At 42.0% G+C, this 120301-nt stretch overlaps 1 protein-coding gene across 3 annotated transcripts; it reads left to right on the forward strand.

The window, feature by feature from the left end:
* The first annotated feature begins 24243 nt into the window (after positions 1–24243).
* Positions 24244–87590, forward strand: ZC2HC1A (zinc finger C2HC-type containing 1A). Of its 3 annotated transcripts, none has more exons than XM_030553311.1 (10): positions 24245–24334; positions 52232–52308; positions 53564–53680; positions 55745–55886; positions 59322–59470; positions 61795–61891; positions 62844–62952; positions 77502–77621; positions 85324–85434; positions 86532–87590. In XM_030553311.1, the coding sequence occupies exons 1-10, from the start codon at positions 24319–24321 to the stop codon at positions 86707–86709; spliced, it is 1116 nt and encodes a 371-aa protein (XP_030409171.1). In that variant the 5' UTR covers positions 24245–24318; the 3' UTR covers positions 86710–87590. The 3 variants fall into 3 exon arrangements, with proteins under 3 accessions (XP_030409173.1, XP_030409171.1, XP_030409172.1); XM_030553312.1 differs by lacking the exon at positions 24245–24334 and adding an exon at positions 29542–29587; XM_030553313.1 differs by lacking the exon at positions 77502–77621 and having other exon boundaries at positions 24244–24334.
* Positions 87591–120301: the final 32711 nt, after the last annotated feature.

A 120301-nucleotide genomic window follows, 5' to 3' on the forward strand; every position in this document is an offset into this window, starting at 1 on the left:
TGGTAGACTACTTGAGACTGATGGAGAGTAGGAACATCAGTATTCCCCTCTTCTCCCAAAAGGGAAACCATCCATAGTGACCTGGCTGGAGGGCTGAGACACAAAGAGAATGCTGTGGTTCCTGGAGTGAGAGAGGGGCTGTAGAGGAGAACCTGCAGGGATGTAACTGCTGGAAGGAGCATTGGCCTGACCAAGCTAATTCCCAGAACTGCCAGGAAGAGGTGCCATACCTGCAGTGAGTAGAGCACCTGGTAACAAATTGATAATGGAGGAAGTACATTAGCATTCCCTTCCCTACTAGAAAAGGCACGTAATGCCACAATACCACAAAGTTTATCTTTAAAATGCAATTGGATAACTTAATTCAATAAAGTTTAATTCCATAAGGCTTATTCAGGTTATTGTCTGTCACATCTAGGGTATGTCTACACCACGGGATTATTCTGATTTTACAGAAACTGGTATTTTAAAACAGATTGTATAAAGTTGAGTGCACGCGGTCACACTAAGCACATTAATTCAGTGGTGTGTGTCCATGTACCGAGGCTAGCATCGATTTCTGGAGCATTGCACTGTGAGTAGCTGTCCCGTAGCTATCCCATAATTCCCGCAGTATCCCCCACCCATTGGAATTCTGGGTTTAGGTCCCAATGCATGATGGGGCAAAAACAGTGTCGCCGGTGATTCTGGGTAAATGTTGTCACTCAATCCTTCCTCTGTGAAAGCAACGGCAGACAATCATTTCACGCCCTTTTTCCCTGGATTGCCCTGGCAGACGCCATAGCATGGCAACCATGGAGCCTGTTTTGTCTTTTGTCACTGTCACCATATGTGTACTGGATGCTGCTGACAGACGCGGTACTGCAGTGCTACACAGCAGCATTCATTTGCCTTTGCAAGGTAGCAGAGACATTTACCATCCCTATTGCACTGTCTGCCATTGTAAATTGGCGATGAGATGATGGTTATCAGTCATTTTGCACCGTTTGCATTTGGAAATTAGCGATGACAGTTATCAATCCTTTTGTACCATCTGCTGCTGTCATGGGTGCTCCTGGCTGGCCTCATTGAGGTCGGCCGGAGGCGCATGGACAAAAATGGGAATGACTCCCTGGGTCATTCCCTTCTTTATGTTTTGTCTGAAAATAGAGTCAGTCCTGCCTAGAATATGAGGCAAGTGTACTAGAGAACCAGAGAGCACAGCTGCTCCGGGTCAGAGCCCCAGAGATCCCGCAGAAATGATGAGCTGCATGCCATTCTAGGGGGTGCCCCTGCAACAACCCCACCCGTTGCTTCCCTCCTCCCCCAACCCTCCTGGGCTACCGTGGCAGTGTCCCCCCATTTGTGTGATGAAGTAATAAAGAATGCAGGAATAAGAAACACTGACTTTTTAGTGAGATAAAATGAGGAGGAGGCAGCCTCCAGCTGCTACAATAGTCCAGGGAGTACAGAATCTTCTTTAGACATGAAAGGAGGGGGGGCTGATGGAGCTCAGCCTCCAGTTGCTATGATGAGGACGGTTACCAAGCCTTCTGTACTGTCTGCCAGGAATGACCGGGAGTCATTCCCATTTTTACCCAGGTGCCCCTGGCTGACCTCAGCGAGGCCAGCCAGGAGCACTCATGGGCTGATGATGACTATGGATACCAGTCATTTTGCACCGTCTGACACCAGGAAGGGGATGTTGGTGTTCAGCGCTAGAGCACCTCGTCTACCAGCAGCATGCAGTAGACATAGGGTGACATTGTAAAAAGGTGAGAAACGATTTTTTTCCCTTTTATTTCGGGGCGAGGGAAAGGTGTAAATTGACGACATACACCCTGAAACACCCGGGAAAATATTTTTGACCCTTCAGGCATTGGAAGCTCAGTCAAGAATGCAAATGCTTTTCGGAGACTGCGGGGACTGTGGGATAGCTGGAGTCGTCAGTACCCGTCCCTCCCTCCATGAGCGTCCATTTGATTCTTTGCCTTTCCATTACGCTTGTCAAGCAGCACTGTGCTGAGTCCCTGCTGTGGACTCTGTCTATCATAGCCTGGAGATTTTTTCAAATGCTTTGTCATTTCGTCTTCTGTAACGGAGCTCAGATAGAACAGATTTGTCTCCCCATACAGTGATCAGATCCAGTATCTCCCGTATGGTCCATGTTGCAGCTCTTTTTGGATTTGGGACTGCATCGCCACCTGTGCTGATCAGAGCTCCATGCTGGGCAAACAGGAAATGAAATTCAAAAGTTCACGGGGCTTTTCCTGTCTACTTGGCCAGTGCATCCAAGTTCAGATTGCTTTCCAGAGCGGTCACAATGGTGCACTGTGGGATACTGCCCGGAGGCCAATACAGTCGAATTGCGGCCACACTAACCCTAATCCCCTCGTCGAGGAGTACAGAAATCGGTTTAAAGAGCCCTTTATATCTATATAAAGGGCTTCGTTGTGTGGACGGATGCAAGGTTAATTCGGTTTAATGCTGCTAAATTTGGTTTAAACACATAGTGTAGACCAGGCCCTAGCATGTCCACTCCCACAATTTATCCTGAAAGCTGACCTTCCAGGATCCCTTTCCAAGTGGAAATGAGCCACCTATGTCCTGCTCTTGGAACTTAGGAAGAAGCAAGCAAGGCAAGAAAAGAAGCAAGTCCCAGATGAGTCCCCTACTAAACTGTAGTAATTACAAAAATATATATGTAGGCTTTTGCTAGCTCCTGTCACCTGAACATGCTTTCTAATTCGCCTTCCAATCTGGAGAACTCAGCTGGCTGCTAGCCTTCTCCTGTCAGTAGCAGTCCTTGCTGTGAGAGCAGAGGCAAACTTTAGCTGACCCATTTTCCCCCAGTGCATTTCCTGACTGGTTGAGGAGGAGAGGAACCTTGCACCATCCACTCTGCTGGGCTCCTGATCCCAGGCCTGTAAAGAAACTGTGCCTTTCTTTCTCCCAGCCACTACTTATTCCTGGGACTGCTTCCGCTCTGTATCTATTGGATGCTATTGAACTATTAAATGGCCATGGCAGGGTGGATTGACCACTAGGTGATACTACCCTTAAGTCCCCCCATCACACTCCAATTTAAGGCAAAAATTGCCAAGTCATTATTTTATTAATAATTAAATATGCTTATGCAGTGAACATATTCGTTTCTGAATTTCAGATTAAAGCATTACTTGCAGCTGCTTGCCCATATAACTGAGTTGGTATACATCCAGTATATGATAAAATATACAAAATATGGCTATTTAAGACAATGAAGGATAATGCATGATGGAATAGATGTTTGGGTACTTGCTTAAGCTCCTCTCACCCCAAACATGATGGTGCAAATCCACCCTGAGGAGTAGTAGTGACTGAAAGTTGTTACTGTACCATTATATGACTGTTTGGAAAATAAGCCTATGGGAAACGATGCGGGCTGGGGGGGTCTTAGTCCAGTTGAGCTAGATGACCTAATATATCATTCTTGTCTTTTAAATTCAATGATGGAAATGTTAATATACAATAATTAAACCTATTGCCAAAATACTGCAAAGAGCTTGTGACTGGTCACTTCAACCCTTGAACCACAGTAACGAGCACTGGGAAATGACCACATAGGTGAGTGGTAACCAGGAACAGAACCCTAGAGAGGGCTTTGTGAGAGCACTGGGCTGGAAACAGTGATCCATGAGGAATGAGTGACTTGGAAGTGTATGGTAAGAGAGTCAAGAATGACACACAAGTCTGTGATGTGGACATTGAAGTCTAATGGAAGTTGGAGCAGTTTCTAAACAAGATGCTTCTTCATCTCCCTAGATCTAAAATTTTGTATCTACTTACCACAAGTTGTACTATCCTACTTTTAAAATGGAACTAAAACAAGATAAACAATAATAATATCTCTGGCTTGGACTGAAGCACGAAAATAATGTAATAGAAAATTTTTATATACCTGTATAGCATATATAAAATTATTTCTGTTTCTCTATATAGGTATTGCACCCTGCAGTGCTACTCTGGTGCTACAGGACAGATGTCATTTCCTTCTCTATTCCTACTCCTGCCCCCAATTTTAAGTAGACCTTTCAAAGTATCAGTTCTCCAAATCATAACTATTTAAAGAGAAACAAGTAGAGAAAGCAATGGGGGGGAAAACAGCAACACGTGTCAGCAAAACACCATTTCTTTGTGCAATATTACTAAAGCATGACCTCTATATTACTCTATATTACTTTTCTGCATTTTTACTTAGTGCACTCGGTCCCATGTAAAAATTGTTTGAGGTCTTATTGCTCTAGCCAAATGAACATGAAGCTCTAGTTGAAAAGAGAAGTGAAAATACATGGGAGGGTAAGGGAAAGAAATAGGAGGCATGTAACAGGAGATATGCATACACACAGACAAATTAAAATGTGTGTTGAAGAGTTTATGCACTATTCATTTTATTGTGTTTGCCTGAAAGGTTATCATTTAATATCATATCCTTTGGAGAGAATAAAATAGAAGCCTGGCTTTTAACAGAGACATAAAATATAATATGGCCACATTATTATCCAAATAAAAAGCATAGTATTTATTCAATATAGTTATTATTAATTTTGCAAAGTGATTGTGGGAGGGAGTCTTACTAGTCAACATAGATCACTCATCTTAGATACGTTTTACGAAATAAAGGTACAGATACAATCAAAAACGGGTAACACACCAAAGATATGGAGGCAAAATCTACAAGGTAAGCCTGGGAAGGGACTTGATTATGAAAGAATGAAGTCAGCCCCCCATGCAGAAGGAGTGATAAATGTTGGGATCTTCTGATGACAAATATATTGGAGAGTTCTAAACAAGTTGTGGGTGAATCAAATGGGGAAACTTTTTATTCAGAAAGAAACTTGGTAGTGGAACAAAGAAGACCAGGAAGTGACAAAAGACCAGAGAAAAAACTCTGGCAAAGGAGTAGGAGCAAATGAGGCACAGAGGAATACAAGGATGTGAAGAAATTGGCCTGGAACGTAGCTGCAAAAGTGAAAGTGAAGCGCTCAAGGAGCTTAACGTAAGACTTGTAACAAAGGAGGGGGCAAAAGAAGAGTATAGACTAGTGAAAACACAAGACAGAAGTACTAAAGACATAAAGGAAGTGAGGTTCATCAAAGAGGAAACTTTTATGGTGTTGACTGATAATCACATAAAAGATCAATGAAAAAGATACTTTGAACAGCTTTTAAATGAAGAAAACTAAGAGAGCAATGCTACTTCAAAATGCTGAACTTCGGTGTATTGGAGTTTATAACACCAAATGAAGTGTCAAATGCTATAACAGAAATGAAAAATAAGGTCTTAGACCCAAATTAAATCCCTGTTTCTATCTGCTGACATCCCTGCCTAATTCAGTCATGGCAAAACTCCCAATGATTTCAGTGGGAGCTTTGCCTGAATAAAAACTGACACATATGCATATGGAGATCACCACGCCTGAGAAGGAATCCAGCTGGAAGGACTGCAGTAGCATCACTGGGGAGGAAGAAATGACTCCTCGCATAAATAGTGCTCCATCCCTGCTTCCAATGCACCTTCCATAGAGATTTAAAAAAATTGTACGCAGCCCTGGCACCAAGTGATGAGGATTCTTCCCGTAAAGATGGAGGAGGAGAAGCCATGTACCCCCAAAGCTGAGATGATAGTGGCCACTGCTCCAAGAAGAAATGAGGCATTCCTCTGCTGGCCCAATATGGCACCACAGGAGGTGTGCTCCATGCATGGGCCCATATCTGAAGCATTATGCAAGAATTGCCAAGGATCATCCAGCCCTCTGACTACTACCCCGTGCTGCTCATCCATGCGGGCACTAAAGATACTGCAAGGTATGACCCTGAGCAGATCAGAAGTGATTATAGGGCTCTGGAAGTGAGGATGAAGGAGTTAGGGGTACAGATGGTGGTCTCATTGAGCCTTCTGTTCAAGATGGGACCCAGACAGAGACAAACACATCCTGGAGGTGAATGTGTAGCTGCACAGATGTTGTCTCCAGGAGGGCTTTGGCTTTACATATAAAATGATGGGGGTCTAAATTAGCTGTTATCACTCAAGAAAGAGATCTTGGAGTCATTGTAGATAGTTCTCTGAAAACATCCACTCAATGTACAGTGGTAGTCAAAAAAGAGAACAATGTTGTGCATCATTAAAGGGATAGATAATAAAACAGAAAATATCATATTGCCTCTATATAAATCCATGGTATGCCCACATCTTGAATACTGTGTGCACATGTGGTTGCCCCATCTCAAAAAAGATATATTGGAATTGGAAAAAGTTCAGAAAAGATTAACAAAAATTATTAGGGGAACGGAACAGTTTCTGTATATGAGGAGAGATTAACAAGACTGGGACTTTTCATCTTGGAAAAGAGATGACTGAGGGAGGGATATGACTGAGGTCTATAAAATCATGACTGCTATTTACTCCTTCTCATACCACAAGAACTAGGGGTCACCAAATGAAATTAATAGGCAGCAGGTTTAAAACAAACAAAAGGAAACATTTCTTCACACAATGCACAGTCAACCTGTGGAACTCTTTGTCAGAGAATGTTGTGAAGGCCAAGACTATAAATGAGTTCAAAAAATAAATAGATAAATTCATGGAGGATAGGTCCAACAATGGCTATTAGCTAGGATGAGCAGAGATGTTGTCCCTAACCTCTGTTTGCCAGAAGTTGAGAATGAGCAACAGGGAATGGATCACTTGATGATTACCTTTTCCATTCACTCCCTTTGGGCCCCTTAGCATTGGTCACTGTCAGAAGACAGGATACTGGGCTAGATCAACCTTTGGTTGGACCCAGTATGGCCGTTCTTATGTTTCTCGACTATGGGATGCTGTTCTGAGAAGGATTGTTGAGCAGAGATGGAGTCACCTATCAAGGAAGGGAAAGAGTATTTTAGGATGCAGACTGGATAACCCAGTAAGGAGGGCTTTAAACTAGATTTGACAGGGCCATGAGGCAAAAGCCCACAGGTAAATATAGAACAGGAATTGACAACCTTTGGCACAAGGCTTGCCAGGCTAAGCACCCTGGCGGGCTGGGCCGGTTTGTTTACCTGCCGTGTCCGCAGGTTCAGCGGATCATGGCTCTCACTGGCCGTGGTTCGCTGTTCCAGGCCAATGGGGGCTGTGGGAAGCGGTGGCCAGCATATCCCTCGTCCCGCACCAGGGGAAGCATGGGCAATCACAGCAGGGACAAAGGATACACAAGGCATTATAGAAGGGCAATATAATGCACATATTAAATGTCTGTATACTAATGCAAGAAGTATGGGGAATAAACAGAAAGAATTAGAAATACCAGTGAATAATCAGGATTATAATATAATTGGCATTACAGAGAGTTGGTGGGATAATTCACATGACTGGAATATTGATATAAAAGGACAGTCAGGGAAAAAGGGAGGAGGTGTTGCCTTGTACATCACAGATGTATATACTTGCACTGAGGTTAAGATAGAAGTGGGAGGGAGACCTGTTGAAAGTCTCTGGGTAAGGATAAAAGGATAAGAACCTAGGGTGATGTCAGGAAGAAGTGGAAGAGGCTTTTTTAAAACAACTAAAAAACTCTTGCAAAGCTCAGGACTTGGTGATGATGGGGGGAACATCAACTACTCAGACATCTGTTGGGGAAATATACAGCAGGGCATAAGCTATCCAACAAGCTCTTGGAATGCATTGGAGACAATGGTTTTTACATAGGGTGGAGAAAATGGTTGGGGATAAGCTGTTCTAGATTTGATTCTGACAAATGGGAAGGAACTGGTTGAGAAGTTGAAATTGGAAGGCAGCTTGGGTGAAAATGATCATGAGATGGTAGAGATCCTGATTCTAATGAATGGTAGGAGGGAAAACAGCAGAATCTAGACAATGGACTTCAGAAAAACAGACGTTAGCAAACTCAGAGAACTGGCAGGTAAAATCCCATGGCAAACAAGTCTAATGGAAAATATTTCAGGAGAGTTGACAGTTTTTTAAAGACATTAAGTGCACAAGGGCAAACTATCCTAATGCATAGAAAAGATAGGAAGTGTGGTCAGAGACCACTCTGGTTTACCCAAGAGATCTTCAATGACTTGAACCTCGAAAAAGACCCTTCCAAAAAGTGGAAACTAGGTCAAATTATGAAGGATGATTATTAAAAAAGTTAATGTGAGCAAGTAGGGACAGAATTAGAAAGACCAAGGCATAAAATGAGATTAAGCAAGCTGAGAACATAAAGGGTAATAAGAAAATATGTTACAAACACATTAGAAGCAAGAGGAAGGCCAAGGACAGGGCAGGCCCATTACTCAATGAGGAGGGAAAGACAATGGCAGATAATGCACCAATGGCCAGTGTTAAACGACTGTTTTTGTTTTTCACCAAAAATGTTAGCAATGATTGTACAAGTAATCTACTGAACAACAGTTTAAATGGGATAAGATCTGAGGCTAAAATAAAGAAATTGAGAATTACTTAAACAATATAGATGTCTTCAAGTCAGTTGGGCCTGAGAATATACAAACTAAAATACTTATGGAACTGACTGAAGAGATCTCTTAACCATTAGCGATTATCTTTGAGGACTTATGGAGGACAGGAGAGCTACCCAAGGACTGGAAAAGGGCAAATATAGTACCTAGCTATAAAAAGGGGAATAAGAACACCCAGGAATTATAAACCAGTCAGTTTAACTTCAATGCCTGGAAAGATAATGAAGCAAATTATCCATTTGTAAGCACCTAGAATAAAATAAGGTGATAAGTAATAACCAACATGGATTTGTCATGAGCAAATCTTACCAAACCAAGCTATTATTTTTCTTTGACAGGATGACAAGCCTTGTGGATTGGGGAAAGCAGTAGATGTGATATATCTCAACTTTAGTAAGGGGTTTGGTATTGTCTCACAGGACCTTCTTATAAGCAAACTCATGTTTTGTTCCAATTACTAAATAAAACACTTTGTTTTGAGAAGGCTGTTGGTCACTATATCACTGGTCACAGGTTCCCAACAGAAGGAAATGCAGATGCCTGAAAGCCAGTCAGATCTGCAGGGTAATAAGTGTACACAGATAGTGTAGTGGGGTCCTGGTCTAAGAGTAGGAGAATCAAAAGATTCAACCCTGAGACAGATAAGGGCAAGAGACTGAGCATTTAAGATGGTTGCACTTAGAATACCAGAAAGGAAACTGAGGCACTGTTAACCCCATAACCATGGCAAAATGTAATCTCCAGGGAAGGAGCTATGGTGTCTGTGTTTAAAAAAAATAATCTAGGATCAGTCAAGAAAACTCTGCTCTTACTGGGATTCAATTTAATAAAATATTTGTTTCTTGATATAGCAAAACTCTCATTTTTGAAACCATCAGTAATTATAGACTTAATTTTAATGACCATTTGAAAGTTTCCATTTTTAAAAATAAAATGGACACAGGATGATATGCCTTTGTGTGCAGAGAACTTGGCCATAGGATCTTAACATAGTGTTTAAATGGTACTCAAATTAAACACAAGTCTTGAGTGGGACCTCTGCACATTGGTGGATTTCATCCATACTGTGTTCATTGCATTTTAGCAATATATAGAGGGAGCCAACTTTCACATCTTTACAGAAGAAAGTTATTCTTCTGAGTAAGCAAGAGGAGGACTCAAGCACACAGAATGCTTTGCAGACCTCACTCATGTGAAATAGCATACGAAGGTCAACTGTATTACTATTGCTTTGCTTCTCTCAGTAATGTCTCAGTCCTTTTAATTTGTGTCATAACTGAGAAAACAATGCTGTATCCTAAAACAACAAGGCATAAGCTTCAGAGTGGGAGTGTATCAGAAATAAAATATAAAGTGTGCATGGCTGAGAATCTAAAAGAAGATTATTGTAGCTCATTCTGTTCACTCTTTAGCTTACATGTATAAAGTCCTCCTTTACATATTATTTTTACACAACTATAATACAAATAGGATTACATACAAAAAGCTACGTTGAAAGTGTAGACAAGGCCTTAATGTCTGTACTCATCTTTCCAGCTTCTATCTATGAAGCATTGTTTAATTTCACACATGCAGACACAAACTTCTTGGTGTTTACAACACCATGGTTCACGTTAAAGAAGTTGAAGTATGGGCTGGATGAATGGACTATAAGGTGGATAGAAAGCTGGCTAGACCGTCAGGCTCAACGGGTAGTGATCATGTCTAGTTGGTAGCCGGTTTCAAGCAGAGTGCCCCAAGGGTTGGTCCTGGGGCCGGTTTTGTTCAATATCTTCATTAATGATCTGGAGGATGGCATGGACTACACTCTCAGCAAGTTTGCAGATGACACTAAACTGGGAGGAGCAGTAGATATACTGGAGGGTAGGGATAGGATACAGAGGGATACAGATAAATTAGAGGATTGGGCCAAAAGAAACCTGATGAGGTTCAACAAAGAGAAGAGCAGGGTCCTGCACTTAGGATGGAAGAATCCCATTCACCGTTACAGACTAGGGCTAGGAAGCAGTTCTGCAGAAAAGGATCTAGGGGTTACAGTGGACTTGAAGCTGGATATGAGTCAACAGTGTGCCCTTGTTACCAAGAAGGCTAACGCTATTTTAGGCTGTATGAGTAGGGGCATTGCCAGCAGATGGAAGGACGTGATCATTCCCTTCTATTTGACATTGGTGAGGCCTCATCTTGAGTACTGTGTCCAGTTTTGGGCCCCACACTACAAGAAGGGTGTGGAAAAATTGGAAAGAGTCCAGCGGAGGACAACAAAAATGATTAGGGGGCTGGAGCACATGACTTATGAGGAGAGGCTGAGGGAACTGGGCTTATTTAGTCTGCAGAAGAGAAGAATGGGAGGGATTTGATAGCTGTTTTCAACTACCTGAAAGGGGGTTCCAAAGAGAATGGATCTAGACTGTCCTCAGTGGTAGCAGATGACAGAGCAAGGAGTAATGGTCTCAAGTTGCAGTGGGGAGGTTTAAGTTGGATATTGGGGAAAACTTTTTCACTAGGAGGGTGGTGAAGCACTGGAATGGGTTACCCAGGCAGGTGGTGGAATCTCCTTTCTTAGAGATTTTAAGGCCCAGCTTGACAAAGCCCCAGCTGGGATGATTTAGTTGGGAATTGGTCCTGCTTTGAGCAGGGGGTTGGACTAGATGACCTCCTGAGGTCCCTTCCAACCCTAATATTCTATGATTCTATGCTTATGAAGCTGCTCACAGGCCAGGACATCTCATTGAGCATAAATATTGGAAGTCAAATCAGGAGGAAAATAGAATGGAGTATAAACTCTGGCAAGTCAAGTGTAAAAGTATCATTAAAGAGGCCAAAGAAGAATTTGAAGAGCAACTAGCCAAAGACTCAACAAGTAACAGCAAAAAAATTAAGCAATCAGAAGTCTGCAATTAGCTTTAAATGTAACTTTTTTTTTTAATTGTAAAATCCCCCTAGAATAGACATATCTGATGCTCTAGGCTGGTTTCATTGCAGTATGTATCAATTAGTATGCCACTTTGGGAAATCCCTCCCTATGCAATGTTCATTATTAACATAAAAGTTAGAAGATGCTGAATAGCTCATGATTTTTAATAAAGATTTTAGTCATTACAAAGAATTAGACAGTGAAAGAGAGCATTTGAAATTTTAATTTGCTGTTTATTCTTGCTGGATGTACAGTTTCTGAACAGTTATGCTCGAATGAATGGCACAGCTCTGCAAAGATCCAAAACAAGTTACTATCAAACACTAGGTACTAGGGCCAACCATTTCAAAAGTAACTAATGATGTTGGGTGCCTCAATTTTGAGGTTCCCAATTTGAGGCTCTGTAAAGAGACCTGATCTTTTGAGGATGTCCACTCAGCACTTCTGAAAATCAGGGCCCTTTCAAAACTCAGTTTGGACATTCAAAATCTCTAGTCAGTCTTTTTCACAAGGTGATACTGGCCCTTTAAGCAGGGCCAGTGTACCTGTGCCTCATCTGCTGCCTCCAAGTTGGGCTTTAAAAAGGGTACCTATGCCCTAGTGAAGTGAGAGGCCTGTTGAGAAAGACTTGTATAGTCAGGACTGTCTATGAGATTTGAGCTGCCAGGGAGCATCTGTGGTTCCTGGGGAAAGGTTGGAGAACAGCAAGATGTGTTTGCTGCCATCCCCAAACCAGAAAGCTACTGTCAGAGAGATGGAGAGGGTGGAAGGCCAGCAACAAAAGGAGTTGCCTGCTGGCTCTCAGCTAAGGATCTGAAACCAAGGGCAAAAGGCAGAGGAGCTGTATAAGTGCTTGTAATCGTGCTTCTGTGGGTCACAACTGAGAATACCAAAATCAGTACAAACTGCTGAGAAATAGGGCAGACACACCTAAGCTAGTGGTTATTCTCCCATCAGATATATCAAACCAGCAATGAAAGTAAACTTCTATTTCACCAAGCTGGCTAACAAGTCATAAAAACAGTTCCGTTAGGCATTTCAGTCCTTGTATCACCACCAAAATCACTAGACTTAAAGATGAGTGGTTCTTTAAAACCAGTTTCACCAAACAAAGGGTTCTTCTGATCCCAAAGGACTAGCCACACCCCCAGGTCAATATACAACTCAGATCTTACCCAAACATCACGCTGTTGCCAATCCTTTAGTATCTAAAATCTAAAGGTTTATTTATAAAAAGAAAGCATGAAATGTGAGAGTTAAAATTGGTCAAAGGAATCAAATACATACAACAATTGCAAAGTTCTTGGATCAGGCTTGTAGCAGTGATGGAATAAACTGCTGGCTTAAGTCAAGTCTCTGGTTGCTTCCAAATCATTGAAAGATCCTCAATCCCTTGGTTAGAATGCTCCCATTAGTATAAATCCATAGTCCAGAGGTTTGAGCAGGAAAGAGGCAAAATTGAGGTGTTTCCAGTGCCTTTTATAGCTTCTGCCACATGGAGGGAAACCCATTGTTTCAAACAAAGCCCTCAGCACAGCTAGTGGAAAATCACAGGTGACAAGATGGTGTTTGGAGTCACATGGGCAAGTTATATGTCTATGCATGATTCTGCTTAGTCACAGTAGAAGTCATTACCTATACCTCAAACAACACATTCATAGGAAAGTCCAGTCGTGGTAGGTGGATGTCCTCCATTGTGAGTTAAATGTCCTTTTGATGGGCCACTGTCATTTGAACAGATGTGCTGGCTAACTAGCTTGTGGGTGCTCTCCAGGAGCAAACATTTTGAAATACAGGTATAGAGCCAACAGTCATACTTCAAATACAAAAATGATACATACATACAAATAGCACAATTATATTCAGCAAATCATAACCTTTCCATAGACACCTTACTTGACAACCTTTGTACAAGATTTGTTGCAAGTATATAACACTCGTAGCAACGATGATCTACATATCAGATAACATCACAGCGCTTACCTGCTGACATCTCCAGGACAAGAAAGCTGGACCAAGAGGAACAGAGAGAGGACTGGGGGAGTGAGGGATGCTTCCAGCAGAGAGACTGGGGAGGAGGGTTTGCACTCCAACTGGAAGGGTTAGAGTGGCTGTCCAACGATAGAAGAGGACCGACAAGAATCTGGATGTGGCCTGAGGCACTGGAGGGTATGTAGGGCCTTGAGGGATAAGATGACAGGTGATCTTAATAAATGTTTGCAGTGGAGGTGATAAAGGGATTTTATGCTGGGACTTTTTTATGGACTACTTGCATGAGGTTTACTAATAATTCAGCCCCCAAAGAGGGATATTATTGAGAGAGGAGAATTTGCATGAAGTTATTGTTTTACCTGAGAGAGGAAACTCAGGCAGGAGGCCACTGACCCTGTTACAGTCTTGAAAAATTTGGACTATAGAAATAAAAATAAAAGACTCAGGTATAAATCATGACCAGGCCTAAGTATATTGGGGAAAGATTGTAAGGCTCTTCATAACTTAATGCACCACTACTTCCTACTTCTCTAACCTTGTATCTTCTTTCATAAGCCCCAACCCTCTATTCCTCCAGCCATGCCAATGTTCACATTCATTTGTCTGCTTTTCCCCACAAGCACCTATAAAGCATGGAATTCCCTCTATGAACTATTCAATAATACCATGATCCCATCCTGCATCAAGTCCTCTTCAAGAACCACTTCTATCATACTTGTGGGAAATGGCCAACTGATAATGATTGAGTAGATGGCAAATAGGAGTTTCTGATGTTATTTCTGTGCTTGTACAGTGTCTAGCAGAATGAGGCTCCAATCCTGACTGAGGAAATTAGGTGTTACCATAATATAAATTACCAGTATTGAAGCCTACACTCAAGTGCATTGCCAACGAACTACGTGAGCAAGTGAAAAATATGATTGTGAGTATAGAGATAGATCTCTTAACCTTGATATATTTGTTCTCAAGACACACTTATGTATACAATTAAAATATAATACTGCTATAATTTGTGTATTAATTTATACACTTTTTATTATATAGGCAGACCTGGAAGGCCTATTGAATGGGCTTTGCATATACATGAGGAACTTATAATGCGAAGGAGAATATTGCATACTTACAACAAGAGGGCATCATCCTGGCACTAAAGACCACTCTGAGTATTACCAGCTCTGCCACAGTCTCACTCTGTGATGTTGCGTGATTCACTTAACTTGTCTGTACCTGTCTTTTCCCAATTTCTGTAAAATGGGGAGTAGAGCACTTTGAGATCTACAGATAGTGTGTGCCAGCTGACTTTTAATTATTTCATCTTCTTTTGTATAATGAAACATGTTACTGAAAACAGTGTACCAATAAGACTGTGGATTTTAAGTGATGTACATGCAGTGCATTAATGGATTCTTTTAAAACAAGATACTATATTGTTACTAATGAAGCAAAGGTATCTTCTCAGTATAAAACAAGTACTGACATGGTTATTGTGATTTGAGCTATGCTGCTCAGTGCAGTCATTTTCTATTGTTTTATCAATACTTTCCAGGCAAAGGAGTGAGCATGATTATAAGAATTATTTTATGATGAGAAGCATATTTTTTGGGTGGAAATACTATCTTTTTCTTGTGCTTACTAATGTGTTAATGGTAAACATTCCTATCCTTTATAAAGAATGGCTACATATAGCAACTGAGGTTCTTTGAGAGGTTGTCTGTGCAGATCCCCCTCTAGTTGTACATGTGCCTCACACACGAGATTGGAATCTTTGAACAGCAGTGTCTATTGGGCCTGCCTGCACTGTGTATGTCATTGTGCCTCTCTACACAATAGCATAAAGGGCAGAGTAGCCACAACTGTCTTTCAGTTCACTTGCTAACTCAGAATCACAGATAACGATGACTGAAAAAGTGGGAATGAAAAGTAAGTCATGGGCTCCATGGAGATAACAAATATCTGAGACCCACAGTTACTGTAAGGTAAGTAATCTGAAGAAGTGGGTATTCACCCACGAAAGCTCATGCTCCAAAACGTCTGTTAGTCTATAAGGTGCCACAGGATTCTTTGCTGCTTTTGTAAGGTAAGTAACCACTCGTATTTCTAGCAGAGATAGGGGAAGTGTTATTAAAATTGCACAGGGCACTGGTGAGACCTCATCTGGAATCCTGGGTGCAATTCTTGTCTCCCATGTTCAACAAAGATGATTTCAAACTAAAATAGGTTCAGAGAAGGAAGGGCTGCTAGGATGATCACAGGAATGGAGAAATTACCTTACAAGACGAGATTTAAGGATTTTGGCATAGGTCCTGGAACTAGGAGTGCAGGGGGTGCTGCAGCACTCTCTGACTTGAAGTGGTTTCCATTATATACACGGTTTATAGTTTGATTCAATGGCTCACAGCACCCCCACTACAGAAATTGTTCTTGCACCTTGTTTAGCCGAACCAAACGAAGGCTGAGGGGAGATATGTTTGCTCTCTGTAAATACATCAGAGGGATAAGCATGAGGAAGAGAGAGGTGCTATTTAAGTCAAGGGCCAGTGGTAGTACAAAAACAAATGGATATAAACTGGCCATCCACAAGCTTAGCTTGAAGTTAGATGAAAGTTTCTAACCATCAGAGAATTGAAGTTCTGGAAGAACCTTCCAAGGGGAGTAGTGGGGGCAAAAAAACTAACTTATTTTAAGACTGAGCTTGATATGTAAGGCTGTCAAGCAATTAAAAAAATTAGTTGTGATTAATCAGTTTTGATTGCACTGGATAAAAAGCCAGTTATATGTAGCTGTTGCAAAGCTAAGTTCCAATACCATCAAAGTACTTCAAGTCTGCAGTAACACCAACATGCTAAATATGCTTTCGCCTCCAGTTCTTGCGCTACAGATAACCTACTGACAGCAAATGAATCCCACCAGCTGTTCGTTTACAGAGTTTCAGGATCGTTACAAGCCCATGGATCAAACAAAGTACAACAGCTTAACCAATGCTAATGCAAAGTGGATATCTATGGACAACAGATTGAATTCAAATTGAATCTTCCAATCAATCATAACCCTTGCCCTCCTCAGGCACCATTCCATTGTGAATACATGACCTATATCACAATGAGAAGAATACACAGCTGAAGCTTCTGAAAAATGCACTAACTGTTGCTTTGAGTGGTGTTTACTGGACAGGGAGCAATCACAGCTCTCTTGGAGTCACGGCACACCTGATGGATGCTGCATGGACACTGCAGTTGTTTGCTTCAACAGTCGCACATACTGAAGAGAGATATTATGCTGAAACACATGTAGAGCATTTCTTGGATGCTGTGAAAGAATGGAATATTTAAGAAAAGGTAACAACAACAATTAGTACTAATGGTGTGATCAAAACTGCGATTAATCACGATTAATTTGTTTTGACTTAATCACTGAGTTAATTGCAATTGACAGCCCTAGTGCACACAATGTTATTGCAGACACTAGAGGATCCCATGTCCAACTATGGTAGATCTCAGCTGAGTGACCAGGCTACAAAATGGCAGATGAAATTCAATGTTGATAAGTGCAAAGTAATGCACATTAGAAAACTTAATCCCAGCTATACATACAAAATGATTGGGTCCAAATTAGCCATTACCGCTTAAGAGATCTTGGAGTCATTGTGGATAGTTCTCTGAAAACATCTGCTCAATGTGCAGCAGCAATCAAAGAAGCGAACAGAATGTTAGGAAAGGGATAGAAAAAAAAGACAGAAAATGTAATACCACTATAAAATATCCATGGTATGCCCCCACCTGGAATACTGTGTGCAATTCCAGTCACCTCATCTCCAAAAAAGATATATTAGATTTGGAAAAAGTACAGAGAAGGGCAACAAAAATTATTAGGGATATGGAATAGCTTTCATGTGAGAAAAGATTAAAAAGACTGGGACTGTTCAGTTTAGAAAAGAGACAACTAAGGGGGGATATTATAGATATCTATAAAATCATGAATGGCAGAGCCATCCCTTGGGTAGGGCAAATTGGGGTGACTGCTCCAGGCCCTGCACTTTGGGGGGCTCCATAGGCCGGTGCGATTGGCCGGCGCGGGTCGGTCCTGGAAGACATAGGCGTGGGAACTAGGGGAGCAGGGGATACTGCAGCACCCCCGGACTCCCAGCTGCCAGCGCTGAACCTGGAGTCTCGGCTGCCGGCCTGCGTGCCCGTGGCTCTGCTGCCACCCCGCGTGCCAGGGTCCCAGCTGCCACCCTGCGCACCCAGGATCTCAGCTGCCACCCCGCCCCTGGGGTCTCATCTGCCGCCTTGCACTCCCAGGACACTACTGCTGCCCCGTGCCCAGGGTCTTTCCTGCTGCCCCACATCCTGGATCTCTGCTGCTGCCCCACACCTAGGATCCCTGCTGCCGCCCCACACCTGGGGTCCCGACTGCTGGCCCTACGCCCAAGGCTCTGAGGCCACCCCACACATAGGGATCTGTTGCCGCCCCGTGCCTGGTGCTTTGCCCCTGGCCTCAGCTCTGGGGGCGGGAGCAGGAGTAGGGGTAAGGGGGCTAGCTTTCAGTGCCCCTATTAAAAATGTTCTAGCACCACTGCCAAAAGACGAACCCATCACTTCCGCAGGGCCGCCATCTCGTTGGCAGTTAGCAGAGACAGCACCTGGCTCAGCCGCCCGCCTTTCAGTGCAGTGAGTCCCCCGCCCCAGCCGGAGCTCTGAGCTGCCATGGCGCTATGGCCAACAATAGCAGCAGCAGGCAGCCCAGCACCAAGCCAGATCCGTCCCGCCACGCCAGCCAACAATGCAGAGCAGGGGGCCCAAGCTGGCAGGGGCTGATTTGTCCCAGGCCCTGCGTTCCGCTAGGGACAACACTGATTAATGGTGTAGAAAAAGTGAATAAGGAAGTGTAATTTACCCCTTCACCTAATAAAAGATCTATGAAATTAATAGGCAGCAGGTTTAAAACAAACATAAGGAAGTACACAGTCAGCCTATGGAACTCACTGCTAGGGGATGTTGTGAAGGCCAAGACTATAACAGGGTTCAAAAGAGAACTAGATAAGTTAATGGAGAATAGATGCATCAACAGCATTTAGCAAAGACAGTTAGGAACACAACCCCATGCTCTGGGTGTTCCAAAATTTCTGAATGCTAAACACTGGGTGTGGATGACAGGGGGATGATTCATTCAGTACACTCTCTCTGTTATGTTCATCCTGTCTGAAGCATCTGACTCTGCCCACTGTCAGAAGACAGGATACTGGTCTAGAGGCACTATTGGTCTGACCCACTATGGCCATTCTTATGTTAGCAGTACTTATATGTCCTTCGTCTACAGGTGCACTGAAATTCATTACCAGTCATTAGGTACTTTTCTGATGTCTGTAAATTTAACAGAAACATTGCTAAAACGAATAAAGAAGGGAGAGGACTGAAAAATATCTCTGAAAAAGGGGGATTCTGTGGTACCGTGAATTTTCAGCAGCTTCAGGTGGGTGGTTAGCACTTCCCACATTCTCTCTAGATTTTTAGCATCTCCAAGAACATTAGTCATAATTAATAGATAACATGCTGCTGCAGAGAGATCAGTTGTAGGAGAGGAAGTAGGAGAGAGGAAAGTGATATAAGGAGATTTGGGATGGAGTGTATAAGACATATAGTGGGATTTGAGAGTAGAGGGAGATTTGATACAATGGGACAGAAGAACATAAGGATGGCACAGTGGGTCAGACCAGTGGTCCCTCTCAGGGCCGTCCTTAGCCATAGGCAGAATAGGCAGCCGCCTAGGGTACCAAAAGGTCTGGGGGCACCGCTCTGCAGGGAGCCCAGACAGAGGGGAAGCAGTGGAGAATGTAAGAGCAGGGCTGCTGGGTCCTAGAGAGAGCCGAATGCAGCACAGTCTGAGGGAGGAGATTGGCTGCTGGGAAGTCTCTGGGAAGGGGTAGGGGAAGGAACTCACCTGCAGGGGTGGCAGCTTATAGGGACTCAAGGTGCTCAAGCACCAGGAATATTCAAGGCTGGGGGCTGTGCTCCACCAATATTTGGAGCTGGGTTTCTCCTCTGCCCCCACCTCGGAACTTCCCTGGCTGAAAGAAAACAGCCAGTGCCTCTCTCCTTTGTTTGGGCTGCTTTTGCCTAAGGCTATAGAGATCATTGGGAGGCAGCCTCTTGGAGCACTGGGGGAGGGGAAGAGGAAGAGAGGAGGGGGAAGGAGGCACACACATGCTTGGGAGCTCTCTTCCCCACCCCTCCGGCACTTAGTGGCAGCAGCAGGGATGGGGAGGCCACACATGATGGCAACACCCTACCCTTGTACCCATCATAGGGGAGGCGAGTGGGCTTTCTGGACCTGAGAGAGTCACTAGGAGCATGTGCAGTGACTGTGGTGCAGAGTGAGTGTGCTGCGGGTGGGGGGCAGGAGAGAGAGGAGGGGTCCCTTCCCTGGAGCTTGCTTCTGCCAGTAAGGAGGGGGGAGAGTCCTCTTTGGCCCCAGCCCTGGGCAGCCTGTTTGCATCCCAAGTTCCTTATCCCGAGCCCTGCCCCACCCCAGAGCCTGCGTCCCCAGCACCCCAACCCTGAGCACTCTGCTGCAGTGTGAACCCCTCATCCCTAGCCCCATCCCAGAGCCCTCACTTGAGGGGAAAAACATGCAACTTAATTTTGGTGGTCAGTTTGGAGTATCATTGTGTTTAGCACAATACTTGATTATTTTACACCCTTTAAAGTATACAGGTGTTACAAAGTGGGAATGTTCTTAATGTTTTCTCTGAATACTGTGTGTGTGCCTCAGTTTCCCCTATGCATTTCTCAAGGATCTAGATGGTGGGATAAGGATGTGTGATTGTTGTAGAGCCCTAGAGTGCCAGTGTGATGCCGTTTGCACAGAGAATGGCTGAAACCCTGTCTCCGGGCAACTGATGGCCTGGGTCGCTCTCCTGCAAGGTGCCAACTGAAGGTGTTGGAGAACAAAGAGATCAGGTGGCCTCCTAATGCCTGGAAAAGAGACAAAGGCCAGAGGAGAGAGTGTCAGTGCCTGTTTGGACTTCCGGGAGGTGCATGGTGTGGAAGAGGATGCTGGGATGCTTTGGAACTACTCCATACAAAGCCAGTCAGGACTCTGGGGGAGCCTCCTCTCTCTGAGCATACTGTCTCTAGAGTAAGATGCTTACACCATCCTGGGTCTGACCTCAGAGCATTCAGCATGCCCTTCCACACTGTGCGCTTTCTGCAGCAAGTCTGTCCAGGCAGGTCCTGGGGCAACCAGAGGTCCCTGCATCCCAACTCTGCAGTCAGACGTGACTGTCAGCCAACCAGTAAAACAGAAGGTTTATTAGATGACAGGATCACAGTCTAAAACAAAGCTTGTAGGTACAGAAAACAGGACCCCTCAGTCAGGTCCATCTTGGAGGGTGGGGAGCCTAGACCCAAGTTCTGGGCCTCTCCCCATTTCCCCAGCCAGCTCCAAACTGACACTCCCTCCTCTAGCCTTTGTGTCTCTTCTGGATCTCTTCTGATCTCTTTGTCCCCAGCACCTTCAATTGGCACCTTGCAGGGGAAACTGAGGCACCCACACAGTATTCAGAGAAAACATTTAGAACATTCCCACTTTTTCACAAGTGCAACAAAATATAATACTGTATACTGAAGCAGGCAAGTGCTGCTTCTGAGTTTACACTTTTAATTGACCCTTGTAATCTTGTGGTGCCAACGCATTGTAGCTTCATTTTATATCGGCTTACAGGGCGACAGTGGGGGGGAGGGGGGCGGGCACCACCATTTTGGGCACCACCAAATATTATACAAACTTGCTGCCTATGCTCACCTGTGAGTGTGACTCTTTCCCCTGGCGTGAGGGCTGTCAGGGCTGTGTTGGGTGAGGTGCTGGGGGGGAGGTGAGACTGGCTGCCTACCTGCTGAGGAATGACAGTGAAAGTGACTCACTTCCTTGCAGGCAGCCAGGATTGGAATGGTCACACACGGCTGGGCTGGGGATAGCCAGATAGCATGTGTGAAAAATCAGGACAGGGGGTTGCGGTAGGGTGAGCAGATGTCCCACTTTTATAGAGACAGTCCCATATGTTGGGTCTTTTTCTTATATAGGCTCCTATTGCACCCCACATCCCATCCTGATTTTTCATACTTGCGGTCTGTCACCCTAGGTGGGGGTAATTGGTGCCTATATAAAACAAAGCCCCAAATATCGAGACTGGCCCTATAAAATCAGAACATCTGGATCTGGTCACCCTAGCTGGGGAGTGCATCTCTCCCCCGGACTGGCAGTGATCCATCTCATCCGGGGAGAGCTGCACAGGGCAGGATGAGCTGCTGTGGCTCCATGGGTGCCCCGTCCCTGAGATCAGATGCTGTGCTAACTTCACCATGGTCCGTTGAGCTGGCGGTGGTGCCCATTGGTGTGTGATCAGACCTGAGGATTTGCTGCTGCTGTTGCCGCTCTGCACCCCAAGATGTGGATTTTGGGGTCCTGCAGTTTTCCACCTCTCCTCTTCTACTGCAGCTGTTGAACCAGCAGGCTGGGGGGGTGAGCCAAGCATGAAAGCAGTACTGTGTTGCCATTTTGATTGTCATTGAGCAAATTTTTTTGCTAAAAATGCTTGCTAAGAATCCTGAATTCAATTTCAATATATATATATTTTTTTAAAAAATCAATATCTTAGCCAAAAACAGAAAATTAAGTTGTTGACAATTATTTGTGACAATTTTGGAATGGGGAAGGGAGTGGGCCAGTTTTCATCAGAGAAACAAAAAATGTTGACTGACTTTCCTATAGCCTGTTACTGCTAAATAGAGCCCTCTAACAACTGTAATATGCTCATCTCCTTACTAGTGTATAGAGCAGGGGTCGGCAACCTATGGCACATGTGCCAAAGGTGGCACATGAGCTGATTTTTGATGACACGCAGTGGTGGGCTGAATGGCTCAGCCCGCTGCTGCTCTGGGATTCCGGCTGCTGCCCCATTGCCACTCAGGGTCCCAGCTGCCAGCCACACTCAGCACCTGCTGCTGGCCTGGAGACCCCCAAGGAACCCCAGGCTGGCAGCAGGCTGAGCAGGCCGGCAGCTGAGACCCCAGCTGAGCCACTCAACCCGCTGTCGGCCTGGGGTTCTATTCACTCAGCTGGCAGCAGGCTGAGTGGGACTAAATTCAACGAAATAGGAAAACAAGAGCAACTAATGACAAAGTGCAAGAACCTAGAACAGAGGTCACCAACCTTTTTCGTCTGGCGTGCGCCAGATGAAGGACCGTGGTGGTGGACGAGCGTCCGCAGAAATGCTGCCTAAATTCGACGGCAAGCAGTGTCATCCAGAGGCATTGGCGCCAAAATGCCACCGAGTTTCGGCGACATTTCTGCAGATGCTCGTCCTCCGGCCAGTATGTGGGTGCACTGAGAAGCCCCTGTGGGCGCCATGGCACCCGCGGGCACCACATTGTGGATCCCTGACCTAGAGAGCCTCCTGAAGCATGGTGATCATTTTGATTTAAATGGACTTGAACTGTATGAAGAACTGAGTTGTTGCCACATGCAAAATCAGTGATGGACATTGTACAGTTTATTCATACCAGCAAACTTGCCACTCATATTCTACTGACAATTCCTGTAACAGTAGCATCAGGACAATAGAGTTTCTCAAAACTAAAGCTCATTAAAAACTATCTGCACTCTACAATGAGTCAGGAACGTTGACTGGTCTTGCTATTCTTACAATCGAACAAGACATCACTTTGTCTTTGTCATACGATGACACTATTACTGATTTTGCAGCCAAAAAAGCCAGAAAGACTGCTTTTAATTAAAAACTAATCCTTGTTTCAATACCTCTTCATATAAATTTCCAATAAAATGTTGACAAATTTAAAAAAATATATTATTTGCATCATTCTGTCAAATCAGAATTTTTTCTATAGTGCGCCTTTTTAGTGTTAGTTCATCAGTATTACAGTGTGCTTAATTAAGTTAAACTGGTTTTAGTAACATGCCTGTGGCAAGTTTTCCAATACTGTAAGCTTATGTTTGTGTTGCTAAGAGCAAGACAGGCACAGGGGCACCAGTTTAATAATCCCGCCTAGGGCACCATAAATCCTAAGGACGGCCCTGGTCCCTCTAGCACAATAGCCTGTCTTCAGACAGTGGCCAATGCTTCAGAGGGAGTGAACAGAACAGAGAAATTATCAAGTGATCCACCCCGTCATCCAGTCCCAACATCTGGCAGTCAGCAGGAACTTGGGGAGGTGTGGAAAAGAGCAGCAATGTACTGAGATTGGGGGGCCCAATAAAAGATGTACAGGGATTTGTTGGAGGATTCAGGAGGATGGAAGGTAAACTGGATTTGGGGACAGACTGGCTGCAAGAAAATTGAGGGGGGGGGGGAGGCTGTGTATTTTGGGAGATCTAGGAGATGCTGGGGTATTGGGGGGGATAAGAGATGTTGGAGAACTGGGGGCAACAGGGAGATTTAGAGAAATTGGGGGACATGGGGATTTGGGAAGGATTTGGAGATGAAGGGGACTAGAGACCAAGGGCATTTGGGCAGCGATTAGAAACGCAACAGAGTCCTGTGTCACCTTATAGACTAGCAAAGAGGTATTGGAGCACAAACTTTTGTGGGTGCTTATGCTCCAACACGTCTGTTCATCTATAAGGTGCCACAGGACTCTGCTGCTTTTTACAGATCCAGACTAACAGGCCTGTCCCGCTGATACCTGATTAGAGAAGCAGCAGATTCAGGTTTGGGGGTGGGCTGGCGGCGGGGGTATGTGAGGCGGGCTAGGGAGCGGGCGGGATCAGCAGGGAGCGCGCCAGGCCCGATGGACAGGGGCTCTGTCTCCCCCGCCCTCCGCCCGCTCCGGGAAGCCAATGGGAGCGGGGGATGTTAGCGGTCGGGGTGGGGCCGCGTTGCTACAGCAGCTGCAGCCGGAGCTGGAGCCGGAGCGCGCCATGGAGGAGCTGGAAGGTGAAGGGTGGGGCGCGGCGGGGATCAGAGACCGCAGCAGGCCCCTACCCCGGGCCGGGCCTTTCTGTGTGTCCGGGGGTCTAGGCAGGGCGGGGCGCGGGGCTGGGACGGAGGGACCGGGGTTCCTGGGGGAGGGGAACATGAGACCTCAGCTCCGCCTTGGGCACCGCATCCCCCGCCCCCTGTAGGGAGCTGCGGGGTCGGGATGAGGGGCCTGGCACCCCGGGCTGGCTGGGCTCCGTGTCAGCCCCCTCCTCGCTCCGGGGCAGCAGAGCCCGCGGGCCGAGCTGCTGCCAACGCGCGCCTGGGAGGTGCCGGGCAGCGAGGGGCGCGCTCTGCCCGCAGCGGGGTTGTCCGCGCCCAGGGACATAAACAGCAGAACAGTCTGGTGTGCTACCACTGAGAGAGACTGAACATGCGCCCGGGGGGCACCTTCCCCCCGTGAGTGGGGGTCGGCAACCAGGCTGCGAGTGCTCGTCTCGGTAGCCAGGTCACCCCTGGTGTCTCGCCTCCTCCCCCACACCCCCGTGACCCTGTGGAGCCAGTGCTGGCTTCACAACTGAGCGCTCATTGTTTGGCTCTTGTGTTTAACATACAAAAATCTCAAAAGCGAGCTCGTCCCTGATTATCTCTGTAGCCTTTCAAGTTCCCAGCATCAGGCTCCACCTTGCCTGATGTGCTGCAGCTGGCTGCTGGGGATGATTACAGCATTCTTTTGGGTGGTGCCGGTGTAACGTCAATGTCCACTGCAACACTTGTGTTAGACAGAGAGGAGCTGCGGTGTCTAAGCTTTGACAATATAGGAATTGGGAGGTCTGTGCCTTTAAGACCCAGCCTCAGGAACCCGCCCCCTGCTCCGGGGCTGACATGCAGCGTCCTGGAAGCAGAACGAAAACAGCCTCTGCACCCCCCACAACCCCCGACACCCCCAGATTTCCGAGCACAGCGGATGGCTCATCCCCCGGGGTCGCTGTTCCCCCCTCTTCCCCTCCTTAAACGGGGGGTTTGTCCCCGCACAGGGTCTGGCAGCGTCTCCCCCCCCCCCGGGCTTAACCCCGGCTACCACCCCCCACCCCCGATTTTCCCCCTTCAGCCCCTCTCCCGTCGCTACCTACAGCAGTTTGATCCCCCGGCCAGTAAATTTTTGCCCCCTGCTCAGACCCTGGCAGCCCCCCCGCGGCGATTTGCCCCCCTTGGTGCTTTTAAACCCCCCCAAAGAGGAGGCAGCAAATCGTAAGCAGAAGTGAGGGCAGAGAGAGGGCAGCGGCGACAGCAAAGGTTACTGCGCATGCTCAGTTCATCTGCGCATGCTCGGTGCAGCCAAAGTCGGGAATCTGGAGCGGTCACTGTTTCCGTCGTTACACCGGCATCCTTGTCTGTCTGCTTTTTTTAGCCAGAGGATTGGGCTTGATTGTATTACTATTTTTAAACACTCGCTTCGGGATTGCCACAGTGGCGAAGTATTTCTCAGATATTGTAAATGGTTGATTATGCACTGGTCTACACTACAAACGTATGTTGATATAACTATGTCCACTTTCCTGAGCGACATAGACTGAACTAACCCCCCAAGTGTAGACAGCGCTAGCGCTATAGTTACTGCCTCTTGGAAAAGCAAAGTACCTACACCAATATGTAGTGATCAATGGCTCCATGTCTAGTTTGCAGCTGGTATCAAGCGGAGTGCTCCAAGGGTTGGTCCTGGGGCTAGTTTTGTTCAACATCTTCTTTAATTATCTGGAAGATGGCATGGATTGTACCCTCAGCAAGTTTGCAGATGACACTAAACTGGGAGAAGTGGTAGATAAGCTGGAGGCTAGGAATAGGATACAGAGGGACCTAGACAAATTAGAGGATTGGGCCAAAAGAAATTTGATCAGGTTCAGCAAGGACAAGTGCAGAGTCCTGCACTTAGGATGGACAAATCCCATTCACTGTCACAAACTAGGGACCGAATAGCTAGGCAGCAGTTCTTCAGAAAAGGACCTGGGGATTACAGTGGATGAGAAGCTGGATGTGCATCAACAATGTGCCCTTGTTGCCAAAGTGAACAGCATTTTGGGCTGTATACGTAGGAGCGTTGCCAGCAGACTGAGTGACGTGATCATTCCCCTCTATTCGGCACTGATGAGGCCTCATCTGGAGCACTGTGTCCAGTTTTGAGCCCCACACTACAAGAAGGATATGGAAAAATTGGAAAGAGTCCAGCAGAAGGCAACAAAAATGATTAGGGGGCTGGAGCACATGATTTATGAGAAGAGGCTGAGGGAACTGGGCTTGTTTAGTCTGCAGAAGAGAAGAATGAGGGGGGATTTGATAGCTGCTTTCAACTACCTGAAAGGGGGTTCCAAAGAGGGTAGATCTAGACTGTTCTTAGTGGTACCAGATGACAGAACAAGGAGTAATGGTCTAAAGTTGCAGTGTGGGAGATTTAGGTTGGATATTAGGAAACACTATTTCACTCAGAGGGTGGTGAAGCACTGGAATGGGTTACCTAGGGAGGTGGTGGAATTGCCATCCTTAGAGGTTTTTAAGGTCAGGCTTGACAAAGCCCTGGCTGGGATGATTTAGTTGGGGATTGGTCCTGCTTTGAGCAGGGGACTGGACTAGGTGACTCCCTGAGGTCATTTCCAACCCTGATATTGTGTGATTCAATAGGAGAAGTTTGTAGATAGCATTTCCACTAAGCATTACAGCGCTGTGGCAGCATTGTAAATGTAGACAAGCCCAAGCCTTGTGGAATATTTGCACCTTTTTATCTCCTACGGTTAGATTAATGCAAATAATATTTTTGTGGGGTTGTAGCTTTTCACAGATAACAGGTAAAAAAAATAACTTCACTAATGCAAGAGTCTCTGACATCTGTAAACGTTTATAATTTTAATGTTGCTAAAAATAACGTGAACAGAATTGTTTTGTGTAAATATCTGTAAATGATCGTTTAAAAAAGCATTCATACTCTGTTTGTCATAACCAGTTGAGTATTTAAGATAAGAATGATATGGGCAATCTAGCCTCCTCTTCTTCTTGCTTCTACTTCAAAGAACGAAAGCAATTTAAATAATTCTTATTGTATAGCAATTTTTATCTTTATAGCTAGGCTAGGCAAGTCAGTCAATTGATTTCCTATTTACTTGATCGTGGTCAAATATTGTGAATTTTTCCAACAAGACATAGGCAGTGGCCTACCTTTTTGATTCCATCATGATGCCATTCTTTCATTTTTAGAACTTTATTTCATTGTGCTTCACATTTTTCTGTGTTAAAATAACTCAGGCCTGGTCTACACCTAAAACTTAGCTTTACTTAGCTTTGTCATGCAGGGGTGTGAAAAATTCACACCTCTGACAGACACAGTTAATCCAGCGTAAGGCCTGGTGAAGACACTGCTGTGTCGAAGGAATAATGGTTCTGCTGACCTTGCTTCTGAGGGTGAATTTACTGCAGTGATGGGAAAACCCCTTCTGTTGTTGTAGCTAGTCTCTACACTACAGCAGCATAGCTGCAGCACAGCAGTTGGCCACTGTAGTGCTTGCAGTGTAGACACATCCTCAGTTAAGTAACTTATTTTTTATAAGCAGGCAGAAGTATTTATCTAAAGCCTATTGGAGACCATATAGTCTTAGTCTTTTTGTTACTCTTCTAATAAATTAGTGCTTTAAAATATTTAACTATTTTTAACATTATTTGACTGGTTAGTTGATTTGATTATTTTTGGACCAAATGCCCCACCCTATATATATGCTTGGCAGAACTTGATGTTATTTAAAAATATTGATGGATATCTATTTGTTTTAAAGCATTTTTTCCTATTTTTGTCAATAAATTTTCACATTTGCAAGAAATTATAGGGCGGAGTGAGAATAATTGTTTAATAAGAGTACATGTTGAGATTCAAAAAGTTAGTTTTATAATTGTTAAAACACAAATTGTCAACATCAGATGTCAAAATATGCAGTGTAAACTCTAAGTTATCAAACAGCACTTTTCTTTCATTGCTTATCTGAAATTGCTATTATTACTGATGAAAATATATTTTATCAGTTTGTGTGTGTACAGAGGAATTGACGTTTACTGACATTTACCGATTAAAAATCTAATCCTTCCGAGGTTACCAGTGTAGCATTTACAAACATCATGAGTGAGATTCTGGTCTCCTTATACAAGCAGCCCTACTGACTTCTTTGGGATTACTTGCATAAATACAGAGAGCAGGATTTGTCATAGAATCATAGGACTGGAAAGGACCTCAAGGTGTTCTAGTCTAGTCCCCTGCACTCAAGGCAGGACTAAATATTATCTAGACAAGCCTTGTCAGGTGTTTGGAGATTTTAAAGAGCAGATTAGACAATGACAGAGATTCCACAGCTTCCCTAGGCAATTTATTCCAGTGCTTAACCACTGTGATAGGAAGTTTTTCCTGAAGTCCAACCTAAACTGCCCTTGCTTCAGTTTTTAAGCCCATTGCTTCTTGTCCCATCCTCAGTTGTTAAAGAGAACATTTTTTCTCCCTCCTCCTTGTAACAACTTTTTATGTACTTGAAAACTGTTGACGCCCTCCAAATCTTCTCTTCTCCAGACTGAAAAACTGGGTTTGTTTAATCTTCCCTCAGAAGTCATGTTTTATAGATCTTTAATCATTTTTGTTGCTCTTCTCTAGGCTGTTTGCAATTTGTCCAGATCTTTCCTGGCCAGATTCTGTCTTTACTTACACCTATGGCAAATTTGCACCTTCCTAATTTGTGAGCCAGTTGGAGGTTTCATACAGTGTTAATCATGGCAGAACATTGCCTACTGTCTCTCCATCCAAACTAGTTTGGGGTTAACCTGGAACAAAAATGTTTCGAATTTTTCAGTGACTTGGAAAAAAGATAATTTAGTCTGAACAAAATATTTCATTTTAGAGTTTTTAAATTTGTCTTAGATGCAATTGAACCAAATTTCCAAATGAAAAGTTTTAATAAAAACTTTGTTGTTTAATAACAATCAAAATATTTTATTTAGAAAATATCAGAACAAGAGTTCTGATTGATTGATTATTTATTTATTTATTTATTTGCAGATCCCCCTCTCCCCCCACTGAAAACATTTGGCAAATTCGGGAAATGTTTCAGTTGACTCAAAACTGCGTTTTTTCAGTGGAAGAAAGTGTTGGCTGACAAATTTCACCAGTTCTATCCTGACTAGTTGATTCACTAGTCTACCAAGACTATCCACATTCCATGTATTGGAAATCAATTTTGGGAGTTAAAGGTATAACATATCCCATATTTACAAATCAGGCCTTTTCCTCAACCCCGATACCTTGTGAGTTGTGACCTTGTAAACTTTCTTATCCCAAATAATTTTAAAGACAAATTTCCCCAGAACTGTGAAGAATAAATTCAATGACTTCTTGACTTGTCACTATAGTGCATTTCTCTTAAGTGAATCAGTCTAGTAAGAAGCAAATAGTTTTTGTTTTTTCTGTTTCAAAGCATGTACTAAAATGGCTTGTATTTGTGTTCCGGCAGTTGCAGGGTAAATAAACATAGGTAAGCAAAGCTTTTATTTACTGGAAGGACAGTGCCAACTTAAGCTGTACCTCTTTGGGGGTGTAATGATATTGGATCTCACAATTTAAGGATCAGGTCTAGTCAACATTTGTATGGAGAGTAGTCTCCAAGGAAAATTGTGGGACAGAAAGTACTAATATTTCCTTAGGTAGCATTTTCCCTTTTAAGACATTACAGAACTAGTGACGCAATATACTAGTGTTGGAGGTGCCATCTTGGATTAAATGTAAAATTCTGGTAAAAATTCTGGCATAGTTCCCCCATCCTTGTAACTTGCTGCTTCTAACAGTCATCTAAAGCTTAATATTGTAACCTGTAAGATGCACCTGTTTAAACTAGCTTTTAATCAATCAATGAGCAGGGATTTTCTGATAAGGAGTGCAGGGGGCTGATTGGGTAAGCTGGAGAGTATTTTAGAATATGTGACTATATTGATTGAATCTTGGAACAATGTTCATAACTTTCAAAGGGCTTATCATATTTCTTGAATTGTGATTACCCCCCTTAAGACATGTATCTAGTGAAACTGCAAAATAAATCTTCTCTATGTGACTTCTAGTTTCCTTGGAATTCACTTCTGGCTTTCTTTCGAAATGATATCTAGTTCCTTTTTTGCTTTACTACTTTCTGAGCTGGTTCTGAAGAACAGTCTTGGAACTTAGACTGGCTGTAGGAGGATCAGGGCTCAAATATATTAATTAAAGTGACAAAAGCTGACATAAGTTTTTAAAAGCTTATCTAAAACTTCCTAGCTTTTGTTAGTTATTGTGGAATCTGTTTGCTGATTAGCTGTCTTCTTGAGGACAAATTTGGTTTTGTTATCTTATTGTTAATTTTTTTTAAGGTTACTTTTTGAAGACAGTGTAAGACCTGACTTTTAGAGGTGCTAATTAAGGACCTTCAGCTCCCGTTAACTTCAGTTGGAGTTGTTTATGCTCAGCACTTCTTAAAAGTAGGTCCAAACTTCTTCACAGTCATAGATGGGAGTAGTGTTTGGCAGAACCCCTATATCAGCTAGGGAGCAGAAAGATTTTTATAATGGACTTCATAAAATGTTTTATGAATGCTGACATGCTTGCATTTAAAGAATTCTTGTGCCACCTTGAAGGGATACTATCAACTTTAAACTCATGTTTTAAACCTCATTAGATTTCAAGTATTTTCAATATGACACTGGCCCCTGAATCCTCTTCCAATTTTTATGGTTTTACAATCATGTTTTCGTTTTTAAATCTTTCTCCTTCTGTGGCTGTATGTACAAGAGAAACAACTTAACTGACAAAATGCTGTCAAATGCACAAAGTTTTTAAAACATAGACAATTTTTATTTAGTCTCTGGTTCATAGTAATTGTTTGCAGCAATAGTAGGTAAAATATTTTCAGATAGAAGTGTGTGTGTTGTTTTTTTAAAGCTGATTTTGTACCTTAAGTGAGAGAGAAAAGTCTCTGCACTTTTATAGCGCAGTGGTAGACAGTTATGGAGTTCAGTTTCAACAGGAGTTTTAAACCATTATTTTGTAAAAATCGCATTGAAGTAGCAAAAAGAGCACCATATGAATTTTTCATTGATTGATAAAATTGAATTGATAAAAAAACCCAAAGTCTAAAAATCACCAGTTTTTGCAATTTTTTGCGCTTGTCTCACTTTTCTTGCAAAAGGTTAACAAAGAAATAGAAAACACTTATCACTGATATTATTCTACTGTATAGTAAATAGTTTGTATAACACACTGGCAAAGTACATCAAGTTTTCCAATGGCTGGTGTAGAAAGGGACTAGCAGTTACTCGTGACGCTGAAGTGGTAAGGGCTTCTCAAACCCTGCTGCTGATCTCTGTAGGGGGTTGATAGAGTTAAAATAAATTCTGTACTGAAAAGCTATGATCTGTAAATTATGTGTGAGTCAACAAAATACACATTTTTGTTACACATCAGAAATTATACAAATGCACATATCGGGAATGTGTCATGTATTTTGCTTGTATGACGCCATGGTCAGTTTCTATATTAGGCATCCTCCTCTATGCCCAGTGCACAGAAGATGTGAGTCTGTGACAGCTCTCATTTTGAGGGCCTGGCTCATCAGTACAACCTCTTTAGATACATGCTTCTAACTCTGACCGTCATTGGTTCAGTCCCTGATGTTGGACAAGATGGTGGCTGTTGCACAGGTGTCCAACATGGGTATGTTTGTATGCTTCATACTGTCAAGGTTGGCGGGGCTTAGAGAAATGGGAAGCTCAATAAGCAGACCTGCTGGTGTAATGCAGGCACGTGCACACTCTTGCAGCCACTTGTCTGTGTTCAATTTCCAGAGGATCATGAGAAGCTACAGAATGTTTTGGGAAGTGAGCGATGACACAGACTCCTTTGCAAAGATTCCCTCCAACTCACAGGTTATATTATAGCTTTTAAACATGAAGAGTTTGTACTTGTTACCAAAAAAGCAGTAAATAGCTCAGTTTAATCAAACTTTACACTCTGAGACAAAACCTTAAGTGCTCAGCTGTGTTAAGGTGACATAATTCCTTCCTATCACAGGGTAACTGGCCTCTTTAAGGGGAGTCAGGGCCCAGTCTACCCGTGACTGCTGCCTTTTTATAGCAAACAACTCCATCTAGCAGTTAATTAACGAGTACCTGGACCTGATAAAATGCCATGAGAGCTCAGTTAGAAGGCTTACCCTTAGAGAGGGGGGCACCCTGAGACTCTAGCAGCGGAAGGATGAAAGAGGCCTGTTAACCCCTCCAAGCTGATAGGTGAAATGAATGAGTAAAGGAGGAGAAGCTGATTGAGGGACTGCAGCTGGCCTAAAGCATAAGCTAGCTTTGGGAGGAAGGTTGGGGACTCTTGAACTTGGGAGAGAATGCTTGTTGGCATGAGCCTCAGAGCCAAAAGGAGGGTTGGACTCAAGGTGCTAATGAAGAAAGGGTTTTCTTGTATTCTGTAAAAGGAGTCAATAAATGAGACCCCCACAAAGGAGGCATCTTGTTCTCAGTTCCCAGTGCTGCGTAAATCATTGCAAAATCAAAAGAGGGGAGCAGTCTTGCAATGCTCTGGTATGCCTCAAGGGAGTGTGCTCGTGGGTATCAGCCTGTCTTGCTTCCCCAGGGCATGGAATGTCTGACAATCAATGTGCTGATTTGTGAATATAATTATTTTAAAAGCATATGGGGTCAGTGTAAAGATTTTGCACTAGAATGTGAACTATATGAAGCTGACATATGTACTGCTTTTTGGTATCTGTTGGAGATGGAAAGGAAAACCTTATGGCGGTGGTTCCCAAACTTGTTCCACCGCTTGTGCAGGGAAAGCCCCTGGCGGATCGGGCCCGTTTGCTTACCTTCCGCGTCCGCAGGTTCAGCTGATCGCGGCTCCTAATGGCCACGGCTCGCTGCTCCAGGCTAATGGGAGCTGCTGAAAGCGGCGCAGGCTGAGGGACGTGCGGGCCGAGGGACGTACTGGCCGCCGCTTCCAGCAGCTCCCATTGGCCCGGAGCAGCGAACCACGGCCATTAGGAGCCGCGATTGGCCGAATCCGGGGATGCAGCAGGTAAACAAAGCGGCGGAACAAGTTTTGGAATCAGTGCCTTATGGTGTATTGTAGTGCATTATTATTTGCATTGGCAATATGAAGATGGAAAGGAATGCGTAAGTCTTTCCTCTTTTTAATTTCATTCTCTTCAATTTTGGGTGGATAAAGTATGTCCTACTACTAATATTTTGTTCGCTAACTGATTTTAAATTCAAAGAAACTGGCCCCTAACTAGAAGTACGTGAAAGGATGGGTATTGAGAAGAGAGAACTTATTTTGTTTGAAGCATGCTGGGTCTTTGAGCATTTATGCATCTAACTTCTGAGGCAATCTAGTGAATAGTTTATCTAAACTGAAATGATGGCCCTGATTAAATGAAATATACACTTAAAATTTCCAGCAGCAGCTTACTTGTAACTGACAAACACACTTTATCAAGGTATCCAGTGTTGTTAGTTACAGCATACAAAGGATTTTGTGTACACACCTTCTCCCTTTGACTTGATCATATTCTACAAATATGAGCATAGATAGCATATGTCTATGCAACATTCAAATGGGGAATTTGCAAAATTGGCAACCAAATTCACATTCCATTTTGGTCAATTCCATGGTTATAGGATTTTAAAATTTCATGACTTCAGCTACTTAAATGTGAAATTTCATTGTGTTGTAATTTTAGGGGTCCTGACCCAAAAAGGAGTTGTAGGGGAGGTTGCTACCCTTACTTCTGCACTGCTGTTGGCAGCAGCGCTGCCTTCAGAGATCTGCAGTTGGACAGCAGTGGCTGCTAACAGGGAGCCCAGCTCTAAAGGCAGAGTCGCCGCCAGCAACACCACAGAAATAAAGGTGGCATGGTCTGGTATTGCCACCTTTACTTCTGCACTGCTGCTGGTCGGGTGCTACATTCAGAGCTGGGCACTCAGCCAACAGCCATCACTCTCTGGCCACCCAGCTCTGAAGGCAGCACAAAAGTAAGGGTAGTAATACCGTGACTCTCCTAAAATAACCTTCTGACACCCCCCACCCCGCAACTTTTTTTTGGGTCAGATACCCCAGTTTGAGAACGCTGGTTTCCCATGTGAAATCTGTGTAGTATAGGGTAAAAGCACACAAAAGAACAGATTTTACAGGGGACGACGAGATTTCACAGTCCATAATGTGTTTTTCATGGCCATGAATTTGGTAGGGCCCTATTTATTAGCCACCTTTAGTATCATTTTCTCATTTTCCTGATTGTCCTATTGTGTTCTCTCACTTGATTCATCCCTCATTTTAGTTTTTTTAATCTTTTAAACATGTTTAAATATGCCTTCCCAGAAGTGTTTCCCAGTTGACAATGTGACCACATGTAAAATACGCTATTTTTATAAGACCATTGCTTATGCTATCTGTCATCCTCTGCTTCTGTTAAATAGTATAGTAAAAATATATATAAAAATGGCATCCCAGACAACACTGATCCGTGGAAATATAATGGAAACTGTGGTGCTCAGGGGACTGTAGTCTAATCAATATCACAAGATCTTTCCAAAGCAAAACAATCTGAAGTATATAAACACTGAGATTTTTTCCCCCTACAACTAAAGTGGATGGAATACCAATAATAGCAGGGGAAAATGCAAACTTTTTGAAAAAAGTATGCGAGGAAGCAGTGAAATTTGAAATTGTATGGGAACACTTTTGTCAGCCATTGCATAAATGTTTGTGAATTTTTAGAGATAATCTGATGCATCTACATAATATAAAAGGAAACATTTGTACTAGAGAGTTTCTGCAAGTTTGAATGGAGTTTTGGTTGCCACAAGTGACCAAGATTTTAAGTCAGCACAGCAGATAAATTTTGAAGGACAACCTATGGAATTTTATAGGAATGTCAAATTACGACTAATAAATATAGTACATGCATTTTTTTCAGTTTATACAGCAAATTTTGTCTAGGTTTGCTCACACAACTTTAAAAAGAGAAAAATAATACAATTTCAGTTAAAAATTAGGGCTATCAAGCGATTAAAATATAATCGCATGATTAATTGTGCTGTTAATAATAGAATACCATTTATTTAAATATTTTTTCTACATTTTCAAATATATTGATTTCAATTACAACGGAATACAAAATGTAAAATGCTCATTTATTTTTTATTACAAATATTTGCACTGTAAAAAAACAAAAGAAATAGAATTTTTCAATTCACCTAATACAAGTACTATAGTGCAATCTCTCTATCATGAAAGTCGAACTTACAAATGCAGAATTATGTAATTAAAATAACTGCATTCAAAAATATAACAATATAGAACTTTAGAGCCTACAAGTCCACTCAGTGCTACTTCAGCCAATCACTCCGAGAAACCAGTTTGCAAGAGATAATACTGCCCATTTCTTGTTTACAGTGGCACCTGAAAGTGACAACAGGCGTTCGCATGGCACGGTTGTAGCCGGCGTCGCAAGATATTTGTGCTAGATGTGCTAAAGATTCAGACCTCCCTTTATGCTTCGACCACCATTCCAGAGGACATATGTCTATGCTGATGACGCTCAATCTGCTCAATAACGATCCAAAGAAGAGCAGACCAATGCATTCTCATTTTCATCATCTGAGTCAGCACTAGAAGAAGGTTGATTTTTCTTTTTTTGTTGGTTTGGGTTCTGTAGTTTCTGCAGCAGAGTGTTGCTCTTTTAAGATATCTGAAAACATGCACCACCTCCTCTCTCTCAGATTTTGGAAGGCACTTCAGATTCTTAAACTATGGGTCCAGTCCTTTAGAAATGTCACATTTGGTACTTTCTTTGCCTTTTGTCAAATCTGCTGTAAAGTGTTCTTAAAACGAACAACATATGCTGGATCATCATCCGAGACTGCTATAACATGGAAATATATGACAGAATGCGGGTAAAACTGAGCAGGAGACATACTATCCTCACCCCAAGGAGTTCAGTCAGAAATTTAATTAATGCATTATTTTTTAAACGAGCATCATCAGCATAGAAGCATGTCCTCTGGAATGGTGGCCGAAGCATGAAGGGGCATACAAATGCTTAGCAATCTGGCAAGTAAATACCTTGCAACGCCCGATAGAAAAGCGCCATGCAAACGCCTGTTCCCATTTTTAGGTGACATTGTAAATAAGAAGCAGTCAGCAGTATCTCCCGTAAATGTAAATAAACTTGTTTGTCTTTGCAATTAGCTGAATAAGAATTAGGACTGAGTGGACTTGTAGACTCTGAAGTTTTACATTGTTTTGTTTTTGAGTGCAGTTACGTAACAAAAAAAATCTATATTTGTAAGTTTCACTTTCCCAACAGAGATTGCACTACAGTACTTGTATGAGATGAATTGAAAAACACTTTGTTTTGTTTATCATTTTTACAGTGCAAATATTGTAAAAAATATACACTTTGATTTCAATTTCAAGACAGAATACAAGATATATGAAAATGTAGAAAAACATCCAAAATATTTAATAAATTTCAATTGGTATTCTATTGTTTAACAGTGTGATTAAAACTGTGATTAATTGCTATTAATATTTTTAGTTAATCGCATGAGTTAACTGCGATTAATCGACAGCCCTAATAAAAATTTAGTGACACCGAAGACGCTCCCCACAAATGTCAGATCCAACCTCTGGAAGTGAAACACGTTCTAGAAGCAAGCATTTCTGGTTATTGCTGCAGTAACTGGAGGCAGCTGAAAATTTGGGGAGCATTCTCCAGACACAACTGACAGAAGACCTCCTGGAACATGAGATTAACAAATGGTGATATAGCTGCTCTAAAAGTATCTCTGATTTCTTTTACCCAAACAGCCAATGTCTTATCTAGATAGAGCTCAGCCGGTTTGTTCTTTTTCAGGACTCAATCTCTGCCAGATACTGGGAAAACCAGGTGACTGTACAATCTGGGTTTAGTGAAATGGAGATTTAGAGCTGTGTGGCATAAGCATAGTGGTGCCACTTCAACCCAAATCATCTTGCTATTTCTCTCCAGTGTCCTTCCATACTTCTTGAACAAAACGGTTCAGGATGAAACACAGTAATTCTCTACATGAGATTACTACAGGTAGATAATTTCTATTCTGTCCTCTTGGAAGGAAGTATATCAAGTCATTTAACTCTGATTCCATTTCCTGCCACACATTGCAGACATGTTAACAGTTCATGGTCCATAGTATCAAAGGAAGCTGATTGCAGGTTTTTTAAAAAAAGATCTAAGGTGCTGGATCTTTATTCAACTCCTGGAGATTAACCAAGGAGACTGTTATAGTCTCCATAGCATTCCTAGGCCTCAGACTAATGTGAAAGGAAATCTGAATACTCTGGTATTGCTAGAATTGCATTACTATACCCTCACTGATCCTTTTTTTTTTTTTTTTTTTTTCGAATAAAGAGACAGTTTGCATAAGGTGCTGGTTTCTCGAGCAGGATTGTTCATTTGAGAGTTTCTGCTACCCTCTCATCCTCATGCAGGGATTGGTAATATTCAGCAATAATGAACACAGTGTCTCCCTGCTTGATTTTCTCAATAAGGAAGAACATGAGTCTTCCATCTTTTTATTCTGTGTTTGTATTGTGCCTAGCACATGGGATCCTGGCCCATGACTAGGGCTCCTAGGTACTACAGTAATACAAATAATAAATTATAAATCTTAACTTATGGCAAAAGCTCAGATAAGGGTTCTGTATTTGTCCTCCTTCCCAGGTAGAAACTTGATATCTTTCTGAATTTCTGTGTAACCATTTTGCGTCAGGCTGTGCTGGGAAGAGAGACAATAAAGATGAGATATTTTCACAAGTAAAAGTGCAATATTAATGGAATAATATACTATAATCCATTTGAAGATAAACATATATTGTAAGATATTTTAACAGTTATACGGAAAAATATAAATAGACATTAACAAATCACTTTAAAAAAATCTGACACAAATATAAAATGTTAAGGGTAACAATTGAGAAAATGAAACGCAGCAAACTTGCAGAGAGCAGGACTAAGAAAAGGGAGAGCACAAAGGTATTGTTTGTGGATGCAGATTACTGAACTAGAAGTTCAACCAGAAAATACCTTCCAACTGAATTTAGTTTGTGATCATCAGTATTTCATTGATTCTTCTCATTTTTAATTCCAAACACCCCTATGAAAAGTACTTTCGGGGGGAATTCTTTGCCACTGAGCACATGCAGAATTCATGTCTCCTGCAGATATTTTTTCTCCGCAGAAAATACATTCTGCTGGAGAAGTACTGCAGTTATGCCTTTTGCCCACCAGGGGATGCTGTGGTACAGGAACAGAGGATAGCTGCTCACCAGCCATAACAGCCGGTAGGAAGAGATCAGAGGCTGTGTTCCTCACTGTGCACTGCCCACGGGGCCAGGTGAGGAGGCACATATAGTGCAGGGACGAACAGAGCACGGCATACAGGACTGCTAGGGTAGTCACAGACTGGGTTTCAGAAGGGCTAGTTGGAGGGACAGACCAGAGTGGGGGTGCAGAGCCACATGGGGAAGGGGTTGGGAGTGCAGGGCCACATGGGGACAGGGTTGGGAATGCAGGGCCACGTGAGGACAGGGACAGATATGCCTGACTGAATGGGAGAGGATAGGGTAGGGGTTCTCAAACTGGGGGTCGGGACCCCTCAGGAGGTCACGAGGTTATTACATAGGGGGTTGCAAGCCGTCAGCCTCCACCCCAAACCCTACTTTGCCTCCAGCATTTATAATGGTGTTAAATATACCAAAAAGTGTTTTTAATTTATAAGAGGAGTCGCACTCAGGAGTCGCTATGTGAAAGGGGTCACCAATACAGTAGTTTTGAGAACCATTGGGTTAAAGTTTAGTAGCTTCCTAACAATCCCTCCCCAACATCCTTCCAAAAAACCCTTTTCCATGCTTCTCCCACCAATACCCAACAGCCCTTCAGGTTCACTCCCAGGCTTCTTCTCAGCAATTACTTCCCTCTCCCTCAGCTCCTCCATTACCTCTGACTCCCCCAAGCCTTTGCAGTGCTTCTTAAGAGGTGCTGGGAATTCATTTCTGTATTATAGTTTAAATGAATTATTGCTCAAAGTTCTGTATTAGTATGCCTGTTAAGGAATCTGTTTGTGAAAAAAACCATTTCCTGAATCTCTTTCATGGTGTGTCTGTGTTGTTATAGACATACTTGTGACAGGTATTTTGAAATACACCGCTACCTCGGCATAACACCAATTGATATAATGCAAATTTGGATATAATGCAGTAAAGCAGTGCTCGGGGTGGCACACTCCGATGGATCAAAGCAAGTTCAATTTAACACGGTTTCACCTATAACGTGGTAAGATTTTTTGGCTCCAAAGGACAGCATTATATCGAGGTAGAGGTGTAAATTACCAAAATAATTGAAACTGGTGTGATTATTTAGTTGTTTTGACCTATAAAATTTATGTGCAAAGTTTTTATTTTTTGGCACAGAATTCTCTCAAAAGTAGAAAAGATACAGTATCACCAGATAGTGTTTTTTTGTTTGTTTTTGTTTTGGTTTTTTTTGGAAGATAGCACAATTAAAGTGGACTTTAATATAACACAGAGGCTAATTTCAGACTTTACTTGTTTGTTGTGCTCTGTGCTGTCTAGAAAACAGACCCAATGGTAAAGCATGTCAAGTGCCCTGATGGTGCCTCATGCTGCATCATTGAAATCAGTAGAAGATTTGCCTTGACTTCAATAGAAGCAGGCTGTTCGCGAGTGATCATGTATATCAGACACTCCTTTATATTAAGCGGTAGGAGTCTGTGCTAGGGATCTGAAGTAAGGGGAATTGATTTAAATGACCAATTTTAATCACTACTTAAATAATCATTTTAAATTTTGTTTTGCATTTGCACTTTTTAGTTATATTCCTAAAGAAGGGTTGAGTTTAATTGGTGAATAACCACTGAAATATATTGATTTGCAACTAAATACAGCCTTTACACTAAACTTGGTGCTACTACTTGCTATCCAGGAGGTTACACTATATCACTACACATTTATTTAAACAGTTACATTGCTTAACATACATTTATTCAGATTCTTAATTTTTACATGTTTGTATTTTGTTAGAAAATGGTGAATGATGCATTTCTCTATTAGGTTATTTTTTTACTTGTGATTTGTGTCATCGTCTATTTGGATGAAATTTGTGGTCTATTTGGATAAAATTCAGAATTCAATTAAAAATGTACAAAAACATAACCTTTTAAATCAGTTAAATAAAACTACTTTAAATGTGCTGGATGGGGAGGGGGGGAGTTTATCAAACCATATGTGTGCTAGGCAAGTCCTAAAATCAGACTTATCATAGGTGTTCACTAACTGTGTTTTTCTCATTTTCAAGTGCCTGATTTGAGACCTGGGGCCTAATCTGCAGAAGTTCTTAACACTCAAAGCAGCAGTGGAGGTCAATGGGAGCTATGCCTTGAACATAGAAAGTGCTACAGAATGCTAAGTACTCTGAAAAATCAGAGCGTAGGCATCTCAAATTGGGCACCCAAAACGTGGACATTTTCAAACTTTAATCTTAACTTCCTTGACCATAAAACTATGTTTATTACACTCAGTTGCATATACACAGATTCTACAATGCAGATTTTATAACATCTATGGTGCTTTAACTTTCTGTACTATTTTCTTTTATGCTATATTTTGAAAAGTGTTTATAAGCATTGGTTATTGTGATTTGTATAAAATATTTAAGACATCTTCAAGCTTCAAGTTGTAAATATATTGTAAATGGCAGATTGTAAATCTGAGGTCCGTTTTGGCCAAAAGGCAAACAAAACAACAGGGGCCTTATCGAAAACAGGACACAACTCTTATATATGACACCAGTTATCAAGATTAGCTTTCCCTTTTGGAAGAGACAGAAAAAGCTCAAGATACTTGTTTTAGAAAGAGTCCTTACTTGAACAGAATGTAAAAATGTTCTTTTTGTGAGCAAAGAGGACTGTGAGATCTGTTTATTTAGCCTGGAAGCTCTTTGGAGCAGGAACTGTCTACTTGCAGAGTTTTTCTATATACGTCTTAAGGTTAAACTGTGCATTGTCTCCCTGAAACTTTCCCTAGAGACTCTTCTTCCCAGCAGGTTTCCCCACTGCCTTGCCTCCCCTCCCCAGGGACTCTGACAGCTTCTCTCAGGGGACCTCCCTGCTTCTTGTAGGCCTCAGGGTTCACTCAGAGTGTCAAACTTCCTATTTCTGAACAAGCACATAGAGAAAAGCTACCCAGAGGCCAATTACAAGTCCATTTTATTGAAGATAATACCATAGATCTGGCACATTCTGGAATCCAGCCAGGGCATGGCATTGCTTTAGGGGCAATGACAGATGGGCTGTTGTTGGATAGAGGGCAGACACCCATTCATATCCTGGACCTCTCCGCAGCATTCAACATTCCATTAGTGCAGAATGCTGCAGTGCATTTCCCCAGCAAGCCCATCACAGGTGTCCTCTGTTTTCTGCACTCGCTTGCCCTATAACAGGAGTGGGCAAACTTTTTGGCCTGAGGGCCACATTGGAGAATAGAAATTGTATGATGGGCCTTGAATGCTTACAAAATTGTGGTTGGGGTACAGGAGGGGGTGAGGGCTCTTGTTGGGGGTGCGGACTCTGGGGTGGGGCTGGGGATGAGAGGTTTGGGGTGCAAGAAGGTGCTTTGGACTGGGACCAAGGGGTTTGGAGGGCAGGAGGAGGATCAGGACTGGGGCAGGGGTGTGGGAAGGGGTGCAGTTTCCGGCTGGGGGTGTGGGCTCTGTGGTGGGGCTGAGGATGAGAGGCTTGGGGGGCAGGAGAGTGCTCTGGAGTGGGACCGAGATGTTTGGAGAGCAGAAGGGAAATCAGGGCTGGGGCACAGACATGGGGAGAGGCTCAGGGATGCAGGCTCCAATCGGCGTTTACCTCAAGCGACTCCCAGAAGCAGTGGCATGTCCCTTCTATTACTCCTACATGGAGGCGTGGCCATGCGGCTCTGCCCGTTGCCCCATCCGCAGGCACTGCCCCTGCAACTCCCATTGGAGCCCAGAGGGGGCCAATGAAGGGCATAGGAGCTGGAGCAGTGAGGAAATGGCTTAAGTATTGTCAGGTAACTGATTTGATTCCCCAATTAATATAAATACTCTGTACTCAAATGGCTTCTCGCATTAGTAACCAGTTATAGCAAAATCATTGGGCTCCATATTGATATAGTAAACACCGTACCGTTTACATCGCAGTGATACTGGGAAGTTCTTGGGTTAGCTGCTTACATTTAGATGAAAATAACACTTGCAAATGTATATCTCAAAAGAGATTTATGCTATCTTTAAGCATCTAAGGAGTTACAAGATTTGGACCATTGAGAGAAAATGAGTTAGCAGAAGTAAATAACATCTTCTGTAAAACATTTTTCAACCATAAGTGTTTTTCTTAAAGTTTGATGGCCTTAGAGTGCGTATAGGAGAAATTATTTTCAATAAGAATTGTTTAGGGGTTTAATTGAGGTTTTCATCTATGAAGGTGGGGTGGGCAGAAAGCCCATTTTTATGGTTTAGTTTTGTAACTCTGACACAACGTATCATTAGTAATGATTAGTATAGTAGTGTCTAAGGGTCAACAGAGTATGGGGCCCCAGAGTACTAGGCACAGTACAAACCAGACTGGTAGACAGTCCCTGCCTACTAGTAGGGATCCCCTGCCTCATTCATTACGCACCTTTTGATTTCTCCAAGAGCTGCAGCAGGGTCCTTCAAACAGTCTCCTTTACTACAGAACCATGACTCATCTCTAGTGCAGAGCCATCCTTTGCACCCAATAAAAGAGGGGTCATAAGGAAAAACTAGTATGTATATTTAAAGTCTCCATCATAACGCATAATAAGGGGATGCAAATTAAGATTGCACAGACAACCTTAATACTAGCATTTCCTAACCTCTGAATGCTTGACTTTGCAATTTTAATTATGTCTTTTAACACAGTTATTTTTTGTATAATTTCTTAGATTTGTAAAAAGGCAAATAAAAAAACCCAAACAAATCCCATCAGGTGGCTTTGTGTTGACACTCACATAGTTCCTCAGTAGGGTGGGACCTTTAAATGTGTTGCACAGACATCTACCACTTGAGCTAATGGAATAAAAGATAACAATAAATAGTAGGTGGTCATCCTTTGTGAACTACCACCAGAGAACAATGAGACTTTTTGTCAGTGAGTAGTACACACACTTGCTGACATCAGAGGAATGATGAGATCTTGGGTTGCATTCCAGGCTCTGCAGGGGAGTATATTCTAGAGAGCACACTCTTCTGCCTGTTCTCTCGCCAAGATTGAGGCCTTCTGCTCTGTCTCTTCCATCTTGTCCCTGCCTTGCTCCTGGTCCCTAACCCATTCTCCACTCCTCACGCTTCTCATATCAGTGCCAATCTCCTTGTCTTTCCAGTCCTAGCTGCATGCTCTGGCTTTCTTTCCGAATATGGTCCCTACCATTCCCAATCTCTTTGCCCCCGCAGTCCCAGTGCCCTCTCACATTGACTGCTTGTCCACAGTCTGCTTGCCCACTGAGTCCCAATTCCTCACCTCTTAGCTCCTTGTCTGATCTGTCTCTCCCCTCTGACCTAGCCCCCAGCCCCATCTTCCTTCCCCGCCTCCCACAGGCTCCCTTTCACAGTTTTTCTCTCCAGTCCATTCCAGTCTCACTGTCCTACACAAAGGTGTAGGTCTTGAGATCTAGCGGTCAGAGAAGGAGTCTGTCCTAGTGGTTGGAGCACAATCAGAGGGCAGAACTGGAGGCGTGGTCAAGAGACAAGTCAGTGGTTGGAGCCAGGAGTTAGGAATCAGGAGTTCAGAGGTAGGCATGGACTAGGGCTGTGGTAGAGCAAGGGCTTGTAGCCCATAGAAATACTTTGCTAGCTATTATATCCTACTAAGCCAGCCAGCCGTATCAAATAATATGTTTCTCTTTCTGAATTAATCTATTTCATATACGATTCTTATATTTTTATCATTTTAATTCCTATGAAATTAGGATGTGTTGAGGCATATGGTATGTGTTTCCTAATAATTATACATAGAATAAGTTTTGTTGAAATGCAAGAAGCCTGCCAGCTTGTATCCGGTAAGATCCGCTAAATAGCTAAAAGTATAATCAGTTAAGAGTAAGTCAGCATAAAAGCTGGCAACCTTTGGCACAGATAGAAATAGTCCCTAAACTTTGGGGAACCAAAGGGAGGAACTACACACAACACTGAACAGATTTATCCGGCATTTGCAACCGGTTGGTAACCGCAGGGTATACCACAAACCTGGAAGTTGCCAAGAAAGTCTAGGTTGGCAGTTTTGGGATTAAAACAATCCTTATTAATATGTAGAAAGTAAGTGTCATAATCCACTAACCTATAGGATAAGGGTGCCTATACATTTTGGAAATAAGATTTGGGTATAGTAGGTTGGACCTGAATTACATAGCGTCAGGATCCTATAGAAGCTTTCTTTTTTGTTAGTCTATAGAATATAGGAGATCTTTTTTACTCACCTATCATTCTGTCTTCTATCACGCTATCAGCTCAGCTTGTGCAGTATAGTATAACTACTGAACATTACTAACTATTGGGGAAGCCAGAACCATCGGGTTATCGGTTATACCAGGAGTAAGGCTGGTCCTTCACCGCCTATTACCGGGCCCTCAAGGAAGGGTGTGAGTATGTTAGGTTAAGGTACTTACAATAGAAATGTTACCACCAGGAGTGTTGGAATTCTTTTACTGTTTTGCTGTCATAAGTTTCATAGCATTTATTATTATTTTGTTAATCTCAATAAAGTTTTTATCAATTTGGTATCGTCCTCAGTGTTCGCGTTCTTGCCAAGCACCTCAAGAGTCCTCTCCTGCTATAGAACTCTGAGTTCTTGGACCCTGTAGTCTGAATTGAACAAGAACATATAAATCTTCTGGTCAGATGCGATCAGTGGTGAGCCATAACATTTAACCCAAAAAATTCAGGTCAACAGACTGGACAGGAAGCAGGCCCTGCAGCTGTGGAATGTATTGAGCCACTGTGCTGCTGTTGTTACTGTGCTTAAATAGTGATCTGTTAGCTCTTCTGACCAATCTTGGAGCACAGTCACTTATTGGTCCCAGTGACCTCACTGGGTTTCTAGGCAACTAAGCAACTGAGTTCCTGACACTTACTAGCAATTTGTCCCAATATGTTCTTTTCCCTTTAAGTGTTGTTCCATGCCTGGGTGGAGCCAGGCATTGGAATTGAGGGGAGGGAGCCTGTATCTCTTGTGCTCTCAAAGGGTATGTCTACATCACAGTTTAAGACTGGGTGTGAGCCAATTGTACTAACCTAGGGCTCGAACCCAGCATCCCAGGATCCTGCAGGGTCTGAGACTCATGTTTAACTGGGACCTAGGGTTTCCTGTATACACTCAGCCATGGCTTGCCTCAGGTCCCAGGAGTTCTCCAAATGTGTCCACAGTTCCTGGCAGCAAAGTAGCAGAGCTGCAGGCAGCTAGTTGGAAGTGCCATTAGTGTTTGGTCGAGCCCATTCCCCCTTCCTGCTCCTTCTGCAGGAGCAGCTCCTGCTCCTCCTCGCTGCTGAGTGGCCAGGTGGGAGGCAGCTCCTGGCTGCTGGGGTGTTGGGGGTTATCCCTCCCCGGGTAGGGCTGAGCCAAGAACTCAGGTGCTCCTTATGGGTACCTGAGTCCCATCAGTAGCACTGCTGTAGTTAGGAAACGGAGTGCAGTAGAGTTTTCCCACAGTCCACCATGTTCCTAGGGCTAGAGTGTCAACATGGGGGTAGTGCTAGGCACTCTGGGATACAGTTACTTTGACTTGGGTCTGTGCACTGCAGTGTGAATGCCAGATCCCCAGGTTTGAGCATAGGTCAGAAAATTCTTATCCTAGGCTTAAAATGCAGTAAAGATGCTCAGGTCCAGATTTCCATGACATAAGTGAGCTGACTTGAGTCCCACTAACCCTAGGCTTACATTGGGTAGACATAGCTGAAGGGACTAGCAGCCAGGATGCATTGAGGAAGAAGCCGTCTGATTTGAATGCAGAGGGGACGAGCCAGACTGGGGAAGAAATTACCTGGTTTGCCGGGACAAAATTGGCTGGAGCGTGTTCCATCATTCTCTTGAGGTGGCATATGTGCAATTCTGTCAGCACACAGGAACTCTGAGGAAGTGGAGCATGTTCAATGATGGCAAAATTTTAGAGACTTTTCGATACTAAAATGCAAGTCTCTGCTGAATAGGTGCAAACAAACTTTTTTTAAAGGCTTATTACTTACAAAATTTGGGTGGATTTTTAGTGTCAACAAAAGACATTCCTGATACAAAAGGCTACCCTATGCCAAATTGCAAGTCTCTGCTTTAAATCATGGGGGCACTAGAACTTTTGGAAGTCAAGGACACCAGATTTTTTTTCAGTTGCAAAGCAATGTACTTCCCTCTAACCTTGTTTTCTGCTGTTTCTGAGCTGTTTTGGCTGAAACTTGAAAAAATCAGCCCTGAGGCAAACACCTGGCATGGAAAACTTCAGCCCTAAAGTTTTGTTTGTCAGGGCTACAACTAAAACAAAGTCTTGTACTGGAAAATGTTGGGCATCCTTAATGTGGTGCTACCAACCGTGTCTATAATACTTCTATGTCAAATTTTTTTATGTACTGTTAGTGTTAAATTTAATACCTTACATCACTATTGGTGAAAGAGATTAAAATATCTTTTATCAGGTTTTTGTTTATTTTGTGGATTTGATAGCATTTATTGCCAGCCAGTTTTCTCTATTTGTGTGAATCTTTCACATAGCAACAGAGATAAAAACATTTTAAAAAATAGGAACGTGATTATAGTACCACAAAAATTGGAAGGAGACTCCAGACGTGTTTGTTTTTAAGTGGCTAAATTACAAGTTGATGGTGTGTCTAACCTTTCACTGAGTGGAGAGTAGAGCTAGTAGCTTGTTTGAGATAAATCTTTCTTTTTTTTTAAAAAAAGACAGGCACTGAGAAGTGGGCTGTAAGACACTGAGATGAGTGGGGCGACGCAGCACAATTAGTTGTAAAGAGGCTGATCTATCTACTTCAGTTAGAACAGTGGTCCCCCAGAATGTGCGTGTCCCCCAATAGGGGGACATGGAGGATGCAATGGGGCCTGGACCAGCCCCCACGGGGGCAGGGGAGGTAGGACCACCCAGCCCCACTTTGCCCCCAGTTCTGCTCTGACCCTGCCACCAGTTACAGCCCTGGATCCTGATCCTGCTCTCAGCCTCGACTGCAGCCCGACCTCAGCTCCACTCCCGGCCCCAACCCCTGACAACAGCTCCGTTCTCAGCCCCGCTCCTAACCCCAGAGCCGACCGCAGCTGCAGACCAAGTCTCGGCTCCCTTACCCTTGTCCATCCCTCCCCCCCCAGGGATAAGGGGAACATGACCCTGAAAATGTTGAGGCCCACTTAGAACGTCTGGAACATTCCCTGTTAGTTTAAAAAATTGCATTTTTGTTTTCTGGGTGATTTTTGGCAGAAGAAATTGCTCTTGGGAAATATTTTTGTTAGTTGGGTGACTGCCAACAGCAGCAGTGAAATGTTAAGAATGCTGTAAGGAAATTCACAACTACTGATTCTGCAGCTCCAGTGAGGGCTAATTGGTGTTCATTATGTAGAACGATGTTATCATTTTGGCATGGGCTTGTAGCAATACTTCTAGATTCACTGAGTGTGTCCAACCTAGTCTGTTATTTTTAATGGTAATTTGAGCACCAATTTATGGTGAGTAGTTGGCTACTGAAAAGTATTTGTTCTGCTATTGGTAAATGTGAGGAAGAATGAGTGGCTCAGGGGACAGGTAAGAGAAGACACACTATGACTTATTTACTGATTCGTACTTGTTCCTACTGATTTATGTAGGAAAAAATGCTGGTTTTACTCCTTTTCCTGGGGGAAAGCCACCCTCACATTTGGCGCTCTTGATGGCAGTTTCAGCAAAGAGGCTAAGGCATACACTGGAATGTGGAGCCAACTACTTTCTCACAATTTGGTTTTGGTCAGGGTTGAAGCACCTTGGCAGGTGATATGAGGAAATCTGAACTGTGGCTAAACAGAGGACTTCAATATTTTGTGCTGTCAATTAGATTAATTCACTAAATTAAAAATCGAAGGGAAATGAGGCTTGTATTTTCCATATTATTGATTGTCAGATTCTGGGGAATGAAGAAAAACCTATATAAAAATGGCTTAGCTGCCTAGCTCAATGTGAAAAATGACAAAGGCTGATCAAATCATCTAGACTGCATATGAGTAAGTAATGCACATGTTTAAGTGTTTGCAGGGTCAGGCCCTTAGAAAACTGGCTAAAATGGTTCGATTCATTTGATGTGAAGGCAATTTTCATCTGGTTTGCAACAGTATTTTTTAATCAAAATCAAGCCTCCTAGTTACTGTTGCCATTTAAGTGTTATCTGATGGGAGTACCACGCTACTGCATGGCATTTGCGTGATTGTGCTGAAATGCAATTATATATTTTTTAAATGATGGAAAAGGAAGTTTGATTATGACATGTCATTAAATATATCTCAAGATTACTGTCGAAATTAGTTTTACAATAGGAAACATGGGCCACATTATGCTGTGATAAAGGATCTGCTCATGCATGGTGCTCAAAAATATTGTTTGTTTCCGAAATGTTGCAATAATTAATGAACTAAAAATGTGAAATATAGAATCATAGGCATGTAGGATTGAAAGGGGCTCAATAGGTCATCTAGTCCAGTCCCTTGCACTGAGGCAGGACTAAGTGTTATCGAGGCCTTCCTTGACAGGTATTTGTCTAATCTGTTCTTAAAAGCCTCCAATGATGCAGATTCCACAACCTCCCTAAGTAATTTGTTCCAATGTTTAACAACACTTACAATTAGGAAGTTTTTCCTAATGTATAACCTAAATCTCCCTTGCTGCAATTTAAGCCCATTACTTCTTTTCCTATCCTCAGTTATTAAGGAGAACAATTTATCACACTACTCATAATGACAATCTTTTAAATATTTGAAGACTGTTATCTTGTTCTCCCTTCTCCATGTCCCCTTTTAGTCTTCTTGTTCCCAGACTAAACAAAACCAGCTTTTTCAGTCTTTCTGCCTAGGCCATGTTTACTAGACCTTTAATCATTTTTGTTGCTTTCCTCTGGACTGTCCCCAGTTTGTCCACATCTTTCTCAAAATGGTGCCCAGTACTGATTTCCCATTTTGTATTTGTGTAATTGATTATTCCTTCCTAAATGTAGTAATTTTCAATTGTCCGTGTTGAATTTCACCCTATTTATTACAGATCATTTCTCCAGTTCGTCCATGTCATTTTAAATTCTAATTTTGTCTCCAATGCACTTGCAGCCCCTCACAGCTTGGTATCATCCACAAACTTTATGTGTTCTCTTTTTTTCCATTATCCAAATCATTTATGAAGTTGTTGACTAGAACCGGACCCAGGACAGATCCCTGTGGGACCTCACTTGATATGCCCTTCTAGCTTGATTGTGAACCATTAATAACTACTTTCAGAGTGTGGTTTTCCTACCAGTTGTGCACCCACAGTATAGTAGGTTCATAATCGCCAATGGCTCAGAGATCTCTTCAACCAGTTCTTTAAGTATTCTAAGGTGTATTTCATCAGGCCCTGCCAACCTGAGGATATATTCTTTAAGTTTCGTCTAATGGAGATTCAGTCCTGCCTGGAATATCATGCCAGCTGGAGGCTTCTGCCTCAGGCTGCTCTTCCAGTTGGCAGCACCACGCGGTCACGCCTACCTCTTGCTCCCATGGCTCATGAAGCCTGGACACTAGTAAGGAGCAGTTCAACTGTAGGCTGAGTGAGTGCATAATGGTGGTAGAATGTGCCTTTGGACGTTTAAAAGCTCGCTGGCACAGTTTACTGACTCAGACCTCAGCAAAACCAATATTCCCATCATTATTACTGCTTGCTGTGTGCTCCACAATATCTGTGCAAGTAAGGGGGAGGCATTTATGGTGGGGTGGGCGATTGAGGCAAATCGCCTGGCTGTTGATTATGCGCAGCCGGACACCAGGGCAGTTAGAAGATCATAGCAGGGTGTGCTGTGCATCATAGAAGCTTTGAAAACCAGTTTCATGACTGGCCAGGCTAGGGTGTGAAAGTTCTGTTTATTTCTCCTTGCTGAAAACCTTGGTTCACTCTACTTTCCTGTAAGCCAATCACCCTCTCCTCCCCCCTTTGATCTCTGCTTGGAGGCAGTAAAGTCATTGTTGTTTCAAATTCATGCATTCTTTATTACCTCATCACACAAATTGGGTGATAACTGCCAAGGTAGCCTGTGAGGGGTGAGGGACGGGGGAAGCACAGGCATGGGGTAGTTGTAGGGGCACCCCCTAGAATGGTATGCAGCTCATCATAGAAGCGGCATATCTGGGGCTCTAACCCGGAGTGGCCATTTGCCTCTCTGGTTCTTTGGTAGGCTTCACGCGACTCTGCTGCGGGTCCCTGTTATAACCTTTGTCCTTCATGCCGTTGGAGATTTTTTCAAATATTCCGGCATTTCATCTTTTGGAACGGAGTTTGGATAGCACGGATTCATCTTCCCATACAGCGATCAGATACAGTAGCTCCCGTTCGGGCCATACTGGAGCTCTTTTGCCATTCTGGGACTCCATGGTCACCTGTGCTGATGAGCTCTGCCTACTCACCTGTGCTGATCAGCTCGCTACACTGGCCAAACAGGAAATGAAATTCAAAAGTTTGCACGGCTTTTCCTGTCTATCTGGCCAGTGCATCTGAGTTGAGAGTGCTGTCCAGAGCAGTCACAGTGGAGCACTCTGGGATAGCTCCCGGAGTCCAATACCGTCGAATTACTTCCACACTACCCCAAATTCGACCTAGCAGGGTTGATTTCAGTACTAATCCCTTCGTCGGGGAGGAGTACAGAAATCGATTTTAAGAGCCCTTTAAGTCGACAAAAATAACTTTATCGCATGGAAGGGTGCAGGGTTAAATCGATCTAACGCTGCTAAATTCGACCCAAACTTGTAGTGTAGACCAGGGCTTTGGCAAATTTCCCATTGGCTTTCATAGTTTCTCCTACTGATACAATGGGCAAAGTGATACTCTAAATCCAGACACCAAATCTCCTTTTTATTAAAGAGCAAAGAAGTGAATTAGTATTCTGACTTAAAATTTCTGATATCTGATCGCTGTATGGGAAGATGAATCTGTGCTATCCAAACTCCGTTCCAAAAGATGAAATGCCGGAATATTTGAAAAAATCTCCAACGGCATGAAGGACAAAGGATATAACAGGGACCCACAGCAGAGTCGCGTGAAGCCTACCAAAGAACCAGAGAGGCAAATGGCCACTCCGGGTTAGAGCCCCAGATATGCCGCTTCTATGATGAGCTGCATACCATTCTAGGGGGTGCCCCTACAACTACCCCATGCCTGTGCTTCCCCCGTCCCTCACCCCTCACAGGCTACCTTGGCAGTTATCACCCAATTTGTGTGATGAGGTAATAAAGAATGCATGAATTTGAAACAACAATGACTTTACTGCCTCCAAGCAGAGATCAAAGGGGGGAGGAGAGGGTGATTGGCTTACAGGAAAGTAGAGTGAACCAAGGTTTCTTCCTTTGGTTTCAGCTATTGGATTGCCAAAAAGAAAAATAAATTCAAAATATTTGTCTTGTAATTATAGTATTGTCAATGATTTGGTGGAAAATAAGATTTTTACATAACTAACATTGACAAAAGGTTGAAAAATTCAGTTTTCTTATAATAAATATTTTTCTTTTTGTTAGAAAATGATATTATAGTGCCAGCTGGAGATCTATTACCATGCAAGATTTGTGGAAGGACATTTTTTCCAGCAGCACTGGTGAGTAAAGTGATTATATTTTCCATTTGCTTTTGGAATGGGTATATCAATCTGAGAACCCTGTGTGTTTTAATACTTCTGACATGGTCAATGCAGCAAAGCATTTCAGTTTAAATTTTCAAAAGTTACTAATGATATTGAGTTCCTGTTTTTTTAGGGTGCCCAACTTGAAACACCTTAAAGGAATCTGATTTTCAGAGTTTCAGTGCCCAGCACTTCGTGAAAATCAGGCCTCTTTAAAGGCACTTATAATTACTACTCACTTCTGAAAATGTTAGAGCAGTCTCAGACGATGACCCAGCACATGTTCGTTTTTAAAACACTTTCACAGCGAATTTGAAAAAAGGCAAAGAAGGTACCAAAATGTGAGATTTTTAAAGATAGGTACAGCACTGGACCTAAGGTTTAAGAATCTGAAGTGCCTTCCAAAATCTGAGAGCAACAAGGTGTGGAGCATGCTTTCAGAAGTCTTAAAAAAGCAACACTCTGCTGCAGAAACTACAGAACCCAAACCAACAAAAATGAAAACCAAACTTCTGTTGGTGATACCTGACTCAGATGATGAAAATGAGTATGCATCGGTCTGCTCTGCTTTGAATTGTTTTTGAGCACAGTGGTTCTTGAAGCATGAAGGGACATATGAATCTTTAGCGCCTCTGGCATGTAAATATCTTGCAACACCGGCTACAACAGTGCGGGGTGCCATTGTAAGCAAGAAGTAGGCAGCATTATCTTCTGCAAACTTGTTTGTCTGAGTGATTGGCTGAAGTAGGACTGAGTGGACTTGTGGACTCTAAAGTTTTACATTGTTTTATTTTGGAATGCAGTTTTTTTTTTTGCATAGTTCTACATTTGTAAGTTCAAAGTTCATGATAAAGAGATTGCACTACAGTACTTCTATTAGGTGAATTGAAAAATACTATTTCTTTTGTTTTTTACAGTGCAAATATTTGTAATAAAAATAATTTTACACTTTACTCTTTGTATTCTGTGTTTTAATTGAAATCAATATTTGAAAATGTAGAAAGCATCAAAATATTTAAATAGATGGTATTCTGTTATTTAACAGCATGATTAATCGTGATTAAATTTTTTTTAATCACACGATTTATCTCAATACATTTTTTAATCTCTTGATAGCCCTAGTTATTTTTTGTTTGGTGATTGAAATAGCTGATAAGGAATAACTTCATGTTGTTCTGTATCCAAATATAAATATTGCATACAATAGATTTCTTTCCTCTTCTTCTTACAGAAAAAGCATACACCCATTTGCCAAAAAACTGCTACTAAGAAAAGGAAGACATTTGATTCCAGCAGACAGAGAGCAGAAGGAACTGATATTTCCACAGTAAAACCACTAAAGCCACGGGTAGGTAAATAACCTCTTGAATATTATCATTTTTGACAAAATATCATACACAGGCATGTATTACACCTCTACCTCAATATAACGCTGTCCTCGGGAGCCAAAAAATCTTACCTTGTTATTGGTGAAACAGCATTATATCAAACTTGCTTTGATCCACCGGAGTGCACAGCTCCCCCCCCCCCCCAGCACTGGTTTACCACGTTCTATCCGAATTTGTGTTATATCAAATTGCGTTGTATCAGGATAGAGGTGTATGTGGTTAATTCATTGCTTATATGCAACGAATGCCAGTGCTGGTAATGGGTATATGGTAAAAATAGTTAAAACGTGCAGTTAGATCAAGAGAGCAGTTATAATTTTAAGGTCCACTATCTTGCAAAAATTGAAATTTAGATAGAAACAGACCTAGCTTTCCAGTGATATAAAGTAATAACCTGTGTCATTTAATAAGACATTGGCTACTAAAATCATATTGTGATCGAAATACAGGAAGAAAAAGGTGGTAATCAGAATGACATAATTCTGAAATCTGAAGGACCAGTGCAAATGTTTTGAAGATTAATATACTATTCAAAGTGTAACGGCCTGTCCCAGTTTCCCTCTGGATGGCTGTGATTGGACCCAGGCAGTGGGTCCTACATGCATCTAAACTAACTGGATCTGGGCAGATTCTGGTCACTGTTCTTGGTCTGGGTATGTAAGACACAATCTGAAGTTCAGACCCCTTGTCTGTGAACCCTACCTTAAAATGGGGGGACTTTGTAATCCAGCTGCCCCAGACTCTGGAACCAGTGCCTCAGAGTTCCACCTCACTGTGGATGTAAACCTTTCAGGGATAAGATTACAGGAAAGCCAGGAACACTGGCTTAGCCAAGTCACTTTTCTCTTAAAAAGCACTGGAAAATTACAAATCTTTAAAAAATAAAGTCTTGAGCTGCATCCCTGCTTTGATCTCCCTTCTACAAGTCCTGTCAGTGTTTGAGGTTAGGCCGCATCCCTCCTGCCTTCTCAGTGGACATCCCCTCTTAAATACAGTCTCGCTACTTTTGCCATGGTCTCTGCTGAGCAGCTGCAGATTTACTAGCTATGCTGATGCTCCTGTGTAGAAAATCTATTGTTCCATGGAGTTGGATCAGCAGTTGAGACACAATCAAAATTGCTGGCCCTAGATTGCTCTGTGATGGCTTCTCAGTGACAGTCCTTGAACAAGATGACAAGCACCTTTCCTGGGCAGGGTACATCATAATAGACTTGCCTTGGGGTAAGTTATACATGTGTTTAGCACATAACACATAATAGAACAGGGGTGGCCAAACTTCCTGGCCCTCTGAGCTGCATACAACAATCTTCAGAAATTCGAAAGCTGGAGCACACCTGCTGGGAGCCAGAGCTTGGGGTTTCAGCCCCAGCATGTGCACCCCACAGGACTGAAGCCCTGAAAGCCTTTTCCCCTCTGGACATAAGCTCCTACCCTACCACGCTAGTGCAAGGCAGAGATCCCGAGTTTCCTCCCACCGCAGCTGGTAAGTGGAGAATGCGGGGGCAGAGAGGGCTTGCAAGCCACACTTTAATGGTAAAAGAGCCACATGTGGCTCGCGAGCCACAGTTTGGCCACCCCTGTAATAGAAGTTACAGTATAAAATGGAGTTCATAGGTTGCTGCAGACATATCCCACTACATCACACTAAGCATTGGTTCTGGACTAGGGATCAGAGAGAAAAAGAGTATCAGAGATCAAGTTTTCAGGAAATACCAATCATGTTGCTGATAAAAGTATTTGCTCTTTATATTTCTGACACAAAAATTTTTGCCATCCTTGTGCTGAGATTGAACATCCAAGTTTCTCTCTGTTTCTTTTTCTTCTTCTTTTTTTGGTCTAAGATGTCAGCCACACTCTTCTTTGTGTAAGCCCTGAGAGCTAATTGTCTTCCTTAGCTTTAGAGTCAGTCAGGATTTTAAATATAATGGTGTTAAAAATTGCATAATAAAAGCAGAGATGTATTTATTGTAAAATGAAAGAACCCAAAACCCATAACTTTTTTTTTTTTCCTGTTGGCTTCTTAGCCAGAACCCCCCAAAAAACAGTCCAACTGGAGACGAAAACATGAGGAGTTTATAGCAACTATACGAGCAGCCAAAGGACTAGATCAAACTCTCAAAGAGGGTGGAAAACTTCCTCCCCCTCCTCCACCTTCATATGATCCAGGTATGTTAAATAGTGAAGTGTTGTAGATGTTTGTAAAGAATTTTGATATGTTGTATGTGTTGAATTGATAAGGAATGTATTAGAATAAAATGTTCATGAATGCATACAGAAAACTGTCATCTGATAACAGTTAAGCAGCTGATGAGTTGTGGTTACTTATTCTAACTGGCTAAGAATTGTTTGTCCTATTATTTTTGTTATCCCATTTTCTCTGATTTTTTTTTTTCACTTTTAACACATGTATGTCAAAATGTTAATGAACAATCTGGCGGTTGGCTAAGGAGCTGTGGGAAATATGTAACTTTTATGAGATTAGTCAGGTTTTTGTTTCCTTTCTTTGGAAAAGGAACTCTTGCTTTAAAAAGCAGGCCCCACTACAAAATATGAGAATCATGCTGAGGATCATACATACATCTCACATTGTTATACCTTTTTTTTTTTTTCCTGATAGCTGCCTATAGTTAAGTGAAGACATCACATTTATCTGATAGTATATGTGTATGTCCTAAGATTTGGACTGACATATTATACTCTTCTGGACTACTGTGCCAAATTTAAAGTCAAGAAAACTTTAATTAACGTTATGGATAATGTACATCTTGTTTGAAATTGAGGTCATGCAGAATATCACTGGTATCATCCTGTACTAATGTTTCCTCCTGTTGAATGCTCACTTTGACTGACTGTGTCCACAGATATGTTTTGTTCCGGTCCCTTCAGCAAGCCAGTGAACAATTGCCTGATGGTGCTGATAAAGCATCTTTATTTGAGCTATTTATTTGTAGCTACATCAAATCCGGGGTATGCTTTGCTGCATATGTTTGTCTGCTTGTTTTGATTAAGTTACATGTCGAAAACCTGCATTCAGCCACTGCGTAGTACAGGACAATGAGAACTGTATTCCTCCTAGCTAGGTGGCTTGGTTGTTAAAAGCTTCAAAAAACAAACCAACCAACTACAGTTTGGAAAGGATACACGCCCTGATGCTTAAGGACTTAAGCTAACCTCTTAGGGTCTGATTTAAAGCTCATTGAACTAAATGGAAAGACTTCTGTTGGGTTTCAGATCATGGCTCCTCTGAAGAGGTTGGAAAGAATTCTTCCCTGTGAGCAGTTTCTTCCATAATTACTCATTCAGGATTTCTGGCATTATCTGTACTGGCCAATGTTGGAAACAGGACACTGGGCTAAATGAAGTACCAGTATGGTAATGCTTATGGTACACCTGCTTGGGCACTTCCATCATTTATTGTTGATTTGATAGTATTTGTGTAATTTTAAAGGTAACAATGTATGCAGGACACTCTCCTTTCCTCTTCATTCAGCACCGACGTGAAGAGGCCTACTAGCCTGTTAATTTGTATGTTGCCATACTGGACTAATTCTCCTTTTTATTACCATTCCTCTGTGTAAAGTGAAAACATTGAAGCAATGTGAGCATTGACTGCTGTGGCCTGTTGAGTCTGGCATCCATATCTCAAAGGGTGGTTTCAGACATGCTGAGGGTTTTGCAGCTTTACCTCTAAAGACCCAAGTATATTTACTCCTTGAAATTTACCATCTCTAAGGAAACATATCTGAACATAGAAGCAGGATTGTCTTTCATTGTTATAAATTTTAGCATAGTTCTTCCTAGCTTTTGCAAAGTTAATACAAGTTGTTCCTCTTCTAAGAGAGACTGTAGTCATAAAAGCAGCAAAGAGTCCTGTGGCACCTTATAGACTAACAGATGTTTTGGAGCATGAGCTTTCATGGGTGAATACCCACTTCGTCAGATGCATGTAGTGGAAATTTCCAGGGGCAGGTATATATATGCAGGCAAGCTAGAGATAATGAGGTAGTTCAATCAGGAAGGATGAGGCCCTGTTGTAGCAGTTGAGGTGTGAAAACCAAGGGAGGAGAAACTGGTTCTGTAATTGGCAAGCCATTCACAGTCTTTGTTTAATCCTGAGCTGATGGTGTCAAATTTGCAGATGAACTGAAGCTCAGCAGTTTCTCTTTGAAGTCTGGTCCTGAAGTTTTTTTGCTGCAGGATGGCCACCTTAAGGTCTGCTATAGTGTGGCCAGGGAGGTTGAAGTGTTCTCCTACAGGTTTTTGTATACTGCCATTCCTAATATCTGATTTGTGTCCGTTTATCCTTTTCCGTAGCGACTGTCCAGTTTGGCCGATGTGCATAGCAGAGGGGCATTGCTGCCATATGATGGCGTATATTCCATTGGTGGACGTGCAGGTGAATGAACCGGTGATGGTGTGGCTGATCTGGTTAGGTCCTGTGATGTTGTCACTAGTGTAGATATGTGGGCAGAGTTGGTATCGAGGTTTGTTGCATGGATTGGTTCCTGAGCTAGAGTTCCTATGGTGCGGTGTGCAGTTACTGGTGAGAATATGTTTCAGGTTGGCAGGAAAGAAAGAAACCCAAGAAAGAAACCAACAGGACTCCACTGGCCATCACAAACAGTCCCCAGCTAAAACCTCTCCAACGCATCATCAGGGACTACAACCCATCCTGGACAATGATCCCACACTTTCACAGGCCTTGGGTGGCAGGCCAGTCCTCGCCCACAGGCAGCCTGCCAACCTGAAACATATTCTCACCAGTAACTGCACACCGCACCATTCATCTGCAAATTTGACACCATCAGCTCAGGATTAAACAAAGACTGTGAATGGCTTGCCAATTACAGAATCAGTTTCTCCTCCCTTGGTTTTCACACCTCAACTGCTAGAACAGGGCCTCATCCTTCCTGATTGAACTACCTCATTATCTCTAGCTTGCCTGCATATATGTACCTGCCCCTGGAAATTTCCACTACATGCATCTGACGAAGTGGGTATTCACCCACGGAAGCTCATGCTCCAAAACGTCTGTTAGTCTATAAGGTGCCACAGGACTTTTTGCTGCTTTTACAGATCCAGACTAACACGGCTACCCCTCTGATACTTGTAGTCCTAAAGTTCATCCTGAATTACAACACGCCCACAAATGAACCTGTTTAAGAATGCCTCTAACGTGGGCTTCATTTTCCCCTTGATTCAGTTTCCCCTCTTTCAGATGTGACCTTATTTTTTAGTATTGCCTTCATTATGCACGATGGATTGTTCACTTGCCTGAAAAGTATTAGTGAAAATTTGAAATTGCTGCTGTTATCTTTTGGAACTTAAGTAGTAAAGTTGTTGAAAATGTATTTCAGACCCCAACCATAACTAAGGGACTTCAAATGCAAAGGGCACTAGTGGCTTCAGGGCAGCTGTAGACATGATATATCTTGAATTTTAATTGGGCTTTTGACCCAATCTTGTAGACATTCAGATAAGCAAACTAGAGAAACACAGTCTAGAAGAAATTACTGTAAGGTGGGTGCACAATTGCCTGAAAGACCAGTCATTGTTCATGTCCCCTTTTTCAAGTAAAGGTGCTTTTTGTTTTGTTTTAAGATTACATTCAATGCCCATATTGCCAGAGAAGATTTAATGAAAATGCAGCTGACAGGCACATCAATTTCTGCAAGGAACAGGCAGCACGTATTAGTAATAAAGGAAAATTGGCTGCTGATGCAAAAGGGAAGCTGCCTGCTCGAACACAGGTGAATTATAATACTTTCTTTGACTGGTGATTTCTTTTATGTCTTTGTGATTGTTAAGCCAAGTCAGTTAATCATTTTAGGTATATCACAAAATGCCTTACAGAGTTAAATAATACAAGTCCAGAATAATATAACTGTGGGAGAGAGAAATCAAGAGGTATAGACAAGAGAAAAGTTTGGGTGAGAGTTAATCAAGTGTAGAGATGCAGAAAGACTTTCCCAGATGGTAGGAGTCAGAGAAAAGAAAACTCTCTCATAAATATAGGTGGAGTTTGAGAAATGGCAGAGAAGTAGTTCTCCAGACTTCTGCATATACAAGTTACTGAAAGTTCACGGCAGCATTAGGATGATGAGTAGGCAAGGTTTGAAACAAGTACATAGAACATCATAAAAACAAGAAATGCAATTTTAACTAGATTCTGAAACAACTGGGGAGCAAGTGGATGTGCTAGAGTATGACAGTTATTGCTCTGCTTCATGGAACATACGAGAAGTTGGACAGCAGTATTTTGTATATCCATCGTCTGAAGAGCTACTTGAGCAGACTATTGAGATGGGAGTTGCTCTTTGTTATTGGGAGGAGATGGAAGACCTAGATCAGCATGTTAATAGACACACAGTAAGGAAAACAACTTACACACAGTTGGTAGGCAGATTTCTGGATATCAGAGATGTAGGCGAAGAAGGAAAATGCTAATGGTCAAAATTGATGCTAAGTTTACAGTATAGGAAGCAAATGGAAGGTCAGAGTGTATGTATTATGTCTTGTTCCTTTCTATAGTACCTTCATCATGGGGGGTAGGTGCTTTAAGTTCAGAGGGTAAAATACGAAAAACAAAAACTAAAACAGTTAATAAAAAGCTAAATAAAATTAGTTAATCTTGCATTATGTCCTGAAGGTGACTAGGCTCCAACTCTGTGCAGAAACTGGTCCAGCGTCCAGCTGTGTGAATGGAGTTTGGAACAATGAAAAAAGGCTACTTTCCTGAGCACTCTCCTAAGAGGAAAATGTTAGTTGTGGGGTGATAATATTAGGGGTTATTAAAAGAGATGAGCAGTGGGAGATATTGGGGGGTGGGGAGAGATACAATGGGATACAATTTAAAAGTTTCTACCAGTTAGAATGTTTTTTAACCTTTTCTACAGTATTTTACATTATATGGATAGGAAATCTCTTTCAAACCAGTAGAAACAATTTCTTCAACCACTGTTGTCATGGTATAATTCCCCACTCTGAACCTTAGCATCCAAAAGATGGGGTACCAGCATGAATTCCTCTAAGCTTAATTACCAGCTTAGAACCTGTAGCGTTGCCACCAACCAGGAATTCCAGTGCCTGGTACACTCTGGTCCCCCCAAAACCTTGCCCCGGGAACCCCAAGACCCAGACCCTCTGGATCTTAAGGAAAGTAAACCCTTTCCCTCACCATTGCCTCTCCCAGGCTTCCCCTCCCTGGGTTATCCTGGAAGATTACTGTGATTCAAACTCCTTGAATCTTAAAACAGAGAGGAAAATTCACCTTCCCTCCTCCTTCTTTCTCCCCCTCCCAGACTCTCCCTGAGAGAGAAAGTAATCCTAACACAGAGAGAAAATTAACCTTTCTCCCGACCAATTCCCTGGTTGATCCAGACCCAGTCCCCTGGGGTCTCACCAGAATAAAAAAACAATCAGGTTCTTAAACAAGAAAAGCTTTTAATTAAAGAAATTATCTTTGTAAATTTAAGATGGAATATGTTACAGAGTCTTTCAGCTATAGACACTGGGAATACCCTCCCAGCCTAAGTATACAAGTACAAAGTAAAATCCTTTCAGCCAAATACACATTTGAACTCCTCCCAGCCAAATACACATTTGCAAATAAAGAAAACAAACATAAACCTAACTCGCCTTATCACCTAGTACTTAGTATTTTGAATCTATAAGAACCTGTATCAGGGAGATTGGAGAGAAACCTGGTTGTACATCTGGTCACTCTCAGAACCCAGAGAGAACAACAACCAAACACTAACAGCACACACAAAAACTTCCCTCCCTCAAGATTTGAAAGTATCCTGTCCCCTGATTGGTCCTCTGGTCTGGCTGTCACCTGGCTCACTGATCTTGTTAACCCTTTACAGGCAAAAGAGATATGAAGTACTTCTGTTCTATTAACTCTTACTTATCTGTTTATGACAACTGTACCAGAAGCAATGCTGACTGATGATGATTACAGGAGCTGGGGTGGGAAGACAGGCTAACAATCCTTCACGTTACATTTAATTACTTGTTTAAACAGCTAAATAATTAATTATGTTATAGTTGAGTTATATGTCCATTGTTACAGTACAAGCCTGCTACAGTTAAAAAGGCACCATCTGCAGGATCAACACCATCCTCATCACGCTTACCACAGCCAAGTATGGTTAGCAAAACTGTTGTAGGTATGATCTGGTATTTTGAATTATGCATCTACTTTCTAAATAACTGATTTCCAACTATGAAATCAAGATCATATAATTTTAGTAGCTGTAGAGTTGTACAAGTGGTGCACACAGAGAAATACAGGACATAAAAGCTTATGGGGAACTCATAGAACTCAAACAGTAGCACACGAGTGAGTTAAATGGTGACTGGCTTTTACTTGCATACTATTTCCAGTTGCTTTTCCTAGTTTTTTGTAATCTCAGGCCTTTGGCTACATTTTTGATTGGCGCACATTACAGTGTTCATTTATAAAGTTATTTACTCAACAAAAAATTAGTTAAAGATTTACTAAATGTCCTAAAATAGGGATTTCAGTCTCAGTTCATCAAGATGCTTTAGTACATGCATATCTTTAATCATAGTTCTAGTGAGGTCCCTGGGACTGGCACATGTGATTAAGTATTTTGTTTAACTGGGACCTCTGTGTACTGATCAGTGCATCATTGTTTTCAATTTCAGCCTTTTGAAGTCAGATTTTTCTTTTGGTTGCTAAATTCTCTAATAAATTTGTACACTGCATATACTAGTAAGCAATTTAAAAATACATGTATAGTAAAGCAAATTCTGTAAACATTAGACCCTGCTCTGATTGCAAATAGGGACCTATCATTTATCTCTCTAAAATTATTGCAGTTATGCAGGCCCTCTGCATTATAGAATATTCTTTAAAATGCAGAACGCACCAACCCATGCCCCATATTTTAGAATACAGTAGACCTTATTGTCTCACTAGGCATCTGTGAATTTTCTAGGTAATTATTAATACTCTTGCTAATGCCGTTATATATTCAGAAATTATTTCTAAGTAGTTGTCTAATGATTTCAACGTGGGCCATACATGTTGTTATACAAGAATACTATTTTTGCATCTAGTAGCAAAATCTAATATTAGCTTCTTTATATTGTAAGGTACACCTACGAGTAAAGTGTTATCTACAGGTGGGCCTTCTGGAAGCAAAATTCAGACCTTATCTCCAGCTCATAAAAATTCAGTGAGCATGACAAGCCCACAAGCAAGGTAAGTCCACATTAATTTTGTAGTTAAAGTTTTATTTGTCCCTGATGATAATTTTAAAAATTTTAGTTGGTCTCTGTGCTCTTGATATAATTTAAACTAATTGCTATTCTTTCTATTAATGATAGAGATTAAATGGGCCAATTTCATCCCCGATTTAACTCGCTTGACTTTTCTGTGTATGAACCAAAGATGAATTTGGCATGGTATGTTTACATAGCATGCTATGATTACGGTTTAGGAAATGGTAAGTTTAAGGGCCATCAAGCTTGACAAATGCCTTCTTGACTATGTAAACAAAAGGGTTTGATGCTGAGAAAGCTTCACCCCCCTCCCCCACCATGGATCAGCTCAGTTCCCAACCATTTCTGTAGCTACACCCTCCTGACCTACCTCAGCCTAGCTTTTTCTCCCCCATTCTGTGGCAGCCTTTCGTATTCCTTCCCTCCTCCAGCAGCTAGCTTTGTGGGCTCACTCCTCTCTAGAGTGCTCTTGTCACAGCTTCATGCAGTTCAAGAAGCAGGGTGGGTAGTTTTTGTGTATGCCTTAAGGGGAAGGATAAGCATGTACTGTTAGGAACATGATGAGGGAAGCAGGAAGGGATATGTGCAAGAAAGAGATCAGAGGTAAAGACAAAGAGATAAGTAGGGATACAAGAAAGGGTAGGAAAATAAGTAAGAATTAAAAAGCTGAAGACAGAAATATGAAGAGAAGAGAAGAAAGAAATAAGGAGATAGAAGAAGAAACAGAAAAGGAGGAAATGATGCCAAACTGTAAAGTTAGAAATTGTTGCATTATATTATTATTATTATTATTATTATTATTATTTTATTTGTATTACCATAGTGTTTAAAAGCCCCAGTCATGGACCAGGACCGCATTGTGCTTGGCACTGTAGAAACACAGGAAAAAAAAGATGTATCCCACCCCAAAGAGCTTACAATCTAAGAAATAAGACAAGACAGATGGATACAGACAGATGGAGGAGTACCAAGAAATACTGAGACCATATTGGTCAGCATGATAAGCAGTGGTATCTGCACACTAGTGGTCTAACTGCTGTCAAGTTTTTTTTGTAGGCATCATGGAAAAGGAGGGTTTTGAAGGATGGGCAACATGGGAGAAAGCACGAGGGTGCTTGCTTGAAAACTTAACAAGTGGACAGTGAAGGATGATATCTTAGGCAATCAGAGACAAGCCTTGACATTTTGATAGTAAATGAGAAATGACATACTCGGAGTAGTTATCAATGGTTTGCTGTCAAACTGGGAGGGCATATCTAGTGGAGTCCTGCAGGATCAGTCCTTGGTCTGGTACTATTCAATATTTTAATTAATGACTTGGATAATGGCATGGAGAGTGTGCTTATAAAATAAGCAGATACCACCAAGCTAGAAACGATTACAAGCACTTTGGAAGACAGGATTAGAATTCAGAAAGACCATGACAAATTTGAAAATTGATCTGAATTCAAGATAAATTCAGTAAAAAACAAGTGTAAAGTACTTCACTTAGGAAGGAAAAATCAAATGCACAACTACAACATCAGGGAATAACTGGCTAAGTGGTAGTACTGCTGAAAAGGATCTGGGGGTTACAGTGGATCACATATTGAATATAGATCAACAGTGTGATTCATCTGCAAAAAAGGCTATCATTCTGGAGTGTATTCACAGGAGTGGCATATGAAAACCATGGGAAGTTAACTGTCTCACTCTGTTCAATGCTGGAGAGGCCTCAGCTGGAGTACTATGTCCAGTTCTGAGCATCACCATTTAGGAAAGATGTGGACAAATGGGGAGAGCAACAAAAATGGTAAAAGGTTTAGAAAACATGACCTATGAGGAAAAGTTAAAAAAACTGGACATGTTTAGTCTTGAGAAAAGAAGATTGAAGGGCTACCTGATAACAGTTGTTAAGGGCTGTTATCAATCAATCAATCAATTGTTCTCCATAGCAACTGAAGGTAGGACAAGAAGTAATGGGCTTAATCTGCAGCAAGGGAGATTTAAATTAGATGTTAGGAAAAACTTCTAACTATAAGGGTAGTTAAACTCTGCAATAGCCCTCCAAGGAGACTGTGGAATTGCCATCATTGGAGGCTTTTAAAAACAGATTGGACAAACACCTGTCAGGGGTGGTATAGGTTTATTTGGTCCTCCCACAGCGCAGGAGGCTGGACTTGATGATTTCTTAAGGTCCCTACCAACACTACATTTCTATGATTTTATGACAATAAGTAGGGTGGCACTAGGCTGTGTAGGGACCAGGAAGTAAAGACAAGTAGCTTATGTCTGATGTGGTGGAGAGGGGATGTCATTCAGGAGATTCAAATAGAGGATTGGCATTGTCGAAGCAATGGGTGAAGAGAATCATTTTTGCAGTAGCAATCCGAATGGATGTGAATAAGGCAAATCTGGATTTTGTCAGGGCCTGAGAAAAGGGTGTTTGTTTCAGTGATCAAGACTTGAAATGATGCGAGCCTGAATGAGAGTTTTGACTGTGTGGATGGATAAGAAAGGCAGTCTCTGAAAGTTGTTATGCAGAAAGAATCGAGAAGACTTTCACATAGGCTATATGTGATGACCTAGAGTTAGAGGTCCACGTTGAAGATGACACCCAGGTTATGGGTCTGAGCGATGTGCAGGAAGTGGTGTTGTCCACAGTGATTGTGAAAGTAGGTAGCTAGGAGGACTTAGCGTAGGGGTGGGAATATGGGAGCTCTGTTTTAGCCAAGTTGAGTTTGAACTGATGGCTAGACATCCATGAGGAGATGTCAAAGAGAGAAAGGCCCAGATTTTATTTTGGACAGAAGGAGACAAGTCTGAAGCAGAGAGGTAGATCTGAGAGTTTTCAGCATAGATGGTAGTTGAACTTATGTTTGTGGATGAGATTACCCAGAGATAAGATGTAGAGGGAGAAGAGATGGGGACCAAGGACAGAAGTGTGTCGAACCCCCACAGAAGGTTTGAGAGTGGATGGTGACGATCCTCCAGAGGACATGCTGAAGGAGTAATTAAAGAGATAGGACAAGAACCAGGAGAGGACAGAGTTAGAAGCCAAATGTGTCAAAAGCAGCTGACAGATCAAGGAGGACAGGGATGGAGTACTGGTTCTGAACTTCAGCTAGGAAAAAGTCATTAGAAACTGACAAGAGCAGTTTCAGTGGAGTGGAAGGGGTGAATGCCAGATTGGAGAGGGTCTAGGATGGAACTGGAGGAGAGGAACTCCAGACAAAGATTGTATGCAGTGCATTCAGTGAGCTTAGAGGGGAAAGGTACATGAGATGGTGGTGGGAAAAGCAAGTGTGGTTAAGGTTTCTGTTCTTTTTTTTTTTAAAGAAGGGAGAGGCTACAGCATGTTTGTATTGTGAGGGGAAAGAGCCAAAGGGGTTGTGATGGGAGAGAGGGGCAAAATAGTTAAGGGTAGAGGAGAGTGAGGCATGGAAAGGATCAACAGCCTTGGAAGAGGTGAGGAGGGGACTGAGAGCAGACAACAAGCCATCTAATGCTGATAGACAGGCATTCATGGAAAGGCTGATAGACAGGACCTGAGGGCAATGGTTGGTAGGGGAGGAACACTGCTGAAAGATACCAGGTGACCAGTCTGGAGAGGGGGAACTCGGCAACAGAGAGATATGAGAGAGAGAGAGAGAGAGTGCACCATGGTTGGTAAAAACCAAGTCAAGTGAATGGCTTTCTTGAGGACTGGAACAGTTGATCCAAGGCTGCAGGTGGAATGAAAAGGTTGAAGGAACAGCCATGGGCTGGGAGGGTGAGGAAATGTGCAGCTAAGGGGTCAGATGGGCCATCGACATGGAAGTTGAAGGATGAATGTGGGAGATTGTGAGGAGGAGGAGAGAGAGCCAGGAGTTGAAATTAAGGAGAGAGGTTGAACATAAGAATGGCCATACTGGGTCAGACCAAAGGTCCATCTAGTCTAGTATCTTGTCTCCCAACAGTGGCCAATGCCAGATGCCCCAGAGGGAGTGAACAGAAGGGGTAATCAAGTGATTTATTCCCTTTCGCCCATTCCCAGCTGATGAGATGGGTGGGTGGGTGATAGATGATGGCAGAATAGAGGAGGGAGAGAAGAGGAGCCAGAGAAGTGATGATCAGAAAAGGAAAAAGAGTGGGAAAGGGGAGGAGGAGGGTGTTGGAAGTGGCAGGAATGGGAGAGGAAAAACCCAGTACTCCCCCAACAGTCTGATCCACATCAGGGAGTGTGTAACGAGGAGAGGACAGCTGCATAGGCAGTACCGGTCAAAGGGATCTAAGGCCTCTGAGAGAGCCGGGAGCTGAAAGGAACAAGATATAAAGAGGTGGTAGATAGCTGTGATTATTTTAGAGGTGGAGTGGGCATTCCTGAGAAAGCAAGAGAAGGGGACCAGTGGATAGGGAACAAGGGGCCTAAGTGTGAGGTTAGGAATGGTGGCATGAGGGGGTCAGACATAGTGCCAGGAATGAGTGTGGGGGATGGAGGGAGGGCCAGGGTTGGGGCAAATGTCACCAGAGGTGAGGAGGAGGATGCAGATATGGGACCTGAATTTGTGGTGGTGGGAGGAAGGAAGGAGCTTTGGGATGGAGAGGGGAATAGGAGTACAGTTCCCACCAAGGGTGGTGGGAACTGTAAAGGAGGGTGAGTAATGAGGGAGATGGAACCACTGTGGGGAGGGAGGAGGAGGAGAGATGCTATGGTGCAGAAAAGTGGTATGATGAGTGGCAGATGGACAAGATTACAAAATAGAAACACCCACAGAAAGTATGATCTCAGCCTGGCTCTGAGCCCATCTGCAATGGTCCTCTGCTATGGGAAGAGCTTTCCAATTATAGTCTCTCTTGGTGATGAGGGAACATGTCCAGGTGGTGATAGAGTGGCTGTGATGGCTGCTGACTCAGCACTAAGCTGTAGCTGTCTGTCAAGCGGTCCCCTGCTGTGGTAGAGCTCCCCAGTCAGTCTCGATTGGTGACATGGGGGTAGGTCTTACTCTTCCCTCTTTGGAATTCCCATATTGAACTAATTTCCCAGTTCAGTTGCTCACTGAGCAGTTTCCTTCAGTCTGTCTCTGCTTTAGGAAATGTAGTGGGAAAAGGAAGAAAATAAAGGAAACATCTTCCATTTCCTCTTTTGATACTTAGGGCTTATCTATACTTATGGCTAGATCGGCATTGATTCACCAGACCTGCTAAATCGATGGCAGTGCACCCTCCCATGAACTCCTGTACTCCAGCTCCCCGTGAAGAGTAAAGTAAGTTGGTGGGAGAGTGTCTTCTGTCGACACAGTGCAGTGTAGACACCACTGTAAGTCGACCTAAGTTATGTCAACTTCAGTTACATTACCGTAACATAGGTCGACCTTCAGCTGTAGTGTAGATCAGCCCCCAGAAATTAAAGAACACCTGTATGGCCACTTCAGATGAGTGCCATAAGTAGCATCTTGCAGATGGCTTGGAGCAAACTTTATTTAGAGAATTGCATAACTGACTAGACATTATTTTCAAGCAGTGAAATGAATTTTTATCTACCAACACCTTTTTAAAGCAGAGCAATTTAAAACTTGCACAAATATGCAGTGGTATTCCTTCCAATTTACGATTCCTTAGTTTTTAAAACTTTTAAATATAGTTTTCAGAAATGTCATTAGCCTGTGGCTTGCCTGTTGGTTCCGTTTTTCTGCTCCTTCCATAATCTTTCTAACTGTGGTGTGGATATTCCTGTTTAAAGTTCATGCTTCTAAATAGTTGTAAGTTCTAAAAGCACATCTGTACTGGCTGGTCTGCATGGAGGATAACAGCCTACTACTGCAACCAGTTATTCTGTTAGTTTAAGAGGTGGAGGTCTGTTCTCTGGATCTAAAAGTCACAAACCTGCTGATGACCCTTATGGATGTCAATAAGATGTTCCTAGATGGACTTTGTTTTTACAGAATGCTTTTTAAAATTAAATTACACTGGAAAAATACTACATTAAAAGAACAATATTAAGGTTTACAAAGTCAAGCACTCAGAAGTTAGGAAATACTAGAATTAAGGTTGCCTTTATTTGGCTGACTTATGTGGACACTTTAATTACATAATTCCGTACTATTTTTTTTCTCACGGTCCCCTGCCTCATTCAGTACACAGGATAGACCTGATTTGGGCATAAGCCAGGGTTATACAATGAAGGAGACTTCACTGTAGGACCCCTGCTTCATTTGTTGCAAAGGAAGGTGTGTAGGGAGTGAGGCAGGGGATGGCAGGAAGAGAAAGGATGGTCTCATGATTGAGTTAGTTGAATGCCCCTTCTGACAGTTTGATTCTATCTGTGCCTCTGCTAAATAGTCCCTGTGTGATGCTGGGCAAGTCAATGAAAACAATTTTTTCACAGTTGGCCATTGATACTGTCTTCCTCATTTTCTGGGTGCCCAACTTGAGACCCTGCGGATTGATTTGCAGAAGTGCTAAAGTACCCATAGCAGCAGTTGAAGTCAATAGCAGCTGTGCTTTTAAAATATAAAGGGCTATAAAAATGTCTATACTCTGAAAAATCAGATCCTAGGCATCTCAAGTTGGGCACCCAAAATTAAAGGACACCTTTGACAATTTTGGCCTTTATTCTCATTTTACAGATATGAAACAGGTACTTCGAGATTAATGTAGTTCTTTCTATGTAATAGCCACATAAATCAGAACAGAGTATAATGAGAGACAGTCTAATCGTCAACATTCTGAAAGGGTAAATTAGAATAAAGTTTCTATCAAGATGAAACATTTTTCATATTAAAATATTTATTATTTAAAATATAACTAAATTGCATCCAGAAATATAGAAGAATAAATCCCTTTTAAAAATTGAAAAGGAGCTTTAAGACCTTCAAAAATTACCTTCATAAGGAAAAAGCATAAGAGTTTATTCTCTTATTTACTTTTATGGATAATTTACACAGTAAAAGAATGTTAGATACTTACCTTTTAATTATACCATACTGCTGTGTGCTTTTGTTATACCATACAAGAGAAACAAGTTCAGGCATAGTTAGCACTATGGCAAGGGTCAGCAGCTTTTCAGAAGTGATGTGCTAAGTCTTCATCTGTTCACTCTAAAAAGGTTTTGCGTGCCAGTAATACAATTTAACATTTTTAAAAGGTCTCTCTCTATAATATATAACTAAAGTATTGTCGTATATAAAGTAAATAAGGTTTTAAAATGTTTAAGAAGCTTCCTTTAAAATTAAATTAAAATGCAAATCTTATTAGTTTAGTGTGATCCTTGCCCTTGCTTATCCTTGCTGAGTTTTCCAATGTCTGGCACGTATTTGGATACTTTAAGCTGCACACAGGCTTCTGTTAACTGACTCCGAGAGGGACAGAGGACAGATTTCATGTGTTAAAATATTTGTTTGCACAGGTATGTGGATCCAAATGCTGAAAGCATTGCAAATGCAATTTTCTTCAAACAGTTAAATTTCACTGGCAGGGACGTCCAACAGGTCAAAATAAAGGCCCCATGATCTATCTCAGTAGCTCTAAGCGCACTCCGCAGATCTCCAAACTTTGATGCCCACAATTCTGAGCTTTTTAACTAAATGAACAGTTACACCCATCCATTGAAATACAGACAAATCCAAGTCACTTTCGTTGAACTTTTCAGGCTTGATTAGAAAAGAAAGCATTGGGCGAAATCACTGGAAATCTTGAAATCTGTCAGAAAATTCTGATTCCAGTTCTTGCATGTACATTCCAATCTCATCGACACTGACAGTGCAACGTGTCGATAGCTCTTTTATGTGTTGGAAGTAGTGGAAAGTCGAAGTTCGAATATCCTGAGAAAAAACTTCTAGTTTTACAAAAATGCCTTCAAGGCTTCATAAATATCCAGAACTGTTTGCCGTGACTTGGTTTTTACTTACACGTAAGCATTTTAAACACTGCTTTGCTTCTCATATCCTGCTACTGCCTTTTTGATCTATTCAGTCTTGTCTGCTTCGTCAAGAAAGGTTTTCTCATGTTTCATTTGAAAATGTCATCGAACACTTGATGTGCGACAACACTTTCACAACAGAAAGCACAAATGGCACAGTCCTTCTTTTGAATAAATCCAAACGTATCTGTCCAAAAAGGCTGAAATGAATGGACATCTAACTTTGCTTTCTTAGGAGCTGACATTTTGTCAAATATACCCCTCAACTTACAGTGGGGAAAAAAATCGTGACAGACGGCACAACGTCAAGTGCAATACGCTGTGATAGTGATGTAAGCAGCAAATCAGAACTTAAAAATATCCCAGTACAGTGGTGCTAGAACAGTTTTTAAAGTGGGGGTGCTGAGCTGTGCCCCCTCTTGCCCCTGTCTGCACCCTTCACTGGGCTGGGGTCAGTCTGCCACAGTTGGGGGTGGCTGCAGAGTCCCAGGCAGAGGCCAGGAGCAGCCACCCCCAGTCTGGCGGCTGGTCCCCGGGGCCTGGCAGCAGGCTTAGCGGGGCCGGTGAATGGGATCCCAGATGGCAACAGAGTCTCCGGGACCGGTGGCTGGGACCCAGGGCCTGGCAGCGGGCTGAGTGGGGCCAGCAGATGGGACCCCAGGTGGCAGAGGGCCAACAGTAGGACACTAGGCCGGCAGCAGAGCCCCCAGGACTGGCAGTGGGCTGAGTGGGGCCGGTGGACTGGACCCCGGCTGGCAGGGGGGCCAGCATCCGGGACCCCAGGATGGCAGCAGAGCCCCCGGGACTGGTGGCCGGGACCCAGCCAGTGTGTGTGCCACTCAAAATAATCTCACGTGCCTCAGGTTGTTAACCCCTGCACTACGGTGTCAGACCTCCAAGTAACATGCTGCAGGAAGTGTCACTTTTCCCTCTGAGTCAATACTGAACCAATGATTGAGCTGTATGAAGTAATATATTTCAAGTGAAACATAAAACTAACATCTCAATCACTTTTATGCATTAAAGAGTCCACACAGTTTTCATGAAAATAAGCAGATGAACACCAGTGTCCTGGCCATGTTCCAACTTTAATAATTGTATTCACTCTAACTAAATCATGCCTGAATTTTCAACTAAATACAGTGTTCTTCACGTCCTATGATAAACTGTGGAATAGTGTTTCTGTATACTATTAAACAACTGACATCTTCCATTTCTGTGTTAGATAAAGTGGTCCCATACCTGTTACAAAGATGGTGTGAGGCTTAATTGATTCACAATTATTAAGTGCTTTGAGGTCCTCAGATGAAAGATACAGAAATGCAATATATTACTTGTAGTCCAGAAATATGCCTCTCACTACTAAATTAGAGTAGGCATTTTGTGTGGTGGAGGGAAGGAAGCACAGATAAGATATCTGTGCATAGATAGCTAAAACTAGAAGAATCTACTGGCAGTTAAAAGTAAAACGCATAAGGATGTAGCTTTACTCTTGCCCTCTAGGTGACACTCTTTCACTGCTGCACGAGAGGATGGTTAAAAAGAATTGCTGTTCAGATAAGGCCATTAACCACATCTGTTTTAAAGGCGATTTCTAAAATGCACTGTTGCTTTTAAATAATTTTGCAATAAGAAAATTCTGTAGCTCCATTTTATGTTGTAATTCTAAACTGCAGAGTAAAAAGAGGTGGTTAGAGGCAAAAAGGCATCCTTTAAATATTGGAAATCAGATCCTACTGAGGATAATAGGAAGCATAAACTCTGGCAAGTCAAGTGTAAAAATATAATAAGGAAAGCCAAGAAAGTATTTGAAGGGCAACTAGCTAAAAACAAGAAAACTGACAGCAATTACTTTTAAATATATCAGAAGCAGGAAGCCTGCCAAACTGTCATTGAGGCTACTGCACAACTGAGGTGCTAAAGGAGCACTCAGGGAAGACAGACCCATTGCAGAGAAGCCAGATAAATTCTTTGCATCAGTCTTCATGGCTGAGGATGTAGGGGAGACCCCCACACTCAACCCATTCTTTTTTTAGGAGGAGGAACTGTCCCAGATTGAGATGTGAGTAGAGGAGGTTTTCGAACACATTAATAAATTACACAGCAGTAAGTCACTAGGACCAGATGGAATTCAACCAAGAGTTCTGAAGAACTCAGGTATGAAACTGCAGAACTACTAACTGTGGTATGTAACCTACCACTTAAATCAGTTTCTGTACCAGATGACTGGAGGGTAGCTAATGTAGTGCAAATTATTAAAAAGGCTCCAAGAGGCAATCCTGTCAATTATGGACCAGTAAACCTAACTTCATACCTGTCAGATTGGTTGAAACCACAGTAAGGAACAAAATTAGCAGATGAGAAGATGAACATGAAGTGTTGGGGAAGAGTCAACATGGTTTTTCTAAAGGGAAATGCCAATCTAAAGCCTTTGACAAGGTCCCTCAACAAGAGCTCTTAAGCAAACTAAAGGGATAAGAGAAAAGGTCCCCTCGTGGATCAGTACTTGGTTAAAAGATAGGAAACAAAGAGCATGAATAAGCGGTCAGTTTTCATAATGGAGACAGGTAAATAATGGGTCCCCTAAGGATCTGTAGTTGGACCTGTGCAGTTTGACACATTAATAAATTATGTGGAAAAAGAGGTGAACAATGAGATGGCAAAATTTGCAGACAACACAGAAGTGCTCAAGATAGTTAAGTCCAAAGGGATCTCACAAAATCGGATGACTGGTCCATAAAATGGGAGATGAAATTCATTGTTGATAAATGCAAAGTAATGTACATTGGAAAACATGATCCCAACTATATCTACAAAATGATGGGGTCTAAATTTAGAAAGAGAGTTTCTCTGAAAACATCCACTCAATGTGCAGCAGCAGTCAAAAAAGCTAACAGAATGTTAGGAACCATGGGGAAAGAGAGAAACGATAAAACAGAAAATATTATAATGTCACTATATTTTCTTGGTACGCCCACACCTTGAATATTTTGTGTGCAGTTGTGGTCACTCCAACTCAAAAAAGATATATTAGAATTGGAAAAGGCACAGAGAAGGACAATGAAAATGATCTGGGGTATGGAACAGCTTTCATACAAGGAAGATCAGAAAAGACTGCGATTTCAGCTTAGAAAAGAGATGACTAAGGCCTGGTCTACACTGGGGGTGGGGGTCTGATCTAAGTTACGCAAGTTCAGCTACATGAATAACAAAACTGAAGTCGACGTACTTAGATTGACTTACCATGGTGTCTTCACTGCGGTGAGTCAGCTGCTCCCACTCCTCTGTCGGCTGTGCCTGAGCCTCTCGTGGCACTATAATAATAATAATTGCAGATAGGTATATCTCCTAGAACTGGAAGGGACCTTGAAAGGTCATCGAGTCCAGCCCCCTGCCTTCCCTAGCAGAACCAAGTACTGATTTTTGCCCCAGATCCCTAAGTGACCCCCTCAAGGATTGAACTCACAACCCTGGGTTTAGCAGGCCAATGCTCAAACCACTGAGCTAACTCTCTCCCCTACTCCTGGAGTACAGGAGTCGATGGGAGAGCGCTCGGAGATCGATTTATCGTTTCTAGACTAGATGCGATAAATCGATCCTCGCTGCATCGATCGCTGCCCACCGATCCAGTTAACCTTAACTAAGCAGTAGACAGGTTCGTATTTGGATAGTGAATCAGGCTAATGAGGCTACGAGTTAGTTCCAGTGCACACTGGGAAGGAGCTCTAAATAGTGGTGTATCATGTCAATTTCTTCATTTTAGGGAGGAGGAGATTCATGGTAAGATGCCTGGAATACTCAGATCTCCAGTAGAGCAAATACCATTGGTTCCAGAGTTTTATTCCAACTCAGGGCTCAAAAATGCTAAGTCTTGCATAGCAAGACATGATACCAGACGTGTAGGTGGCCAGACAGTGATCAGCTTATTCTACTGCACAAAAAACTTTTACTGGATTTGTGAGCCGGGGTTGCAAAATGAAATGGTGACAGGATTAAAGTTTATTATGTACATAAAATTAGAGCTGGGTGGGAAACAATTTTCCCATCCCATCAGAATTTTTGAAACTTCAAATATTTTTCACATCCCAAATCAGTACAAAGGATTAAAATCTCAGTAATAGTCATGAACCAACCCTCTCCTGCCCCCCCCCCCCGCAATTTCTGATACGATCAGTAGAAACATCTCATTTAGATAATTTTGAAACATTTAATGTTGATTTAAATCTTGTTTCTTTTTTATTGTTTTTACATTTTTACATTCATTTATATTTTGAAACCAAAATTTGTTTCTACCTAAGAAATTAAACTTTTTCATTTAGAAAATGTCCAAACAGGACATTTCAACAACTTGAAAATTTTTTCCAAATATTTTTCAGATTGGGAAATTCTTCAAATTGATCATTTCCAGCAAAGGGTTTCACTGTTGTCAAATTGGCATTTACTGACAAAAAAAGTGTTATCAAAAATATCTGATTATCTCTATTTTGCATTTCCATTTTATAATGGTAAAAGGCTAGTCTTTTGGAGGTTATGCCTTACACTGACAATAATGCTGTTTGTTGTTGCTAAAGTTTACTTTGTGCTCATTCTGAAGACCTATCCAGTCCCAGAAATGCCTTCACAAGCAGTTCTGCCACAGTCTTTTTAAAATCCCTTTGTTTCTGCCAGCTATTTTAGTTTGTCTTTAAAATACATTTATACACAATTCTTACACAGCTTTAATTCTCTGTTGAAGACTGCTTAAACCAAGAGTTCTCAAACTGGGGATCGGGACCCATCAGGGGGTCATGAGGTCATTACACGGGGCGTCGTGAGCTGTCATCCTCCACCCCAAACCCTGCTTTGCCTCCAGCAGTTATAATGGTGTTAAATATATTAAAAAGTGTTTTTAATTTATAAGGGGAGTTGCACTCAGAGGTTTGCTATGTGAAAGGGGTCACCAGTAAAAAAAAGTTTGAGCTGCTGGCTTAAATGCATACACTTCCTGATCAGTTCCACACCTCCAAACATCATCTTTCTGACCATACTGACTTCAGGTTCCCACCAAGAAATTAAAGGGCCCCATCAGCTTGGATTTTTAAGATCAGCTATATTGCCATGGCAACTGTGTTTAGTATTGTTGATCGTGTTATTTATTGTATAGCCGTTTCTACTAACACTCTGTTAAGGTAATGTGAGTTTCAAGAGCTGTGAAGAGCCTTACTGCACTTCTGTAGTATCTTGCAAACCTCATTAATTCAGCATCTTTAGGATGATGATACTGTAGAAATGATTGAAGGATAATATTCGTATTAGAGAGATATACAAGGTAAATAACTAATTTTCGTGGGTTATTAAAAGCCAGAGCAAAGCTGAGGGTATGTTGATGAATTAAGAGGCTATGAAGTCAATACTAAAATTACATTTCAATGGCCATGAACTTTTTTTTTTTTAAATCTTACGGCGTTTGCTGAGTCTTTTTTGGCATATAACAAAAATAAAACTCTCCTTCCCTTTCCCCCATGGGATTTTGGAAATTAAGTGCTTTTGCCTTCTCAGGCTTTCCAGTGATGACATTTGGAGGGAAGGGCTTATTATAGACAGAGATTGTAGCAACTTCTTTACTAAGAGGTTATTTTCAGTTTTTATTTTTCCCCAGTCTTTTACTTCTATAGCTGAAGTTTAGGAGATATGTAATGCCTGTTTTCTCAGGGCTAGTTCTCCTCTATTTGAATCTCTAACACTTTGGATGGGAAGGTAGGAGACCTTATTCCTCTTGGGATGATGGGCTCCAGGTTTGCATGACACTGTGAGGAGGAGGAGAATAGAAGGCATATTGCATTGTTTTAATGTCATGTTCAGGAACTTCTGGAAAGGAAGAGGAAGAACAGACCAGTTCTCCCTTTACAGGTAACCTTTGACTGGAAGAAGATAGCATTTTCCTCATCCCTTCTTACCATCTTATCCAAGGGTTTGTCTACACAAATGTTTGGTTCGCAGCAAGCTGGAGTGTGGATCTACCCCGCAGTAGCCAGCTGCATACTAACTGTCGTTCACTAACAGTTCCTTGGAGTGCTTTGATCTATTCCTGTTTCAAAGCAGTGTAGATCAAAGCACACTAAGGAACTGTTTGTGCATGGCAGCAGGGTTTACATAGATAGTTAGTGAGCAGCAGGTGAATATGGGATAGATTCATGCTCCCGTTTGCCACAAACTAAATGTTTTGGTAGACAAGCCCTTAGTTAAGTTTGTATGAGTTCTGCCTATGAACTCTCTGGTCTGCTTCATTGCCATGATGAATTTTACTTTATAATGTTACAGTCTACCCAGTTTATTGTGAGATTGTCAATCGTTAAATAACATCATTTGAGAGAACATAATTTTAATAATCTGCATGACTGTTGGAGACACTAGTCCCAGAAAACTCTCTGATACTTGTGAAGGAAGTGCCTTTTGGAAGACCAGGATTGTAAATGACTTCCTGAAGTTAATGTGTTCACTAAAAGTTTGAGGTCTGACTGTCCCAGATAAGAATAATTCAGTTTCAAAAAGTTAATAGAGTTCTGATGAGGAAGGTAAATGTTTAATTGTGACATGTTTGAAATACTTGCAATAATATAAATAGAAAACTAGCTAACTCCTTATGGGTACACCTTTATATATTTTAATAGTAAGACGGACAAGTTAGGCCCACCACTGCGAACTGGAAGAGATGTGCAAAGGTTGTATGACAGTGATACAAAAGCAGACAGTACCATCAAAAGACCAAATGAGTTGTTGCCCATTAACAAGTAAGTATTGCAAATCTGTGTGTTTTATCTATTTTTCAGATATGTTCCCCAAAAAGGGTTGGAATATTAAAAGCATCTTGTGACTTTTGAAATATGCAAAGCTTCCTAATGAAGTTGTTACCTAATGACATTGTAACAAACTTGCTGCCCCCTTTTTTGTGTCACTGTGAATGTCTTGATAGACCAAAACCAGTGTCTTGTGGGAAGGAGGAAATTAATATGTAACTTGACACATTATTCTATATAAGTATAACTTTCCTATTGGATACAATATTTTGTGGTAGGACAGAAAACAGAATATAATGTTTGTATTTGAAGACCTTTTTCACCATCATTTCTTCCTTCGTTGACTCCAGTTTATTATATTTACTCTTATTTCATGTTTATAGTGCTAGTACACAGCAGTTATATTGCAAGCATTTAAACATAGAGAACAAAAAAAAAACCCACAATCATAGGCATATCACATAGATAAGGCATTACAACAAGATAGCTTATTGGTTGCATTTAGTTTTCAATAGCTATTAAAAGCTGACACATATACCACTGCTTCAACATGGTAGAGAAGTATTCTATATTTCATATATCTTTTGAATAGAAAATAGATGCAGTGTCCTAGATATCACTTTGAGGTAACTGGGCAAGTGCTGATTTTTAAATGGCAAACACTTTATCTGTAATATTTTAAGATAAATTTTAATGAAGAGTTAGTTACAAATGGTGACACGTTGGGAAAATACACAAGAAATGAATATGACTTATTAAGGGTATGCTTTCAAATAATAAAAACAATTTTCCTACATTAATTGTTCTCAGATGCTGTTTTAATTTTTTTTAAAAATGTAAACTAAAACATTTCCAGAAGACTATTTAGACTAAAATATTCAGACTTGAGTGTCTAAAGTTAGGTACCAATAGGAAAACACAGTGGCCTTTTTTCCTGAGATGCACAGCATCTACATCTTCTGTTGGCTTCAGCTGGAGCTGGTAGAGTGCTCAGCACCTCTGGAAACCAGAACACTTTTTAAAAAATTTATTTAGATGCCTAATATTAAGCATGCAAGTTTGAAAAATCAGGTGCTAGTAATTTGCACAGTGAACATGCTTGAATGAACATGCCTTGTATCAACAAAGAGGATGTGACCTGGAAGAGAACTACTGGTGTGGAAAGTATGGACTTTTTGGCAGTCTCAGGAGTCCTACCACTGACACTAATTTTTGACCTAAACATTTACCTTTGTAGTCATAGGATAATGATCGACTGTTCTTACCGAAGAGCTTCTTTTGAGAGCTTGGCATCTAGGCAAACACTGCCACTATAAGAGTTTTTATTGTCCTACTATGAATATTCCAACCATATGTAGAAATGTCGCTGTTGTGATTATGTCCAGTCAGCTACCCAAGCAGATAATGTAATTTGAACAACTTGTAGTAGCAAAAGTGGGCTCCATAAATTTTAAACTCCTAGTGCACTGGCTATAATCAAGGTTGCCCAACAGTTCCCATTATAAGCCCCCTGTTTTCAGTTAGTTATAATTTTGCCAAAGTTAACCATTTGAGATGAAATGTTCCATTAGAAGTGTGTGCCTCAGGCTGCACTTTTTTTGTTTAACTTCAGCCAAAACTGTTCAGCTATTTCAGAGAAAATCACATTTTGACCTTTAAAAATTTTTTTGGCAACCTTTTCTTAGAAAAACTCCACTGTCTCCATGCTTTGGAACAAGGACTGGAAATTTGGCAGGGGATGGCCTTTGTGATAGTGATGTGCTTTTGGACATCCCTATTAAAAATGTGCCCAAATTTGACCAAGTTAGAAGGTTTAGAAGAAAAATCACAGTTTGCACATGCTCAGTGCAGAATTGTTTAAGAGCAAAAATTTCCAAAGATTCCATCCTCACTGACCAACTGACTCCACTTGGATTGGGAGCTGTGGGATGGAGGGGAGATTAGAACTGGTTGGAAGAGAGGTTGAGGCTGGGAGCTGTGTGTAGGGAACTGGTTGAGGTTGAGTAAGGAGACTTGAAGCTTGGAATACTGAACAAGGACACTGGGAGCCATTGAAGGAGACAGCTGGGGACTGGGAGCCAGTTAGTTGGGCTGGGGTGAGTGGAGAGCAACAAGATTGGATGATGTGCTGGGTGGAAAACTGGGACTGACTGGGCAAGGAGAACCAGGGTGTGGGAGGATTGGGAAGGGGGAGATAAAACTGGCAAGAAGCTAGGTTTTGAGGGGGAAATCTTGGACTGGCTGGACAAAGAGAATAGGTAGACAGCATGAGTGGTCTGGGGATGGAGACTAGAACTGGGAGCCAGTGGTCGTGAGGAGAAAAGATACAGATGGGATGAGGAGCCAGGAAAGGAGAACTGAGACTGACTAGGCAAGGAGGGGATGGATCTAGGACTGGCTGTGTAAGGAGACTGAAACAGGGATAAGCCTGAATAGAGAGTGGGAATGGGTGAGGAAAGAAAACGACTGAGACAAGGAGCTGAGGGGAAGGTAGAAACAGGACTATGAAAGGTTGGCTTGTATAGGACAGAAGATGACAGACTTTGGGGGAATGGGCAGTATAGTCTGTGCCCATTAGAGCAGTGGATCTACAGATTCTAACCCTGTTGATGAACAATGTGGGTGTCAGTATGCTGCCGTGTCATAAACAGATAGTTAAGGGTTAATGTTTCTTTTACCTGTAAAGGGTTAAGAAGCTCAGTAAACCTGGCTGACACCTGACCAGAGGACCAATGGGGGGACAAGATACTTTCAAATTTTGGTGGAGGGAAGTCTTTTGTTTGTGCTGTTTGTTTTTGGGGGATGTTCGCTTTTGGGACTAAGAGGGACCAGACATCAATCCAGGCTCTCCAAATCTTTCTGAATCAGTCTCTCATGTTTCAAACTTGTAAGTAACAGCCAGGCAAGGCATGTTAGTCTTATTTTTGTTTTCTCAACTTGTAAATGTTCCTTTTTGCTGAGAGGATTTTACCTCTGTTTGCTGTATCTTTGAACCTAAGGTTAGAGGGGGTTCCTCTGGGCTGTATGAATCTGATTACCCTGTAAAGTATTTTCCATCCTGATTTTACAGAGATGATTTTTACCTTTCTTTCTTTAATTAAAAGCTTTCTTTTTAAGAACCTGATTGATTTTTCCTTGTTTTAAGATCCAAGGGGATTGGATCTGGACTCATCAGGAATTGGTGGGGGAAAGGAGTGGGGGATGGTTAAATTCTCCTTGTGTTAAGATCCAAGGGGTTGGATTGGTGTTCACCAGGAACTTGGTGAAAAAGCCTCTCAAGGCTGCCCAGGGAAGGGAAGGTTTTGGGAGGGACAAGAAGTGTTCCAGACACTGACATTTCTGGATGGTGGCAGTGTTACCAGATCTAAGCTAGTAATTAAGCTTAGAAGTGTCCATGAAGGTCCCCACATCTGTGCCCTAAAGTTCAGAGTGGGGGAGGAACCTTGACATGCCGCCTGATGAAATTTCATTTTCCGGTTTGCTGTTTTAAAAGTCTAGGAAATTGTGCACAAAAAATACATTAAAAGACATTATTGTTGTTGCAAAGTCAGGCACTCAAAAGTTAAGAAATGCCAGAATTAAGGTTGCCTTTGTAATTTTAATTTGCCCCCCTTGTGCATATGCATATGCATTAGTATGCAGTCTTTAATTATATGATTGAATAATATTTTTTCCGCAAGATCCTGACCTCATTCAGCTCACAGAAGGACCTGTTCTGGGGATGAATCAGGGTTGCATGTTAAAGAACGCTGTGGTCTATAGGATATTGAGGAAGTAGAAGATGCGTATTACACTGGTCTACAATTTTTGAGAACTCGTCTGCATCAGAGATCAAATGTGATATTTATTATGTATTTTGATGTGCTGAATTCAAATATGACAATTAAAACAACTGATTGGCTACTGTTTCTAAGATATTTAAGTTTTTACATTTTATGTCTATGTATATTGTGTAGATAGTAAAGTTTTAATCATAAATTGTAAACCTAGGTCTTTTCATGTGTTTATGGTTGCTTTACATGATATTTCACCTGTCCTGTTCATGTAACACTTTAAAAATCAGCAAAAGGGTTATATAAATAAAATGTATTATGAAACAAAAGGCAAAAAACTATTATGTACATAGTTTAGTCCTATTCAGTGTCTACTCGGCGCTTCTTGGCTTGTCTCTTGTATTCATTAAATGGAGCATCTCTTGTCACTGTCCAGCAATAGTCTGCAAGCATTGATGGGCTCCATTTGCCCTGATAGCCTGCCAGGAGATTCCACTGCTGTAGTCTGGAGCCCAACAGCTCTGCCTTACTCTTGGGTAGTTCCAAATCCCTGACAAGGTCATTCAGTTCACCTTGTGTTATGAGGTGTGGTTCAGAGGAGGAGGATGGGAGAAAATGTGGGTCCTGTGACACTGATAGTTCAGGACCAGAAGTTTCATCCTCTTCCTCTTCCTCGTCTGACTCAAGTGAGAATGATTCTGGTGCATTAGGAACTGGCAGTCCTTCTCCGTGGGGTACTGGGCGTATAGCTGATGGAATGTTTGGATAATGCACACTCCACTTTTTCTTCTTTGACATACCTTTCCCAACTGGAGGCACCATGCAGAAGTAACAATTGCTGGTATGATCTGTTGGCTCTCTCCAAATCCTTGGCACTGCAAAAAGCATAGATTTCCTTTCCCTGTTCAACCACTGGCGAAGATTTGTTGCACAAGTGTTGCAGCATGTGTGTGGGGCCCACCTCTTGTCCTGATCTCCAATTTTGCAGCCAAAATAAAGGTGATAGGCTTTCTTAACCATAGTGGTTATACTGCGCTTTTGTGATGCAGAAGTCACTTCACCACAAACATAGCAGAAGTTATCTGCACTGTTCACGCAAGTACGAGGCATCTCTGCTCACTTTGGCTAGACAGAAAGGTGTCCCTTTGCAAAATCAAACACTGACAAAGAAGAGAGCACAACACTGTATGATTTCTAGAGCTGATATAGGACAATTTGTTCAGCAGAGTGATGTAAGCTTCATTATGATTGCATCATCCATGACTTCTAGGAATAACATGATGCAATTCATATCATGTATGACGCAATACCAGCTTCAGATTGCAGCATTCATTGTTTTGCCTCAAAAGCAAGTACTGTCCAAACCTAGTCATAGATTTATTCATAGATCCAGTCAAAGATGTATTATAGTCATTTCTGGTTTAAATTGAGATCCCTTCCCTTTATAACTCACTTATCCTCCGCCATTCCCAAGTCAAGGGTCGTATGTACTGACCTAATAGCATATCTTGAAAACTAGAGCCAATCAACAATTTTAAGCATCATTTTCGTTCTCAGTGACCCAGAATCAGTAAAGTTGGACTACATTTATTTCAGAAGCATTTTGGCTGTAGAGCAGTGTTATTTGTAATACTAGGGCAAGTGGGTATAGGCCTGCCCAGAACTAAAGGCCTGCCCCCTCAGGTAAGAGGGAGGAACCACTAGACCCAGGCTGCAGCAGATTTCTGGGGACAACTGGAAGAAACAAGGGTCAGAGTGAGGTAAAAGATTAAAATGAGAGAGCCAGAGGGGACACAATGCAGAGAACTCCAGGCAGCGGCCTCTGCTATTCTAAGGCATCCAGAGTAGAAGATGTGTAGTGAATGAGGCAGGGGATAGCAGGATGAGAAAGGAGGGTCTTATCGAGACAGTTAAATGTTGCCCTAGAGAACTGGATTGTATCTTTGCTTTTGCCACAGAGTTCCTGTGTGGTGCTGGGCAAGTCACTTAAGCCAGACTTTTTGCAGGTGATCACTAATTGTGTGTTCATCATTTTCTAGGTCCCTGACTTCACAACCTGAGTCTTGATTTTAAAAAGTGCTGAGCACTCACTGCTGCAACTGAAGTCCATGAAAACTGTGCTTTGAACAATCAGGTCCTAGGTGTCTCAAATTGGGCACCTAAAATTAGGGGATATTGTTTACCTTAATGTCTCTGAGAGTCAAGTTCCTTATCTGGAAAATGGGGATAATAATTCCTTGTCATCTCAGAGTTGTGTTGTGGAAATATATTCTTTAATATTTATGAAGCACTCATACTATAAGGACAAGCCCATGAAGAAATACATAATTCTGTTTTCAGAGCAGGATTTGAATAGTGGACAATAAATGAGGCCTGTGGGCACACACTGAATGATAAATAGTTGCTCATAAGTTCCTCACTCATGCACTGAATGAGGCAGGGACCCTGTGGGGAAAAAACGGTATCTGATAATGTAATTAAAGACTGTATAATAATGCACATGCACAGGGAGACTGAATTAAGGTCGCCCAGGCAAACAATTCTGGCATTTCCAAAATGTTGAATGCTTGATTTTGCAACCTTAATAATGTACTTTTAATTAACTTTTTGAGAGTAATTTGCACTTATATTGTGGCGCTTTGATTCCACGATGCTTTTATAAAGTAATCCTTACAATGCTGTTGGTAAGTAGGTAGGAAAGCAGACAGGAGAAATAAAGGAGAAAGTTTGCGACCAGCCTGATGTCACAAAGTCAATCTGTGAGCTGGGGCTATGGGCCAAATTTCTTGCTGGCGTAAGTGGGTGGCATACTTGTGTGCTTAATTATTAGACCGCTCCCCTCACTTTGGGTTTTTCACAGCAATGTTCAGGCCACTGGGTCCAGATCACAGGGGTCAAGAATCCTGCCTTAATCTACCCTTGGCTATTACTGATGAAGGTAATTTTTAAAAAAAAATAAATACATTCTTCAACACACTATCCAGTGTGTGGTAAATTTTTGGAACAAGACAACAGAACTTATCTTTAATCACTCGTAGTGAAGGGTGCTTCCTCCTCGTTCCTCTTGATGGTGGCAATGCTACTCAGGGATAACATCCTTACTATCCCTGCTCAGGGATAGCGCACGTGTCAGTGCTCTGATATTTCTCCATTTCCTCAAATTGGGCAACTGTCTAGAGATTTGATTGGGACAGAGCAATCCTTTAGCTGGGTATCACCACCCAACTTCCCTTCTTCTGTGTGGGGATTCTTGAGAGCGCTTCTGCCTCTGTATTGCTGCAGTATTGAACTAAGGATTTGCCAAGCCATAAAAGATGGGTGCTGCTACCCTGTTGGATAAAGTTATTCCCCCATCCCCATGCTTAAGAGGAAGAGGCTGGACCATCAGGGCATCACCATCCTTCATAAGCAGGGGAGTAACAGCCACCTCCAATGGCTGCCGTGGCTGGGTTCAGTATTATGGGAAAAAGAAGGCAGTGGCCATGGCTCACCTAAGAATTGACTGTGAAGGAGAGCAAGGCATCCATCTGCCTAAAGATTCTTCCACCTCTTTAAGGCCACCAGTCAGTTGTTTTTCACTCTTCTAGCAGTCCTAACAGAGCCTGGCTGCAAAGAGGTAGAAATGTTCTGTCCCATGAGCAATCAATAGAGAGTGCATTTGCTCTATTCTAGTGTGATGCAGAACAAAAGGTTGGGAGTAGGAGTGAAATGCTTCTCCACCATTAACCAAAAGGATTGCAGTGTTACCATCGCTGGTCCAGGTTCTGGGCACTCTGTGGTCCTCAGACCTTGCTAATCATGCTACGGCTCTTCACTCTGTCATTGGTGGGATAAATGAGGTTCTACAAAGTATTGGCAATGTTGTGCCCGGGTAGTTTGTTGAAACTGTTTGTTTAATTCACTGACTATCTGCTCTCTTCCAGACCCACTGTGAAATCTCGAATATCAACCCCTCCAAGTATGGCAAAAAACGTGGGCACAGGTGCTCTGGCAAACAAAAGGAAAATCTATAATGCAGAAAGTTATTCAAGCAGGTAATTTTTAACTTTGTAATCTTGTAAGTAAATAGAAACATTTTAGGGAAATGATGAGAAGGGTGGTACACAGACAGTTATGGAAACCTCTTACTTCAATATTCTTTGGTAGATTTAACAATTGTAGTGCTATGACTGTAGATTTGGCATATTTAATGTTATAGCTTAATGTAAAAGTAAAATTTCACCCATCCAAGTGTGTAAGGCTCAGCACTAGAAGTTTCAATACACTTGTGAAAAGGTTGTGAGAATGGCTCTTTCAACCTACATGTAAGTCAGTTACTGCTAGCTGAAGAAGAGAAAATAGGGAGTTTATAATTCTAACTCCACATGATCTGAGGGTGATATGGCTGGTGTGATTTTTCCGAGGTTCTCAGTGGCATACAGTGCCAATATTTCTTTGACTATATACTTTCATTTGTTAAAGATATATTTAGGATTACTTTACAACAAAACCTTTGATATGTCAGTGATAGAATTTCTAGTTAGACTAACTTGTGACTTGAATGTTTCTTCCTGCTTCTAAGATTCTGGTGTTAGTTTCTTTTAGCATCTCTCTTTTCGTTTCAAAGTAGGGAGCGTTTTGGAAAGGGTGTAAGATATGATATTTCAAGTATCCCTTTCATGGCACAAACTTTAAAGCAGGGATTGGCAACCGTTGGCCTGCAGCCCGCCAAAGTAAGCACCCTGACGGGCTGGGCTGGGCCGGTTTGTTTACCTGACGTGTCCGCAGGTTCGGCCGATCGTGGCTCCTGCTGGCCGCCGTTCGCCTCTCCAAGCCAATGGGGGTGGCAGGAAGCGGCGTGGGCTGAGGGATGTGCTGATTGCCGCTTTCCACCGCCCCTATTGGCCTGGTGTGGTGAACCGCGGCCAGTGGGAGCCATGGTCGGCCGAACCTGCGGACACGTCAGCTAAACAAACTGGCCCGACCCTCCAAGGTGGTGGGCCACAGGCCAAAGGTTGCCGATCCCTTCTTTAAAGTATATATTTGTCAGTTCTTAAATTGTAATTCTTTGCAAAGGATTAGAATGGATACTTATACCAAATTGCACTGGTTTAAATTATATTATGAACATTATTGTTATCTGAATTTTCAGGTCTGATGGTAAAATTGGGTATGATAGTGGAGACTCAGTCAATGGAGGAAGTACAAAAAGCAGTGATGAAAATTCACCTGTACAGTTATCAAAATTTTGCCATGAATGTGGAACCAGGTACCCTGTGGAATGGGCAAAGTTCTGCTGTGAATGTGGAATTCGAAGAATGGTTGTGTGAATGCATTCATAAAGGCAAAGAAAGCAAGCAAACAAAAAACAAAACAAAAAGAAAGAAACCCAGAGCTTCAGTTGCATATTTCAGCATGGAATGCTGGAGCACTCCTTCCTGTTAGATTTCATGCTGCAAACATCCTGAAATACCATGTTGTAATAATTTACTGAGTGCAATCCTTTTGTTTGCATAGTTATTTATGTATAAATATATATACTGTATATAAAAATAACAGGTACCTAAAACTGTGCCATTCAAGGAGACTCTAATCTCTGTTGGAAAGTATTTTAAACTAAGTAGTGGTGTGTTTGGCAACTTAGCAAATAGAAATGGATCTTTTTATAGAACCCTAGTATGTAAAATATTCTAGTTATGAAATATTTGGGCTAAAAAATACTTCTGAGGAGGAATCAGATACTTATGGGACACTAACTAAGAAACTGTCTTTTAAGGAAGTATGAAAACTGCATGAGCAGCTCCTATAACTTTCTAATTAAAATACTGAAAGATTGTTTTTGGTTAAAGAGATTAAACCATAGTATTCTAATGAGCTTCCATGGTTATTTTCTGGCACTGCTTCTGAAAGATTTGCTAAAGCAAATGGACTGCAGTGCTGTGTGAAAGTAGTGTTCACCTATGTAAAGAATAATAGGAATTGAATAAGAACCAGTGAAGGTTATTACATATTTACAGCCAGCAGTATGGGACCAGGCGTTTTTTTTAAAAGCTATGTTTTTCATAATGACATGCTTTCCTTTCCACAACTGTCCACATGCATCTTATCCAACAGCTCCCATCTCTCCTTGCAGAGGGGTCTGCAAGTTCCTGCTCTCTTCACTTCCCTCCTCTTTCTCCAGAAGGAAAGACAAAATAATTCACTCCAAAATTTTTTAAAAAAAGTTTCTTGGATATTTATTGAGATTTTCCAGTTGATGACTTTAATGGATGATTATCATAGATGATGAAAATATAATCTGTACATCCATTTTTTAAACAGTCCTTATAATGTATCTAACATGATAGAGGTCCATATAGTTATATGAAACTGGTACTGTAAGTTTTGATAGAAGTCCTCACTTCCTTTATTCTTATCCATGTGCAAAGGCACAGCCATATTTTTATGGAGCAATTATGCTTCATGGAATAGTATGAATATTTAATTATTCTGTCTGCAATTTCTGTGTTCTCCTGGGCTGTGTACTGCAGCCATTGAAGTCAATAGCAAAACTCACATAGACTTCCAGGAAAGCAGGATCAGGCACCTTAGCTGTTTAATTTTTGTAATATGATAACTAGAGGGGGCAGTTTAAATAACCAGGCAAAAGCTGAGTTTCTTAGTCTGTGTCTTAATTTAAATGTTTCTGTTATGTGATGTTGCTTTGAAGTGTTTTAAACTATTTTGGTTTCCCAGGGAAAAACAATCTGAAAGAATCTAATTGTGCCTTTCCCAAATTAACTGTGCTGACTTGTCCAAAGTTGTTATTTTTAATTCATTGCTGACACTAGTATACTATGTGTATGATTTTTGTTAAGGTGTTATATTGAAGCTTTTTGCCACATATGGTATGACGTTGCAATATTTTCAATTAATGTAATCCAAAAGTAGTAATCATATTTTTAGAGAATACAGATAATGGGGCCAGTTACAAACAAAATATATTTCATATCCATTTTGTGGATACTCTTCTCCGATTTTTATGGATATCTTTAGGGATTTGATGCTGTCATTTTGTGGGCCCTAAAATATCATTGCTATTTTAGGATGACCAAGTTCAGTGGTACAGAATTGTTTTGTAATCTTTCTGAGAAATTAAATGCTTCTAGGAATTGTCCCTTTACCAGATGTATTGACATCTTTTCTAATTCTCCAATATGGCCACTGAGCTGCCCATGTTTAGTATGTAAGGGTAGATAACTATTAAATGTGATGTTGTATAATAGGTAGACTTGATGGACTTTAACTGAATTTGGGTGCTAGAAATTAAAGTGAATAGAATATCCTTTTGGCAGTTTCATATATACATATGGGAATTACAATTCTGCATCCCTTGTGGACATAAACCCTAGGGAAAATGTGCTCCAGAATCACATTAGGGTGTCTGTTGTCCTTCTGTGGGCCGTCTGCTCTGGTGTGAAGTGCCCAAGGAATTTAAGAACGAGCCAAATATGGGCTCAGCCAAGGGACGCTTAAGGTTCATAGGCCCAGTGTCTGATTTAGTTTCTGTTCTTATATATGTTGGCAAATTAAATGTTATCAGTTTTTAAAAAAATAAATGGTAGCAGCCCAGCACTCATCATGAGCAAAGCTGTAATAACAGCAATGTGTGCGTACTAAACTTTCCGTTTATATTGTAAGGAAACAGATTAGCTCACATTTACAAGGATTTAATTGTGAATAATGAAAGGAGTGAAGGAATTCTTTACAAAATTATGAAAGCCTGTCCTTTGAAACCATAAATGCCAGGTTTCCCAATTCAATACATACAATACATGGATTTATATTCACTGCTCTCTGAGCTGTTGTGTAATGCAGTGCTTCAAAGTCAAGTTTTAGAAAATTATCCTAGAGTTATGCACCATTTATTTTCTTTTAATTGAAATTTTGTGTGTATTAGTCTAAAGTTTAATTCAGCATTACAACTCAGTAAATTTAAACCTAGATTATTGACAAAATGTAACATTTAATAATGTGCACGTTTGAATCGTCTATAATAAAGACATGAAAACACTAACAAAAATTTTGATTATCCAGTTTGTTACTGCATACTGAGGCTATATTCAGTATGTTAAGGTTTGTTTATCAAAAATGTTTTTATTATCCAATGTGTTAGATTTTTCATGTATCTAGTGCTATCTACAGAGGACTGCATTGCATACTGTAGCAGCACTAACTGCTGCCTTTCCATCCAAATGTTTGTTAGCTAACAAAAATGGAATGGTTTTCACAATACTCATTGCAGATAAAACATAAGGAACATAGTTAAGTGTCATATAAAAAGCAAGAAATAAGCGTGGTAATTGAAGGAAGATTAGTGAAGATCTTGAAAGCTCAGTGTACATCTCTCTAAGAATATGTATAAAGCATATGTTCTGTGTGAACTCTTCAAAAGTTATTATCCAAAATTAAATTAATAAAGCTAAGCTAATCATTTTTAATTAAAATGGGAAGAACACTAGAGACGGATTATGAACCCCAAAACTGCTGAATAACAACACGCACTAACTGTACATTTTAAAAATCTCTGAATAATTTTTTTGGTGTAATTACATGGTTACAGTATTACTTTCACCTCCAGGACTTTGACAACTTGTATTATCTACCATATATATTGTGCTATTAGTTCTCTTGCAAAGGTTCTCTTATTCTGTAGGAGGGAATCAGTGGAGGGTTCTTGCATGAAGCGCCAGCTCTGAGGTGAAGGTTAATGGTAGGTCCCACAGTTGCCAACTTTCACCTGGTAAATAAGCACCCTCACAATAAGCCAGAAATCAAGCTAATCCCATTTCAAAACAGGCCAGTCCCTAAGAACCCCAACATTCTATGTGACTAGATCCTCCCAGTGTGCAATCTGGGACTGGGGTGGGCCCACTGTGCACTGCTGACTCTCTCACCCCTTTTCCCCTGCTTGCCCTCCTTTACTCCTGCTTGCCAGGAGCCAATCAAGAAAAAGAAGCAGCAAGCTGCAAGCCCAACATGCAACAAACTATAAACCAAAAACTAGCCAACAAGCAACTCATAAGCCAATTAAACCAAAAACAAGCCCAATTTCTGTCTTTTTTTCTGTGGGTTTGGCCCTACATGCCATCTTGGCTGCCATGCCATGTTCCCTGTCCTGAAGGTGTTGAGTGCTGTCTCTTTTTAGGATTTAGACCACCAGCACATAGAACTAGGGCCATGAAAAACATTTCTGTGCCCCAGAAAGCAGACACCAGACTTAGTGCCTTGCCTTCCTCTCTGCCTGTCCGTTTCTCCCTCATTCTCTCTCACATTTTTCATTAAAAATTGAACTTTGAGGCGGAGCTTTGAATTCCCCATTACATTTCCCTTGATAGATTTGAAAATCTCTCAATCTTTAAGGTTTGTTGCCCAGTAATGAGACCGAGCTTGATGTTAGGAGCTCTCCATGGTGCTCTAGCACTGAATCTGCTCCTACAGTGCATCTAATAATCAGTCTTTCATTGCACGTGCCACAGCGAGCGAGGGAAACAGAGTGCTGACTGCAAAGTGCATTTCAGCAACAGCCGCAATGTTAGAATGTCATGGAGGGTGTCTGTTACTGAGAGGAAGTGGCTCAGTATTGTGATGGTGTAGTGGTGGCCAGGGAGGAATAGGTAAAAACTATTTTTTCCTGATGGAAATAGCAGAACAGTATCTCTCTGCAGTAGCTTAAATGCTGCTTGCTGGCATCCCGCATGACTAGTCTACTGAACATGAAATCAAATAATAATGTCTGAATGCTATAAAAATCTCCTAGAAATGTTAGTTATCAGTCACATTGATTCTGTATTGTATGAAGAATAAAACACTCCTGGTAGAAGCTTTCTGAAATCATTACTGGAAAAATTGTGTTGCTAGAAAAGGGGCTATTTTCCTACTTACTTGTATTGTTTTTGCTAAGCAGTGAAACTTAAATGGGAACAAGGTTTTGTGCTTGCAACTGTGTCAAACACTGAAAATAAATGTAGATGAAATGATGGTTAATGAAATTGAGTGAATTTTACTTGCTTGCCCAAAAAAGAATTACTTGCCTGAGGCGAGTGAGTGAGTAGAATTTTTCAAGACTCATTTATTATTAATCTGTGGGTATGTATCTTTTTTAAATTCAAAACATAATGGAGTAGAGAGTTCTATTGCATTTTGATAAGCACAGTTGATTAAAACCAGATTCGCCTGTGGTGTGTTAGTTTCTTTTTAACCCACTAGTAAGGTTAAATCGTGGCCTCACTTTATCCATGTTGTAAAAATAATATTTGGTAGGAAATTATTAGTGGTGGTTAGTAAGTTAGCACTCACTTAGTTCCTTGAGACTTTCTTCCTAGATGTACAATATGGGGGTTGGCTGGTACATATTTCCAGATGAAAAAGTTAAGGTTTTTTTTTTTTATTGTTAAAGTGCAAACATGTTACCATGTCATGGGCACTAAATAGAGCCATTAAATATGTCCAAGCAATTGAAAAACTTTACAAATTTTCCCTTTACAAATATGAACATTCTTCATTTGATATATACTAATCGAAAAGTATTTTCCCCCATGTAAATAATAGCCCTTGAGACTTAATCAGATGTATTTTGAAGTTTCATTCAGTTCAAAACCACTAATGCAAATGTAGTTATAGAATAACAGTAGTCTGTACACCATTTCTGGTGTGGGCTTTTGGCAGAAATAGTGTGGGATTTGCGCATGATCCAATGCTGAGCACTCAACAGCTGCTCTGCGTCCAGTGGAATTTGCGTGTGCTTGTCCTCCTTTAAGCGCTCATCCTGTGTGTCTTTTATATGCATCTTCATAAGGCAAAGCACCCATTTATTTATTTTTATGCCAATGTTTCCCTTTTTATAGAAACGGTTCATTATTGTATCTGATATTATTAGAGGTGTCATTACTTGATCTGTCATTGTTTATGCCTGGCACTTTAATGTATTGAGTACTGTCATATTTGTCACTATAAAGAGTCCGATTTCTATCAGGTGGCTTGAGTTTCTTGATCACTTATTTGCTATGTGAAGTTTGAATTCTCAAGTGTCAATTCCATTTTAATTTGCAAATTTAATTTGCAAAGAGCTTACCCTATACAGTCTTGCCACTTGTTAACAATAAAGCAGATCTGCTGGATAAAACATTCTCTTGTATGTTTCTGTATTGTCAAGTGTAAGTTGTCTCAAAAAGTAGCCTAGCATTGCTTCATTTAGTACTGTGTTTGAATCATACATTTTTGAATTCCCAAGGCGCACAGGAAATACACTTACACTTGGTCCATGTGTAATGCCCGCTCCTAACATTTGAACCAGCTACTGTCTTCTTTTGTGAGTTGAGAAACAGCTGAAACACTGCAAGTAAAACTTTCAAAAGCATGTTCATGAATTGTATTGAGAATGAGGCTCCCAGGTGTCTCAATCCATTTTGAAAATGTTACTTACTCTCCTAAATCACTAAGGACTTTTGAAAATTTTATCCTGAATTTTAATTAGTGTTTGTACAACTCTTGGAAGATGTAAAGTTCTGTCTAACTGAGAAGGGGTATCTTCATATTTATATACCTACTATCCAGTATGATCAGTTTATATAGAGCTTTTAGTCTTCTTTTTGCCTTTTTTCTGATAATATAAAGGAGTTATTTTAAAACATAACCAATCACTGTGATGTCTGTGTTGTAAATGTAAATATCTATATTTTCCTTGTGTTTGTGATGTGAGCAGAAGCTGTAATTCATAGGATTTTTTTGTCCAGTCCAGCTGAATTGAGACAGAGTTCCTCTTTTCATCTTCATTCCCCCCACACTGCCCTAATTTTAAAGCTGCTCCAATTGGCATTTTTTTCTGGCCCCAGCACACCCTCCTCAGTTCCATTTTTGCTGCAGAAAAAAGCAGATACTTCTTCTTCTGTACTCTGGGTGAAACTCATTCCTGTATAGAGGGGTGTGGTGGGGTGACAACTCACTGGCGCGGTGCCTCCTGCTGGTCGTCCTGGAAATTAGCTCTTCCAGACTGGAGCACCCTCTGCAGGCCAGTGTCTTGCCTGCCACTGGCCCCCATGTGCCTCCTGGACCCCAGTGCCCTTTACATCAGGGTTCTGCCCCCTAGCAGCAACCCACAATATGGGTCTCCCCACCCAGGGGAGCCCCCAACCCCCATCCCCACCTCACTTAAGTGGCTACTGCCAGTCATTGTCTAGCCCCCACTCCCTGGGGCAGACTGCAGTCTATAAACCACTCATCATCGGCAAGGGGATTGGACCAGCTGTCTCTGCCTATATCTGGGCTGCCCGTCTGCAGCCCTAGTACCCTTTTGTGGGCCCTTAGCTTGGCCTGCAGCTTGGGGCCTTGCTAGGCTGGAGCTCCCCAGCTCCCTCTGCCCTTCCCCAGCACTGCTTCACCCTAGGTACCCTCCTCTTCTCAGGCAGCCAAGTCTTCCTCTCTCAAAGACGAGAGAACAGCCTCTGGCCCTCAGCCCTCTTATAGGCCTGATTGGGGTGTAGCCTGATGTGGCTTGATTGGAGCATAGCCCCAGCTGTGGCTGCTTCCCCCAATCAGCCTAGCTTTACCAGCCACAGCCCTCTCCAGGGCTGCTTTAACCCCTTCAGGGCCAGAGTGGGACCACCCCACTACAAGGGGCCACAGAGGCCTATGCACCATTTAGATCTACTGGAACCCTATTTTGAGGACGTAAGTTGTGCATACGCCATGGATGGGTGCTCTGCATAAGGTGAATTTGATGCTGCCTGAGTAACTTGCAAAAGATTATTTTTCCTGGGGAAATGAGTCTTTAAAAAAGTCTCCCCTAGGAATTCTGTGTTTTTTGGAATTGAGTGCAGTGCTTGGGGTAGGTTTTGCCAAATCCTCCCCCTTGCCTCCATACCAGTGAGTTTCAGCAGCTCCTCACCTGCTCTGGTAGCCATTGGCTTAACAGTCTCATGCTTTGTTGCATAAGAGATTGGGGAAACAATGGGGATTTCAGTAAAGTGGATTTAGCACCTGAACATCGGCTTACTCTCCTTCAGGATCACTATTGTGCTTCCTTTGTGAGCCAGCCCTTCACTTTGCTGATGTGTGGTGGGGACAGCACCAGAGCAGCTTTTGAAACAACACTGCCACTGTTCCCTACCACAACTTGTGTCATGCCACAAAGCCTGCAGGACAGTTCTCATTAAGGGAAGAAAATGCTCTCACTGAAGCCCTGCATAGACAATTACTACGCTGGCTTTTTTTTGTCCTGAGGACTTCAGAGAGGACCCTCAACTTGAGACCAGTTTCTTAGCTGACCACTCAGTCCATCACCAGAGGGACCCTAACCAGATACTCTTTTTGTGCATCCTATGCTGCTCACCCAAACCTGCTAAATTACTAAAACCCACTTGTGGCAAGATCACTTCTTGTCATGCACGGGTTTAGTTTAAAAAAACAAACAAACCCTGGTCATCCAGGAGAAGCTGCTTCTGTCACCCTTTAATTTTGGTCTCAGAAATAGACATCTGGAAATTGATTTGCTAAGTGGTCTTTGCAAAATTGCTATTTATAGCCCATTTACTGTGAAGCTGTTCACTCTTGCGGGCTAGAGACAGTTATAAACTGAAAGTAAACAGTCAAGGAATGCAAGTCATCGTGACAAGCAGCAGTGGTGAATAAGAAGTGAATAATCTGCACTTGGCAATAAGATACAAACAGGCAGGATATTTATTAAGAAAAACAGACAGCAAACAATTCTATAGTTTCTCATGTCAGAAGTATGATCTCTGCCTTCTTGCAGGACCCTGTTATGTTAATTTTGATGGAGTAAGTGGGCCCAGAGAGTCAAAGGTGCTAACATGACCCTGCCACTGTACAACGCTAAACTGTTAAACAAGGTTTGAGGGTTCCCGCACAGAGACCTCAGCCTGCTAAGTCCCATTGAAAACACTCCATTAAAAATCTTCGTAACCTTTGATTAAAGATAAAACAAAGAAGGAAAGACATTTCAAGCATTTGAAATGTACAGTAAGAAGTAAGGCTTTCGTTTTAATGTATCACTTTTTTTCTTTTCCTTCAGAGAGTTTTTTAATAAAGGAAACCCCCCTATTTGACAGTCTTTTAGATGGTATTTAAGATGGTAATATCCTTTTTGAGGAGAAGAGAACAAGTTAATTGAGATTAACAGTAGCAGCATCTCCAGCCCAAGTCCAATCCTGCTTCCTTTCAGACTAAACGACACATACACAAGGAGGGAGAAAAAGATAGAAAATGCAGCTTCTGACTTTGGTGCTGATGCTTACTTTCAACCTTGCTGCTGCAGAAACACAGGCACAGTCCAATTGGCCACCCCGAGACGTTGGCAAAATTGTATCAGCATCACCACATTCCTTTTAGCTGCCTCATTGGTCACGAGGCTCACAGCACTTCTGAAAGAAACACTCTTGACCAGCTAAACCAGGCTCTTATTAAACAGAAGGCAATAAAGAGATGGATAGGAAAGAGGGGAAATAGGGAGGGGAAGAAAAAGGACCCATGAGGGAGGGAGTACTAGCAGGAACCAAAGTTTGATATCCTAGCTGATGTTTAGGACTTCACCCATGCTGTTAGAAGTGGTGACGTAATCGGTTTCCTCCTCTCTCTCTGGCTCTGGTCTCAGGATCAGGAGATCGAAGGCTGAACAGTGTCACAGTGGCGCCTGGGATCCCAGAAGATGTAAGGGTGACAACCATGATGGAACAGCTGATTCCTTTTTGTCTTGCTGTCCTCTGACCTGTTTGATCCTCCTTTTGAAGCCTTTTTTAAAGACCCACAAAAGGGAGCGATAGGTGCAATAACCCATTGCCCCATTATCTTGTCCACCAGTTACAACTAATTTCTAGCAAACGAATTTTGGTCCCTTAATTTCTGATTCCATTCTCTTCTTTGTGTGGTATAAGAAGACCTTTTTGTCTGGAACTATTCAGTCTTTCTGTTTCTGAATTTGGCTAACTTTTATAAACAAGTTTATGTAACTGGTTGTGTTAGCCTTTTGTTACCATGGACGACGTAGAGTACAGGCCTTGGCATACCTATATTTTGACAGCTACTGAGTACCGTGCCAAAGCACTGCACTTGGCCTCTCTTAGGGTTCCACAGGCATATACTTTTTCCAGTTAGTCCCTGATGGGCTCTCCTTTGCTAATGGCCGCAATTCTTAGGAAATTCGCCCTGGCTTTAGACTGTTGCTGAATTTTCAAGGAAATTCAGTTGCTCCTTCCTCAGAAAAACCTTTATTTATTTTGAAAACTTTTCAGATTAGTTTTACAGCTATATCAGACAATGATTGTTTGGTTATTTCATTTAGCAGATATTTATGAAGTCGTGGAGAGGTGAACTATCTCCAATTCAACAAGTTAATCATTAATATTTTGAGAATTTTCTTGCCATGGTGTATTAGGAGGAGAACATCACCTTACAGACATTTAAATTGTTTTATTTAACTAAAACAATGTTATGTTTTCTGGATTTTTTTTCTTCAACAGCAAACAGATTATATTTTAATAAAGCAAGCATATAAATTTTTAAATTTAGTTAAACATTCAAGTTTTTTTAAATCAGGTTTGTTTTTGTTAAAATTGTTTTTAACTAAAATAGTTAAATTAAATACTTCTTAAAAACAACGAAAATTAAATCAACTATGTCATCAAGGTCAACATGAGAATCTTAAAATATTGGCTTCTGCAGCTAACTCAGTTGTCCTCACCTTCATTTTCCTGTTTGTTCATAATCTGGAAAAGAAGAATAAACTTTCCTGCTTTTTCAGGTCCCAAACAATTTCTCAGTTTGGAATGAATTGGTCCAAAGGAAGAAAATATTCTTTCTACACTGGAAAAAGAAACTACTACTGTTAAAAGTGAGATTATCACTTCAACAGTTTCTGAATCCAAGTGGTTAAGTGAATTCCATGAGTTCACTGGTGTGACTTTCTTTAAAACATCATCAGCAAACATATATTTCTTGAATGGTTCACCCTTAGCTCTGAAGTTCATTGTAGTTGGCATTATGGAGGGATGATTGCTGGATGTCCATGTCATAGCCAACTCCTCTTCTTCAGCAGTTAAGGTTTAACCCTGGTATCGAGTATTGAGAATATATGCAAGAAAATGAGCTGGACATAGTGTTTGTCCCATTTTTTTTTTAATGCTTGTAATTTAACTCTATCACTGCATATTTCTCTTCTTAACATTTCACTCAGTTCCTTCCAAATTCAACAGCGTCAGCAATAAAACAGCTATTTCCCTGCATTTTCTTCAAGAATACAGAAATAGGCTTCAGGATACTCAGCATATGTTCAACATTTCTCTTAAGCCCAATGTTGAGAACTTTGGCTGTGACAGTGCCATCTATTTTTTTCACAATTTTGTTCACAAACTGTCATCAGATTAGGCCAGTTCTTGCTATAGTGCTCGAAACAGTCCGCTACTGAGTTCTATTACATGTCTTGTGGGAGAGTTAGCTTGATTCCTCCCACTTTTTTCAGAGCAGCTGCGGCAGAGTGGTTGTTACGGAAGTATTTTGCAATTTCAACAACATTAGCCTGTATTTCTGGAACACTGAAGTCTTTGGTTAGAAGGTACATCAAATGAGCATTACAACCATATGTTATTAGCTTGGGAACTCTCTTCTAAATAATTTCTTCTCTTCTTGGATACATTTGCAGCATTGTCTGTGACCAAGCTGAATGCTAGACATTTGAATTTTTTTCCACACTTTATGGCTTTTATTGCTGCTTCTTGTAAGTATTCTGCTATGTGTGCGTTTCCTGATGTATCAATTGTTCCTGTAAGGAAGACATTCCCATCTTCTGTTGTCAAACAGGCACATACAACAGGATCATTGTAGACATTGCTCCATCCATCAAGACTCAGGTTAACAATTTCACCCTCTCGACCTTTTGCACACTGCTCAGTTTCTCTTTCATACACTTTATCCAGCAATTTGCCTGTGACATCTGCTCTGTTGGGTGGATTATATCCTGGTCTTAATGACTGAACCGAGTTAATGAATTGTAGGTTCTCAATCATATGGAAAGGAGAGTTTGTTGAATAAATAAACTAGGCAATTTTTTCATCAATTACCTCTTTTTGTAATCTGCTGGCTCTTATCACAAACTTATCTATGGTTGTTTCTGGATGATGGAGATTTTGCTACTGGTGATATACTGTGACTATGTGACATACATGATGTGACTGAAACACTATCATTGGCAGATAACTCTGAAACTATAGAAAATGATGGTGATCTTGAAGGTGGATAGTCTTCAGAATCCTGATGTTGAGGGTGGATTCTTCTAAACAAAATAAGTCAATGCAGTTATTTAACTTATTACCATACTGCTCATTTAGTATGACTCATTGCGTTCACTGACACTCAGTACTACTTTAAAGGTGAAATTGTAAAAGGAAGATCTGCCTATTTCAACTATTTATTTTTTATCTCAACTGCATCTAAAATGATAGTACCATAGAGTAACAACTGTATTTTTTGCTCAAACATGAGAATTCAAGAATAGTCCAGAAGGAAGACAGGCAGTCCTTAAGAAAGAAGTCTGAAATAAAAAAGTTCACCAACCTGAAGTTCCTGCATGTTCAGAAATGTTCTTTTCATCATCTTCAATGCAGCTTCCTCCTGAGAAGCAACACGTCTCATGATGTTATTTCATTTGGGCAATCAGGCCTTGCATTTCTTTGTTGCTCTGTTTGCATTTTGCATTCTTACCCACAGGTAGAGGAACTTCATTAAAATATTCCCAAACTGGGTCTCTCTTATGGTCTGCTGCCATGATAGGTTTTCCCTTCTAGTGAGAGAATGGTATGGTAGATCTCAAATCAATGAAGGCAACACTTAGAAAGACCTCAAAACTTCTGGAATATGCTGCTCAAACAGTTTCACTTTTGTTTTTACTGCCTGTCCCTCCCTTCTCACATTTATCTCCAGACTACTTCTCTCTGTCCAGATCTATTCCACCCCGAACAATCTTCTATTCATTGAACTTTTTGAAACTTTGCACTTTTAGAGAAAGGTAAAGGATTGACTCTGTGTACACAAAGTTGCAGACGGACAATAGGGTTAAGGTCTGCTATTTCTCACCTCTATATACTATTTATTATTTTATTTATTTATTTTAAAACATTTTTGCTGTTAAGCATCTTATCTTTGGAGACACAAATCCAGTCTGAGAACTGCAAAACTAAGCATCTCTGATGGTATCTTCTAAACCGAGCACTGAGTCCCATTGGGTAGATAGAAAGATTAACCTAAATAATCTATACAGAAGGCTCTGGAACGCCATAAGATTGGGTCCCTAATCCATTGGATTACTATTGGAACTCATTTAGAAAACTTTTCTTAAACATTACATGAATATATTGTCTGATACTATAGAATTAGAATTTATAATCCCTATTGCATGATGAGATATCTTTGAGCTATAATGTATCTTAATTAAAACTATCTTTAGATAGGTTTTTTCTTTAAAAGGATTTTGTCAAAAAAAATCCGATTTAAATAAAAATCCAATTTTTTTTAAATCATAGATTTTTATCCACCCTTATTCCTGAAGTGTTGTGGTAAAGAACAAGGAAAAGAACAAACCAACTGTTCAAAAAAGATCTGGTTTCTTCATTGTGCTGGGTTAAAGTTGAAAGTTACAGTGATCTGAATCCAGTAGAGAGAAAAGGAAGATCAAGTGAGTCCCAAACAGACTTCTTCTGCAGCATATGCAGACAAACATTTACAGCTACCTCAGTACTTAAAAAGGAACAACACCTAGGTTCCTAGAGGAGAGGGAAGTTTCACCCATCCAAAGGAATTCATTTCTTGGGTCCCTAAGTACATACACATGTGGAGATCATAGAATCATAGAAGATTAGAGTTGGAAGAGACCTAAGGAACAGCCTAGCTGCATCCTCTTTGGGAGCCGCCTTCAGGTAATTGAAGGCTGCTACCAAATCCTCTCTCACTCTTCTTTTCTGCAGACTAAATAAACCCAGTTCCCTCAACCTCTCTTCATAAGTCATGTGCCGCAGCTCCCTAATCATTGTCATTGCCCTCCGCTGGATTCTCTCCAATTTGTCCACCTTTCTGTAGATAAGATGGCAAGAACCTCTGCTCCTTACCATGAGTACTCTGTCTCATAGACTCATAGACCTTAAGGTCAGAAGGGACCAATATGATCATGTAGTCTGACCTTCTGCACAAAGCAGGCCACAGAACCCTACCCATCCACTTCTATAACAAACCCCTAACCTATGTCCGAGTTATTGAAGTCTTCAAATTGTGGTTTGAAGACCTCAAACTGCAGAGAATCCACCAGCAAGTGACCCATGCCCCACGCTGCAGAGGAAGGCGAAAAACCTCCAGGGCCTCTGCCAATTTGCCCCAGAGGAAAATTCCTTCCCGACCCCAAATATGGCGATCAGCTAAACCCTGAGTATGTGGGCAAGACTCACCAGCCAGCACTAAGGAAAGAATTCTCTGCAGTAACTCAGATCCCATCCCATCCCACATCCCATCACCGACCACTGGGCATACTTATCTGCTAGTAATCAAAGATCAATTGCCAAAATTAAGCTATCCCATCATACCATTCCTTCCATAAACTTATCAAGCTTAGTCTTAAAGCCAGATATGTCTTTTGCCCCCACTACTCCCCTTGGAAGGCTGTTCCAGAACTTCACTCCTCTAATGGTTAGAAACCTTCGTCTGATTTCAAGTCTAAACTTCCTAGTGTCCAGTTTATACCCATTTGTTCTTGTGTCTACATTGGTACTAAGCTTAAATAATTCCTCTCCCTCCCTAATATTAATCCCTCTGATATATTTATAGAGAACAAGCATATCCCCCCTCAGCCTTCTTTTGGCTAGACTAAACAAGCCAAGCTCTTTGAGTCTCCTTTCATATGACAAGTTTTCCATTCCTCGGATCATCCTAGTCGCCCGTCTCTGAACCTGTTCCAGTTTGAATTCATCCTTCTTAAACATGGGAGACCAGAACTGCACACAGTACTCCAGGTGAGGTATCACCAGTGCCTTATATAACGGTACTAACACCTCCTTATCTTTGCTGGAAATACCTCGCCTGATGCATCCTAAAACCGCATTAGCTTTTTTAACAGCCATATCACATTGGCGGCTCATAGTCATCCTGTGATCAACCAATACTCCAAGGTCCTTCTCCTCCTCTGTTGCTTCCAACTGATGTGTCCCTAATGTATATCTAAAATTCTTATTATTAATCCCTAAGTGCATGACCTTGCACTTTTCACTATTAAATTTCATCCTATTACTATTACTCCAGTTTACAAGGTCATCCAGATCTTCCTGTATGATGTCCCGGTCCTTCTCCATGTTAGCAATACCCCCCAGCTTTGTGTCATCCGCAAACTTTATTAGCACATTCCCACTTTTTGTGCCAAGATCAGTAATAAAAAGGTTAAATAAGATTGGTCCCAAAACCGATCCTTGAGGAACTCCACTAGTAACCTCCTTCCAGCCTGATAGTTCACCCTTCAGTACGACCCGTTGTAGTCTCCCCTTTAACCAGTTCCTTATCCACCTTTCAATTTTCATATTGATCCCTATCTTTTCTAATTTGACTAATAATTCCCCATGTGGAACCATGTCAAATGCCTTACTGAAATCGAGGTAAATTAGGTCTACTGCATTTCCTTTGTCTAAATAATCTGTCACCTTCTCAAAGAAGGAGATCAGGTTGGTTTAGCACGATCTACCTTTAGTAAAACCATGTTGTAATTTGTCCCAATTACCATTGACCTCAATGTCCTTAACTACTTTCTCCTTCAAAATTTTTTCCAAGACCTTACATACTACAGATGTCAAACTAACAGGCCTATAGTTACTCGGATCACTTTTTTCGCCTTTCTTAAAGATAGGAGCTATGTTAGCAACTCTGCAGTCATACGGTACAACCCTTGAGTTTACCAATTCATTAAAAATTCTCGCTAATGGGTTTGCAATTTCATGTGCCAGTTCCTTTAATATTCTTCGATGAAGATTGTTTAGGCCCTCCGATTTTGTCCCATTAAGCTGTTCAAGTTTGGCTTCTACCTCAGATGTGGTAATATCCACCTCCATATCCTCATTCCCGTTTGTCATCATTCCATTATCCCTAAGCTCCTCATTAGCCTTATTAAAGACTGAGGCAAAGTACTTATTTAGATATTGGGCCATGCCTAGGTTATCCTTAACCTCCTTTCCATCCTCAGTGTTAAGCGGTCCCACTTCTTCTTTCTTTGTTTTCTTCTTATTTATATGGCTATAGAACCTTTTACTATTGGTTTTAATTCCCTTTGCAAGGTCCAACTCTACTTGGCTTTTAGCCTTTCTTACTTTATCCCTACATGTTCTGACCTCTCTAAGGTAGCTTTCCTTGCTAATCCCACCCTTCTTCCATTCCTTGTAGGCTTTCTGGTTTTTCTTAATCACTTGTCTGAGATGCTTGCTTATCCAGCTTGGTCTACAACTCCTGCCTGTGGTTTTTTTTCCCCTTTCTTGGGATGCAGGCTTCCGATAGTTTCTGCAGCTGCGACTTAAAGTAATTCCAGGCCTCCTCCGCATTTAGATCCACAAGTTCTTCAGTCCAATCCACTTCTCTAACTAATTTCCTTAATTCTTTAAAGTTAGCCCTCGAGAAGTCAAAAGCCCTAGTCCCAGATCTATTTTTGTTTATCCTTCCATCTAGTTTGAACTGAATTAGCTCATGATCACTCGAACCCAGGTTGTCCCCTACAACCATTTCTTCTATGAGGTCCTCACTACTCACCAAAACCAAATCTAAAATGGCATCCCCTCTTGTTGGTTCTTCAACTACTTGGTGAAGAAATCCATCTGCTATCACGTCCAGAAAAATCTGAGCCCTATTATTCTTGCTAGCACTTGTCTTCCAGTCTATATCTGGGTAGTTAAAGTCTCCCATGATCACACATTTCCCATTAGTGCTTACTTCATTAAAAACATTAAAGAGGTCTCTATCCATATCCAAATCAGATCCCGGCGGTCTGTAGCACACCCCAAGCACTGTTTCAGGGGAGGCTCTAGTAGCTTTCTTTCCCAGTGTGATTTTTGCCCAGACAGACTCTGTCTTGTCCATTCCATCACTTCTTATTTCTTTACAGTTAACCTCCTCATTGATATACAATGCTACTCCACTACCTTTGCCTTTATTTCTGTCTTTCCTAAACAGCACATAGCCTTCAGTACCCGTATTCCAGTCATGACTACTATTCCACCATGTTTCTGTTATCCCTATAATATCCAGGTTCACTTCCTGCACCAGTAGATCTTGTTCCTCCATTTTGTTCCCTAGGCTCCTCGCATTAGTGTACAGACATCTTAATTTTTGCCGTTTGGCTTCACTGACATTCTTTACCCTGTTAGGCACAGTCATTCTACCACCAGCATCTCCTGTTAGTCTGCTGTCTACACTACCCTTCCTCCTTATGCCAAATCTGTCCATGACTGTATCCCCTCTTACTTTGTTTACTTCCCTCAAGGTTAAATTCCGGCGTGGAGATCTCCTGGACATCTCCCAACTATCTCCCCCAAATTCCTAGTTTAAAGCTCTCTTAAGCAGTTCAGCGAGCCTCCATCCTAGAAGTCTATTTCCCTCCTTACTCAGGTGAAGTCCATCCTGAGAGAACAGTCTTCTGTCCATAAATGCTTCCCAATGGCCGTACATCCCAAAACCCTCCTTATAGCACCACTGCCTGAGCCATCTGTTGATCGCCATAATCTTGTTGCATCTTTGTTGCCCTTCTCTAGGAACTGGCAGAATCCCACTGAAGATCACCTGAGCCTCGATTTCCTTAAGCATCTTCCCCAGTCTGGCATAGTCTCCCTTGATACATTCCAGAGAGTATCTAGCCGTATCATTTGTTCCTACATGAAGGACAATCAACGGATTCTTTCCCACTCCCGCCAGGATCCTTTTCACTCAGGTCCACATCCTGTATCTTAGCACCCAGCAAACAGCACACCCTTCTGTTCTCCCGATCAGCTCTAGTTACAGGCCTGTCTATCCTTCTCAGTAAGGAGTCTCCAATCATGTAGACCTGCCTTTTCCTGGTGACAGTGTGATTCTCCGGTCTATCCCCTGTGCCCACTGGCTGCAAGTCCTCTCGATTCCTATTCACCCTTGCAATCCTCCTGGGGCTTATATGTGGTGTTGCCTCCATTGACTCCTCCCCACCTCTTGTAGGACTATCAGCTCTTCTTTTTTTCCTTGCCCTCTCTCCTTCAGCGACCACCTGCTGTGCCCCTTCTTCATTTTCCAAATCTGCAAACCTGTTCCTGAGTTCTATTTCTCCTTCACTGGCCCGTCTTTTCCTCTGCCTGGTTCTCTTAGTCACATGCTTCCACCGTCCACTTTCCTCACCCAGCAGTCTCTCCTCTGAATTCTTTGGTCCTGCTTCCATCTGCACGTCTGAGCTTATCCGTTCAGCCCCCTCGTGTCTGTGCTCCATCATCTGCTCAAACCCCCTGCTAAACTCGACCAGAGTTTCCACCTGCATCTCCAGTCCTCGGATCTTTTCTTCCATCAGCTCTATCAGGCAGCACTTCATACAGACAGAACTCTTTTCAGGTGCCCCCTCCAGGATCATGTACATGCTGCAGCTTCCACATCCAGTCATCCTCATTGTGTCTTTCACTGCTACCTCTGTATCAGTCATAGCCTTCCCACCTAAAGCCTGGTAGTCCGAGGAACACAACACAACACAAACCCCCAACAGGCACCAGACCACCACCCACTCCTTTACCTAGCCTGTCAGTCCCTCTGTTCTAGTCTCCCCACAACCTCCCCCTGTAAACTCCCTCTGAATCTCCCCTGTTTACAGGTCTGTTTGCTGGCTGCTGTGCCGCTGCAGCTGTCTGTGCCACTGCCTGACTGGCTGGCTACTTTTATAGGATCCTGTCATTCTCACCAGTCAAGAGCCCAAACGCCTAAAAATGAAAACAAGAAAACCAAGTACTTCCTTCTGAGGATCAAACATCCTCTTGCAACATATCTATAATGCTTGGGAAGGGAGACTCATTTCACTGACTGATTATTTCAGTGGCTTCCAATATACCAGGTGAATATTTAGGTTTTATGGATACCAGGCTTTAATCTGAATAATAACATGCTGGCCACATTCTCCCATCTGGAGCGTCATCTGCTCTCTCTTCCTGAAGGACTGGGAGAAAAATCTGGGGAAAAACCTTTTCTTTTCTTGTTTGCTAAAACTTCTGTGATAAGTTGCTGCAAGAATGGTTGATCTGACTGTAAAGTTATGGAGTCTTATTATCACAGGTCTTGGATAGGTGTTTTCCTTAGAAATAAGTCCTGCAGTTGGTAAACCCTATTTATTTTGGTTCCCCCCAACCTTTACCTTGAATACCAGAAACTTTGGGATCCCAAAGGGAAAACACTTAATCAGGTCAGAGTCCTGTGTCCTAGTTCATTGGCGTGAGATAGCTCTGAGGCAGAGATTTTAGCAGGATTCAATATGGGATTATATGTGTATAGTTAACAGGAATATCCAGATTTAATTCATGGAAAACTGAAATGTCTGGTATTTCTGAGAACATAAATTCCATAGTGGATGGTAAAATTATGGTCAGGTTCTTGGATTATTCTAGTAGTCTCTGCTCTCTGTGGAACTTGAATTTTTCGCTTGTCTGACTCTTCTTTTCTGGAGTCTTATGTCTTTATTTGAGATTTTATAGGGAATTTCCTTTCTGGAGATTAGTATGGACATTCTTACATCTTAGCCTGGGCAACGGATCTGCAAGAAGATTTTTTTTTTTCAAGATTTTAAGAAGTATTGACTTGGAGTTAAAAGGATTTTTGAGGAACAGTTACATTGGGATGAATCAGGAACTGACAATTCTTTGAGTACCTTCTACATATTTCCACTCTTGGGGATGTGCAGATCCAGTGCAGCTAGATGGTGGAACCTTCTAGAAGTGGTACCTATTAGACATATCTTGCCCCTCCCTTTGTGTCCCTATTACTTGTGTCAGACATGGGGTATGGCTATAAGAGTGTTGGCACTATTGCACCTCAATTCCTTCCAAATGCTGCAGCATTAGGATGTGAATCGTCTGACATCTGCTTCTTTTTGCAGTTAGTGCTGTAGTCTAAACTCCTCAAAACACTCATATAATAAATAAATAGGATAAGGATAATAATAATTTTATATGAATAGTGTAGTAACTTAGTAGTTAAGGTAATTAGTATAGTTCATAGTTTTAAAAAGATTTTTTTTCATAATTAGATTAGAAATAGATAATAGCTACGATGGACATTAGCACAAAGAAACAAGGCTTCCAAGCAATATGCATTGTGTCCAGCAGTCTTTCCTTCCTCCGATTCACAGGTATAGTGCTTGAAATGTTTGGGTGAAAATTACTCACCAGCATGCTGCCAAATATGCAGCACACTTGCCACTGAGCTGGGAAGGGATACCCTGCAAGTCTTTCTGTTACAGGACATGCTAATTGCTATGCCTACAAGATCCAAGACTTCAAAAGGATTTGGCAGAAAAAATAAGAAAGCGGAATCAGTTCAGTCTACTTCTGCATCCAAGAAGTCATCTGGATCTGTGATAAGAGCTTTGGTGCCAGGCTCCTATTCCAAGTGAACTGAAGCTCTGATAGTGAGATCCTCAGCTTTGACCTCTACCAAGATAAAACCTACATCAACCCCGGATTCAAACAGGAGTTATAAGGATCTGTGAGATGTGCACAGAACATCTTCAGCAGTTCCAAGGAAGAGGAAGGCTAAGCATGTCTCTAGCAGCTCTTTTGATCGCTTGCATGGGATGGAATCAACACTCAAGGACTCCAGTTCCAGACCGATATCCAAATCTATAGGCCTAAGATCAAAGCCTGCAGATCCATCAGCAAAGGACCAACAATGCATGATGGAGTGGACGGCTCAGATTCAACTGGATAAGCACCCTTCTACGGATCCAACTGAAAAGCGGATAAGACATCTAGACAAGAGAGTGTTAGCGAAAGTTCCCCGGTTTTACTGCCTCTTCCACCTCAAATCCTTACAGGGTCACCAGGGAAAATCTTTTCCCCACCTTCTCTGTATAGGATCCCTGCATCACAGGTCTCACCAATGGCTTCAGTATCAGACCTGGGATTTGATCTGAGATTGGAGTTAGAGCTGGATCTGGTATTGGTGTCAATTGGACAGTTGTTTCCTGGAAGAAGTGTTCTAAAGAGGGAACCCAAATTTCCTGAGTATCCTTCGGAGACTGCTATAACAAACGGGACAAGGTGGTAGGACCACCCTATGTAACAGATTTCTATTACCAATCTGCCTGAGGCGTCAGGTGATCAGGCTGAGGCCGCAGGATCATTTGGAGAGGAGATGATGAAACACACAAAGTGTCTACATTTTAAAGCTTTATTAATAAAATAATTTAAAAAAACAGAGGAGAGTGCTGGTGTGCGGGGGTTCCCCACGTCACTCAGAGGAAGGAAGAAAGTGTTAGTGACCCAACCCCTAACCCACTTTCGTACTCACACCCGCACCACCTGAGGTTGGCCAAGCCTGGGTGTAATGTAAGAAGAAGAGGGGGAGGGGTAGACAGGAGTTCTTGTCCTGGGCCCAGGTTGTCCGAGGTCCGCTGCAATCTCCAAATTGCTCCAACTCTCAGGAGGGATTTTAAGTCCAGGATTCCTTTGGGGGTGTTTCATTCCATGACCCCTGTTCCTGTGTTCTTTGTATCAATCCATACCAGCTTTCTGTGGTCTCCTCAGCTTTCCCAAAACACACCAGCTCCAGGGACGCGCAGCTCTGCTTCTCCCCCTTCGTTGTCTTGCCTGTGTTTTCCATCTCTGCAGCCCTGGTTCAGTGTACTCTTTCTTCTCTCGTGGCTGTGGCTGAGTGAGAGGTAAACGCAGCTGCAGATTTCTTTTCTAACGCCGTGACGTTAGACTGGGGCCAGCGTAGCGTCTTATCATCGGACTGAGAGAGCTAACGACAGTGTTGAGTTAACCCATTCTCTGCTCTCTTCCTCCTTCCTCTTTAGCCTCTTGCAGCCTGCAAAGGAATCTTCCATTCCACACTCACACCTTTGACCCTTCCCAAAATGCCCTGCGATGCTTGCAACAGTGTTAGCAATATACAATGCTGATCTGCCTCCCTCATAGAAACCCCTTGAGGGAGAGAGCCATTGAGGTGTGACAGTTGTCCCCCCCCACTTGACCCTGAAGCAACATTTTCCTGGAGGAGGGGGAATAAGGACATCTTCCTGAGGAGGGCAAGTTGGAGGGGCTCTCAGCTGGGGGCCATCCCTGGAAAATACCCCAAAATACATTGTATTACAATGAAGGATTTTGCAGGTCTGAAGCAGCAAGAGCGGTCCCACCACTCCTGTTCCAGGTGTCCCTGGGCTCTCACTATTACTGCCTTGTCCTGTTAACAAAGCAAAAGGGAAAGAAAGAGAACATGAATGCACCCAGTGGGGAAACTGAGGCATGGACCAAAAACTTCCTAAGTTAGTAGTCGGTCCGTTACAGCCCCTCCTGGCTTTCGCTATGGATGTCGTTTGTCTGGTTTAGGAGGTTGCAACAACAATATTGCGTCCAGGGATCAGGGGCTGCTATTGCTTGCCAAAGGGCCTCCTCTTCCCCTCCAGGCCACCGCAGGAGGAACAGTGTTTGTCCCTCTGGGATCCAAGGGAGGTCCGAGGCCACCCACCAGGTATTTTGCTGTGGCTTTACAGTGTCTATCCAGACTGTGCACTGTTTCCAAGGCACCTCCCCTCCAGCCTTGTGCCACACTGTGGCTCAGGCCCCCTCAGCAGATTGAGCCAGGGAGAGCCTTTGGAGGTATTCTTCCTTCTTAAAATCATAATTATTTAGATAATCTTGTGGATAGATGGAAACCTGGACAGTCCAGGCAGGCGGCTGATCCACAACTGAGGCCCACAACACCATGATCAGAAACCTAGGGAAAACCATATGTTTTGAGCAGATTGGCATGCACCCATTTTAATTTGCTGGATAACTGGAGCTGATACACTACCAGAGAGATGCGGTTCACAATGGAGTATGGACCCACCCACTTGACATCCAGAGTAAATCATTTCCAAAGATCACCCCACATTACTGGATGACTAAAAGGATATGGTAGGGAATTATTCTTGGCCAAGGGAGAAATGGCAGTGGACTTCACTAAGATATCTTCTTCAAAATATCCTTATACTGAGGTTTTATGGGTTTGGAGGTAGTAGTGGTTGAGCAGTGTTTCATGTTGTGAATTCCAGGAGTCCTTTCCTGTAGAAAAATTCAAGACATTATGAATCATTTTGCAAGGTTTAATTTGTGAAACATGTACCCATTTCAATTTTTCATTGGTTTTATTATGGTATACCAGTGGACTGAGGCAGTCCATTATGGCATAGGGTCGGTCCTGTTCATTTTGATTCCAGTGAATGGCCCCATTTTTCCAATTTGTTTCTGTATTAGGCTGTCCTGTAGCTGGGACAGAGAGCTTAATTTATTCTTAATTACCTCCAAGTCTACAATACATATAATCACAGCTCCAAAACCAATTTCTCCTAATATGGTGTCTGCTGCCTGAGGATGTTTTCCTGCAGCATTTAATACACAACAGTGCTAGCAACATGACGAATAACACAAGACGAAACATAGAACACAAAACACAATTTCTACTGTGACAGTAGATTCATGGTATTTTGGGTTGCTCTTCAGCTGGTATCAGCTTTTTCCAATTTTCTGAAAAACAAAAGGAATATGTTTCTACCCCTTTGGGGGTGGCAGGTTATTGCTTAAAATATTCTTTCCTTTTACAAATACCCTTGTTGATTGCAGGCAAAACAGAGGAATTACCCCCATATTTTCCTGTGTTTGTTCTATAGGCAGGCCAGGTTTTAATGGCTTCTACCTTTATCAGTTAGGTAATTTGCATTCACACAGATACTTTCTGGCTTGCTTTTCGATTCAAAGCCATCAGCAGCTCAGAGACTCTGTCCTGAAAGGGACACAATCAACTTTCACCAGAGTTCCGATTACTTTTAACTTTTAACTCCTGCTTCCAAAACACACACTGATCTGAAAAGGAAAACACAACCTATTGTGGCTTCCTTTGGACCCCTAATAGGATTTCAATTAAGTAGTATGGTATGTTTTTGTATTTCTTTTACCCCTTTCACAATATACACCGCACATGTCCTGGGGAAATGCACATTACTTTTACACTACTCTATTTTTGCATAGCTGTATATAGATTACATCCCATTTATAAATTTGGGGCAGTTAAATCCGATTGAACCTCCCCTTATGTTTTTTTTTAGCAAATTTGACCACTGAATTCATAGATTCATGGATTCTAGGACTGGAAGGGCAGGGCACTCTCGACATCCCTCATGGCAGGACCAAATACTGTCTAGACCATCCCTGATAGACATTTATCTAACCTACTCTAAAATATCTCCAGAGATGGAGATTCCGCAACCTCCCTAGGCAGTTTACTCCAGTGTTTAACTACCCTGACAGTTAGGAACTTTTTCTTAATGTCCAACCTAAGCCTCCCTTGCTGCATTGTTTATAGTCAAATGATTTTAATTAGTCTCTTTGCCTGGATTATTTACACACATTCCTTTGGAAAAGGGCCCATTTTCCTTCAGAATAGCTGCAAAGAAACCAAGCATTTTCTTTTTCTCTAAGACTTTTACAACATTCAACTGCTTAATTCCCTCCAGCCTCTGCAGAGTTAACTTCTCACTCTCTTTCCTTAAATCACTTGCTTATCTTTCCAAAATGACACCTTAATCAACTTAGGTACTTGCTTAGCTAGTGCTTCCAGGCAGGTGCGTTCTGCCTTTTCCGCCAGGAGGTCCTGTCTCAAGGCTTGCAACTTGTCCTGAGCATAGGCCTGGGTTGCTGCCTGGTTAGTAAGCTGTGCTTTCAGTTGCTTAATTTCCACTAGCTGTTGGGCACACACCTCTTCCCTTCTCCCCAACTCCTCTTTCTGTCCTGACAACATTTAATACCACATGGTTGCTGCAGTCCAGATTAATCCCACAGCTGCCCCTAGGTTTTTACCCTTCTGCTTTTCATACTCGGCATATAGGTCTAACTAATCCTGCCAAGAATGCACTCTCCTCTGAAGCTCTGTCATGGAACTCCAGGGATTGTATCCCACCTTGGTGAGAGCCTTCTCCAGCCAGGAGAGGTCCTCATCCCTCTTTGAAAGAGGCAGCAGGGTTCCGTCCCTCTTTGCTGCCACCCCTGTGGCTCGGGCATCAGGTCCGCCTGCCTCCCGTGATACCAGTGGGCCAGGCAGCCGGACTTCCATGTCTGCACTCCCTAATGCTGGTGCATCTAGCTTTGAACCCATCATTGATGCCATCACCCATGACTGCGGGACTCCCAAGTCCTCAGCTGTACCCTTCTTTTCCTGAACATGTTGTCACAATCCGTTAGTACAATTCTTAAGATCCTTAATCACTTGAGATTTCACATAGCCCATGCTAAGCCTCCCTCCGTATTACTCAGTCTAAAATCACTGAGGGTTTGTACACCAAAACCCTTCCCGGGCAAAGCAAGATACCCTGTGTCCTCCTCTTCAACTCAGGCATGCTACGGCTGAGGGTGTATGTACTGAGGATTATATGCATGGAGTGAGACTCCCTGAGTCCTCCCCTCCTATTACCTGGGACTTCTACAATGGGGAGTATACCCACCTGCACCCTACCCCCCGCCAACCGGGATGGAGAGAGGAATGATAAACCCCTCTGGTTCTCAGACCTTCTGTGGCTGAGAGTGGGCACACCTTTGATCATAGAATCCTCAACATGTAAAACCAACAGTGCCGGACAGAGCCAACATGAAATACCAAGGGAAAAACATTTGGTGTGTGCCGTAGGGCTACCCCCCCCCTGCAATTCTCCACCAAAATTGTGACAAATTTCTATTACCACTCTGCCTGAGGCGTCAGGTGATCAGGCTGAGGCCGCAGGATCATTTGGGGAGGAGATGACAAAACACACCAAGTGTCTACATTTTAAAGCTTTATTAATAAAATAATAAATTAACAGCGGAGAGTGTTGAGGTGTGGGGGTTCCCCACATTACTCAGAGGAAGGAAGAAAGCGTTAGTGCCCCAACCCCTAACCCACTTTCATACTCACACCTGCACCACCCGAGGCTGGGCAAGCCTGGGTGTAATGTAAGAAGAAGAGGGAGAGGGGTGGACAGGAGTTCTTGTCCTGGGCCCAGGTTGTCCAGGGTCCACTGTGATCTCCGAATTGCTCCAGCTCTCAGGAGGGTTTTTAAGTCTAGGATTCCTTTGGGGGTGTTTCATTCCACGACCTCTGTTCCTGGTGTTCTTTGTACCAGTCCAAAAAGGGTTTCTGTGGTGGTCTCAACTTTCCCAAAACACACCAGCTGCAGGGATGCGCAGCTCTGATTCTGTCCCCCACCCTTTGTCATCTAGCCTGTGTTTTTCATCTCCGCAGCCCTGGTTCTGTGTACTTTTTCTTTTCTCATTGCTGTCTGTGGCTGAGTGAGAGATAAACGCAGCTGCAGATTTCTCATCTAGTGCCATGACCTTGCACTGGGGCCAGCACAGCATCTTGTCATCAGACTGAGATAGCTAGCTACCGTGTTGAGTTAACCTGTTCTCTGCTCTCTTCCTCCTTCCCCTTTGGCCTCTTGCAACCTGCAAAGGAATCTTTCATTCCACACTCACACCTTTGACCCTTCCCAAAATGCCCTGATATGCTTGCAACAGAGTTAGCAAAATACAATGTTGAATTGCCTTCCCCAGGGGGACCCCTTGAGGGAGGGGGCCATTGAGATGTGACACCTATACATCCCTGGATGCCATGACCATATTGGCCAACTCTTTCTCAGTTCTGTTGGCATACTAGTAAACTGTACTTTGCAGGGGCAGAATAAATTCCATCATCTTCTATGGAACAGAGAGGTCAGGATCCTTCAACCAGGGATTGAAGACCATCAGATCCTCCCCAGCCTGCAGAACAGGAGGTAACCTCAGACGAGGAATACCAAGAGGGACCTCCATAAATTTTCTTATGATTCAGGAGAGTTGCAGAGAAGCTCATCTCCTAATGACAATGTTGGAATGATGACAGCTTTGTTTCCCTTTGAGGATGCAATTCCATACTGTGAGTTAGTGGAGAGGATGGCATCAGCCCTGAATTTATGATCAGTTGTTTTGGAGGAAATTGAAAATCCAATGTTCGATATTTTAGGGTCAACAATGAAACTTAAAGTCTCTTTGCCCATAGTAGAAGAGTCATGGCAACTAGCTAAATCCCTTTGGTCCAAACCCTCTTCAGGTCAACCAGTTTCCAAAAAGGCTGACAAGCTGCATCAAATCCCAGAAGAGGGTTTCTCTTGTTTTCGTGTGCATCCTCAACTGAACTTCCATGTCGTAGCAGCTACAAAATGTCAAAGACTGAGATCTGGCTTTCAACCTTCTAGCTAGCTCATTGGATAAGAAAGGGAGAAATTAGCCACTTTGTTAGAAAGTTGTTTTGTTCAACATCTTTGAATATGTGTATAGCCAGCTAGCTGTTGAAGACAATTTGAATTGTTGGAGAAGATGGTTCTTTTTACCAAACATCTGCTAGAGGACCAAAGGAAACGAACATCAACCATTATTAACGAAGGCCAAAAGGTAGTCAAACATGCCCTTAGGGAATGTTTGATGTGTCTGATACTGCCTCTGGAACTCTCTTGCAATAGCTTTATTCCTTAGTAGACAAGCCTGGCTACATTTATCCTGTTTCCTACTAGGCACCAGGGCTAAAATAGAAGACTTACCTTTTGAAGGAGATGGATTATTTAGCATTCAGATAGATGATACATTGGGTAATTAAAGGAAACTCTGTCCACAGCTAAGTCTCTAGGACTTATGCCACTTTAAAGAAGACCTTCTATCTCGTGTTCCATTATCACAGGCATTACATACCATCATCTTCGTCTGTGTGATGGAATGGACTAGGCCTTGCCACACCCAGCTCTAGAAAAGGGCAGTAGAGAGGTCCTCCAAGCTGCCTAGAATGGCTGTGTGGGAAGCAACCAATCAGGGCCCAGCAGTATAAGAAGAGCTGCAGAGCCAGGTTGAGAGCAATTCCTTGCTAGAGCTGGAGGAGTACATAAGAACGGCCATACTTGGTCAGACCAAAGATCCATCTAGCCTAGTATTCTGTCTTCCGACAGCGGACAATGCCAGGTGTCCCAGAGGGAATGAACAGAATGGGTAATCATCAAGTGATCCATCCCGTCACCCATTACCAGCTTCTGGCAAACAGAGGCTAGGGATACCATCCCTGCCCATCCTGGATAATAGCTGTTAATGGACCTATCCTCCATGAACTTATCTAGGTTTTTTTTTTTTTTTTTAACCCTGTGATACTCTTGGCCTTCACAATATCCTCTGGCAAGAAGTTCCATAGGTTGACTCTGCACTGTGTGAAAAAATACTTCCTTTTGTTTGTTTAAACCTGCTGCCTATTAATTTCATTTGGTGACCCCAAGTTCTTGTGTTATGAGAAGGAGTAAATAACACTTCCTTGTTTACTTTCTCCACACCAGTCATGATTTTATAGACCTCTATCATATCCTCACCTTAGTTGTCTCTTTTCCAAGTCACAGAGCCAACATGAAATAGCAGACTTCTTAATCTCTCTTCATATGTCAGCCATTCCATACCACTAATCATTTTTGTTGCCCTTTTCTGAACCTTTTCCAATTCTAATATATCTTTTTTGAGATGGGGTGACCACATCTGCACACAGTATTCAAGATGTGGGCAAACCATGGATTGATATAGAGGTAATATGATATATTCTATTTTATTAGCTATCCCTTTCTTAATGATTCCCAACATTATGTTCACTTTTTTGACTGCCGCTGTACATTGAATGGATTTTTCAGAGAACTATCCACAATGACTCCAAGATCTTTCTTGAGTGGTAACAGCCAATTTAGACCCCATCATTTTGTATGTATAGTTGGGATTATATTTTACAGTGTGAATTATTTGCATTTATCCACATTGCATTTCATCTGCCATTTTGTTGCCCAGTTACCCAGTTTTGAGAGATCCTTTTGTAGCTCTTCACAATCTGCCTGGGACTTAACTATCTTGAGTAGTTTTGTATCATTTGCAAATTTTGCCACCTCACTGTTTGCCCCTTTTTCCAGATTATTTATGAATATGTTGAATATTACTGGGCCCAATACAGACCCCTGGAGGATACCACAATTTACCTCTCTCCATTCTGAAAACTGACCATTTATTCCTACCATTTGTTTCCTATCTTTTAACCACTTACCTATCCATGAGAGGACCTTCCTTCTTATCCCATGACAGCTTACTTTGCTTAAAAGCCTTTGGTAAGGGACCTTGTCAAAGGCTTTCTGAAAACTAAGTACACTATATATATATAATATGCATGTTGACAACTCAAAGAATTCTAGTAGATTGATGAGGCATGATTTCCCTTTACAAAAAACACGTTGACTCTTCCCCAACAAATTATGTTCATCTATGTCTCTGATAAGTTTTCTCTTTATTGTAGTTTCAACCAGTTTGTCCGCTGATTTAAATGATAGGTTACAGACTACAGTTAGTAGTTCTGCAATTTCACATTTGAGTTTTTTCAGAACTCTTGGATAAATACCATCTGGTCCTGGTGATTTATTACTGTTTGTTCCAAAACCTCCTCTAATGACACCACAGTTGGTGTCAGTTCCTCAAAAAGAATGACTCAGGTTTGGGAATCTCCCTCACATCCTCAGCCGTGAATACTGATGCAAAGAATTCATTTAGTTTCTCTGCAATGGTCTTATTGTCTTTCAGTGCTCCCTTAGCGTCTTGATCATGCAGTGGCCCCACTGGTTGTTTAGCAGGCTTCCTGCTACTGATGTATTTATTTTTTTTATTATTATTATTTTTTGTGCTATTACTTTTTGAGTCTTTGGCTAGCTGTTCTTCAAATGCTTTTTTGGCCTTCCTGATTATATTTTTAAACTTCATTTGCCAGAGTTTGTGCTCCTTTTTATTTTCCTCATTAGGATTTAACTTCCACTTTTTAAAGGATGCCTTGTTGCCTGACTGCTTCTTTTACTTTGTTGTTTGGCCATGATGGCACTGTTTTGGTTGTCTTGCTATGTTTTTTAATTTGGGGTGTACATTTAAGTTGAGCCTCTATTATGGTGTCTTTAAAAAGTTTCCATGCAGCTTTCAGGGATTTCACTTTTGGCACGGAACCTTTTAATTTCTGTTTAACTAACTTCCTCGTTTTTGTGTAGTCCCCGTTTCTGAAATTAAATACTACAGTATTGGGCTGCTGTGGTGTTTTCTCTGCCACAGAGATGTTAAATTTTTATATTATGGTCACTATTACCAAGTGGTCCATCTATATTCACCTCTTGGACCCCACTTAGGACTAAATCAAAAATCCCTCTCCTCCTGTGGGTTCCAGGACTAGCTGCTCCAAGAAACAATCATTTAAGGTATCAAGGAACTTTATCTCTGCATGAATGTGGATGGTGTGTGGCTGGCTGAGGGAGCTGCAGAACCCTGTGCAGGGCAGCGCTGCAGGAAGCCAGGGAGAGCGAGAAGGATCCCGGATCTGGGACTGCATTAGGACAAGGCCCTGAGGTAAGAGTGAAGACGCCGTGGGAAAGTAGCCCAGGGAATTAGAGAAGCCATGTGACATAGTTAAAGGGACACAACAGACAGTTGCTATCTACAGGGTCCCTGGGCTGGGACACGGAGTAGTGGGCGGACCTGGGTCTCCCCCAACCCCCATAAACCACTGGGGGAAGTGGCCTGGACATTGAGGCACACCCAGAGGTGGGAACTGAACTGCAGCGGCCCAGCTGGAGAGTTGTGGCTGGAAAGGCCCTAAGAGGGTGAAGACTGTCATCGGGGGTGGGGTGGGGGGCCCAGTGGTAGTGCTCTATCCCAGAGCAGGGACAACTTGTGAGAGACATTACAGGGGGCACTAAGAGAGACCTCTGTTGGACTTGTACCCTGGAAGGAGTTTTGCTTTGCTTTCATCACACAAAAAGACTGTGTGTGACTTGGCCAGAGGGCTGAATCACCAAAGGCAGACCACAGATGGGGGAGGAGGGCTCACAAGAGGTGAGTGTGTCCCGTTACAGTCTGCCTCCTAGCAGAGGAGGTAATGATATTGTCAGCACCAGGCTTACTTACAGACAAATGATAGGAAAAAACCCTTCAAACCTTGTAGGAGGACAAAGAATCCCTCAGCCACCCCTAGTTTGCCACATCTTAGACCTCGGGTTTGACGAGTTAGTCAAGAGCTTTGAATCAGTCTTAGCAAACTAGTTTAGAGGCACTGTCCAGATTGTATAATAGTTGGACAGCTTTCACTTGGGTTCTTGGTTTTGGATACAATAAGAACTCTATATCATCCAATTCAGATAATTTCCCCCATACACTCCCCCCCCATCACTCCCTCACTCTTTGGGGTCCACTCTCATGAGAGACTGTTAGGAATAGAGGTACAAGCCCTTCTGAACATGGGAGCTATAGAACAAGTTCCCATGATGGCCAGAAACGGAGGCCCTAAAAGCATTTCTTCCACATATATGCAATTCAGTTATCCATGCTGCCATGGAAAACATGACTGCAGTTTATTATGTGAACAAATAAATGGGGACTCATTTGATCCACCTATGCAATAAATTGATAGAGAGATGGAATTTGGAGTATACATTACAACATTTACCTGACAGTTTTACACATTTTAGGAGAACACAGTAAATTGGCAGATTGTCTGAGCAGGCAATCATCACAGACACATGACTGGTCTCTAAAAACCTCGGTAATTCAGGATATCTTCAAACATTGGGGGTTCCCTGCTCTAGATCTGTTTGCCACCAGTCTAAATACAAAATGCCCTTTCCTTTGGTTCATGAGCAGGAGCAGAGAGCCAATCTTTGACAGATGCCTTTCTCCTAAACTGGAGAATGGACCTAAAGTATGCATTTCCCCCATTCACTTTGATTTCCAAAGTTCTAAACAAAGTAAAGCAAAATTTGATCAGGATGATCTTAGTTTCTCCAGCATGGCCAAGACAACAGTGGAACACCAACCTACTCCACTTACCCAAGGGCAACCACGGGACGCTACCATTATTGACTGACCTTTTAAGACAGTAACAGGGGAAAGTGCTACATCCACATCTCGAATCTCTACATTTAACAGCTTGGGCAACAGGACTTTGACAGAAGTAGAAAGTTCATGGTCCTTTGAGTTTCAGCAATCTCTTATTAATGCTAGAATACACTCAACTAGAACGTGTTATGACTGCAAATGGAAAGGATTCGCTATATTGGCCGGAAATAGGAATGTAGATCAAGTCTCAGCCCCCATTCAAATGATCTTAGAACATCTATTACACTTTTAAAGAGAGGGTCTATCTGTGTCATCCATTAGAATATACTTAGTAGCTATTTCATTGGTACACACGCAGCTTAGAGACAAACTCATTTTATCATATAACATGGGGAAGAAAATTTTGAAGGGTCTATTGAATCTTTATCCACCCACTAGAGATCCTGTCCCTTTGTGGAATTTAAATTTAGTGACTCAGTTGATGTCTGCCCCGTTTGAGTCATTATGAGATTGCTCCCTTTTCCACCTTTCAGTAAAAACTGCTTTCATTATAGCAATCAGTTCTGCTAGAAGAATGTGTGAGTTGCATGCACTAATGGATGATCCTCCCTATGCTATTTTTCATAGGTACAAGATAGCCCTTAGGCCAGTCCCAGATTCATTCAAAAGGTTGTCTCCAATTTTCATGTAAATCAATATAGAAACCTGTATTTTTCCCAAAACCCCATATGCACAAGGGAGATGCTAGATCACATTCCTTAGATGAAAAAGAGTTCTCTCATATTACCTGGATAGAATGAAGGGCTTCAGATGTTCTTCTAAATTGTTTATCTCTTTACTGGTTCTTCAAAGAGCAGGGCCCTTTCAGCTCAGTCCCTATCTAGATGGGCCAGAGTTGGTATTGAGGAGTGTTAAAGGTGAAATTTGCTTTCCCTTCCTTCTTCTCTTAGAGCTCATAGTACTAGGGGGGTGGCCATATCTACAGCATTTCGCAGACATGTTCCTATTGCATTTTGCAAGGCCACTACATGGCCTCACTATGTACTAGATTTAGAATCTGGGTCCAATGCTTGTTTTGGTAGGGTAGTACTTCAATGGTTGTTAAATTAGGGCTCCACCCCCCACCCTTCCTTACTGAGGTACTGCTCACCAATCTTTCCCAAGAGTAGGAATATGCAGAGGGCACTGGAAGAAATGGAGGTTACTTGTAACTGGAATACTTTGAGATGCACTCTGCATATTCATGCTCCCTGCCCACATTCCCTGCTTCTGCAGAGTCCTAATTGTATCTTTACTTGGTATTCTGCATTAGCATTTGGAAGGAACTGAGGCAGCAACGGCACCAATGCCTCTCCTGTAGCCATGTCCTGTCTCTGATGCGAGCTCTAGGGACAGAAAGTGAGGGGCGAGGTGCCTCTAATAGGCACTGTTACTAGAAGGTTCCACCATCCTAGCTGCACTGGATCGGCATACCACCAAGAGTGTGAATATACAGAGTACATCTTGAAGAACTCCAGTTACTAGTAAGTACCTTACATTTCCTATGACCCACTTCAAGCTGGATCAGGCTATAGATGTGATATATCCTGATTTTAATAAGGCTTTTGACACAATTCCACGACATGCTCAAAAGAAAACTAGGGAAATATGGTCTAGATTAAATTACTATGCTATATACTCAGTGCTTATCTGTGGTTCACTGTCAGACTGGGAGGGTGTATCTAAT

Source organism: Gopherus evgoodei, chromosome 2 (assembly GCF_007399415.2).
Source record: "Gopherus evgoodei ecotype Sinaloan lineage chromosome 2, rGopEvg1_v1.p, whole genome shotgun sequence".
NCBI lineage: Eukaryota > Metazoa > Chordata > Testudines > Testudinidae > Gopherus > Gopherus evgoodei.

Coding starts and splice junctions, on each gene's coding strand:
- ZC2HC1A (XM_030553312.1), top strand. CDS start 29,557: ATGTATTGGAAATCAATTTTGGGAGTTAAAG. Junction 59,471..61,794: donor AGCTGCCTGCTCGAACACAG/GTGAATTATAAT, acceptor CCATTGTTACAG/TACAAGCCTGCTACAGTTAA. Junction 77,622..85,323: donor GAGTTGTTGCCCATTAACAA/GTAAGTATTGCA, acceptor GCTCTCTTCCAG/ACCCACTGTGAAATCTCGAA.